The sequence below is a fragment of the Erithacus rubecula genome (assembly GCF_903797595.1).
Source record: "Erithacus rubecula genome assembly, chromosome: 16".
Classification (NCBI taxonomy): domain Eukaryota; kingdom Metazoa; phylum Chordata; class Aves; order Passeriformes; family Muscicapidae; genus Erithacus; species Erithacus rubecula.
In genome coordinates this window covers 9,397,202-9,541,380 of record NC_136668.1, presented here as the reverse complement: position 1 = coordinate 9,541,380, position 144,179 = coordinate 9,397,202, and the positions used below count along the sequence as shown (strand labels likewise).

Genomic DNA, 144,179 nt, shown 5'->3' with positions numbered 1-144,179 from the left:
AATGCTTGATATAGAAACACCTCCATGTTGAAAGTGCCTGCTCCAAAATGGAAATTTTTGATGTTGTTTCTATGTTTTCTTAAGGCTGATAAGGAAAATTTAAATCTAAAGGCAAACCCCTGTAATTTATGTTTATTAGTGGAAGAGGACCCTGGGGCAGGAAAAGCTATTTGGGGGCTGGCATGTGAGTCAGAGACATTTTCCAAGCTGCAGCAGCTGGCAGGGAATCAAGCCCTGATGTGCTCCAAGGAACCTGTGTAGCAGCCTGGCTGGAGACTGCTCACAAGGCTGTAGGGAAGAAAATGATAGCTGAAATTTGGTCTGGAAAGTGACATTCTGCTTTGTGGCACAACTGAACAAACCATTTAAAGACATATTTAAGTCCCAATACTCAGTGTTTCAGTTAAGCTTAAGGATTCTGTTGTCTAATTTGGGATCTCTGACTAACCCTCTCAAAACAGTGGTGTGATGTGAAGGATTTGTTATAGGTTTGGTGGTTGGCTCTTATTGGGGTAGAGAGAGGTTTGGTGGAGTCAGGAGGAGGACGAGAAGCTGCAATAAAATCATATAAATGAATAATTGCATTAACCTTCCCGTACCTCCTGGGAAATCATCAGAAAGGTTTTTCCCACTGAGTTTATGGTATGTTTAGAGTCTATAATACTGACTTGCCTTTCCTTATTTACTGAAGCAAGGCAGGATATTCAGTTCTGGGCTTTTCACAGTGTGTCCTTCCAGTAGTGCCAAGGCAGTAAAGCTCAAATGGTGCACGGAGCCCACTCTGCCCCAGCTGATGCAGGAACCTGTGGGGTCACTTTCCTATCAGAGCCAGCAGGCTGGAAACAGATGGCTGGGCCATGGTAAATGTACTAGAGCAAAATGTAAACAACTTCCATCCAAGCTAAGTTTTGCTTCTGTTGCAGAAGCAAAAGGGAAAAACTGGAACGTTGCAAAATCAGGTTCGTTTGCAGAGTTTTCAATAATTTTCTTGTTGTGATTGCACCTAGGCTATTACCCTGAGGCAACTGCAGGTAATCAATCCACCTTGTTTTAATCAATCAGTTACTGGGAAGGGGAATAATTCTTTCTCCTAAACTAAAAATAATTCATAACTGAGAGAGCAGTTAGTTTTGATTTTCTCACATTGTCTTTATGATGAACTCAACCAGATTTATGGTTTTAGTAACAAAACTGTCAAATTATTACCAAGAAAGGTACAAGATGTAGAAATATGATTCTAATTTATTCTCTTAACCCAAATTCACTATAGAAATTCTTGTCTAACTTGTAATGGAGTATGAAGTCTATTACAGAAACATTTATGCTTAAATACTATTCCCTGACTGATCAAAGAGAAGCTGTATCTAGAGAGAAAATATTTTAAATACCCCAGCACACAGGAATGTCATCAGTCATGAACATAACTGTTTGCATTTTGAAAAGCTTTCAACTTGGTCAATTCCTGATCAGTGTTTCTTTAATTGCTTTAATTGGGCTCTTTCCTCTGGTGTATATTGGTGTTTTTCCTGGCTGCCAAGCAAAGTACAACTTGTCATCTCTCTGGGGACAAATATTTATCTTGTCCTGCCCCAGAGCACTTTGGTTTGTCTAATTACCGTTTTCCTTTTACTTGATGATTAGTCTCCATGTACTTAATTATTTCTCGTTTTCATTTCCACATGAGGTAAGGTGGATGGTAACAAGCCAGTATTTTAGGTTTTCATAAAAATATGGCAAAAAATCCATTTCAATTGAACCAAAGGTCCAAAATGCCTTCCAGACTAATATAATTTTTTATTTTTAAATTTTTTTAGTAGAGGCATGTTTTGAATATAAGTAGACACTTGCAGGTATTTTCTACAGCTAAGAAATTTTCAGATGTAATGTTATATGCTAGTGGCTTTAATATGCAATCAGTGTGGTTTCAGCAATATAAAAATTTTTCCTTTCCAATGTAAAGGAGATACATTAATCACTTCCAAACCTGTGCTATAGCAGAATGGTCACCATAGGCTTTGAAAATAAATACTTAGAAAACAGTATTGGACCCTACTGCCCCAACATGCTCTGTGTCCTGATCCTGCCAGCTCCTTAAGTCCTTTTTCACAGGAGGGCTGGAGCTGGAGGGGAGCTCTGGAGACCATCCAGCCCTTCCCCAGGCCAAAGCAGCTTCATCTGTCACAGGGTGCCCAGGGTCATCTCCACGTGGCTCTTGAAAACCTCCAGGGAAGGAAACTCCACAATCCTTCTCAGTCTCTTCCAGTGCTCTGTCACCCTGACAGTAAAGAAGTTTTTCCTCATATTCAGATGGAACTCATTGTATGTCAGCTCCCAGGTTCATTTGCTCTGGGGATGCCACTGAAGTGCAAAGGGCTCTGCCTGGAAAATGCAAATTTGAAGGTTTGAAAGGGAGTGAGATGCCTCTGAGGCAAAGATGTTTGCCATCTCTTTCTAAGTTGCTTATAAAGATTTGAAATCAGAAGGTAATGTAATTTTTCCCTTGCTTAGGGTCTTGATTTAATATTCATTTACAGAAGCCATTTTTCTTTTCACAATGGGATGGGTAGAGTATTAATGGACTTTTCTACTCTGACCTATTATATTTTCCTGAAGTCTGCCAGAGACTTCCAATCCCTAGAAACTCTTTTCTGGGACATCTCCAAATCTGTAAGCATGTGGAGACACTAATTAATGTAAAAGCTTTACTTTCAAAAGCAAGGCTACTAAAAATCTGTACTGATACATTTTTAAACTTTTTTCTTGCTCTTTCAACTATATGAAGTTATAGAGCTTTTATTTATTAGACACTGAGCTGTTTGGCTCCAACCAATGTTGCCAATTTCATGGGAGCACAGAACCTGAAGAAAAGTTAAAAATTCACAGTTTTCAAGGTGGAAGGGGCTGTTTCACTGTTGCAGCCACTCTGGAAGATCTGAGATCAAGTCTTTCCCTCATCCACCCCAATTCAGCCTCACCTGCTGCTCTTGGTGGTGCCTCTCATCATCACTGATCCATTCCTGAGGCTGTTCCTGCCCACCCTGAATCTCCAAAGGCTCCTGTGACCAAGACCAAATCCCGTCAGCAGTCACAGACAAAACCAGGCAGCTGGAGACTCTGTGCCTTCCACTAATCCCTTACATCTACAGCAAATTTTTAATCAACTAGACACTTGATTTGCTGTTGCCTCTTTGCAGAAAAGAGATGTTTCAAGTAGTCATTTCTTTTTTCCACTCTCTCAAAATCAAACTTTCTTTGTCAAAATTCTCCTCCACAGACCTTCTTCTTCTTTTTTTTTTTTTTCTTTTTGTATTTGTGTGTGTGTGACTGTGAGATCAATCTTCACACAGTTTTCCTCAATTTCATCAACTTTCCTTGATCAGCTGTGTTAGATTTGAAGCAATCAGCTATTACCCAACACTGGGATTTTCTCATTTTTCTGAAGCTGTTAAAACATTGTTTTAGCATAAATATTTATTGTGTTTATTGGTGACTTAAAAAAAATAAAAGGATGCTCACTGAATATGTCTATTTTTTATCTTCTGTTCTCTTCTGGCACTTATCCAGCCGAGCCTTTCACACAGCAGAGCCCTGGGAATCAGTCCCTGTGATGAATCACTCTGCTCTAAAGTCCTTCTATACCATCACATCAGGCTGATGAGCCAGATCTCCTGATATGTGATTCTGTGATTCAGATGGAAATTGGTGAAGTCAGTGAAGTCCTCCTAGTCCTACCACAAAGGTGATTGTCCTGGAGTTGAAGCCTGTCAATGTGCTCTTCCCTAGAATCACAGAATAATAGAGTGGTTTAGGTTAGAAAAAACCTTAAAAAAATCATGGGCAGGGACACCTTCCACTATTCCAGGTTTCTCCAAACTGCCCTTGAACACTCCCAGGGATGGGGCAGCCAGAGCTGCTCTGGGCAGCCTGTGCCAGGGCCTCACCACCTTCACAGGGAAGAAATTTTTCTTAATATCTGATCTAAATTTATAGTCTTTCAATTGAAAGCCTTGTCCAATCACTTTTCTTGTAAAAAAATATATCTATTTTTTAAAACTAGAAAAATATATTTAAAGTATAAAGGAAAATATAAAGAATGAATTTGTAATAGTAACACCAAATACAGATGTGGAGATGAAATTGGACAGACTTGTGTCTCTGAGTAGGGATTTGGAGGGTTTCTGATTTTTATCTTACAACCTGTGTGAGTGTGCACAATACCTCAAGTGGCTGCTTTTAGTGTGGCAGTGCTCAGAGACACTTTGGTGTCTGGGTTTATCCTTCTTGTGACTTAAATTGCAGAAGAATAAACAGCCATGTTTAGGTTCAGTGATACTGGCACCCAGACAAATGGAATTACTGCTGAGAAAAAAGCAAACTCCTGCGTGAAGGAGAAAATAAAATATGTATTTTTAAATAAAGCTGATGCTCTTAAAGTTCACATAAAAATAATCATTGAGCAGCAGTAGGCCAGGCAGCCTATTGTGCAGAAATAATAAATCCGTTTTTTGGAAGACCAATTTTAGGTCTTCCAAAAAACAGCCTATATAAGAGTTTAAAGAGGAATATGTGTTTCCTCTCAGTAATTTTTTTCTCCTGCTGTTTACAGCTCTCATACTTTAAAAGCACAATATTTTACTCAAACACCCCATGTACATTTGTGTGTAAGAAATCTTTACTGTTTTGCTTGTAGATTTGAAGGCACAGTGTGAAAGAGTGGTTGAGTGATGTCCAGGACTGAACTGGAATCTTTATATTACATAAAATATTAATATTGCTCCAACTTAATTTTCTCACCTTTCCCAAATGATAACTTAGAATGATGGTTTACCTGCCAAACCACAGGTGAGCATCATTTCTAGTGAGTGTACAGGCATTTTTCTGCTCCTGGAAAGGTCACAGGCTCTTTGCCAGGAGGCAGCAAGGTTCCCCATGGGAGCTGCTGAAGAGGAGAGAGCAATTAGTGACACAAAACACTGTCCTGAAAAGGCCATCAGTTTGTGGTAGAAGCTGCTGCTTGTTGCATTTGAGCTTTAGGAGAGAGGCAAAAGGGGTAATGCAACATAATTCTTGGTGTAATAGATAAGTAAAAGAGAGAGCTTTATTTAAAGAAACACTGCACTTATATAGGGTAGTTCATGCAGTAGAGAATATAAAAGGCTCATTGGTCCAAGAAGGCAACACCCCTTTGAAAACATGCTTTTATGAAAACATCATGTGTCCAGCAGGTGTTTAATCATTGTTATAATTTCTTGTCCTTGAGCAGCCTGAGTACAGGCTGCTTTCTTGGCTCCCAGCAGTATCCTCATGACAGCTACTCAAAAGAGAGAGTGCTGGAGAGCCTGGGGCTCTCAGGGCTTCTCAGGCTGTGCCAGCCCATCTTCAGCTGAGAGTGCTCAAGGATGGCTTGGATGGAACTTGGACCAGCCTGGTCTAGTGGAAAGTGTCCCTGCCTGTGCCAAGGGGTTGGAAACAGAGGATCTTCAAAGTCCCTTCCAACCTAAACCATTAATGATTCTATGCTGCAGGGAAATACTTTTCTGTTTGCATTAACATAAATAAAACTAGAGCTATTAAGTAGCTGGGATTTATTTTATATTAATTCTAAAATTAAGCTCTGAGCTGGTCAGTTTTATTCTTTCTTTTATTATTTCTTTTATCTTTAAATGTCATTGAGCAAAGCACATCGCTGCCAGAAATTCTGAGGGGTTTGCTTTGAAAAATTAAGAAAGAGGGGCAGGTGAAGGAATTAGCAATTAAAAGATGACTCCTGAAGAGGAATGTACTAATTAAAAAGCTGAGGAATTATTTCAGCTGAAGTGGTTTTCTTTCCAGAGACACAAGTATTCTCTTGAGAGAACTGATGATGAGCTGTTAAAAAGAAATACAGCTCATGTTGTTTTGTGATGTTTTTATTTGTAATGTGGTCCCTTTCCAAGCAATTTTCAGAAGCTTTTACATTTTATAGGACAAAGATATAAATTGTAATGGGCAGAATAATAAGCAATGTAAAAATGTCTGGAAGAGAGTTATATTATTATTTTGATATACACATGAAATACAAACAGTGAATGCTCCATGTTTCTGTGCAGGCTGTCCTTCCAGAGAACATGTCATCCCCTTTCTCATACAGGAATTTGTTCTCACAAATAAACTAAAGCAACACCAAACCAATGGGATTTCCAGCTTTTTGCCCTTTAAAGAACTGAATTTCATTGTTTCACTTTATATACTTGATGAAATGTCCTATTTCACCTACTACAGTCACTGCATTATGGCCTCCTTGATAATCTGCATTGGTAGATTTCAACTGGTAAAGAGTTAAAATAAATCTGATGTAGAAAGACTTGATGCTGAAAAATTAATTAAGACTTTGTCTTATCTGTGCCTGCTGAATCTCGGTGAGGTTTAACAAACTTTTTATTTAATATGGAACCACTGTAGATGAAATAAAATTCTTTTTCCTTTCACACTGATTAGAGGGGATAGCATGAAAAATGTATCATCTGACAGAGTTTTGTGGAAGCCTGAGACTAGTTGATTGACAGGACTGGGCACTGGAAACAGAAATTACATCCTGCAAATGAGGTTTTGCCTGGCTCACATATCAGTGAGGTAGGTATTCATTGAATTAAACAAAATAATCCTAGTGTTTGGGCAGGGGGACCAAGAGGAAATGGAACAGAAAAACCTGTGAGCAGTGCAAGCAGAACAACAAATAAATTTGAAAGCAGATGGGTAAAATCCATTGCAGCTCTTTCCAGCTGAGCTCTGCAGATCTCTGTAGAGTGAGGATCAATATACAGGCAACACCTTGCAGCTGGATCAAACTGGATAAAACCAGACCAAACCAGTTCAAACCAGATCCAACCAGACAAAGACAGTTCAAACCAGTACAAATCAGATCTAAAAGGATCAAACTGCACCAGGCACTGAAATCACCTCTTCAACATGGAAACAATGATTGCTGATAACCAAATGAGCTGGAAATCACAGTCCAGAGGAATGCTAAAATGGGTCAGTGGCAAGGCACTTAGCTCCCTACTCTCCAAAGAAATCCCATTCTCCAGCCATCTTTTATTTATGATCCAGATGTTAAATTGAATAAACATGCTTACAGGTTCTTTTCAGGTATTCATGCATTTTAAATTAAAAGTTGTCTTTCAGCAACTGTGATCCAAGTGTCCTGGGTCTCCTGGCTCTGCTGGACTGACCCTGTGCTGACAGGGCTGGGTGAGGGTGCTCAGGGTGCCAGGATTGCAAATATACTGATTTTTTATTACTAAGTGGGGTAAGGGGGGGGGGGGAAACTCTATTTTCCTAAGAGATAACAATAGAGAAGGGACTTTAAAATCCCCTGTGACTGGGAATGGGAACTGAAGGTCTCCTGCTGGTTCTCAGTCTCCACTTGACACAGCGGGCATTCACATGGGATTCTAGTGTTTCACAAAAAAGTTATTATTTCAGGACAGAAAAAGAGAAAATTGTTAAAAATGAGGCATTACATAACCCTATTTTCAGATTAATTTACAGCCTCTTTAGAGGGTGAAAATACTACTTGTTAATAAAGATCAGTGATGAACAATATTAGCCATGGATGGCTCTCCATGGACATAAAAAGCAACTTCTCCTTTTTAAAATAAAACTATATCATTGTTATTTCTTCTACTTCTGAAAAACTACAATGGGAAATAATAACTAGTAGGAAACTAGTGGGAAAAAATAAAAGCAGATTTTAATTATGTAATATTTTTTTGTTTTCTTGCTTTGCTGAAGGACCACTGTATAAACAATACAGGCAACCAGATTTTTTTTGTGAGCATGGATGAGTATGTTTGAATTATTTCCAGGTCTCTAGAATTACTCTCAAACTTGCTTTAACATATGCATGGTCTTCTCTCTTCTCTTCTCTTCTCTTCTCTTCTCTTCTCTTCTCTTCTCTTCTCTTCTCTTCTCTTCTCTTCTCTTCTCTTCTCCTCTCTTCCCCTTCTCTTCTCTTCCCCTTCTCTTCCCCTTCTCTTCTCTTCTCTTCTCTTCTCTTCTCTTCTCTTCTCTTCTCTTCTCTTCTCTTCTCTTCTCTTCTCTTCTCTTCTCTTCCCTTCCCTTCTCTTCTTTTTCTTTACTTTACTGAGAATTTTTAAAGCTATTAATGAGTGGCTAAAACATGACCATAGCAAGTGTTTGTCACTAGAGGTGAGCTACTGCATGGTCTGGTTCTTAAACATGAAAAACCAAGTGTCAGGTGATGCAAACCTGACTGTCTTGGGGTAATTTTAAATCTTGAAAAAATTATTCTATTTTCTTTGTCAGGAATGGCTCAATTGATAGAAAAAGTTGCTGCTGGTAAGCTGCAAATATATGTTCTCCATCTACAGTTATTGGAGTTCCTGTATGGTCTGTCTGAGACAGGGTAGTTCAGCCTGGGAGTTTTTGGCAGGTACTGTGAGATGCTGATAGCAGCAGAGGGGAAATGCCAGCAGGTGCTCACTTTGGCAGATCTTTAATCTGAAAACTGTGATTTAGTGTTTGAGTGGCAGATTTAAGTGACTGACTGAGACTCAGGCTGTGGCTCTACTGACACTGATACAACTGTGTGCTCATTAATTCAGTCAGGATAAAATATAGAATACAATTTTGTCAGTGAGGTACAGCTAGCATGTCTGTTATTTACCTCCATTAGAGAATCAAAGAGAGGCTCTTTGTGCTCATGAATTAAGTTTATGTGACACTGGATCACGTTTCACTGCCTTCCATTCATGTTATTCCTCTTTTGTGCTGTTCTCCTTGACCACCTTTTTCCAGTCTTGCTGGAGATTTTGGGCAGTTTTCCCTTTATGTTCCCCCCTTTCTTCCCTGCAAAGTCCTGATCCATTGAATGATGCTGACTGTACTTCATTAATAATTATTCCACACAATGTCCTCCTTTCCAGCCTCTTCCCACACAGAAAATGCCTGTTAATCAGTCTGTCTGTCATACTCATTATTCACAAACAGACACATGCCACAGCACTGAAAACAGACTATCTGTCTTACTTAGGAGCATCCTAGATCTTAAATAAAAGAGACATAATACTGCCATACACTCAGGGTTTTGACAAACAAGGGAAAGAGTGGAAAAATTGATCATCACATGAACTAGGGATTTTCCATTCAGAGTCCTCACTCGAAGGCTGGCAGTGAAAAACAAGTGGTCAGAAGGGAGAAGAAAAATAATCCTATTTCTTTCCTTTGAAATAATCTCATGTTCCAATATTCAAACCCATTCCATTTTGGAATTTACTTGCCATGCTGTCAGCTGTCTCAGAGCACAGTTAAGACAAAAACTCTCCCATTATTGTGCAGAATGTGATAAAGTGGGAGTGGAAAGCAGAGAAAAACACAAACAGAGGATGCAGCTATTGTACCCATAGAAAATTAAAAGGAAATGAAGGCTGCATGGAGGCTTTGTACCAATAGCTTATCTTCTCCATCTTTCATTTGTTTCTCAATCTCATTTTACTACATCTCTATTCGTGTAAATAAGTATAGAACTTATATAGACAAAATGTATATGCTCATTATATAAAATATATGCTCAAGAACTATTAATGCTTGAGTTCTACAGAAGAGACTGGAAAAGAGGTATTTACTCAGAAATAAGCTTCCACTATAATATCTTAGGGAGAACTTCGAATTAAAGGCTTTCAGTATCAGTTTTTGGAATGTGAATTTGGTTAGTCTCATTTTAACAAAGAAGCTGCACTGAGTTTTGCACTGTTTCTCATCCAGGAAAAAACCCCCTATATTTTGGGGCAAGCTCTCCTGTCTTCAGATTTCAACTAGACACGTGTTTCAACATAAAAGAAAAATCTTAATAAATCATCCTGAAATGCAAATCTGCCTCTGGAAGATGTGGAGTGATGGACTTGGTGCATCTTGATCTTCCAAGACCTGTAGGTGTTCTTGGGGATTGATCCTTCCCTGATCTTGCTGTCTGGTTCTCCCTGCAGCCAGCGAGTGAGGAGCTGCTGTGCTGTGTAACAAACACCCTGGAGGGAGCAGGAGATGCTGCTCACTCGGGTCATCAGTGATCCCACCTGCAAACGTTTGATTTTGTGGGTGCAGGAGGACCCTGCCTGTGTCTGAAGGATGACAAGAGTGTTGAAGGGCAATAAGGATGGCTTCAAGTGCAGAGTTGTTTGCTCTGATCTTGTTTTTCACCAAATGGGAATGAAGACTGGGTTCCAGTAACTGAATTAACTTTCCTGTTTCAAATACATTTATTTTACTTAGAAGACGTGGGATATGTATGGATTCTTATTTTGCTAGGGTGATGGATGAAAAGAGGAAAATCTTACAGTAAAGTGGATTAGTCTGAAGTTCTAATAGTTGCATATGTGCAGACATTAATTGAATAACTGGAACAAAATTATGTTTAACACAGTGAGTTGCATGATCTTTTTAGTGAGGAAAAAGAAGTGCTTGGTGATGATAGTGCTGAATAATCAATGCTGAAAATCGAAAAAGACCGTTATTACCAAATTAATCTACTATATTACTTGTCTGTATTTGCTCAGCTCTAGTAAAATACTACATTAAGAATCTAGCTTTACTAAAGCAGTAATAAAGAAAGGCAAGATACTGATAGAAGATTCTAAAGGACTTAATATTACATGATTTTCAGCCTTGGATTATAAACTGTGACCTGAGGTGAAGTGCCTCACTTTATATATTTAAAGAACTCTTACTTTTGCAGTGATCTTGCCACTCATTTTGTGATTTCTTCTGAAAAAAAGTGTTCTTCATTCATTTGAACTCCATATGTCATTGTGCTGCTAGATGACATGATAATTAGATTATTTTGTGCTGTTTGTTGTTTAATCATTGTGCCTCACAAGTGCTTAATGTATTCAAATAAAGAAATATCCATTGCCATCCTTGAAGCAATTTGATAACTCAGTGTGTTTTCAGAGATTATTTTTGTGATGAGCCATTTCTTCTAAAACAGTCAGGTGTGTTCATCTCAATTCCCTTGCTATTGGTCAATTTTCACTGGGATTTTTTCTTCAGCTAAATTCATGCTGTTCTTGCTGTATTGCCTTCTCATATAAAATTTTTCCACTGATTACAAGAAAATCTCTGCATCTGTTGTAACTTTCATCTTCTTTGTGGTAACACTTTTTTTAAAAAAACTTTTTGAAAAATGAAATTAAATTTTATTTTTCCTGGAAATATGGTATTTGGCCTTCTGGTATTTATCTCTACTGTTTTTTGTGTTAAAAACCACACAATTATACAGGTTGTTTTCATGGGCAAAGTTAGGGTTCCTTTCCTCTTCATTGTTTTCCACATTTTCCTATTGAAATAAACTAATACAACATCTCATTGTTACTTGCAGTAATCTCTCCAAAAGAAACTTATTGGAATAAATTTTCCAGGTATTAATCTATGTTTCAAGCCTTATTTTGCTACAATCCTGTATATAACTATGAGATTAAAGACCTTTTTCTTTTGTAAAAATAACTGTTATAGCATCTAAAAATCAAAAGCAAAAAATAAGCCTTCAGGACTAAATTCAACCAGTGCTCCCAATCTCAGTTTTTGATAGTGGCTTGTTTCCACAACCATGGCTCTGTAGCAAGTCACAGAACTGGCAACTGCACTCTCTTTTTTTATGCCACTTCAACCAGTTTGCATAGGCAAAAAACTGTAATAGAAACACCTCTGATCTGCGAGGACAAGAAAAGGGAACTCAACTGGATGTATTGAGAGAGAATTTTCCAGGGTTTTAACCAGCCTGGTGGCAGCCAGACTCTAGTCTGACGTAGTATTAAATATAGTTTTAAATAAAATAGGAAACATGTAGTTAGTTCATCCAGTTTAGGACCTGATAACAGGGAGGAGTAAAGCAGGTATAAATAGGAATGAAACTCTTTATGAAACTGAGGAATTACCTTGATTTCAAGCTGAAAATACATTTTCTCAGTAATTCTTGCACATAGATTACAAATCACTGAATATACTTTACGAATATATTTTATATTTAAAGAAAAACAAGTAGGCTCAGGCAAAATGTTGAATTCTTTCTTTGAAATATTTTCCAAGCTGCCTTTGGGTCTGCACTGGTCTCCCTATTGCTTTCCATGGAGTGTATTGATGGGGAATTGAGAGCAGCAGTCTGTGAGAGCTGCTGGAGCAGTAAGGAACGTTCTCCTTGTGCCATTCCAGAGCAAATCTGCTCAGCACAGAGAGCTGAAAACGAGTTGTGAGCTGAGAGCATTTGATTGAAATGTCAGAGTACTCAGAGCCCTGTGGAGCTCCCACAGAAGAGACTTCTGCAGCAGAGGATTGTTTTGACAAAGGAGTCCTGCTGTGTGAATTTGCAGCTATGCCTTGTGATGAGTAACCACATACTCGACTGAGAAAAATTCCTGTCACTACTTGGGTCATGAGACATTAGCAGGGAATATTGCTCCAAAGCCAAAGTGCTCTTCCTAAATACAAGTGTGATCTTAAAATCAATATGTTTATGTGCAAGGATTGGCCTGTTCTGTGAGCTTTGAAGTCCATTCGGGGAATGAGCACCACATTTCTGAACTTAAAATATGAAATTCAAATGCAGAATGAAGCAGCACATACAGCAGGAGCCAGAGGCATTATATGCAGCAGAAAGAAAAACAAACTGAGCTGAGGTCTCTCTGGGACCTGTGGTGCAGCTAATAAAGCTAAAGATCTGGTAATATACCGTGTCTGCTTTCTGAGAGGGTGACAAACACAGCTGGTACCCTGAATTTGCTGCAGTGACCGTGAAGGATGCAATCAATTGGGACTTTGATCTTCTAACTGAATCTATGCTTGGCAGTGAATTTTAAAGGTGCATTTTCTTAGTTTCTTTTGAAATAAAAAATGGAAGCAATCTTGACACTGATCAAACAAGAAATACTAACATGCATATGTATTTTCTTGCATGGTGGCTGGTTGAGATTTGGAGCCAGAAGATAGTTTGTTATATCTGTGCTGAGAAGTTGGAATTACACTTAGCATTCATCTTCTCTTTGATTTACAGAAAATGATGCACTCAGTACTTCATGGAAAGCATGGTAAATTAATACATTCAAATTTTTATCTGTTTGTAGCTATTCTGCCTCTGTTTATTGAGGCATCAGCTGTAGCAGGCAGCTCTGCTTCCACCAAGAACATGCAGCAAGGTCTCTGTTTGGAGCTGTTTCTGTTCAGAAAGAAGAGGAAGCAGTCTTGGGGGTTTGAAAAGTAGGGCACACATCACACTGCAGGACAGGTGTTTTGGGGGTTTGGGGAGGAGCTGAAGGCTACAGGCTCTTGCCAGCCCTTGTGTCCCTGGCCAGGCACCAGGGAGAGCAGTGAGGTCAAGCTGCTGGAAGCTCCTCTCCAGCAGTGTCCCTGAGACCTTCCTGATGGACCAGGGCTCTCAGAAGGTGCTGCTGAAGGAGGGCTCTGTGTGTCTGACCATGACATGAAGTATGAAAGGTGCACATTACCATATTTTCCTCTGGCTGGCACAGAGAGAGTTAGAGTTCTAAACTTTTTACAAAAAACTAGAAGGGCTTCACAATGACCAAAGAAAGACTGAACTTTAGTTTTAGTTTTTAGTTTTCTCTCAGCTCATCTCTCTAGTCAGGTCTTCAATAACATTCCAACTCCAGGAAATTCCATTACTTCCCTGACTGCTCAAGCTGCAAGCTCTCACCATAACAAATTTCTCTTCACTTGACACGTTGGCTAGAAGTCTTCTGGAGGAATGGACTATTATTTTGTATGGTTTCAATTTGCACTCAAGGAAAACCTGATAACAAGGTAATATCCAACTTGCTGAAGGAAAGGCTCTGTCACTGGAATCAAAATGTGAATTACTGATACAAAGTCTGAGTGTAGATTTTCAGCTTTACTCTTGCTAGTACATGGCTTGGTATCGTGTCAGGAACTTGGAGTCCACCCTTTCCTGGGGTAAAATGGGGAAAACAGCAATTGTTCTCCTTTTGTATATAGAAACATATCCTGCTCAGAGTAGAGATCTCAGCACACAGTTCCCCATCTTCAAATTAAATCTAAATTAATTTTGCCCAAAGCAATGTTGTTGTTTGGCAAGGGGTCTGGATTTTGGTAATGTTTGAATGCTTGGACTGGAAAACAATTGGTCCATCTTGTATTTCAGGATCTCTTTGTTTTTATTATCTCTGCTCTTCCTTGTCTTTAAATGCTTCTAATAAACTACAAAAAAATATTTCTTCATCCTTTTCTTTCCCAAATCACATCTCGTTGCAGTCAAATTTCTTCAATATTTGGTCCTAGCTTGGCTATGAGGTGTGCCTTAGTTTGGATGCTTTTCTAAAGTCATCAAAACATAGTGGATCAGCCAAAATTTGCCTGAGAACTCTTGAAAACAGGCTGTCTCATGAGCTTTCTAATGTTTTTGGCTTCCAGTCAGACTGGAAATGCTATGGAAACAACACTTATGACAGTCCAACTCCCAGCTGCTCCCAGAACTCATGGTTTGGGAAGTAAGGAAAAATCACAAATTAATTGAAAACAAACTGTTTGAAACTCAGCAAAGATTCAAGCATTGTTTTAGGTAAATTCCAGTAGTTCCAAATTCAGTCAAGTCTGGTTTACCTGCATCTTTTACTTTAGGGAGTGGTGACCACATGGAATTCTTCTACTTCAGGTTTGGATTTTCAAAGGTGTTCAGTTCTGGTCTAAACCTATTTTCTTGAAAGCTAGTGGGTAGAGTTTGGATTTCAGTGAGAGTTGAATATTTTGAAAATCCCACTCTGATTTTTGATCAAAGACACTTCCACCTCATGCTCCTAAAGCAATGTGCATGGATGGTAATCAAGTTCCACTGCACTGCCTGTGAGATGGGTACATTGGTGGGGTACTCTCTGCAGAAATCAAGTACCTCTGGCTACTTAAACCCTTTTTCCTCCTGTTAGCATCAAAGATAGAGGAAATCAAGGCACTGATAATACATCAAACCTCTTGAAAATCTTCAAGTTGAGCTAAAATTTGTCAAACTGTACATTTCCTTCTCAGAACTTAGAATGTAATCAGGACACACATAAATCTACATCGTGGAAGTTTTAAAGGATCTGGGTATTCAAGTGAAAGCAAAGTGATGAGCAATCTCTTTGATAAGTGTTGTGAGACACATTCAATCAATATGGAAGTTGCTCATTTCTCCACTAGAGCTTTCTCCTTGCCACGTGGTTGGCATGGATCTTGGTAGGATGGAGCTGGCACAAACATTAAGCAGATCAGTGTATTTTGCACCTAGATGAGAAATTATTAATCTCTTCAGGCAGGAGGATGGGGGGATTTAAAGAGGAACACTGTCTTTACAAAACCAAACCAGAACCTAACAAAGAAGGCAGAAGCAAAACAAAAACAAACAACAAAAACCCCACCAGGGGATGCTCCAGCTGTGGGGCAGCAGGTAATTGGAAGCAGGGCAGTGTGGGATCTTCCAGGTGCCTCAACAGCAGTGGAAGTGGTGTGAGGTCACTCATCCCCCCTGGCTTCAGAGGGATTGCTCTGGTTTGCAATAACTGTGAGCCTATTGACTAAGAATAGTTCTTCTTTCCTGGAGAATGAGACTGCTATGCTTTTTACTGGAGGCTGTTTTGGTGGGGATACTGGGATGCAGGACTGGTGTAAAGCAAATACTTCAGGTGTGTGATTTCAGCAGTGTTTTGGGGAGAGCTGGGTGCTGTAAATGAGAACCTTTAGTAGATTTTGTGGGAGCAGAGTTACCACAGCTCTGCTGCCCCAGGATAATGTGTTTGCCTGGCTGACCCTTGGAGCAGGAACCCTGGATCAGCCCAGGGAGGCATCCCTGGGCAGCTCCCAGCCACTCCCTTTGCTGAGGTGCAGAGTGAGCTGAGCAGAAGGTTTGCTGTGCCCACCTGAACACCAGCACTGCTGGCTCAGGCTGGCTCGTTTTAAATGGCTGATAACAGTAATGAAAAAGCTTTCACGCCTGGATGAGGTTTAAAATGTTTAAACAGCTTAAACGGAATGTAAACATGGCTTAAAAGGAAACCCAAAAAATGTTACAGAATATTAAATGGTATCTGATTTACCTAAAGTATTTAAGTTTTCTGAAAGATAGATCAAACTAGGGCTGGACAGCCTTTGCCTCATTGCTTTCCCACCATTTCACTCTGAAATTTGTATAATAGTTCCCTGCTCCTAGGATGTGCCAATTGGCTTCATTCAGAATTTAGGTACCTTAATGGAAACCTTTGTTGTACAGTGAATTTACATCTCTTTGTCTTGTTGCTTATGTTGCTGTGTTCATGACATGGAAGATCTGAATTTCAAGAAGGCTAAACTACAGAAATGAATACTGCATTCCAAATGTAATTTTGATTATATAATTTTAACAGTGGGGTATGGGGAATAAAACAGAGAGTACAATGGAACTGATAAAGGGGCCTGATATCTTAGGCCTGATTGAGCAAAAAACACAGGAGGGACAGACACAGATAAATGCTCCCTGGGCAAGAAGTGACCAAGAAACATGTTGTGAAACTTTGTGATAAGATTTCCAGGTGATGTGATGTCATGAGGAATGTGTAACCAATGGGAAACTGTTACCAAAAACAGAACTCTATGTAAGTGCCATACAAATAAAACCCCATATAAACACCTTGTACACTCAATGAAACTGACTTATTCTCCATCACAGATAGAGGGGTTTCCTTTTTTCCTTCCTTTGGGGTCATGTTTTCCAGAAAAATTATATTTCCTGGGAAAATGTGGATTCATTTTCTCAATTTAATAAAGAAGTACTGGAAACATTTGTATGCAAATTTTAATGGGAGAGGTCATGACAGGTTGTCAAACTACAAAACTCTCAGCTTGAATGGTTTTTATTCTTTTTTTAACCAGAGAGATATCATGTGTAGGGAGAAAGATGAAAAATTAAGCATCCATGGTATGCTATGATGGATCATTAGTTTATGATGTGGTATTATCCTGAATTTTGGAACTGATCTTCTCTTCGGCCAGTACATTTCAGTCTTCAAAAATAAAATATGCTGTACCAGGCAAAATTCTGCTTGGCAATGTTGCAGCCATCAAAATCTTGCAGATTTGTGCACATATGCTGCTGCAGAAGTAAAATATTCTTTGAATACAACACTTGTCAATAATTCAGGAACTGAAATAAACATAGAAATTAATTTTAATTGAAGAAATTCTGAGGTGTCCAAGCTGAAAAAGCTTCGTGTGCTAGAAATTTTAGGTTGATTTTTGTGCCATTACTAATCTGAGAACTGCTAAAAAATTAGGATCATTTCCTTATGCTCTTTTTATCAACAGTTTGAGCTAGTATTGCTAAGTGCATAACAATTTTTTATTTTCATTCCAATCCACCTCATTCCTGAGCAGCCTGTTGGGGGACAAGTGAGGCTGAACTCCATGACTGTTTATCTGCTGAACCCTGAGGCTGTGAAATGCTAATTTATGGCCAACACACTCAGCACCTCGAGAGACCCAGTCCTTCATCCCAGGGATATCTACAGCACAGAATTGCAAACATGCTCAATTGTGCTTTTTTTTGGTTTGTTGCTTTTTCTTTCAAACTTTGGTATTCACAAAATGTCTGGTTTGGAAGGTTTTCCAATACTTTCAAGCTCTCTTCTGCAGTTGTTCAGGAAAGTGATTAATTATAGCAAGTGGAAAGGGCATGAAGATTTATTCAGGCATAGTTTTAAGAAGTACAAATGTCAAAAAAAGAAGTTGAAGAAATTAAAGGCAAGAACACTCCAAAATAGAGCAGCCATGGTGACTAGATTACAGTAAGATGTAAAAATATTTGTATTTTTCAGACACTGTCCTGTGTGGTGATACCTTCTGGAATCTGGTGTGCATCCATAAGCTGCTTTCTCTGTAGCTCTGTTGCAGAGGAAATCTGTAATGCAGAATGTATTGAGGAAAATGTCTTGGCTCAGTTTGCATGATAACTGATGAGTGAGATGGAATTTAATTTTAATTTTATTACTTAATTTTAACCCATTATTGAAATTTAGTATTTGGAAGATTCACACCTAAGTGAATGGACAGAATTAAAAAGCCACAGATCCATATTTGAAAGCTCACATTTCAGGTTGCTATTGACAGAAGCATGAGGTTGTTCAGACTTGCTGGACAACTTTTAAAAAGAATATTAATTTGAGGAAGATATAAGAGAGACTCTGAGATCAAGTTCTGCTGTTGAGTCTTAACCACAACTTTCATACAATTGGTGCACACAACACACAGGCTGTGCTGTCTTCAAAAAATGGTACATGGCAAAAATTTCCTCTGCTTAGTTCTGCATTTTTTTTTTATTTAAATAGAAAGATTTTTTTTTTCTTTAGAACATATTTAGCTACTTTACAGACAGATTGTCTGGTTAATTGTTGGCAAAGTCAGTGTATGGTGGGTGGGTGTTTCTGAAAAGATAAATCTTGTCTTAAACATTAAATTCCAAAACAGTTTTTAAAGGAGGAAGGCAAATAGTCCATAAGGAGATTCATTCACAGCCTCAGTAATTGGGCTCAGCTGAACTGTGGATATTGGGAAGTTGAAATATTAATGTGTTTCTTATTGACAAAGTTCCTTGCTAATAATGCTGAGCAGTGTCAGATTGTGCATTTTGGGGACTCTGTTTTTGAGGACTTCCCTTAGTGTGGCCTTGCACTGCAGTTCCCTGACTCCTTCCTCTAATGGAGACCAAAAGCTTCCCTGCTAACAAGGCTGCTCTTGCTGCACCTTCCACATCATATTAATTGTAAAATGTTTCTTGAAAATTATTTCAAAGTCCTTCTAAGATATTTCTACTTGTAATGTTTACTCCCTAGCTCGTCATAGTTCTGTAGTGCTAGCAGAAATTATTGGATGCCTGTGGGGGAAGAAACAAGTTGATCCTTTAAAAGAAATTCTAACTAGTTCTGCCTTTTGCTTATTATTATTCCCACTGCTATTCACAGCTGTACAGCCTGACAATTAGGATAGCAAGCAGCAGCTGAGCATTTTCCATTTAACATGGAAAATGTAATTTGTATAGCACAATTTTTGTGTTTCTCAGATTTCCAAGAACCTTCTCTTTGGGTAATCAAGTCTTTAGACTTTATAGCTTGGAGAGCATTAGGGAGAGTCCTGAGAACACCCTTTGAATAGGATTTCAGGCTGAACAACAAAAAATCATTTCAAATACACTGACAGATGCAGTTTGGGATTATTTTTTAATTAATAAAGTGTCTTTGATGTCTTTATATAGCTGCTAAGAAAGTACAACTTAAGCTCAAGTGACAAGAAGTATCTTTCAGACTTTTCAATATTTTTGTTGTTGCAGTAATGCAACAGGGAGGAGCAATTCCACAAGTCCTTCTGCAGTCCCAGGACAGGATGAATCTCAAAAAGTCATCCTATCTTGTGTTCAAGATGGCAGTGAAAGATCAAATTACCCAATTCCAATTAATTATCATGGATTTCTTTGTGTTACACTGTCCTCCTGCTGTGTATCTGATGGTTGAGCAGTGATTGCTAATGGAGTTGTTGTCTTTGTGTCATCCCATTGTATTGGAAGCATCATTGAATCTGTGGTGGGGTTTTCTTTATTTAAAATGTATTGGGAAGGAAGTTTGTGTCTTGCAAATTAAAGAGGGGAAAAAGAGGAAGGGAGGAAAGGAAGAGGTCCTTCTGCAAATAAAAGCAAAACCACACACGTGTTTGAAAGAGTCATTAGTGGGGTCATGTTTTTGTTCCTCTAGGTTTGCAAAGGACTTGGTATCTATCTCCTGGCAGGTGGGTGTGTGTTTTCTGGAAAAAATTGCTGCCCAGGGTTGGTAACTGTTTAATTGATTTATTTCTGCAAATAATTTCAGTGCTGAGGGTTGTACTGCATTTTGGAATAGGTCACACCATTGTATCTGGTTGGAGATATCCCTCCTCACAATTCCTCTGCTTCTGAATTTCTCCTCCTAAAAGCAGCAGAGGAAGCCTTAGGAAACTAATAGCACAAACTATTCTTTTGTAAGATTAAAAGCAAAGAGCAAGAGTTGAGAGGGGCACTTAGGATGGGTAATACAATTTATAACTTGTTCACTCTGCTTTGCTCCTTGCTAATTTGGTTTAAGACGTTTCCTGATCCTGTCACTGAGATTTACCATGCAGTTCCCCTTTCAGACAAAGAGGAATTTTCCACTGCTGCTGGAGCAGTGGGAGAGCAGATGGCTGAGCTCTGGGGAAGGCAGTGGCTCCTTGGTGCAGCAAGGGAGGAGGCAGCATGAGAGTGTCCCCAGAGCCAGGAGCCCGATGGGGTGACAGGGCTGGAGTGCCACTTCTCCATGCTTAACAAATGTTTCAATCACATCAGGAATGCCACTAAAATGAAGGTTAGAATAGTCACTGAGTGCTAATCAGGTCAAATATCTGATTCTGGGGCTCAGTACATGATCTCAGAAATGAAGTGCACTTCCTCCTGGTCTCCTGCATTGATGGGAAGCCCTTCATTAAGTTTTCCCTCAAATAATGAGTAAAAGAGCTGCATGAGGATACTGTAATTTCACTCTACTTTAACACTCAGGTTCCCTTGATTATCCTGGGTCCTGCAGTACAGAATGGCAATGGCAGTGGATAATGTTTTAAGAAGTGTTTCAGAGCTGACAAGACAGAGATTTATTATGGGATAGATTTTTTTTTCCATCTTGGCATCAGTGTGTGCCCCTGACAAAAGAGATGGGATTTCTTGGCTGTGCTGTGTCCTTCTGCTTCATCCCCACTTTATACTCTCTCCCTTCCAGGGCAAGCTAGATGTGTCAGTTCAGATGCCAAATTCAAAAGTGGGTGCAAAAGGAAAGTAAAAATGGAAAATCTTCTTGACAAAATAATTTCTTGACAATGTTTTTTTTTTTAATTGGGAAATCTGGTTATATTGAAATTACTTTTTACATGAAACTATAGATCTCCAATTCTATGATCAGCAGAAGATATGAGAGCTCTCCTAAAAATTGAATTTATCAGATAGTTCTTTCCTAAAGCCAGCATTGGAAGTATTTCCCTGGGTGTGAATTGCACTTTCTGGGTGTAAGTGTAGAGCATAAGAACCTGGTAATCCCTTCTTTTTCCTAATGAAACTGCATTTTTTTTTCTTTTCCCTTCATTTTTTCTTTCAATACAGCAGCACATGGTCTTTAGGGCTCTGCTGACAGCCCTATCTGTGCAGTTCAGTATTCCTGCTTCGTATTGTATAATGAACTGTACTTCTGAGAGGAAAAACACACATTTCAAACATAATAATTAATATAAATTTTTTAATGCTTCTTTTATTATAAATGAAATCATTCTCTTCATATTTGCAATTTTGATCTGAACACAGGAATAATAACTTCAACAACAGCAACAAAAAAAAGTCTCTTTAATCCATACTAAAGGAAATATAAAGTTAAGATTATGAAATAAATGCTGTCTTGGCCAATCTTGCACTGCAACAAATTCTAGAGCTGAAAAAAATGGATGAATTACAATTTATATTACAATTTCCCCTCAGGCTTTGCCCACATGATTAAAACCAAAAAAGTCTCCTCAAGAAACATCCTTTTCCAAGAAATAGCAAGGATTAACGTGATGAAAAGGGCAATTGGTAACTGAAGTCAGAGATTTCTGTTGGTATTAGAAATAACAGGTCTTTGGCTTCTCACAGCAAACTTGTGCTTTTTTGTGTTAGATAAATTGTCATTTAGTAGCATTTGAAGCATCTATTTGTAGTTCTGCCTGAAGTACCCAATAAAATTCAGCTTTGTTCTGAAAACCATGATTATGCAGAAAAACTGTGCCATCTCCATCAGCTTTCACGCAGCCCCTCTGAGATTAAACCACATCCCCAGACCTTCTGTTTGCCTGTGCTTAAGGGATAGAATTTATTTCATCAGATGAACAATGATCAGTTTAATTTTGTAACTGAATTTCCTCAAATGCTTTATTTATGCTCATTACCTCATGAAAATCAGTGGGAGTTCACATACAATAAGCTGAAGAGATGAATATTACAGTGTTTGAAATGCTCTGCAACACTTAGTTTGGACCTGCACTAAAAGCAAAATAAAGAGCTGATATTTTCCTTTTTATTTGCAGTGCCCAGGGAAGCAGAGAGAAATTATTGGTATTTGTTATTTGCATGCCATAAATCTGAAATAAAAGTCATGTCTTTGTATAAAAGACTTTGAATTATAACACAGTAGTTTAATAATATTGTACATACAACATTTACATGTGTAAATGTTCATTTTTTGGAGAGGCTTTCATCATTTACCCGTATAATAAGGCAGGGCATTCAGCTGCATCAAAAGATAAGTCAGTATAGATGATCTGAGTGATAATCAAAGATGGGAATCAGCAGTTTATATCTTCAGCAGCATTCCATGGGGAGGTACAGAAACCATCTGCACCCTAACCATGTAATGCAGCTCTGCACATCAGTTATTTACTGCAAGCTCTTCTTTGATCCTGTGCGTGGTATTACCATTGATCAGAAACCCCAGTTCAGCTCAGCAAGTATTGGATATCTCACTTTCTTCAAAATCAGTCTGGAAACATTCCCAGGGATGCATCTGCTCCTTTAATTTGCCACAGAGATGAAGAATTTGTGAAGAAAATTAAAGCTGGAATAAACATCAAGCAGCCTAGATCTTCATGTTGTGGTAGAAAATGTGTGTAAAGTAAGAGGAAAAAGCTTCAACAGAAGTTCTGCTTTTAACCCTAAACTGTATCAGATCCCATGCAAAGGGGTCCAGCCCATATGACAGAAATAATCCCTTGTTTCAGTGATTTGTTTGTGATAGAAATGTTCTTCCATGAGTGATACTGGATTATCACTTGCAGTAAATGGGAAAGTGTTCACCTATCCAAAGGAAGGTTTCCCCACTTTACTGTTCTTATATGTTCCTTTCTATTCTACATTGCATATATCCAGAGGCCAATTTTCTGGACTTTCAGAGACTCTGCTTCTTAACATAGCCAGGGATTTTCAGCAGCAGCCCAAGAGAGTGTAGTACAAAGTAAAAATTGGGTATGGTCCAATACTGAAGAAGTATTTTACTTGCCTGTGATTTTCTTAAAATCCTCTCCCACTGTTCCCTTGGATCCTGTGATTTTCTGGGGTTTTTTGTTTGTTTGGGTTTTTTTTTTTTTTACCCATAACATACCTTTTTTTTAGGAAGAGTTCTGTTTAGGTTCCTCCAATCTGAGCTCTGTGGGTCAAGTTTGTCCTATGTTCTTCTGAGGACAAGTTAGTCATGCAACCATAGAATAGCTTGGGTTGGGAGTGACCTCTCCTAGACCAATCCCCCTGCAAACAGCAGGGACATCTCAGATCCATATCCAACCTGCCCTTGAATGTTTCCAGGGATGCAGCACCCACCATTTCTCCAGCTTCCAGTGTTTTACCACCCTCACTGTGAAAAATGTCATCCTCTTTAATATACATTAATAACAGTTTAAACCACTACCCCTTCTCCTCTTCCTTCCCAAGTTTTGCAGCACAATGCAAGAGAGACCTAAATGAGCTCTGCTTTTACTCCTGGCTCAGAGCTGGCTCTCCTGCTGCTGCTGCCATCCATCCCATTTTTCCAAAGTACCTCATGGCAATGCCAGCTGGGGTGAGCTGGTGGCACAGAGCAGGTCTGTGGTGGGGACAAAAAGTCATAATCAGCTAACTTGAACATTAAATCTGACTGTGGTTTGAACTGAAAACTTTCCATTCAAAGCAGGAGAAATGGTCCAGTGGGAGCCTGCAGAGCTTTTCAGGCTTTCTGCCAAGGTGCCATTTGAACGTGTGCTGCTCTCCTCCTCTGGAGTGACTTGCTCCAGGCTGTGGAGGGAGTTTGCAATCAAATTGAAGCCAGAAATTTATATGCCTTGAGGTCTTGTTGCTTCAGTCTGACAAGGTCTTTTCCCACTGGCACACAGGAGACCACTTTGGCTGAGATTCTGCTCCCACTGAGGAGATGTTGTTTTCCTCTGCTTACCTTTCACTTTCTCTGTCTCAAGGTCCTCAACACATTTCTTGTTTCCATTCCCTGGGACAGCCTTGCTGCTGCTCACCTGTAAATCATCAGACTCCAGAAATTATTTCCTCTGCTTCTCCTTTCAGCTTATCAGGGTGCAATGTAATTGCTTTGAGTACATGAAATACAGACTTCAGATAACATTTTGGGTTGTTTGGGTTTTTTTTGGAGAGAGGGTTTTTTCGGTAGTTAATGGCATGGAGCCAGGATTATTGCAAATAAATCCTGCAACCTTGTTGCTTATTACTTGCCTATGGCTGCAGACCATAGAGTAGTCTGCAAAGTACAGAGTGAATGTTTTTTCTCTTTTTTTTTCCCTGTGACATCACATGCAAGACATTTTCAAAAGATCAGGGTAGGAGTTAAGATGATTTATTGAATTTAAAAGGAAAAAAAGTGTTGCTTATTTAAGTTACTTCTTTTTGTTTTCCTTTCAACCCAAGAAGAGGAACTTTAAAATCAGTTTGCTCAAAATGATCATGATGCTGAGGGTTTTTAAATGCAGCTGCTGTTGTTTAATTTAATGAAATATTGCAGGAAAATTAGTGAAAACCTCCTTTTTTTTTTTTTTTTTTTTAATGCTAACCATATTTTCTCATAGTATTATACAGTTGTTTGAAATAGGAAGACTAAATTCCTTTTTCATTACTCAGACACTGTGTGGTGAAAGGAAGCAGCATTGCAAATCAAGTGAGTGACATGACTAGCTACAAACCTAGAATAAAACCCAAGTAAACTGGGGTAGTCAATGCTTTTGCCACCTCAGTGACCCCAAGAACCAGTTCAGGTTGAAACTTTTTAGTGCTTTTTACAGAAGAGATCCATTATAGCTGAAGTTTTGAAGAAAATTTTAGAGCTATATATAGGTGAATCAGTAAAAAAAAAAAGCAAAAACATTTCTCTGTAACAGATTTTGGGAGTGGTCCAAATATTTCTTGGTAGTCAACTATACTTGGGGCACTAGTACTCCACATATACCAGAATCTGATTCTGCATTTTTAGGAATTTATGTAAAAATTATAACTTTTCTGCTCTTTACCCTGTGCAAGTGCTTTTTCTGGGAGCAGCTCTTGCAGCTGCAGCCACAGCTGGAGCTCTGAATGAGGAGCAGATCAAACACATCCTCTTTCTTGTTTCTGCAACAAAGAGTGAGGGTGCACAGAAATGCTTTTATCCAAATTGTCATGTTGAGAGAACTTTCTATTATTTTCTTGACTCAAAGTGTTACTTCCATTTTCACTTTTATGCTTGACTGAGAAGATGGTTGGTGTGAATGTGAATAATGGTGGAACAAGGACTAACATCCTGGAAAAAATCTGCTTCTGTGCCTGTGCTACTGAAGAGAAAACTTTCAATCACAATATTATTATAGGCAAGCAGATGCATGAATGCCAGAAAATGTTTACATTGGTCTCTTAAATCTTGGGTCTTGCCAATGGTTTGATGATATCATGCTAGTGAATAAATGCTTTATTTAATAGGCATTTTTCACTAAAATGTACTATTTTTAAGTCTGGTTCTTGTAGGGTGCAGTGTAGATTTCACAGAAAGTAAATAAGAAAAGAATAAAAGCTGGCTCTAAACAAAACTTTCTTATTGCAGAAATTGTTTAAAATCAGAGTACTACAAGTACATTACTGACAATGAAGTTTCTTGGAAAAAATATATCTGAAAAATATAGGTAGAGAAAAACCATGAAGGTTTTTCTTTTATATAACAACTGTAAATCTAAATCCCTCCTGCAGAGCTCCCTGTGCTTATTCTGGTTTTACATGTGCACAGAGGACACCATGTTCTTTCACTGAAGGACAGTACACAGGGGTAAATTATTTTTCTAGGGAACCATATATCCTACAGATGGGCAGGGAAGATGTGTCCTCACCTGGTTTACAGCCAGCTGGCCTGGCTTCATTAGTCAGGGCTCTCTTGTTTAATTCTTAATTTCCTTGGTGCAATCCTGGTTCTCCTCTATAATTATTATGATCTTTTCCCCATGTTGTGGTTGGTTCCTGATTACTGTCTAATGTTCTGTGATATCTGGAAAGTACAGAAGCTCTTCAGACTTCATCTCTTTCCTTTTTAAATGTTTTAAAGGTTTCAATTTCATTTTATGCCTGTGGATTGTTACACGAGAAAAAAACACTGGAGGATCCTTAAAATACCATTAATCTTACTCACTGTCTTTCACTTCAGAATTCAAGACATCCTTTCCCTATTTCTCCTTCCCTGTCCTCATCTGTCTCATAGTTCTTTAAATCCAAGTGTCCGCTTTTCACTGGTTCCTAATTTTCTCTTTTTCTTTAATGCTGTCATCTAAGAGTGGATAAACCAGAAGGATAATGAGTCTCTGTCACAGAAATGAAAGTCATAAGGAAGAGCCAGTTTAATGCTAACTTGCTCTCTAGAGCCTGTAATACCCAAGAGCAGAGGAAGTGCAGGGTCCTGGCTCAGTCCAGGCATTCACAGCCTGCCTTGTACCAGCCTGATAAAAGCCAGTTGGATTTGGTGTGTCCTGGGGCTCTGTGGCCTGGGGGCTCTGGGATGGAGATTGTTTGGGTTTAAGGGCTCTCAGCCTCTTCTCTTAGCAGATTCCTCCTGCTGCTTGGCAAGGGAAGGGCTTTGCCCCTGGAGACCTTCCCACCATCACTGCTGCTCTCACCCCCTCCTGTAAAAGGGCAAAGCCAACAGGAAAACAGCAGAAGGCTGCAAACTCCTCCTAATCACTGGCTCTGGGAGCTGTGGCTAGGCAGCAAACCAAAATTTCACTCAGGCTGTCTGGGTAATCCATGGGTGGATTATGATCTCCTTCTGGAAAATCCATGCCATGGACATGTTTAGTATCTTCTCATTAAATCTAAAATGTGTCATGAGCTGGTAAGAAAAAGATATTTCTATTATTTAGTTCCCTTACTTTCCTTTAATTTCTTTAGTTTCTCCCTCATACCTCATTAGGCTCAGAACTTCTACCATGAAAGATTATTTACATCTATGCTCCTACTATTTCAAAAATAATGTATGGGCAGACCAAGTTGGAAAAATATTACACAAAGAAAACACTGTAGCCTTAATTAAGCAAATTAGTGTTTGTCTAGTCAGTGTGATTAACTTTTGTCCCTGCAACACCCTAAAATGATAGCACTAACAAATATTGCAAGGCATTTTAAAATTAAATTAAATGCTCCTTTGATTACATTAAAGATAATGCATTTTAAATCTAGTCCTTCAGGAGCTGTTGCTCTCCAGTGACAGCACTGATCAATTTGCCTTGACTTTCCCTGCAGAAGTAATCTTTGAGTCTCCTTGAGTCACCATTTGATCAAAGGGCAATTGCAACTGGGCTATTTGAGCAGTCTGAGTCGTCATTTAATGTACAGCTCCCAAGGGAAGGGAAAATGAGAGTGAATGTGCTTATGCATGGGGTAATAAATTGATCTGAGTGTGTGGATAATTACACACAGGTAGGAAAAAGCAAAAGGTTTGGAGGAAAAAGCCTTGCTCTTAACAGCCTTGATAAAGAGCTCTTCAAGTTGTTATTTTTCCAAGAAAACCAAATCACGACTACCAATTATTGCTACCTGCAGGGAAAAAAACAATTCCTGGATTACACATGCAGGATAGAGAAGTCAGGTGCCCTAATTTCTTCCACAAGAAGAAGATGTGCACTGCTCTTAGCAGGAAAATGAAAAAAGGGTATCTTCTGCATGAGCTAAAGTATAGCATTTAAAAAAAGTTGACATAAATATATAAGTATTTACTAATACATGTAAACCAGTTTTTACTTAGAAAAATTTTTGGCATTTCTAAAATAGATCATGGAGAGCATATTTCAAAATTATTTATAAAACTTGAAATCTTGATATTCTGTCTCAGACTTGTCTTCTTTCCCTGAAATGCCAAGGGCACATGGTTATTTTTAAGGTGTTCAACTCAGCTTGGGAATCTTTCTCCTTTAAGCAAGCAAACGGTGGTGACTTTTTCCAATGAAAAAAAGTGCTATGATTAAAATCTTTTAAGTCAAATAACAATTTCCTGGATAATAGGTTATTTGAAAATGTATGCTGCAGTGGCTTCAGATATTGTGGTCATGCAGAGCAAGAACTGGGTTGCTGTAGATCTCTGTTTTCTTGCTTAGACATTGAAAGTTCAATTACACAATGCAAAATTCCCATTCTCAGCAAGTACAGACAACACAGGGATAAATGTATGTGTGGGTATGTGTATGAGTGTGCACACACACACTTCTGGAGAGAAAACTAATATATCCATGTTGTTTATGTAATTCCAGTGTTGGCTGCAGGGACAGGAATTTACTGTCTCCAAACAAACCATGTACAGCACATTTTCAATTGCCTGGCATGAGATCACAGTCCTGCAATTTGAAGCAGGTGATGCCTTCCCTGATAAATGAGCCAACAGAGGAATTAAAATCTCCAAACAGCCCTTTTCAGAAGAAAAATAATCTAGTCATCCCAATTCCTGACATGAAAGAAAACTGTGAAATGTCAGCACCACTCTGCTGCAAAAAAAAATTAAAAACATTTTTGGGAAAGTAATGCAGCTTGGTCTGATATGAGGTGCAATATTATTTCAAAGCACAAGGGACTTTTCAGAAATCAAGTATGCTGAACAGAACACCAGAATTCAATTTAGGATGTAAAATAAATGCCTTTAATCACACTCTATAGCTTCATTTTGAATTTGGAGACTGTATTAGGGATGAAGTTTAGTATTACAGCTGTAGCTTGACATAACCCAAGGATTTGAAGCCTAAAGCTTGAAATTCTCATTTATCTTTCTATTAAGCTCTTTGACAAGTTTCAGAAAACCAGGCAGTTGAATCTGCAGTTATTTCTGCTACCTTATAGTAGCTAATAAAGCTATCCTACTTCTTCACAGGTATGTAAAAATTTTAATTGTTCTGAGACTTTGTTCATTCACTGATGTATATTTTTCTTTTGCATTTCTACTAAGTGATACTAATTTTTACATGGCCTGGAGTCCTGTAAAATACTACACTGCTATATATATATCAAGATTTGCTTTCTGGATTCAGTTCTGCCTCGTTATTACTGCTAACTAACATCATTCAGTATAATGCCCATGAATCCCAAGACTACAAAAAAATTGCATATTGTGAACGAGTGAAATTTGCTCATTAAGTTTAGTTTGCTCATGCAATGAGATATTTAAACAAATAACGAGCTTTAAACATCTGAGTAATTCTCTTGAAATCCTGTTGCCTTGATAAATACTTAAAAGCTTTTCATTGAAAGAGAAAACCATGCTTTAAAACCATGCATTCTTATTTATGTATATGTTATGGCTCGTTAATTCATCTCCTGACTACAGCAAAGATGACATTTTGATTATCAGATGCTGCCTTGTGACAACAAATTGCAATTTCTCCCCCAGACACGTTGCTGGGGTGTGTGAAGGCTGAAAGAGCTGGGACTGAAGAGAAATTGCAGAAATTACTCAGCCTCCTTGAATATTGCAGTGTGGCATTGGAGTGCTCATGATGGAGAGGGATGTATTAAATATTCCTGTGGGTAAAACAGCTGTAAAAGAGAATTCTTTGTAAATTAGAACATCTCACGTATTTCTTTGACCTCTTCCACACAGGACGTGATTTCACCATTGCTACCTGGGTGTAAGGAACATAGAGATTGCTCCCACAGTATTTTAATTTTAATAAAGAAATTTTTTCAGTTGCTCGAGGGATTTTCCTGATGGGATTAAGTCATGTATTTCCTGTTAAATTCTGAGGTCCCCAGAGCCAGACATTCAAAATCACAGGCTTGTGCTGAAACGTCAGTGATGATTTCACTCAATTGAGTACATCAGTTCCCCATAGAGCACATATTTTTATTACCTGGAAAAGTCAAACCAGGTTTACTTTCCTCTATGGGCTGGATTTTATAGGAGGGAGATTTGTCTCACAAGATATGACAGGACGCATTGGCAAAGTTTGAATATGGAAAACAGCAAATCAAATAAACTGGACAGGCTGCTGGGTTTTGGTCTGAGGCTTGCATTCCCTTCTCCTAAAGCAATCTTGACACATAAATCAGGGAGCAATTGCATGCTAGGGAGGTGACAACACTTATACAGTGTCTGTTTCTAGGATTTTATTCCTCCCTGTGCTTTGGGCACACAAATCTGAGGTGATCAGTTATCATTCCTCCCTGCACAGGGATCCTCCCCTACAGGATTCATGGAGGGAAGACTTTTGACATGGCCAATGCCAAACACTTGTTCCAGCAGCTCGACCCAGTCACTCCAGTGCATTTCCCTCATTGCTGCATGAGTAGTTTGATGCTGTTTACAGAAACTCTAAATATTTTATTATGTTCATCCTCTGGGAAGGGGTGGATTCTGTTTACAGTCAGCTTTTACTATAACAGACTAGCACATGCTTCCAACATTGCACCGTATTTTTCTTGGATAAACTAGAGTGAAGGCCTTTTTCATAATTAAATGTGCAGTTCAACTTTCAAAGACTAAAACTTGAAAGTACTAAATTGAAGTGCATTCTCAAAAAAAAACATAATTTAATTTTTCTGGTTAAATTCAGAAAAAAAAAAAGAAGAGTTAATATAAACAAAGCTGTGTTTATCTCCTTGTAGAGGGATAGGTATTTTAAATGTCCATGATCTATTTTGATGAGAGTTGCAAAATTCAGATTAACATTCTATATATATTCATATATTCATGCAGTCCAAGGCAGTTTAGAGTAAATGCTGTTTCCAGGTTGTTTGTGAATGTTAGAGGGTTTAACACCAGTGAAGTGATGCACTATATTGCCTTCTCTTACCTGAATTATCCCCATTGGTCTTACTGGATTTGCTCACAAGTGTCATGGGACAAAAAAAAATAATATTCCTGGCAATGCACACCCAACTTTGTTCTTGCAAAAAAACTAGAGCTGACTGTGGAAAATTAACAAAAGCTTAAAATATCAAGCATTTTCCTTTTTTACACAGTTCTGCTGAACACTGAAAACCCACTTTCAATCTGTATTTATAGATTTAATTCAAATAGTAAAAATCTCACAGACTATGGACAATATTATTGCATTTATGCAGCACCATGAATTTTTTGGGTTAGATGCCTTATGATGCAAAGCAATTCATTCTTCGTTATTCATGAAATTAATTTATACAAGCAGTGCCTAAACTTGCTCTCATAGAAACTGGAGGAATATTCTCCTTGTCTTCAAGGAGAGGACAAGCAATTGCAAAGTTATACATCTGGGAAGCATAGACATTTCTGGAAAACCTTTTATTTCTCTATACAATGGGGTAAATGAGGACCAAAAAGACTATATTCAAACTTAAATGAAAAACCAGTAGAGAAATATCAATTCAGTTGTCTAACAAGTGGGTAGTTTTGTTTTTTTTTTTTTTTTTTTTTTTTAAAAGATCAGTAAGCAGAATAAATGGAATAAGAGCTGAATAAATAAAGTTTGTACAGAAAAGAGCTCCACGAGGGTGTCATACAGCATTGAAGATGTGCTCTGCCAAGCAGCTCCGTGGGGAAATAAATGTATACTAAAGGGACCCAATGAAAGGTTGGCTGAATACAAAATAATATCTATTTTGTGTCCTTACAGACTGAAAAAAGCATCCCAAAGCCACCATCCTGTCCTTACTTCAGACAAATCTACTGTGTCCTGAGTTTATTACAGCTGGGGATGCCAACTCACCTGGGCTGGAATGGCAGAAGCCCCACTTGGGGAAAACCTCTGTCACAGTGTTTCCTACATAAAATCCTACACAATTCCAGAGGAAATGCTAGACCTGTCCATCATTGGGCAGTCTGTCTGGGCTGTGAATATGACTTTTCTCCTTCCAGGGCTCAGGATATATTTTTCAGATTTTAGGGGCTGGAAAATTTAAATGGAATTTAAAAAAACCCCAACAAACTAGACAAAGTCTTTCCTTGGGTCAGTTATCAATCCAGTAACAGACCAAACCAGTTTCATGACATCATTTTCTTGCTGCCTGAAGTCAGATGGGGAAAATCTTGCTTTCCAGCATTGTGGAATTACAATCACTTCATATATTCCCTCACCAGAAAGTCATCTATTCTCTCATCCTGCAATTAATCTTGCAAAAGAGCAAACAATGACATGGAATTAATCAACCACTCTGACAAAAAAATTGTGATGGAAAGATGAACCCAGCTAAAATTAATTTTTTGAGTGACAGCTTGAAGCTCAAACAAGTGGAAAACATGGTGCAAATTGTACCTAGCTTCAAGAAAAGGATTTTAATGAGAAATGCAATGGCACAGCAATACTAATCAGTTATAAAAACACAATCCACCTTGGACTGCTGAGTGAGTGTCATCCCCTTTCCTGCATTTTCCATCTCCTGTGCAACACTCTGGAGGGTACAAAGATTGCACTGAATCTTTCACTCAGGCTGAGAGGAAGTGCTGGTGCATTTGAGAGAGCAGCTGAGTGGGTCTGTGCTCATGTGCAAAATGTCTGTGGGAATTCCTGTGTCAAATGCTGCATGAAAATATTGCTGTTACTGAAAATAAGAGGTGATTGAACTTTCCATGTATGCTTTGTTCTTTGCTAGAAATAAGATAAATAGAATGTGCCCTTAAAGCCAATTTATATCTGTCACACACTGACAGCTGCCAGGTGAGGACAGAAATTGGGATCCTGATGCAGGCATCATTCTGCAGCTGCAGACAGGACAACTGGCAGGCAAGTTCCATGAGTGTCAGCTGGGCATTTAACCTTGGTTCCTGCCTGAAATACAGCAGACACCATCAGCTTTTTGGATTTAGGAATGTTCAGCTTTGTATATGCAGAGAAGTCTTCTGCCTTTCTTATTGATGCTTCAGAGAAAACCAGGCCACCTGTCTCCCCCAAAATGCAATCCTTTGTGCATTTCCAGAGCTGACAGAAGTCGAGGAGGAGCCTGGTTACTCCTCCCATGGGCCCCTGGCTCCAAGTAAATTAATTCTCCCCTACTTTAATTGAACTTCACCTTAGTGAACTAAAGAAGTATGTAGAACCCAGCTACTTCTCAGGTTCTCACTATTATTTAGCTGCCTTTACCTGTGCTAATATTTTCTAAGTAACTGAAAAGCTGCTGATTTTATAGCAAGGAAATATTATTCTTACTGTTCTTTGCAAGTGTTTTGAAAATATCACTGTAGCCTTTTCTCTTCCAGATTTTGGGGGCTTGACTGACATGTACAAGGGTGCAGGTTTTATTCAAGGTAACTGCATAAATTTTCCATTTTGGAGCTAAAAAGACTGGTTTACTTACAGTTTCATTGTTCCTTCATTTTTTTTACAAGTGGAAGTATAAAGCTACTAAATATTTCTGTAGTTGCAGTGGTGACAATAACTCAGCTTCTTTTGTTTTTCAAATACTATTTCAGGATTGGTTTTTAAACAATAAAACCAAGCTCACAGATTCCCTAGGTGCAAGCTGTCTTCTTATTTAAGCTTTGCTGATAGATTTTTTCATTGAAAGAATACTCAAGAAAAAGTACTATGAAATACAATAGTTTAAAAACTTTCTTGAAATAACAAAGTACTTTACTGATAAAGTGATAAAATATGATTTCTTGGCTGAAGCAGGCTTGTATGTCTGTCTCAAATGGAAGGTGTATTGTACAGCTGATTAATGATCATATATTTCTCTATGATTCCTTAGAATGACAAACACTACTGAAAATGTACCTTTATACAGAGGTGAAGATGACTAGATGTGCATGAGATACAGATTAACAGTGAATATATTGAATCTTAGTTCTCCTTTTTTGCTTCTCTCTTCCAGGTCCTTTCTAAAAATGATGGCAATTGCATAGATTAAAAAAAAAAATAGTGACATGTTAAGTGATAGGGCTGACTCCTATGGAACACCCAATTTATGTTAGTGAGATTTTACTCATTCTAAAGAGGGACTGGTGGGTACCACTGGAATGGGGCTCGTGATAATCTCTGGGTTTGTGCAGTTTATTCCCTTCACTTCCCAACATTCTGCCTCTTCCATTGCATCTTGGCAGCCTTTTTGAGTGATGTTTCATGCATACAATTAAGTGACAAAATCTATCCCTTCCCCACCTAAGGTGAGATGAGCCATTATGAAATAAATTCCAAACAAATGTGTCAGCATTGTGCTATATGCAGCTTCTGATTCTTAAATCCAGATATTTGGGATAAAATTAGATACAATTAATCAATTTCCTCCCCTCTTCCTTCGCAGATGGTAGTTTTCTTATTTTAATAAAAGTCACTGTAATCATACATAAAAAAATGTTTGTCGAAATAAATATATATTATGGCTGTGGAGCATGTCATGGTGTATAATTTGCTTTCTTTATCTTAGAGCTAATATTGTTTTCCTTCAAGTCTCTTATATTCAAGGCTAGATGATTTCAATTACTTCAGATCTGCTGTAGGTCATGTTTACTGCTCCTACAGCTACTACAGTCATCTACCCTTTTCATTTTAATTTTAAAGAACTAAGAAAGATGAAACAATTTTCAAACAACTGCAGCTTCAGCTTCTGGTTAAAACTGGGTGAAATTGGATGGTTATTTCTTTTTTCTGCTAAGGAAAAAAGTTTTTATGTTTGTTGATAATTTCTGTAAACAGCACTCAGAATTATGTTTCAGGTTTATGTTGGAGCTATAGCTTTTCAGACCTATCTAAAATTCATCAACAATCACACAGGAGCATATGTGTGGTGTCTGGGCTCAGCTCAGGACAGGCACTGGAAGTGTTTCCAGTCCTGCTGAAAGCTGTAAGGGCTGCAGCTGGCTCAGGAATAACCAGCACCTTCCAGACAGTCCTGGCAGTGTCAGCACCCTTGGCAGAACAGAACTGGGGGAAAGGATGATCAGAACCAGGTGACCAACTGGATCTGGGGGAAAAAGCCAATGGATGTTGATTGTCCAAATCACAAACTACAGGAAAATATGCAGCTGTAGATTCCTGTGTCTCCAGCAGTGTCAGTATTTTGGAAGGGAGGAGAGAAAGAAGGACAGGGAGGTCCCAAAGGAACACGAGAAACATCTGCTGCTCCTGTCCCCTGTGACCCTGGCATATGGACCCCCCCAAGATCTGGATTTTTGGTCTGCTTTTCAACACTTATTTGAGATCTCTGGGGGTCTCCTTGCTCCAGTGTGCTGCAGACACCCAGCTGTTCCTGTCTTCTGCAGCAGATGTGCTCTCCAGATGTCTCTGAGACTCAGAAGTACATGTGGAGCAGCATCCAGCTCTGCTCAGCTCCAGGGGAACAGGGTGTTGATAAAAAAAATATGTTCCAGGAGTTTGACCTGGTGCTGGCTTCAACTCCTTGTTCTGCTGTCACTGGGACACTCTGGAGGGCCCTGCCAAAAGAGAGATTTTGTCTGCAGTGTCCTTCAGAGCCTAAACACACCCTACACACTGACCAGCACTAAGCTGTGCTAATGCAAGCTGGAGCTCCCAGAGCTAGTTTTACATCCAGTTATGGACTGATGGGACAGTGACTGAGCTGCACATAATTCTTCAATCCTTGCTGATTTCCCCCCAAAAGTATTTTTGAGAGACATTTTCTAGGTGTTTATCATATATAGAATTACTAAAAGGTAATTTTACCTCCTAAAATGAAGATATTCCTTGACAAGCCTTTTGAAATCTGTAGTGAATCCATCCAAACATTCATTTACTAGTAAGAAAGGAAACAAAGCTTGAATGGAGTCAGTGCAAGGGTCAGCTCCCTAGTCAGCTACCTGCAGACCCTTTATCTGGTGTGTAATTCTGTGTATGCTGCTGCTGCACTGCACCCAAACTCTTCCTGAGGCTTTTCCAGAGCCTCTTGTCCAGCCTGTTGGTATAAACAACTCATTTTGGTATAAACAACTATTTTCCATCTCTGTTACTCAGTACTCTTCCACCCACCATACTCTGGTATGCTATGCATGCAGAATTTAAATGTTTTCAGAAACAATTGAATAGAGAAAGAACAATGATAATTAATAGGAGAATTTGGGTGACATTTATTACTTCTTCTCTGATCGATACATTCATAGTTGGTGAACAATGCTGCAGAAAAATTAAAAAGCAACTAGCATATGTCCTTTCTCTCTAGGCAAGGAACTTAATCATGCATCTTAATTCTACATCTGTCATGAGATTGTAGGTGCTGACACCTTTGAGTCGTTAGATATTTTGCTCTGTAATTTGTTGAGTATGAAATCATCCCTTAGCAGAAAATAATATGAATCTAAAACATTGTTTTTGGATTTTTGCCTACAAATTTTCATAGACATATTGTGAACAAGACAACACTCAAGAAATAATAAATGCTAATCCCAAGCGTTTCTTTACTTTTGTTGTCCTTTTTACATTCCTCTAACTTATTATCTTTTAAGAACAAGTAAACTTTATTCTATTAGTACTAATAGATTAAACATAAGAGAGGGGAAATCCACCACATAACCCACATAACTCACATACCACAACTCAGAATGTCTGCACTACAGACAGAGCATGGGTGAAGCAAGGAGCTGGCTGATTTTGTTTTTTCTTTTTAGGATGCAATTTCATATGTGGTGACCTACATTCCTGCTGTGTCTAAATGCACCAATATTTAAAACTAAATACAAACAAAGAAAACACAGTTCTAGCCTAGAAAGAGTTTAGTGGAGTAATTTTGATTTATAATTGCTGCTTTATTTTTCATTGTTATAAGTCCCCATCAGCCAATATGACCAATCCTTCTACTGGAGCATTTTTCTTGTCAATCATCTGCTAAGAGTTTCAGACTCCAATTTTAAACAGTGGGTCTTTTGTTATCAGAAATCAGCTTTTTCTTGAAAACTGTTATTTCTTAAATTATCATCAGGAGAGGGGTGGACTGGAGAAGGTTTATTTTCCAATTTTTTCCCCAAGAGATTGGCTTTTATGCACAAAGCCTGTGGAAGAAAAGGCATCGTTAACATAGCATCAAAGAATCCAGAGAATGGATAACCTTTTCTCAAAGCAGGGGTGGCTATCAAATGAACAATTCATTTAATTTTTAGTCACCTTCTGCTTTCAAATGAAAAGCAATAGAAATACATGTCAAAGAAACCAATAATGGTAAAATCTCAGTGCAATAGGCAGACTCTAATAGAAAGAGATGATGGTACAAAGGACTGAAAAGAAGCAGCTCTTCTTTCTTTTTCTCTCTTTTGTTGTGAACACAAAGGTAAGTGCTTGCAATCAGATGACTTTAATGAGCAATCCAGTTGTTTGGTCTGGATGGTGTATTTCCAGATGCAATCTGTTAAAGATGTTTGAATATGGACTGGTTCCTTCCTAAATGTTCTCTCACCTGGCAGGAGCTGTCAGGGCAGCCCTATTGCAGTGGATGTGCCTTCTCCAGAGAGTTCAGGCAAAGGGGAGGCAGAGAGCTTTTGTAGAAAAAATGGTTTTTAGTGCTTCCCTCCCACTACACACACAGGACCTGCCTGGTTAAAGTAAAAAGATCCATCTGCACTGAATAAAACGTTCTGCTGTGTGCAATCAAACTAATACACAAATATGAAGGCACAAAGGGATCTTCTTTGTTCACTTACTATCTTGTTTTGGGAATGTCTGTGTGGGAGGCCTGATGTAGAAGTGGGAGACAGATCACTGGTAGGAGTAATGAGCATCATAATACCAAGAGATTCAGCTGGTAATTACACAGAAAGTCTTCAAAATTCAGTGAAACTATCTGGTAGCAAGATGCTTGGAGAAGTCATATGAGGAGTGGTTTACCAGAGACATTAACAAGTCTCTTAAAATTCCAGATAAGTTTTGAGCAGTTCAGGATTTTTGGACAGCATTTGACACTAGTCATTGGCCTCTTTCCCCCATATTTTGTTACCACAATCTTTTTGATAATATATTTAAAAGATCAGGCCTCAAACTGTGCTTTTTCCCAGGAGTGCCTTTGTTTTTCTGCTTTCCATCTCTTCTAAATCCAAACAAGTATTTGCAAGACCTGAACATTACATTTATGCAATCAAGTCGATATTTTCTCAAAAGCAAAATATAAAAAGTCTCTCTTTGTAGAGAAGTTGAGAGGCCTCCAGTGTGTGAAGAACACCTATATTGTAAACAATAATTACAATGTTCCTTTTTCGCACTAATGGTTCTATTACTTGTGTTATTACTTCTTTTCTTATAAAATTAATTAAGTCTCTGGAGCTTTGTGAGGAGATTCATATCTAATATCTAGACCTGGGAAGGAGAAGAAAAATCATATTCACTTAAAACATCCCATAGTGAAATATGGAAATAATAACTAGTTGGAAAATTCAAGTGATTTCCATGATTAGTGTTTTGTGTGTAGCTTTAACTGTTAACTACAAAGGGGTCATGTTGGATCTAAATATATAGCCTTATAGCTTTATACCTAAATAAAAAAGATTAAATATAGGTATTAGAGGTCTTCTGGACCATCATGCAGTTGTGCTTAGCTCTCACCTACTGAAAAAGATGTATTTTCAGCACTTGGTTTCAGTGAGTTAGTACTGAGTGTGCCTTTCTCTTCTGGGCCTTCATGAAGAGCACAAAGAGCACTCTAAATTCCATAAAGTGAAGGTTTCTCACTCTCACAGCTGGCTGTATGGAGGGATTGCATTTGGAAAGAACTGGCATCTCACTGTGTTTTTGTACTACTTAAGATTACAATGTACAGATTTAGTTGCAGCCTTCACCTGGTGGTAACTTCCTGTGAGTTTACAGAGATGGAAAATCCCAGGATGTTTTAGGAAATTGCTGCTAAAGGAAGCTCAGATTTGTATTATTATTCCTGTTCTTTTGGGAATACATATTTATCTGCCCCTTTACAATAACGATTCTTGTTTGATGGTTTTTCTTCAGAGTGAATCTTGAACACAGCAAATGTGGATTTCAGTTCTTTGCTTTTAGAGATACACCCTCAGATTTCTAGCTGGAAGACTCTAGGGATTGATGCATGACATTTTCTTGAGATAGTAATCCAAAGTAATTAAAAAACACAAGTCACGAATAAACATAAGTGGAACAAACCCCAGAATTAAAATACATATTTTATCCCTTTTTTATCTAGCCTTCTTATGAATATGATAACGCTTTGTCTAGCTTGAAATGTTAATTACATGCTATAGGTAAAGGATCAGGAGAAACCATGCTCATGGAAGTCTAGCTTTGCAGGTTATGCCTGGTCTGCATTTCCCTGTTGTGAGTGGCACTGGGCCAACACGAGACCTCCTGGTACCAGAGCAATCCTTGCTCCTCAGCTCTAAACTAACCATGGTCCTCACCTTCCACAGAATCACAGAATGGACTGAAATGGTTGGAATGGACTGAAAGCTCACCCAGTTTAACCCCCTCTAGACCATGTTGCTCCAAGCCCTGTCCAGCTTGGCTATCTTTTCTTGTTTTCAACCTGAACAAATCCATTTTGCTTTCAGATGATAAAATAAATTGATATTTAACATAAACAGTTTTTCAATTTCTCTTGCATTTTTCTTATTCCTGTTTCTGTAGTCCTCAGTTGGGAAAATCCTGCCTTAAAGCTTCTTGGTCCCTTTCCTAATGAGAGAAGTTAAATTCAGCTCATGTGACTTATTGTGAACTCACCCAGCTCTTTTGGGAAGGGGAAGAACACCTAAAATTCACAGCTGAACTGGTCTCTTGAACAGAAGAAGAAAATACCTGCTGAAAAATAAAATTTTCCAAGAATATGAGTGCTGAATATGATGGATGTTGACAGATAGATGAGAGTAAACAAGGTAATAGGAAGGTATTTGTCAGTATGACAGAGGCTGATCTTCTCATGCCCGAAGGCAGACTTCTATCAAGAGCAAAAAATCTTGAATCTCTGTGAGTGGCAAAAATTGGGGGATTAAGAATAAACAATGAGGTGATCTAGCAAAGTTCTGGGGACTCAGTAAGGAAGCAGGATGATAAGGTGATGATGTGTCTATTGAAATCTGGCAGATGGAGGGAGGGTGTGTGGATGGTTCAGAGCTGTGCCAAGTGCTCTGTGCTGGAGGGATGAAGCTGGCCTGGGAGGGACCAGGAGAGGCTGGACACTCAGGTTATGCCAGCAGAGATTGTAGTGGGGAAGTCAATAAAACATGTGGAAATAGAGATGTCACACCAACGGCCATGCAAGGAAAATGATCTTGAAGCAGAATTCAGAGTGAACAAAGGGAAAGAAATTGTAGTAAAGAGATGAAAAGTTGAAAAAGAGCTTTTTGCCTTGGAAGATCTAGGAAAAGCTCTGTTTTCTGGAAAACTTTTATTTTTGGAATTAAGGTGCATAAAAATCTCCGTGACCCAGAAGGGGAAATGAAGGTATTGCCTGGGAAGTCTGGATGGTTGTTTTCCAGAGTGAGAGAAAAGATTTGGGAAGATTATGGAAATTCCTGGGGTTAACTGTACTGGCCTTGAAACAGTGGACAAAAGCCATCCAAGGAATATTCCTCAAAGGCCACTATGATGTTTTAGAGAAATAGCAATTTAGTTAAATCGCTAAATGTTCTCATTTTTTGGGAACTGTATCAACCTTCTATCTACAAGTTTCTACTTCATATGTACAATGTGCTGCCTTGCTTGATAAGCAGGAAAATACATTGGTGTTACTGTTTTAAGTACCTAAAAGTTATTCTAAATTTCTGTTATTATTAAAAGCTAAATGTAGTTTGTATTTTTAGTTTGTGTATATAAATGACAAACTTATGGATAGCTTATATTTTCTTGTTCTTTCATTCCCCTGTTCCACAGTTCTCTCTTCTTTAATTCCATGGTCCTTTCTCTCCCTGCATTTGCCTATGCAGAATAATTTCCAAAACTATTCAAACTCTCTAGGATATTTGAGGCCACTGCCTGCAAGCCATTTCAATGAGTTTTCCAGCATAAAACAATGTGTGTGTGTCCCTGTCCCAGAACACCATCAGCAGACTTTGGGGTTAGAGAAGGGATGAGAAATGAATAGCAACTTATTGACTCTAGTTTTGTTTTCTGCAGAATGGACTCTTTGTCTCCAGCTTAGGAAAAGATTGTGTGTTTACATTAAGAAGTCTACAAGGACTGATTTATTTAGTGAAACAGCCCTTGCTGAGGACTCAAGCCATGCACTTCAAATTGTTCAGGAGCTGAAAGCTTTGGTGTCCTAGAGAAAGACCAGCTATGGAAAACTCTACTAATGTGGGGATTATGTGTAAAGTGTGGCTTGTATTTCTACCTCTGCCAGAGCTGAGCTGTGATTTGGGGAGTGTCTCTTTGTCTGATTAAAAATACTTCAAGTAAACTTTTGTACTAATAAAAGTATTAAAGAAAGAGAGAAGTGTGTGATATCTTAAAAATTCAGAAATTATAGGTGGAGGCTACACAATGCTGTGGTGCTCTCCCACGTGTGGCACTGATGTTCTTGCATCAGTGGTTTGGATGAGTCAGCCTTGCATTTGTCTCACAGGGACTGGAACGTTTTGTTTTGGATCTAGACACCATCATTCAGCAATGTTTATATAGTGAGGTTTTCTATTTTAAGTCAGTTTCTATTTCTTTCCTGGCTATATTTAAAGAATATTTATTACTACAGTCCATTTCCCCAGAGTAACTGGATGAATACAGTTTTTATAACATTCCATAAATTGGAAATATCTTGTTCTTTATTACTTAGTGCAGCTGTTCCATTTATTACCTTTTGTTGGGGAGAAAAAATACTTTGGATCTTTCATTTGCAAGTAATTTACTGCAGGTTGGTTTGTTGTTTTTTTTTTTACATCTTAGCTTCCAACATGGCAGTAGAAATAATTAAAAATTTAAGGAGATACATTTTGGCATTGCATAAAATACTGGGTTTTTCTTGGCTCCTAATTTTAGTTTCAGCTCTTGCTGTTACTACTGTCTGATAACTAGAACAGAATTGTCAGAATTTCTTTTGTATTAGAGGTCACCTGCAAGATAAACAAATGCTGATGTATTTCTAAATTATAACGTTTGCCAAAAAGGGATAATCATGCAGACCTAATCTGATCAAAATATAAGCAGTGTTCTTGTAGCAGATCTCTGAGGTCATTTGAGACACCTTGGGAGAGCTGAGAGACACCCTGTGTCTTTTCTGCCTCTGATTCCCAGCAAGCAGGAGAACAGAAATACGACATAGCCTCGTGCTTCACATTAAGTCAACTCATTTTGCACAGGGGCCAAGTCCTTCTGAAAATAACTGCAATAATGCTGATATTTTAACTGATTCTAACATCTCACAACATTTGTCTAAGTGCTCTTGGTTTCTGTCTTCCTGCTGGGGTCCCAGCAGTGATAGAGGCAGCCAGCAGCAGCTCCTGCCTTTCATCCCTCTCCCAGGGTCTCGATCCCACCTTGGCTCTTCCAGACAACTGCTCCTTCTGTGCCCTTTGCAGGACATCCTCCTGAGCCAGGTATCAAGGACAGATACTGGAAGCAGAAACTTCTTGATCTCTGTGGTCTGGAGTCCCAAGTCTCAAATCATTGCTTCCACCTGCTCCTTCAGCTCTCACACAGTGAGAACTTAGAACTGGAGTCCAAAGAAAAGCCTGACTTTATTGAATCAAGACAGGTCTGTTGCTGACTTGATTAGAGCTTGAACTTCATCTTTTCTTATGGAGCCCATGGATGTCTGACTGGGCCACACATGCTAAGAAATTTAAGCCTTTTTCTCTTAGAAAAAAGAAAGGTGAAGGAATGCTTAACTTCCAGTTTGAGAACATTTGGTTGCAAATGTTTAGTAAATGCTATAAGACAAAGCCACAGTCTCTTGCAAGCCCAGGGTTTTTTGAAGGATGCCACTGTGTCCTTTCATATAGTAATAGTAATATAGAATATTGAATAGAGTATATAATATTGAATAGTAATGAAGGCAGACATTTTTGAAAGAGGAAGACAAAGCCTTCTCTCAGGATTCAGCCCCAAAGGGTGTTCCTGGGCTGGCTGTGTCAGTACATCACTGGAGTGCTGCAAGGAGTACAGGATGTCTGAGCCTGGGGAGGCTGAAGTGAGATTGCAGGAACAGCTTCTTGCAAATCTTTTGTGTGTCTGTCTCTAAATAAAGTATTTCTGTATGCAATTTCCTATATTAGTTTATAAGGAACAGTTTTCATGTCTGCTGTGCTACAAACTCCTCCATCTATCCGTGACTCATCTGGCAGTGCAGCACAAAGGAACAGCCCAGATTAAAAATGCTTTCATACGTGGAGCTGATGGAGATTTGTCAATGTCTGAAACTTCCCCTTCACAAGAGATCTTTTTTCTCTTTCCTTTGGCTGCCACTGGCTTATATTATCATTCCTAGTCTTTTAAGACTCAGAAAAAAACCCTAAAAAAGATAATTAAGGACTTTTTAGTGTAAAAGCAATGAAGGAAAGTTACTATCACAGTTTGTCCTTATATGGCTGCTTGATTTTCCTGCTCTCTTTAAACAATATTAATTGAACCCATAGTTTGATTCCTTTCCATAGACTCATTTGTGGCTGTTATCTATTTCACAAGAAAAAGTCATCAATTCTGATTTAATTTACTTTTATTGGAATACAATAGTAGAAACAGATGCTTATATGTGGATTTGATTATGCAGAAAATAAATCTTTTTTATGCTTACAATAAATATGAATGGTTGCCCAATACTTCTCATTTTATTGCTGCATTTTTCAACCTACCTTTGAAATTGCTTAAATTTTGTTTTTTATCTCAAGGTGACAAGTAAGCCTGTAAATCCTCTGAGGTTTTTTGTTCTTTTGCTTAGGGAAGGCTACGTGAGTCTCAGGGATGTAGCTAACACAGAAACCACAAACTTATAGATAATTTCTTAAAGTACAATTCTATTGTGTATATCCACTTGCCATGGAAACCAAACTCCTGCTGTTAGAACCTTTCACAACTCATTTTTCAACTTAATACACTATGAACTCGTGTTCTTCAAGTGTTATTAAATTGTCTCTTTAAAACTTCTTTCCAGTGATCACACACAAACACAGAATGACAGAATATCCTGAGCTGGAAGGGATCCCCAAGGATCACTGAAGCCCAGTTCCTGCACAGGAGTCTGCACAGGACCACCCCAAGAATCTCACCATGTGCCTGAGAGCCCATAATAGCAAAAAGATCAGTAATATTACTGAATTAGAAAGTAACTGGTCACTCTGCAAACATTCTAAAGCCACTTTCTACTTTGGGACAGAAATTATAGCTCACTTCTTGCAGATTCTCATTCACTATGTAGAGGGTATTAAAACTGCCCTGTTGTGGACATCAGGAGTGGACATTTCTGTTTAACAGGGGACAGCTGCTACTTGCCTCTCTTCCAATCAAAGCATGACCAGAAAACCTAAATTGCAAAGTGGTTAATATATTTTAAAAGTAGAAATATTATATTTAGAGGCCTAAACAGATAATTGTTATTTTTATTTTTTATTCCCTCTGCAAAGGATAGTCAAGGTTACATGATGACTTTTTAGAAACTTTTGTTTTAGCACAGGGAGCACCTCTGGGTTTTGCAGTGTTACCTATTTCAGTTATTATGACAGCATGAGGATCCTGTAGCTCCACTGGGTGTAACACACCTCTGTCAAGCACTAAATGCCACCATTACAAACTCTAAAGCTGCAGCCTGCTTTTCTGCTGTGACTAGACTGACACACAGCAGACAGTGTGGTTGGGACATTCTGCTGTCACTGAGCAGCAAAATGAACATTGCTCATGAACATTTCTGCTCATTGCAGAAATTGTGTGGGCAAGAGCAGCATAAATGACACATCAAGTCTATTAAAGCAGTGGCTGATGTTGGTGGCAAACTGTAGTTAAATCCTGTCAGGGAGAAGCTTTATAAATTACAATGCCAGGTGTTGGTCTATTTTACTATGCTAAAACCTCCTGTGGATAATGAATTTTGGGCTAGGATTCAGCAGGAATGAGGCTGTTTGTCCTTTTTTTTCCTCAGAGAGCCACCCAATAATCAGAAAAGCACAGTAATGACCACATAGCCTTGTGACAGGGAGGTGTCATCTTCTGTCTCTTATCAGCCAGAGCCAGCAGGACCTCAGCTCACAGAGGGATCAGCTGGGAGAAAACATCCTACGAAATCCTAAACTTCTTACAGAGACAGACCAATTTTGACTGGAAATCCCTTGGAAATTTTCTCAAGACAGGGAGATATAGCTAACAGTTGCCTACAATACTCCTCCAGAGGTGAGAGAGATTCAGACTGTTTGGGGTTGGGTTTGTGACCTGGTGAGCTGCTGACCCTCAGCCCTGCCCCCAGCAGCCCACCCAAATCCCAACACAGCCTGGCATGGCTCTGACAGGAGGGACATCTCCCCTTCCTTGCCCCTCAGAAGCTCAACAGGGCTGCTGTACACATGCAGCAAGGAGCTGGGGAGGATAGGAAATCATCCCTAATGGTTTGGGAAAAGCCCAGGAAATTACTGGTCTCCTTTCCATTATGTTATTCATTACAAACTTCCCTTCTGCAAGAAGAGTGTTAATAAGATAAAGTTTTAAGTCCATAAGAGAAATTAAAAACACTAGAAAATATAGAGTTCAAACCTTCCTAAAGCTTTAGATGTCATACCTGGTATTAATTCAGTAATTACTGAATTATTTACAACTCACAAAACCCCATCATAACAACAAAAATGACCCCTTATTTCAGAAATTGCTTACATTTTTCTGTTCGTTGATTGGAGGCTTTTTTAGTAGCAAAAATCTGCAATTGAGCATTCTTTTGAATATTCCTATTGCTCTGGTGATGCTCAACATAATGGGAAAGTGGTTTGATAGGAAATGAACTGCTAATTGTACCTAAAAAAGGCAGCATCTCTTCCATCTGCATAACCTGACTTGTATGGCTGTCAATAACACATCAAACCTCTAAACAGACACTAAACATAGTGTTTATGAAAACAGTCTTGCCTTGAAATTGTGGATAGAGCAGGGCTTTTTTGGCTCTGAACAGAATTTTTACCTTGGAGCAGCTGATCATTTTGCTGGGAACCAGGACAGAAGTGGAGTTGGCATTGCTTAAATGAGATTGGGAAATGAAAAAAAAAAAAACTTTGTTTGTCACTAAGGAGTGTGTATTGCACTGGAAACTGTGCAAACTTCATCTTACATAAAGAGTATTGTCAATTACAGATAATCCTTGGTAATTAAGTATTGATCTCTTTTGCTTTTTATGTATGGCAGCAGGAACAAAGCCTGTCCCCATGCAGCTGCTCCAGCTCTGTTTGGCACTTTAAAAGGCACAGTCCATTTGAGTAGCACTCCCCCTGTGTTGGTAGGTTAGATGCAGCTCCCTGTGGGTCAGCTCTGCCTCCTCAGCTGTAAATGTAGGTCAGCTGCCTGCCGTGAGCCTGCTCCTTATCTGTAAAAGCACAAGCCCTCACACGCAACTTCCCGGCGTGCTGCATTTGCCTGTCCTGTGAGAAAGCTCATTTTTCTGGAGCAGAGGGCTGGTTTTGTGCCATTAGCAGTGCTAGCAGCCTCCTTATATCTGTCCTGGCCCATCTCTGCCACCAGCCCCCAGTGACACAGCCACTGCCAACATCCTGCCTGCTTTGGCACAGCCAGGATACCCTCAAGGCCAATGCCCATCACTTGTGCTGCATCACTCTGATGCGGATGTTTTCTTCCACTATTCAAAGAGAACAAGTTACAATAAATCCCCAAACAACAACTCCTAAAAAAAAAAACCCAAAAAAGGCCAAAACATGCAAGATAAATAAAAACCCACCAACTGGTAATGCTGGAGAGGCAAATTAAGTGATATCTGTTTAAAGGGAGCAGCTCAGCAAAGGTTAAAAGACAATTAAAAGCAGTAGACCATATCCACTACCCAATTTTAAAGCGGTGTGTAGGACTTGCTGTCGAGATTTACAAGTGTGAAAACAGTTCTGGAAGGAAAATGCATGGTGACTTGATTGAAGGTAATATATCACACCACTGGAATTAGAGAGACATGCTCAGTGCCAAACCATCTGCAAGGGCTGGTAATGCACAAGGAAATGAATTTTTGCTGTGAAGGTGACTGGGAGCTGGCACAGGTTGCACAAGAGGCTGGGGGCTCTGCACCCTTAGAGATACTGGAAAGCTGTCTGGGCACAGTCCTGGGCACAGCTGGCTCTGGGTGGCCCTGCTTGAGCAGGGGCTTGGACCACATGAGCTCCAGATGGCCCTTCTAACCTCAACCAGCCTTTTATTCTGTGAATTCAAAATGTATAACCTAAAATGAGCACTGTAGCTCTCGTTAAAATTTCTTTCATTAATTGCATAGCTGTTGTGACCAGATTCTCTTGGGTTTGTGTCTTGCCTCATTTTTTGTTCAGCCAAGAAATTTCTTTACTTTCCATCCAGGCTGGTGCTGAACTGTTTCTGTGAGCTTTCTGCCCTGGGATACCTCAGTGTTTTCCAGCCTGAAGCCAGCTTGGTTTTGTCCTCAGCATGATTTATGCACTTCTAACCACCTCCAGAGCAGACCATAGGGGAGCATGTCCTAGAAAAACCCTCTTCCCACTGTAATCACAGTTTAAGAGGAACCTGATTTTCATATTCTTTCCAATCTCTGCATGTTTTCAAATGGATTTTTTCTTTTTGTTTAGCTGTTGGTTTTTTTTCTTTGTTTCAAGCACCATTAAGAAGCCTCCTGCAGTTTTGCCTCATCTCTCTGTGTCTGCTGCTGTTATTTTATAGGAACAATAGAGATCTTCTATGATGCATGTATTTGTGTACTGAAACATGATTAGGAAACCATTTTTTCTCTTAAAGCACTTAAGTTTTTCTCCTTAAGAAATCCATTAACTCTCCTGTATCACTCTAAATTCCTCTTTAATAGGCATATTGCTTTCTCTTTCATTAAATAACTTCTTCACAAACTGCAAAATACCTGTTTTAACATGAAAAAAAAAGCCAAATTTCCTGCCCATACCAGGGGGGTTGGAACTAGGTGATCTGTAAGATCCCTTCTAACCCAAAACATTTTATGATTCTATGAAATTAATTTGGCATATTCTTTTGCTCCTATATACAAACCCCTGTGTAACTTCTCCTTCCCAGTTTCCTCTGTTCCCATCATTCTGCCTCAATAGAAATCCACCAGCAGTACTTAATTTCAAAACAAAATAAGCTCCAGGAGGGAGCTGTTTTCCTTTTCTTAGGCAACATATAACTTATTTCTGCAGTCCAAACATTAATATTTGAAAGATTTATTGAGAACAAAGCAGGGAGATCTTCCTTGTTTAATTCAGTATTCAAAGTGAGTATGGGCAAAAGATTCTCACCTTTCTCATAGTTAAAGCAGCAGACTGGAGAAGCAGGTGGTGTGCAGAGTCTCTCAAAACTGAAATAAATCTGAAAGCATAAAGTGGCCACAGTGACCTCTGTCTGTACAAATTATTCAGGTTGGTTTAGCTAAAAATGCTCTTGTTTCCTGAAAGAAAACCCTTTAGGAAAGGGTTTTGAAAAGGCATTTCCTCAATGTGAGCCTGAGCATGACCTTCAATGCTACCTTCTAAATCTTCCCATGGAAACCTTCAGCAGAGGAAGCATTAGGCTCTGACCATGGTTAGCTTTTTTCAAAATAAGCATGAGAAAACATTTTAAAAAATTGTGCTTGCTGTAAATGTGAATCAAAATAAATAAATCTATCCCCAGTTATCAACTCAGCATCTTTATTTATGAGATAAAGATGGACAGGAAAGCTTCAGGAGGAGCATCATTCACAATATCTGGATGTGCTGTGGTAATCAGCCTCAAGAGAAGCCCTGTAAACTCAGTGCTCTTTCTGCTTACTGGATTTAGTTTTATTTTAGACCTTTGGTCATTTACTGATGCCACTGAGCCAGAGATTCTGCTAAACAGTCCCCTGGGTCCCTATTTACTGTGTGCACTGCATGGACAAACTCACTGGTCATCCCTTGAGTATTCTCTTAAAACTCTGAACTGATGGAGGAAATGGTGCAGGATTTCCATTAGAACTTTGAAAAAGAAAGATTTCTCTCTTCTCCCCTTATCACCCTGATAAATCTTTGTAAGATGCACCTTCTCACCCTTCCAAGTTCCTCTGAAGAACAGCATAAAGCAAATGGCTTTCATGAATCATCTCTTATTGACAAGACTGTCTACCAGTGTTTTGGGGAGATAAGAGGTTTTTATCAGGCTATCAAAGTTGATTGTGGACAGAATGTATATAGCAAAAGTTTACAGAACATTTTTTTCCCACTGTTTTAAGATGCACAGATGCTAACAAATAAAACTGATCATAGAAAGACTATTTATTTAACAATAAAGATCATGATTCTTGGTCTTAGTACAATGAAGCATCTCCTAAACATTGAGATGAGTTGAAAATTACACCACTGATGAAGTCAGCATTTTGTAGAGGTGTTGCTGATGTGGTTGACACTGTTTTCTAGTAGTGGTTCAGTCCAGTTCTATGAAAATGACTCCAAGAGCAACAAAGACTCATTTTTTCCCTCCAAGAAGCATTGGCTCTTGTCTCTACAGTGGCATGTTAGGGTGTGCCAGGCTAAAGCCTGTGTTATACAATCAGGTTATGGATGCTGCCCCAATAATGCTAAGTGTGTGATTATCAGAAGATAAAAAATATTAATCTGGATTTATTTGAAAGTTTACAGAATCTCAGGGATTTTGCCACAAAACTCCTGCTGATTCCAGACAAAGCACAAACAAGCTTTGTAAAGATCAAGATCTGACCTCCCTATTTGTTTAAATGATCATTATAAAAAGGATTTTCATTTAATAATCTTTATTCCAATCACCACTGTGAAATCATCATAATAGATAAAGCATTGGCCATCATGTGTTATTCATTAAGCTGTGCAAGCTCAACTGCAAGTGCAGAATCCACAGTAATTACATTTGGGTAATTTTTTCAGGAAATACTTTTGCACAACAGACATCTACCCAGACAATTTATTTGCAAAATACTGACTTGTTGCTGGTTGGCATAAAAGGAGAGTTAGAACAGTCAGGTTTCATGCTCATGCAGTTTGATGTCACTTTTCTGGAGCTGAGACTGCAATTTTTTTGGCTGAGCTTGAAAGAAAAATTTAAAAGTGATGGGTCATTGACTGCTGGCTCTAACAAGAAGGACTGAAATCAGTTTGAGGTTTAAAATGCAGTATCAGGACAGAGAAAGATTTAGGGTGATAATATTTCAGGGAAAGGCTTCTAAACAAATCTAAGGTTTTGGAACAAAAACCAAGGCAAAAAAGGAGCTTGATTTGGGTCTCCAAATCCAAATTTGGGTCAGGCTTGATTTGGGTCAAGAAAACAATAGGCCAGGTAGACTGCAAATTTTCTAGCACTGTGTTTGGAAGAAATATAGAAATTATGCAAAACCCCTAAATATTGTGTTCTGAAGTTAAGGAAGATGAAAGACGTCCTCATCTGGTAAATAAATTTATTTCTGAAGTTAGTCAACTGTTAACTTTCCAAATTCAGGATTATTTGGCTGGATGGATGCACACAAGAATCACCTTATGGCAACTGTTCAGTCTGAGCCTCATCTACTACAGGTTAGGTATTTAATTAATAATTAACTAGATTCTTTAAAAGTGGGATTTGTCCTTTTTGGCTCAGATGTCTGTAACTATACCTTAAATCATTATCTACATTATTCCCTTGTCAGGAAGAGAAGAGGTGTGCTGGGAATAGATTTAAGGCATCTAAACAAAACATATCTCACCCTGGGAGTGATTAATTCTTTCCCTTGACAGCAAAGAGAATGTATGTCCAGTTCAGACTCCCATTATATCCTCTCTCTGTAAACCCCTAATGCCAGCTAAGATGAATCCCACCCCCAGGAGGTACAGAAAGGAGGCAGAGATTTGCTACAGCAACAAGCTTCTCATGTAGAAGGAAATGTGGAACAGCAAAGCTCAGGCTGAGTTATGGGGGATCAATGGAAGCTCCATCATTGGGTGGAAATGACAGAAGGAAGGATGACCTGCTGCAGGTGAGTAATTGCTGGGTAATTCCTGGGGATCTCAGTTAATGGAGTTGCAGCTTAATTAAACCTCATCATTCATAGCTTCTCTTGATTGCTTCTCTTGAATAGCAAATAAAGGAGGGGGGCAAAGAGTAAAACTCTGACAGGTAAGTGGGCTGTTCACAATAATGAGCATGGATTGTGCAGTAACTGCAGCCAGCAGTGGCAGGCTGGGGAAGAAAGGAGATTCTTACCATGGCTGTTCTCTCCAACGATTATGAAAGGTGTCTTCAGGAGAGCTTTTGTTTTTGAGAGCAAAGTGAAAACAAAAATTATGCCTAAAATGTGATCTGAAGGGTTTTGAAAATAATACACAGCATAAGAATGCTCCCAGGCTGGCATACTGATGTTTGGGAGAAGCACTGTGCATATGAACTAGGTGTGATGCTATTTATTCTATGCTTTGAGCTTTGCTTTAATTTGAGGAGAAATTAAATCCTGGGATCTAATGAGAAGGCTCATATGTAATCAAAACAAAGTAGGTTAGAGGATGGATCCATATGTGCTAAGAGCAGGAAAAAGTGAAAGAAGATTCCTTTCACTCAAACACAGTTTGGACAGATGACAATCTGACACAGCATGCACCAGTTTTTTGGTGAAAAACTTTTGAAATTATGTTTAAAAAAAAAAATAAAATGCCAGTCATTGCTTTTAGCTAGTTTGGCTTATATTCCTCTAACCTACTTGGGTAGTTGTGGCACTGTTTGAAGAATAAATAGTTCTCTGATACCTGAGTGCAAGCTGAACAGCATGAGAAAGGAGAAAAGAATGAACCTACTTTCCACCACTATTTCATTGATCACATTTTTCCTCCTAAGTAAATCTCTAATCAAAAAAAGAAGAGAATGTTCTCCTACCTAAGTTTTTTAGCTGGTACGGTCCCTTTCTGAAGGGCAGGGAAGGTTATGCGGAGCAGAGATATTAAATAACCACAGATGTGTTCCAGAAACTGGCTCCTCAGGTTCACTATGTACTATTTTATCTTGCCTTACAAGCAGAATGCAGTATGTTGTAGTAATGATGTTTGAAAAAAAAAAAAATAGTGTTATAGTTGATCCTCTTTTGCTGGAATATTTGTATATTTTTATTCATCAACAATGGAGACCAAATAACTCAAAATTCAGTCACCTCATGCAAATTTCTTAAATGTCATAATTGATTATTACATAGATTAAAATCAGAATATAAATGTGGGGTATTTATCATACCAGTTAGATTCACAAAGATTTGACATGAAATTCAGAATGTAAAAGGCAGGAGATATTTCCAGGCCTTTCAACATTGTTTGAAAGGCATGTTAAGATTTTACTGCTTTCTTGTGATAATGTATCATGTATCTGCTGTTTATAAATCCTGTTTTCTTGTAACCTTCCTTGCAAAATAGGAGCGTATCAAGTGTAACTTTAAATGACTTACAGATGTAGTCAACAAGGTGGAATGAAAGACCTATTTCCCTGCCTTTCAAAGATGACACTATTGACACTTTGTTTTCATCATGAAACAAGTATGTGGTTTCAAGAATGCTCAAATGCTGCTGCCTTTAAAATGAAGTGCATATCAAATGCTCTGAGGGAGTAATTAAAAAAACTCGTTTTCCAGTGCAGTAAAGAGCAAGAAATACGTGCTCTAGGCACATGAAGAAAACTAAGTAGATCAGGGATAGTATAATGCAATGGAATAGAAAGGCATTTGAAGACAATTGGCACACACTGATTTACTGCAATAGTACTTGGGTTACATCTGTCCTCTTTTAAACTGATGTTGAAGGAATTTGCAGCATTGAACCCCTCAGTCACAAAGTTGCTAAATAGATGCTGAGAGTCTGTTATATCTTTGATTTATTTGGGTACCAAGCAACAATCCCAGTGAAAATACCAGTGTGTAAGTGATCCTGACTCTAGAATTGTAAAGTGCCACACCTAATATTCCTGACTAAAGAAGTTTCACATAGTTTCTGAGATGTTATATGTTATGTTATGTTATATGTTATGTTATATGTTATGTTATGTTATGTTATATGTTATGTTATATGTTGTATTATACTATGTGTTGTGTCGTGTCGTGTCGTGTTGTGTTGTGTTGTGTTGTGTTGTGTTGGAGTTAAATAACTCCCTGTGCTGAATCTGACACTTCCAATCTCCTGTGCCATACTGGGATTTGTGCTTCAAGTTCATCCTGCTCGTGCCTGGGCTGAATCCACCAGTGATGAGAAATGGTAATATAAACACTGCAGGGCATGGCATTGCTGGATGCAGGCCTGGTTTAGAAAGGCTGGAGAAAGATGTTCTGATTAAGAGTGCAACTGAATCCAAATATCAAAACTCATGGTCAGTTTAAAACTCCTATCTCTGAGCTCACTTCATATGTCAGGGACTGCACTGAGAGTGATAAGAGAAATCTCATATAATTGAAGAATTGGTGTACAGTACGAAAGATGAGGTAAAGGAATAAAGGCTATTTCTTTCTTGAGTTTTTCCTATCCAAGAGGAAGCAAAGGCAGTGGCCAAACTGGTAATAGGCATTTAAGGCAAATAATTGACTGTCAGGCTTCAAAAAGGATCTGGTGTGGGTTTATTATCTGTCGTATTCTTCTTACAGCATGTAATAAAATTTAATGTTGGAAACCAGGTATCACATATCAAATACTGATAACTATTTCAATTAGTCTCCAGATGAATGTTTATGTAATACCTTCATTCTGTGGGTATTTTTTGAACAGATATGAGATTATCTAACTGAACAAATAAACTTGTCCTCAGAAGAAAACCAGACTTTACTGAACTAGAGAATATGTTCAGGAAGATGCCTATCTATGTAATGTGTCTCTCAAGGTGATTTTTTCATCACTGAAAGTAAGGACTTTGTTAGGCACATCTGAAGCTAGCAATCTGGCATGACATGGATATTCTTTATTAAAGTATTTCTGAAGGCTTAGCAATTGTCTATTTTCTTCAAACAATTTCTGACCATTGATTACTTGGAAGACACTCAGAGGAGTTTACTGGGATTCATCCAGAGGCAGGTTCCACTTTGGCATCTATTTTCTACTATTATGCTCATTTAACACAAATATCAAATTGAGGCACTCTTTAAAATGCTGTTGAGATGTAGTTTTAGTTTCTTGTATTTGTTTTTTATTTTAATTCTACTGTGCCAGTCATATTTCATAACACAACAAAGATGACATTATCACAGATTTTGCTAAAACACACTGTCACATACACAAAAACATATTTGTTTCAGATATTTTTTCTTCATCTTTTCTTCTGTGCTGAAAAGGCACAGAAGAGTATGAGGTACACACAAATCTAAACTTCATGATGACACAGTACAATGTTACACAGAATAGCCTTTCTCTTGTGGATTTTATTTAAGGAAAGAAAAGCTGTTAGGGATTAAAGTGTTTGGGATGAAAGATCAAAGAAGGAACAAATTAAATAAATACAGTGTGTGGAGTCTGTTGATTTCATTCAATATCCTGTGGACAAGGAATTTATTAGTGGTTTTGTGAACTAAGCTGTCATCTCTGTTAATTTTCTCTTTTGTTCAATCAGTGTGTAGACATATTATGTCAAACAAATGCATGGGATTCCTCCAGGCTAAATTTGGTGCAGTTAATAAACCTTTCACTCACCAGCTTTCAGTGGTTAATCTGGATTGTTTTAACTCCTCCTGTTGACTCTAGAGGCTGCTGATAGGGACTTTATTCTCCTGTATGAAATTGTAAGTTGTGATTATTATAATTCCTTCAGATAGAGAGATTGATTTGTGTTTGAGTTAATCCTCCATGTCTGCCACTGTCTCAAAGCCAAAAGAAAGGCTCTGGTGTGGCCTTACTCTGAAATACTGCTGATCACACTGTGCTATTTGCAGGAGCAACTGCTTGTGAATGGTTTCCAACACTGTTTTTGGGTTTGGAATATTTTAAATTGATAGTTCTGGTTGTTTTTTAAACAGAGAGAGATTTAAAGTTTTTAAAGTACTGCTGGGAAGTTCACCTTCAGCCAGTTTGCTTTAGCTGATAAGAGCTCTGGCATCACATCAGCATCCCTGTGTGGAAGGGCTTTAGACAAGCTTGGTGCAGTGATAACACTGTTTACAGGGTTGTTTCAGGCAGCAAGGAAGGCCAAAACCAAGCCAGATTCAGAATAAAGTTTGGAGATGCAGAATTTCAGGCTCAGAACACATAGCAGAATGCTTTAGGACAGACTGGATGCTACTACAAAATTTCACAGTGTTGGTGCTGTACCAATGTTGTTGCCACCAGCACAGTCTGAGCTCTCCATGTTTGCAAGGAGTCAAGTGCAAATTTCATGGAAACTCTGATTTCAAAGGCTAAGCTTTTCATTTTGTAGCTTGTACTTCAGGCTCTTCTCAACTAGAGTAAAACTGAATGAATCAGATCATCATCTGTCCTATGTTACGGTTTTCAGTGCAAAAATATTTAGACAGAAAACCTTTTATAAACACACAGTTAATCTGGGTTCTGCTTCTTGGTTTCTTCAAATGCTTGAAAGAATTGAAAAGTTATCCCAAAGGGATATCTAATTTCTGCTGTGAAAGAGAAGAGTTGGGAAGTGCAGCTGGGCTCTTGGGACCTTGTTGATGCACAAGAGGCTCATCAGGACCACACCTGCCAGACTTTGGTGAAAATTCAGAGCTACTCTTGAATATCCCACAGCACTAATCCGCTCTAAATTATCCCTGATGAAAAGTGGGTGAGAGAACTCCAGCGTTGATATTATCACTGATAATAGTATTAATCTGGTTGGTGTGGAAACCTACAGGATAAGCATGGCACAACTGAGGGTTTGGACTCTTGTTGGTAATTTGCATTCATTCCCTAAGAAGTATCAAAAGTGTAGTTTTAAAAAGGGCCAGGAACAGTGCATATTTCTGCAGAGTGAAAAGTGAAAAAGGTTTTTGTGCTTAAAATTTTTACTAGAACTCAGAACTTAGTGCTAACATTAAGATTTTACATTAAGTGTAAATAGTATGTGGTTAATCACTTGCTTAAAGACATATTAAAACATCAATATTTTGCATTTTTTGACTAAAATGATGCCATATTTACAAATTAGAATCAGATAGTAAAATTATGTATAAAATATCTTGCCTTGAAAAAGCAAAAATATCTCTGACTTTTAATTAATGTAATGCAAAAATCACGTGTGATTTTGTAAATTTCCAGGTTTGTTTTGCCCCTCCCAGCAAGAAAATCTGAAAAGGGAATTTGCTATTTTGTTCTGATCCTTAAATGGAATATTTTGGGTTATTTTATGTCTTTACCACATTCTCAAGTATTTATTATATAGAGATTTTTTTTTAATTCCAAACAACAAAAAACATATTCATCTTTTGGGGGCTCTCATTTCAGATGCTCATGTGCATTGATTCTCAGGAAAATGAATTAGCAATAAGCCTTATGTTGTTTTTTCTTTATGTTGGTTTTTTTTCAATGTTTTAGTGAAGAGTTTTACCAGTCATTTTGCCCTTGGGAATGCTTTTAAAGAAATGAAAATATTGAACTATCACAATTCTGTGAATTCTCTCTAGTAATCACACAATTGTATGCAATTTTGTATCTTGTGAGTCTCTTTTCCCTTAAGTAGTTATTTCATTTCAGCATAGAGGAAGATTTGGCATTAACAGATGTAAATGTTCTGTACTATGCAATTAGAATAAAATTCTTTTTCCTTGAAATTCTGCCAATTTACAATATTGTGAACAGAAGAACAAAAAAAAAAAGAGCTGGACACGATGAAAAAACCCAGAGAATGTCTGAGAGAGAAAGAATTTAATGAATCACATAATAAACTCTACCTGTACACAGAATAATTTTATTTTTTAAAAGATATTGGTGAGAGATATCATATTGCTCCCCAGTTGCTATATCTTCCTTCTTCCAGAAAAACTTCACTTGGCTAAATCATTCCAGATCTGTTCTGTTCTAAGATACTTCAGCAGGGAGTAATATTTAATTGAAATATAAGTAGTTCAGACCACAACAGTAGAAATGTTGAGAGTGGATGGACAATACCATGAGAGCAATACATATGCTCTGACATCTAAATGCAATTGGAATGGGATTCAGAAAGTGAAAGCATCATGGGGGAAAATGGCCCTGGGGTCTGCAACCAAATGTGTTTGGGAAGCGTGCAGGAAGTCACATAAAATCTGATTACAAAAGACAGCAGAGGGACAGGATTCAGAAGGGACATAGGAAGAGTTTAGGGCTAATTAATATATGCTCAAGTGTAAGCATGGCCATCTGGCAACTCATCCCTAAACTGTACCCTCAGGAGAAAGGAGAGTATGATGAGTAGAAAAGATGAGCAAAATTAATTAAACACTTGAAAGAGAGAAATGGGATAAAGAAAATTATAAAAGCCCTAGAAAGCTTTGGCAAGTGTTTTGAAGAAGCAGAAAAACTTAAGGAGAGCAGAAAGGTTACTTGAAGCTTTTTAAAAAATAAATATCTGAGGTTGGCAAGGGTTTGTCATGCAACTGTTTGGTGGGAAAGAGCAGCAAAACCTCAAACACCTGCACATGCACTTCTATAAACAGCAAAGAATACACAGCCAGTAGGTCCTCACACAGAAAATAAAGAACTGTCACTGATGTTAAAATGTGCATCAAAAAATACATTTACAGTGGCGTCTTCAGCAGAGATATGTACAGAAGACATGATTAGAAACATCACTGCCTCTGGCCCTGACAAAATCTACTCATAACTTTTAGAGGGAAGGCAGTCTTTAATACAAGGAAAGAAATGGTTATGTTTATTAAAAGAAAGAGCAGAAATTCTCTTTCCAGTTTAAACTTTTCCAGATTTTTTTCTAATAAATTGCTTTTTTCTGTATTTGTAACTTTATAATGGCAATGAGATTCTATAGAAAATTAAACATTTACTTGTGTTCCAGAGTTTCTCCTGATTCAAGTGTTAACTGCAAAATTTATTAATAGAAGAATTTTTATATGTGTAAAAGTCATGCCCTTACAATGAGAAAAAATCACACCAGATCTGATTACAATATAAATAGTTATTGAAGTAAAATCGGTTAAAAGAACTGATGTCAGACCACTCTTGTCAGACCAATCTTATCAGACCAATCATACCACTGTTAATATCTTCATTGAACCCATCACATTTGTTCTCTTGCTTCTTATTTTATCTGAGTGCTATCACTTTTTTATGATCAATTTTTCATTGTTGGGGGTAGACTGCTGCTAGTTTTAGGAAAGTTATCCTGGAGCATTTAAGTCAGTAAAATAAGTTTCAAGAGAAAAAAAGGCAATGAAGTGAATAAAACTGACTTCAATATAAATGTCCACATCTAGACAGAGAGTGAGTAATAAAAATGTATTCTGCTTATTATGTTTTCTAATGTGGGGAGGCTTTGGCATTTATTTCATTTTTTTTTTAATGTGGAAGAATATTAGATGAGATTGTGCAGCCAACGGGGTTAGTTTTCATAGATACCCTTGTAAGCTGCCTGTCATCAGAACCAGTAGCTCTGAAGAGTGGAAAATTCATGAGATGGTGGAAGTAATATAAAGATGTAAAGCAATATTTTGCCCTTCAACCCTGGGTCAAAGCTGGTTCAGGTGGGTAACATTTCAGAAATAATTAGAATTCCATGTCATATAGGTTGGAATTATCTTCTTGAATTTTAAAAGATTGTGCAACATAGGCCTGTGCACTAACATCTAGAGGAGTATTCGTAGTAGGATGTTGGTACAGCTGGTTCTGTATGGACTTGGAAGCAAATTCAATTTGCTTTTGGCTGCTCATGTCTTTATGGAGTTAAAAGTACTGATGAGTTTGAGCCCTTCCTCCTCTCCCTCCTTTCTTCATAGGCTTCTTCAAAAGTTCAGCAGAACTCTGCTGGTTCTCTCCTGATCCTTTGGTTAGTTTTTCAGGTCTGGGGGACAGCAGCTGGGAGCAGTTCAAAAAAGGGGGGAGGGAGAAAGAGATGGAATCTGACCAATCTTGTTCATACTCTTAATGTTTTTATTATTTATACTTTACCTGAAGTGGCTTGAAATGTTGGTGCTTAATATATGCATGTGTTTGAAGGAAGGACCAAGTTTTTCAGTGACTAAACAATACAGGAGTGTCTGGACAAAAAGATCTGTCAATGGTAATGACAAAATGTTTATCAACAGAATCAAAAGTTCTTCCAACAAATCATTGAACTTCCATTTGTCTTCTTGTTTTGTCTGGTTGTGACAACAATTAAGTGGTAGAAATTATTAAGAGACAGGACAAATTACTCTGATGAGTAACTGGGCAATTAACTACTCCTAAATCAACAAAAGGTTTAGTATTACGATTTCTAAACTTTTTTTTCCCCCATTTAATTTAAGCCTTCTCCCCAGAAATCTTTTTTCAGCCTTTTTGTGGTGGTGCAATATAACTGCTGGAAAGACTAGACATAAGCAAGCCAAAAAAAAAAAACTTTTGTTTAATATGAAATGTTAAGAAGTGGCAATACTCTTCTTTCAGTATGTCTGGGAATACAATAATATTTGAGGATTAAAAATATTGAGCTCAATAAGAACCGAAAAACTTACAAAACTACAAATCTTGAGAGAAAATTTGAAGTATCAATATTCATTCAATGTCACGACAGAACTATACAATTCCATGACTTTTAAAATTGCCTTATTATTTCCATGTTTTTAATTCTGCAGAGAAATGTGCACTTGGTTTTTGTAGGAAGAAGCAATTAGCATGTGTTTAGTTAAAGGCACAGGTGAGATGATAAGAGTAACAACTTAATTCTTTTATAAAAGAATTAAGCTGGCCCCCAGTGAGGCAAAAACATTTTTGGTACACTCTACAAGAATGCAAATATTTGATGATTTTTAGGGAAAAACCCACAAGTTTTCTATGATTTTTTAGTCAATACAACTTTAGTCAGAAGAGTTTTGTATAATAATAGAAATAGATTCCTCAGCACACTCTTTTCATATGAAACTGTTGCAATAGCAAAATGCAAAGTTAATAATGATGAAAGGCAAATTGCAGAAGTTCAGAACCTTCTGCTAAATGCCTTTTAAAAAAACCAAGTGCAAGATTTCTTGCTTCTGAAGCTGTGGGTTTCTAGTGATTCTGAGCTGAGCTTACCAGAAATCAACAACAGTACTTAGCACACTTTTAATATGCATTGATAATAACAGACTATAGACATCTTCAGTTCCCTTTTTCCCTCTCAATTTTTTTGTTTTGCATGTTAATCGGGCATAATTAATTGCAATAGGGAGTGCTGTCAGTATTTTATCAGCTGCAGATTTATGGAGTGGGTAAGATGCTGATTATTAAGATTATTAAGAATGCCCTCCTGATAGCTGAGTGCTAGACATTGCTGGGGCTTTAGGGGTTTATGGTTGGGTTTTGGGTTTTTTCAAGTAAAGGGGAGGGAAAGATATGAGCACAAAAATAGAAATGGTGAATGTTTTCCATTGAAGTTACAATTCAAAAGGATCAGGAGATGTAATTGCAACTGTAGAGATGGAGTAGAAATGCAGTACATTGATTCCATACCTTAGTATTTTCCAGTATATACGTAGGAGAAAGGTTGCATATATTTAGTCAAATCAATTCCATGCTCAATCCTAAAATTGATATTTTTCAGATTACCTGGGAAAATTGTGTATGAATAAGATAAATGAAAAAAGGCTGGTTTTGTCTAGTCCTCTTTTCCCATCTACCCACTTAAAACCACAAAAAGTGAATAAATTGACCAAGTATTCCCAAGTTTTGTCAAGTATTCCCAAGCCTTAGAAATTAAATATAAAGGAATACTTTTAATGCAAGAGCCGATAAACACATTTTATTTTAAATTAGTTTATTATGGTGACAGACATAGTCAAATGGATGACAGCTCATCTCCACTGCTGCTCATTCACTCCCCTCCAGTGGGATCAGGAGGGTAAAAGAGAGGAAACTCATAGGTGCAGATAAAGACAGTTTAATAGGTAAACCAAGAACCACCCATGCAAACAACTCCCTAAAAAGGGGAATTTAATCACCACTTCCCATGGGCAGGTAGCTGTCCAGCCATCTCCAGGAAAGCAGAGCTCCATCCTGCATTACAGTGACTTGGGAAGACACTGCTACTCCAAACATAGCCCCACCCCTCTCTTCTTCCCCCAGCTTTATATGCTGAGAATGACGTCATGTGGCGTAGAATGTCTTGGGTCAGCTGGGACCACATGTACTGATTGTTCCCCTTCCCAGTTTCTTATGCACCCTCAGCCCCCTCCCTGGGGAGAATACATTGGGAAGCTGCAAGGGCCTGAACTCTGTAAGCACTGCTCAGCAGCAATTAATACATCCCAAAATTATGAAGTTTCCAACCCAAACACAAAACACAGCTTCACACTATGTACTGGGAAGAAAATTAACTCTATACCCCAGCAAGAGACAGCACCCAGACAAGTACCAATGTACTATGAGAATTATAATTTTTTTGTTCAGTGAAAGAATTATCCAAAAGCAAGAGAGGCATAGATCTTACCCCAAGCTGTGTTTGCTACCTAAAGCAGAGATTGTAGTCTTTGCAGCATCATATAATTTCAATATTGTCTCAACAACATAAATGAGTATGTAGCTGTGGAGTCTTTCTTTTGTTTTCTTTCAATTTATTTTCCAATCTGCACAGGTTATCTCTTCCCACACAATGATGTTCTCCCATAAGCCTTGTAACATCCACATCCTTCTCATATGTTTGCCAATACGGGCCCTCATTAATTTCTAAGCATATTTCAAGAAGCCCTAAATGGGGCAAGACCAAAGCAATGGGAGCATTTTACCGAGTAGGACTTGCTGACAGTGTCAAAACAGAGTGCAGCGAATCCTGCAGCCTGGCTGCTGCCTGTGATCATTAGAGGTTAATACTCTCTCCCCCTTATTTGAAACAAAACTTCTCAGTAGGAAAAGATTTTCCCTCATCACAGTTCTAAGTACAGCTCAGGCTGGTGAAACCAGCTTCATTGAACAAAGATGTGGGATGAAAATCCTGCATCAGCCACCTTTAAAGGTCTCTGAAAGGCACAGTCTGAGATGCTTTTCTATTGGCACTGCAGAGCCACACAGGCTCTCTGTGGTCCTTGCCAAAATGGTCAGTGCCCTCAGGTGTTTCAATCAAATAACATTCTCAGCTGATTACACAGATTTGAGACTGAAAGATGGTGAAAGATCTCCTCCTAATCAGTGCTCTCACTTCACACAGTGATGTGAGGGGTGGCAGAGGAGAACTTGGGGCAAATCATCACTGTGCCATCCTCCCATGTGTGCTGTTTGAAGAACCCTGGACTGCCTCCCACCATCATCTCTCCAGACAGAGAGGTTCCTCCAGGCTTAAATCACCAGAGACACGGTAGGTGAGGCAGGGTGGCATTATTTGGTAATTGCAATGGGCAGCATGATTAGGTGGGGATCCCTGCATCCAGGTAAGGCAAAGCATGTGGGCGGGGAGTTGTACCAGTGGGGAAGGACATGGAAGGTCATGGTCTTGGAGAGCCTTGTGGCTGGAGCTGTGTGGGAGGCAGTGAGAGAATCCTGGGGGGTAACTGGGGGAAGAACACCTGCTCTTACCATTCAGAATGGTGTGCAGAATGATGCCCCAGTGCTCCTGCATGCAGCTTGAAGTTGTTCTGGCAGTCCTCCTCCAGCCACGCAAGGGAGGGGATTGAGTGTACTGACTGATTATTTAGCATATTGGTTTCAGTCTCCCTCTAGTCCACACAGCCCTTCTCCACTGCTTCCTACAAGACAAGATCTCCTAGCTGAGGGATCAAACAATCTCAGCCTGGGCATGGCTGATGGAGAGAAGCAGCTCCAGCCACTCCCAGCGGCGGGGTGGCACAGTCGGGTGAGGCAGGAGTGTGGCATGTGAGGGGGAAAGCCCCCGACGGAGCCCCCCGCCCGCTGGGCAGCCTGCAGGCAGCCCTGCCCTCTCCAGGAAGGTTCTTTCTCCACGCCTGCTCCGGGGCAGCCCTTGGGAGGGCTCCGGGATACTCGCCCACCTCCGGCTGAGAAGGGGGCGCGCCCAAAACAGCATCGAATCCACACCTGCGGGAGGACAACAGTGTGGGAAGAGGGGGAGGGAAGACGGGGAAGACAACTCAGCTCTCATGCCAACCTCGCAACCGGCTCTTCCTCCAGGAAGCAAATCCCGGCCGCTCCCGGGGAGCTCTGTCCCAGCAGCGCCGAGGGGATAAGGATGAGACGCGTCCTCTGCCGCGCCGGCGGTGGCTGCAGCTCCGCGGACAGCGCCGGAGCCGCCCGGCCGCGCTGAGCTCCAGCACCGCGGACAGCGCCCGACCCCGCTGAGCTCCAGCACCGCGGACAGCGGCCGGCCCGTCCTGCCTCCAGCACCGCGGACAGCGCCCGGCCCGTCCTGTCTCCAGCACCGCGGACAGCGCCCGGCCCGTCCTGTCTCCAGCACCGCGGACAGCGCCCGGCCCGTCCTGTCTCCAGCACCGCGGACAGCGCCCGGCCCGTCCTGCCTCCAGCACCGCGGACAGCGCCCGGCCCGTCCTGCCTCCAGCACCGCGGACAGCGGCCCCGCGGACATGGGCTGCCGCGCTGGCTCCGCGCCCCGGCACTGAAGCGGAGCCTGCCCCGACGCGCACATGTAAGATACTGACTGGGGGATGGTGCCCCTGCCCGAGCCCTTCTCCTCCCCGCTCCTCTGAGAAGCGCCCTGGCTCTAATGCCGCTCCTTACTCAGGCACTGGGAAGCTTTGTGGGGTTGGAGACGTCTCGGGGCTGCTCGCTCTCCTGCAAGCCTGAGGGTGGGCTGATGAGAGTGAGGCGGGCTGTCTGCATGTGAAAGTGGTTTGGCTTTTTACCCTTGGAATTTGTGCTTGGTTTTGTTGCAACGGAAAGGGCTCATTGCTTGCTACCAGCCACATGGTTTGGAGCCACGCTGTTGTCTTCTTTTGTAGCTGGGTGAAATGTTTAAGGGTTTGTTTTTTGTGAAAGCAGCGTGAAAGGCAAGGTGAAATTTAAAAAAAAAAATAAAATAAAAAAAAGTGAAAGGGAGACACTGTATCACGCCTGTTGCAGCTTGCAAGGTCTAATGTTTCTCAGGAGTTCTATCCACGTTGTTTCCTGTCTTGAGACAACTATGAAGTGAGCATTAAAAAGGGTGCATCAATAGGGGAAAATGAAATACAGCTAGAACAGAGATTACTAGTTCTTTTCAGAGCTTTTCTTTCTCTTTTTAATAGAACTGCTTGTTGAAGACCAGCGTTACACTGCCCCCTGCTTGAACAATTAGAGATTTTTCGTTGCTCTCATCACTAGTAAAAAATTTATGAATGAACAGGTATTTCTCTGTTGTGTTCTCTAGTATGATCCAAGCCTGAGTTTTGAAGCACTCCAACAGGGTGACTGAGGGTGAATTATTCCTACTGCACTAAGCCAGATTTTTAAAAAAAGAAGAAAATTAGAATTCATTCGACTTGTGACAGTTCATTTGGTGGTCAAACATATTAATGAATGAACAATGGGAGAGAATGTAAAAATAGCCTTAATTTTGGTGAATCTATCTCATGTGTTCTGTGAAAAATTTGTAATAATTAGCCAACTTTCCAATCAGAGATTGAAGGGAAACAAGGAAAGAAGGAAATAAAAAAGTAACCTAGTACTTATTTTAAAACACAAGAAGAATTTGAATAAAATAAAAAAGGTGATTGTTTTTCAGTCTCTCCTGCTGTAAAAGTCTTTATTGGTGCATGGCATTTTATGGGATGGCAAAGAAATTGCTAACGATTAGTCTATAAGAAAGAGGAGGGTGAGACAGCTGAAAAGCAGTGGATTCTTTTTTTTTCTGCAAGATAGCTGGTAGAAAGCCAAGTTCCATTTCCTTTTTTTTTCCAAACTGTAAGACAGAGCTGCTTCCTTTCTAGCAGAGACCAGGGAGGATTTGAAAATGTAGATGCTGTTAAAGATTTGATGGTCTGTCCCAAATGTTTCTAGGCTCTTGTCCTCAGATCTTATGCTTCATGTCATGAAGATGTTAAAAATGTTTGTGTGTGTCATTGATCAGCATTTTTTAATGGCACCAGAGGCCTGGTTTGTCTTCCTATGTACATTCTCATGCTGACATTCCCTAAAAAGATTTGAAAGGGTGTGGTTTTGCTGACTTTTCTTGTAATTCCACAAGGAGGGAGAACTCTTCCTAAATTTTTCTTCTATCTCTATCAGCAATGGGAATGAGGGGGAAGGGATATTACTTCCTGCATATGGTTTGTAGGGCAGCTCTAATAATTAGCAAATCTTATAATGCATCCTAGACATGTACTCTACTTTTCATGTAGGAGAATGACCACATTGTTGACAGTATTGCATTGGGATTTTCAATGTTGGCCCAATCCAAGAATAAATTAAGTGGCAGTTCAGCTTTTCAAAGCATAGAAAACTTCAGAATAAGCTGCTGTCAATAAATGCGGCCATTTCGAATTATACTGAGTGTGTTTACATAGTAAACCAGCAATATGTGAAAAAGGATACTTAAAAGTACTGTCACACAGGGAAAAAAAAAAAGCTTGACTTAAGGTAAGATTTAGAAGGCTGATTGAGATATTGGAGAAAAAGAGGGTATCACAGGACTCTGGCAATATGAGCCCATGCAGCTTTTGGAATGTCAGAGTAGCCTATTGTATTTAAGATAATAAATGTATGCAGTTGTGTTCAGTCTGTGCTTCCTACCTGAAGTCTGGAGTATACCTCAAAATAAGTTGCAATTTTAAATTAAAAGATTAAACGTCGTCCTATTTTAGTCTGAATTATTTGAATTATTCTTTTAAATTGATTGACTTCTATATCAGTTTGTGTTTGCTTTTAGAACCCAATTTCCTTCTTTTTTTTTTCACGTTTATAGCATGTTTTGGCTGGCCAGGTTTTCTGTGTGGAACCAAGGGTTAACAGAGAAAAATGCTCCTTTGATATATAAGAGCTGTGTCAATTCCAAAGAGGCCTCAGGAAGTCTGCAGATTCTTTTCAGAAGTACTGATGTAAGTAGAAAGAAAAATAATAAGTAAAGTGTCAATTTGACAGTTTCTGAGGCACTGCAGGAACTGAGGGCAGTGCTTTCAAAATGGCTTTCAGAAACTGAAATTTTCTTTTCAACAAGACAGATTCAATGTCTCATCAAAGCCTCCTCTGATGGGTGCTTATAGAGCTTACAGAGCATAGTAATGGTTGCATATCCAAAGTCTCTTCTGTAGTTTCTGGACAAAGGGGGGCATTGAAAGAGCATAAGGAGACTCCTGCCAATCTCTCCCCACACAGTGAAAACAAACCCAAAGTATAGTCAGAGGCCATACATTCCTAAAGATGTTCAATTTTAAGGCTTAAAGACAAAAAAAGGTTGACATAACCTGAGAAATCCAGAATTGCTGCAGTTCCTAATACCTATTGATTTCAATACCTTTTATAGACTTCAGATACTTTAAAAACTCAGGCAGATACTATTCAGACTCTCCTACATACTTTCAAAGCTCTGTTTCAAAGCCATGTGTAAAAACTCCAATTCATCCTTTTAAGGCATTTGGGTCTTAAATCTTTTCTTTTAAACATTTTCTCCAAGCCCTGAGGTTACTCCAGGTGGTAATCCTGCCCTTCCATAGGTTTTTGCGTGGGACTAGAGAGGCACCAGAAGGTCTTGAATGGCAGAGTCTGCAGCACTGTGGAAAGGAAGGTCAAGGAGAGGCTATTTACTGGAATAAGCTTGAAGTGAAGCAGCTCAACTTCTTTCTTATACCCGCCCTGTCCTACATGTCAGCACTCAGATCAGTTAAGAGACTGTGGTTGTGGGGAAGTTTCAGCTTCAGTGTGTTTCTAATGTCACCACATTAAGAACAAATCTCTTGCTATGCCATGTTCCACTCTCAGACACTCCGTGTCTCAGCACCGTCAGAGCCAATTGCAAGGACCTGCTCTTAGTCACTTTAATTAGAAACTAAAATGCTCCCAGAGGAAGATTTGTTATGAGCTAAATCACCTTTCAGAAAGAGCTATTCTTCTCCACTCCCCACAGGAGTTCAGACATCTTGTGGCTCCCTCAGCCATGGAAAGCTGGATGAGCTTTGCTGCAAGCAGTGCTCAGGCCCTGAAATTTTTAATTTTCTTTTCCTGGACCATTTTCTCTCCAAGAGCACTGCATGCATTGGCATGCTTTCCTAGAAAAACACAGTATTTAACTACAGTGCCTGATGGCTTTGATCACTAGCTGTCTCAGTAAAATATGCAAATAAAGAGTCATTTCAATCCAAAGCACTTTTGAAGAAAAATGGTAAGATAAATGCAATCAAGTCACAATTACTTTTATTAAGTGAGAACATTACACGTGCTCAGTAAATATGGTTAGTTCTAAATCTGCCTGCATGTAACTGAAAAGGAGAATAGAACAAGGTGTTGAGTACAGTCATGACATTGCAGTAGGGTTCAGTTCCCAAGAGCTTCAACTACTGCATACATCATTCTTTGCACTACTCTCTTGTCATGATTCAGTGCTCAGGTCAAGCATAATTTCACTTTTTTTTTCAGAAGGTGTTTGACAGCTGAGCATATCTAATGAAATTAATCAAAGTTAAAAGTGTGATTTTTTTATTTATCTCTACTTCTCTATGAAGATCATTAGCTGAGATGTTGATCTTCTCTGTTGGTGAGCAAGAGGGTGGGTCATAATTCATCTGAGGTGAAGCCTTGTGAATCATGGTGCTCTTGCCCCAATCTGCAGAGAGTAGAGACATGTCTGTGTGTTATAGGGACATCCTGCAGAACATTTATTGCAAGATAAATATTGGGTAGCCATTATCTCTTTGAAGAACAGGTGTTCTTTCCCATTTCCTCCTTTACTGATGCAATTTCTCTTGTTAGAAACTGTATATGAAGCCAATGTTCTCTTTGAATTGAATAAAGTGGAATGAAGGTCCTTTTTTCCTGGCATGTTATTACATATACAACACACAGGTGTGAATTAGCTCTGGGCCAAATTCTAACCTCCTTTTCAGGCAAAAATCTTAACTAGGCTAACAGTATTATTTTATGTGGGTTTATGTGTACTTTGGGTATGATTATAAGGTTATCTGTCCCATCTATCTGGGTTGTCCTTTAGGGACAGTAACATACCTGAAGAGAAAAATTTTTCTAATAAAAAAAAAGGTAAAGTATAAAGAACTGTACTTCTGTATCAGGAAAAAATGTCTAATAGATTCCTCCCTGTTGGAAATTATTGATATTTCTGAGTTGCTTCCATTGCTGACACTTAAATATCACAACAAAATAAGATTACCAAATGTCTTACCATACATGGGTTTTGAATATCAAAAAAGCCCAGTGGAATTCCTCCATCTTGAAGCAGCTACTGAAATTAATTGTCCTAAAATATTCAGGCACGTGCAGTCACTCATGGGTGATTACTGAGCACCTACCTGAGTTGAACTGGTTTCCATTTTATCTCAGCAATGACGGCTTAAGTCATCACCAGTACATCCTTTCAAGTTGCTTAACATTTTAAGAGATTTAGTTCAACACTCAGGAATTCCCAAGGCTGTAAATTTTTAAAGTGTTTTCTGGTTCTATATCTCCCCACTTAACGAAGTCACAGTTCAGAAGTGTTTATTTGCATGTGTGGTCCTTGCTTGAACTCAGCAAGATTTCACTATGTGTTTAAAACCTAAATGCTGTCCTGAATAAGGACAGGAACTCCAGTTTAGGAAAACACTTGTGCATATGGTTAAACACTTCATTTTAACCACATGTTACTTGTCCTGGCCTTGCTGGAACTGCTTCTGAGATGAAAGCTAATTGCTGAGGAAAATGTATGTGTGTATGCATATATGTATTCAAAATTTAGACTCCACTGAAATCAATGAAACTTATAATGTTGACTTCAAAGGGCCCTCAGTTTTACCCCAGGCATCTTTTGGCTTTAGAGAACTCAATACCCCTGTCAGATATGTTACTTGCATAATTTATTTATTTAACTGTTATTGTTTTCTCTAATAGTAAACTTCATCAGTCTAGGGAATAAATTCAGTTTACAGTATCTCCTACTTGTATCCCTCATCTCTCCAACTCCTTCAACTTCAAACTATGCTGGAAGGAAATAGTTTTAAGATTCATACAGCAGTTTATCTCTCAGTGAAGTCTGGGATGATATGTTCAGTTCCTACTAGCTTTTATTACGTTTTTACAGTAATGTGTCAAAGCTTACGGGGAGAGGTTCTTGATTATGAACCTCTGTTTCAAACTTGAAATTGAAGAATCACAGAATTGATTTCTTAAGATTTGTTTAAATTTAAATAATTTTTTTTTTAAATTGCTGCAAATTTTTTTTAAACTCTGCAGTCCAGATCAGCACAAAAGTGATGAATTAAAATGATAGATATATACATATATGCTAGTTCCTTAAGAATAACTACCTTGAGAATTTCAGTGTCCTGGATCTTCAGGTATTTTGGGTTTCTGATAACCCTGTGTTTTACTGCTTTCTTACTGATTCCTTTACTCCTTTGTTACCTATTATTGAAGGAAATGTACATTCCACTTTATCTCCTGGCACAGTTCCCTCTCATCACTCACTGCAGCACTTTCCAACTTCAGTAGTATTTTTTCAGAGCAACTTTTCATTGACTGAAGGTCATGACCGACTTGGAGAACAGATGGAGTGTGGAAGGATGAACCTTTGCCACCCACTGAGCATTAACACCTGCTTATTTGTTACATCTGTCCACTGCAGCTCAGAAGCTCCTCAAGATTTCACCCAAGTGATTTAGGACTTGCTATTGGAATGAGTGCAAATGCTGCCTGTGAAAAGAGGTGTTGTTTTTACCTTTTTACTCAGGCTGCACATTATGTGGGCTTTGGATGGCAATTAACTCCACATGCTTAGATTCAAAAGGTAATATGAATATGTTAAAATGCTGCTACAATAAAATATTTTAAAAGAGCGACATTGAGACAGCACTGAATGCAAAATGTGAATGTTTTAAAGGCACAGATACATTTAGACTTCCACATAGCAGTGTGTTTTCTCACCCATGAGATCAACTGCACATAGAATAACTTTCTTTGGGACTTCCAGAGAAGGTGGAATAAGAACAGTTTGTCTTCATCTCACCAGCTCCAAGTGAAGGGCATTTCAGCCACATAATCAGTGGGGAAATTTATGACCCTTTTCCTCCTGCCCTCTGTTTGTGGTGAGACTTATGTCTTGTTTTTCTGCAGGGGATCTTTGAATGATGCTTACTGGAGACTGATGTGACACTATATCAGGAGTTATTCCTGTGTTTTTCTAGACTTTCCCCTGGATTTGGATATTTGTATTTGGAGTAGCAGCCACCCATATTTCACTAAGAAATTAGACAGTTCATTATTAAGCTCCTCTAGATCAAGAAACAGAAAAATGGTATTATGTATCTTGAAAAAAAAGCAGGGAATGAATAGGTGATTTACTTGTACCAGCTGAATCTTAGCAGAATATGCAATATAGTGATCCTTGTTAACAGGTGTTTAAAATTAGAAACATGGGTTTCAACTTTATGGAACATAGTCTATTGGCCTGATCCAAGATCTATTGACAAGAGAGAGTCCTGCTAACTTTCTTTACAGTTCATGACTTTAAGGACAAAATTTAAGAAGAGTAATTCAGAGAAATATTGTCTTGTGTATATTAGTCCTAAATATGATGTAATGATGTTCTAAACAATATGGATGGAAAATTATGTACATGCATTTCTTTTTCTATTTATCAAGTCAAGAATGTGCTGAGCATCCTTGTTGCAACCAGGAAGGGTGAACAAATCACAGGAGAGCTTGTCTTTTGTTCAGAAGCTAAGCTTTATTCCACGGGTGTCCTAAATGATTTTAAGTAACTGCTCAAACCATAAAAAGCTAATCACATCTGGTCATAATGACCAGACATAATGACACATTTCCAACCTTATTTCAGGTTCTGTGAAATGATAACTCTGCTAGGAGGTAACCAACATCCTTTTCTGGTTTTCTGTAGGTTGAGACTCAGCAATTCTAAAGACATGCATCGGAGGCACGCCACCCTTCGGGAGAAGGGCCGGCGCCAGGCCATCCGGGGCCCTGCCTACATGTTCAATGAGAAAGGCACCAGCCTCACTGCAGAGGAGGAACATTTCCTCGATTCTGCAGAATATGGCAACATTCCTGTTGTGCGAAAAATGCTGGAGGAGTCCAAAACCTTGAACTTCAATTGTGTCGATTACATGGGACAAAACGCCCTCCAGCTGGCGGTGGGGAATGAGCACCTGGAGGTGACAGAGCTGCTCCTCAAGAAGGAGAATCTCGCTCGAGTCGGGGATGCACTTCTGTTGGCCATCAGTAAAGGATACGTGCGCATTGTAGAAGCAATATTGAACCACCCAGCCTTCGCACAAGGACAGCGCCTCACACTCAGCCCTCTCGAGCAGGAACTGAGAGATGATGATTTTTATGCTTATGATGAAGATGGAACTCGGTTCTCCCATGACATTACCCCCATTATACTTGCTGCCCACTGCCAGGAGTATGAAATTGTTCATATCTTACTTCTAAAAGGTGCTCGGATTGAAAGGCCACATGACTATTTTTGCAAGTGCAATGAATGTATGGAAAAGCAGAGGAAGGACTCCTTTAGTCACTCTCGCTCAAGAATGAATGCCTACAAAGGATTAGCCAGTGCTGCTTATTTGTCTCTGTCCAGTGAAGACCCTGTGCTTACTGCTCTAGAGCTTAGCAATGAATTGGCCAGGCTAGCCAACATTGAAACTGAATTTAAGGTAACTCACCATTGCGCCTTTTTCCTTGGGCTGAGAGTGTTCAAGCTGTTGTATAGTTTACATGTTTGATCAAATTTTGGGTTGCTGTTTGACGGGTGGGGGAGTAAGACTTGCAGAGACTGCCAGATGTGTTAGCTATGCATAGATTCAGATCGCTGTCATTCTCTAGGTAATAAATGCTTGGAACTGAATATTGCATATTACAGCAGAAGCTTAAGTTTCTGTGTTGCGCACTGTGATTGCTTAGAATCTCTAGTTTGCAGCAGGAATAAAAATTAGGTTATTAAAAAAATGAAGACTCATTTTTTATAAGAAAGGTAAGTCATGTAATTGAGCAATTTATTTTAGAGGCAGAGTTCTAGAGGCTGTTTTAAGAATCCAGTACATCTAGTTCTGCTACAATGATAACATGTATAAATCAAGGAATTTTGGTTCTCTGTAAAATAATTTAAACTGTATTGCATCTTTTTGGTTTGGTGCTGCATCTATACATGATGGATTTCATCAAAAAGGAGAAGAAAAACAACCAATAAATTTTTATGAAGTTTATCATCATACCAAACATAAGAATAGAGCTTATGGAACTCTCTTATAAGATATTTGAAATTTCTGTTATCATAATGAGTTTGCAAATGCCAAATGCCATTTGCAATATTTCTCTAAGTCATTTACATGACATAAAGAGCATTGTCTCCTTTTCTAATATAAATTAGTCATTAAACCCCTCATTTTCGGTGGCTCAGCCATCAGCATAATACTTTTTTCTGACTTGTGGCTGTTGTGCAGCTACAATTATGATCAGTCACTCTGGGGTAATACAGTCCACATTGTGAGTAGACTAAGGAAGGATGCTCACCAGGAATTCATCATTTCTGGTTTAAAAAACTGTTAATGTGTTAAAGTATCTGTTTCAGGATTTGTAGCTCTATACTACAAAGGACTAGGGAGGACATCATCCCCCTGCACCAGGCACTGCTGGGGCCACCTTGAATCCCAGGTTCAGTTTTGAGCCCTTCACTCCAAGAAAGACATTGAGGTTCTAGAGCAAGTCCAGAGAAGGGCAATGGAGCTGGGGAAGGGTCTGGAACAGAAGTCTAATTAGGAGCAGGTGAGGGAGATGAGGGGGCTGAGCCTTGAGAAAAGGAGGCTCAGGGGGCACCTTCTCACTCTCTACAGCTCCCTGAGGGAGGTTTCTAGCCAGGTTGGGGTTGGTCTTTTCTCTCAGATAGCAAGCAACAGGAAAAACAGCCTCAAGTTGTGCCAGGGGAGGTTTAGGTTGGATATTAGAAAAAATCTCTTCATAGAGAAGGGGGTCAAGCCCTGGAAGAGGTTCTCCAGAGAAGTAGCTGTGTCACCATCCTGAAGGGATTTAAGAAGTGTGTAGATGTGTCACCTGAGGACATGGTTTAGTGGCAGTCTCAGAGGGCTTTTCCAGCCTAAATGTTTCTGTGAATCTGTGCTCTCCAATTCAAAAGCAAGAAGAAAACATATTCTCGGGCTTTGTAACCCTTTAGTAACCCTAACAAGAAAAAATACCCCAAACCACTGAGATCTTTTGGTCAATAAAATCAGGGTAAAATTTTGCAAATTCTTTTCCCCCATGTGCATCAGAATGCAAGGAAACAACAATTTGAAGGGGAAGTTACATTTGGATTTCAGTCTGACTGAAGCAACCTCCTTGGGCTCAGTGAGTCCAACTACTTGAGTGAGGGTTGCTCCGGTGTGAGAGCACTGGAGGCTCATGCCCACACTTAACATTAATCTCTCATTAATGCTCCAGCTTCTTTTCATAGAAAGCTGTATATTGAGAGGAGCATGAGCAGTCTCAGCATTGCATGCCTGTCAGTCCTGGTTAGTGTCTTGCTGCAGAAGAGTAAATACATTTCTACCAGAAACCTTCCTTTTGTTCCTGGAGCTGCCTGTGGGGTCTATACAGGTACATTCTCCAGGAGCAAACCAACATTCAAATATTGCAGAGTTAATGGTGGTTATATCTCTGCACTGGCAAATGGATGGGAATAAATCAATACCAGGAAAAAACCCAAAACATTAGAAACCTCTTGGAAAAGACTGAATTTCCAGGTTTTCCAAGTTCATTGCTTTTTGGAAGGGTCTGTGCAGCACACATCCATATATGTTAGTGAACTACCTATCTGTACCATTAATTTGCTTCAAAGATTTCACATTCTTTTAGTATGTTAATTCTTCCAGAAATTAAGAAATTTCTCAAGGTTCTAATGTATTCTCACTGTAGCAAGAAAAAAACCCAGAGGTATGTATTTATGTGAAAATATTTATTCTTATTAACATAATCAGTGTGATATGAAATAGGGTATTAATAAAACAGTGGGGGGTTTTCACAGAACATAACAATTTCAGAATTTATTTTGAGGAAAGAACACAATTGCTGAAAAGGTATTTAAGAAGCCCACAAATGAAAAAGTTTTATTAAATTAGACAAGTTCTAGAGAGCTTTTTTTGTGACTAAAATAATATTTTCCCAGAATTGTAATACGTTCAATTCTTAAGTTCTATAATTAAAACTGACACTCAACAGATTTATAAAATTATCACTTGGGATTATTTAAAAACATTATTTAAAAATTATGTCCAATTGCAGAAATACCGTTTTCAGGAGGTTTTTGGGGGGTACAAAGAGTCCTTGAAATGGAAAGACACAAAATTTTAATAATGTAGGTGGACAGATAGTAATTTAGTAACCTCTGAAGAAACTGCTAGCATGAGCTAATTAAAATATAAATTCAGTGCCTCTCGCCTGCTGCTTGCTGCCCCAAATCTCTTATGCAATAGCACCTTTCAGCACATCCAAATGAGAAGCCAGTATGTGTGCTGTTTTTTTAGGGAACACGAAATTTTTTAAGCAATTTTCCTCTTTGGGCAGAGAAATGTGAAACAAAACAGCCACAGAGACCACTTTAAAGAAGAAAACTTTTTGTTACCTCTGGTTGGCCAATTTACTCATTCTTTTGTTTTTTCCTGTGGCAGAAGCTGAATAGATTTTTTATCACCCTAATTTGCTAAGATTCAGTAAAATGCTGCAAATCTAACGAAACAGTTTTGCAAAATGTTGCCAAAAAAGAGCTCTCTTATTATAGAAAAAAAAATGGTTATGAAATATGTAGTCCTTTACTCTAGAAATAAATAAGGTTCTTTACCAAAGTAAAATGAAAAATATGGAACCAGATGTTTCTACAAAACCACATGTAGAAATGGGGTGAGATGGATTTCAGAAAAGAAAGAAGTAAACATCAGAGTCCTTGTGTATGTTTGCAGGTCTTCATGCAGCCCAAGTTGAAAGAAAATAACCTTAATTAAGTGGTTTGTCATTTTTGTATATCCCACTAGAAAGCTCAAAATTAAAACCCGTTCATGACTTTTTCTCTCCTTCTAGTCTTAATTTTGTATTTAAAAAACCAAACCAACATCCACTGAAGCAAAGGCAGTACAGATTTGGGGCCTCATTTAGCTCAGTGGATGGGTCCCTTCTTCTGTATTGCCCTTGGAAAAACAGAGAAATCCTGTGTGGATTGAAGGGTTCCAAGTGATCCTGCTTCTGCAGAATGTTGGAAAAACTGAGTGGGAAACGGAGGCACTCATAAAAAAAAATCTGAATTACAATTAGAACAGAAATATGGGACAAAGTTAATGTGCTTTGTAGTTTTCTGTAAAGGGCGGAAAATAGACATTAGGTTAATGATTAATATGTGAAGCTGTTTTGAGGAAGAAAGCATTTATTGTCAACCTGACAGAGCAGATCCTTCTAGTTCACACAGGAAGAATTCTCCTCCCTCATTCTCCCTTTTTTACTCAAAAAACTCATCTCTGCACATTCCAATTTCTTTAAAAGCTTTCAGATCTTGGACCTCAGTCATAAAGCAAATAATCCTTCTGCCATCTACCAGAGGATTCTGTTTGTTTTGCTCATATTAATAAGTCTGATGTCACTTGCAGTATGAATAACATGGCCAGGATTTGTCTGTCTGAACCAGCCATCATCCCTGAGCCAGGCTGATGAGAATTGCTCTCCTCTTTGGTCCAGAGAAATCAATCTCCCTCATGGCAGCTTGGTGTGAAAGCATATGCAGATGTCTGCACCGTTACCAGCTGTCCACAGCCAGGTGACTCATTTCCAAGACTGGAATATTAAAAGCAGAGTCAACAGAGTCGTTTTTATATGTCCATCAAAAAAAACCTAAGGAGATTGAATTTCTAGCAAACAGCCTGCAGGAAATATCTTTGCAACTGTCTTTAATAGCAGCTTCAGCTTAATATTACTGTGCACATTGTGGAAACTGAGTGAAACCCACAACAATAGTTCTGTTTACTTTTCCTAGAGCAGTGACTGTGTTCTCCTTTTTCTGGTGAGTTTCCACTCCACAGCCAGGACTTTTACAGCCTTTCACACTCTCAAATTAGACCACATGCTTGGGTATGTCAGGAAGCATCCTTGTGATGAAGTAAATCAGGCAAATCATTTAGCAATCCAGACAAATCAAATTAGAGACTCGCAAAGGAGGCTTAGAAAAGATCTCAGCAACCATAAGTGGTAAATCAGATCTCAACTACTCTTGATTAAAATGTTACTAAAAGCAAGATCAAAATCACCACCTGGAAGACATATGGTGTGTGGTCTTTGTTTACTACAACATAACATGCTTTGTTTCTCTTTTATATTTCTTACTTTCTCCTTTCCTGTAAAACACTTGCTCTAAAAGCTGTTGGGATCCAAAGGCAGGTCTTGGCAGTGAGCCTGCCTTCATGTGCAGATGAGCATCAGGTCCAGGCTCAGCTGGCTGTGGGATGGGTGGTTGATGGGGCAACAAATCATTTCTTTTAATGTGAATTCCTTCAAGGATGAGCCTGCTGGAACTGCCTCTTGTTCCATTGGGGCTGCACTGATGCAAAGCAGCTAAGGCTCAGATTCCTCCATTCTCATAATGCTGAAAGAGTAACAAAACAGCCCTTGAGACTCAATGACTTGTAGCTCTTAAGGGTGATTTGGCATTCTTCTTGCCTCAGTAAATGAGCTCCAACTTTTATTCCACCTAACTAGCTAACTTCACAAAATACGCTTAAGTTAAATGTTTTAAGAGAAATTACTTTACCCATTTTCTCTGTATTTCTGGCTCCATGCTGCAGGGAAGGAAAAAAATCATTAGACTCTTTGTCTTTAGAAAATGGCATAAAACATCCAAGACTAAAATAATTAGAACAAGAAATACTTTAAGAGAATGGAGAATAGCAGTGAACTGGGAAAGAGAAAAATACTTGAAAACCCTCAGAGTCTAAATCAGCAAGGCTGCACTTACAAACTCTGCTTCCTACCCAGCCTGAAAAGACTCTTGGATTTGCTTCCTCACAGGACTGACTGATAGGAGCTGGTGCCTGCAACTCATCTCCCACTGAAACCAGAAGCTGGTGTGGGAACCCCTCTAATTAGCCTCATGAACATTCCTATAAATCCATGACTTAATATTTCCTCTCTGACCCATTCTGCTTTGAGTGATCTTTTAATCTATTCTTAAACTCTGCCCTCAACTTATTATCTGGCAGACATCTTGTTTCTGTTATGTTTGGGAATACGTTTTTATGACTCATTTATTATTTCAGCAAGCTTCTCTTAAATTTGTTATTATGTTTATATGGCATTTGTTTAAGTTTACATTTAATTTTTCAGACATTCTGTTCTTTTCTTTATTTTTCTTCCAGACAGGACTTGCATATTTTAAAGAGATGCATTTTTTGCTTAAGCAGCTTTCATTTTTTTTCCCCTCAAGTTTCACTTTGATGGGTTTTAAGAAGAGGAGAGAGAAGGGAACTTCAGAAATTTAGTATGGTAGGCAGAATGTATTCATTGCCTTTTGCTACTGTTTTTATTTTCTTTTGCACAGCTCCCCATCTTACCTAGTGCCTGTTTTGAAAATTAAGCATCACTAATACAAATACTTACGAGTATATGAACAGTCACTGCCCCCAAGGGATTGTTTTTTGGATATTAATTTTTCCAGGTCAATCATTGGTGAGAATATTGTCGTTTCATAAGGATGGAGTCAGGGATGTGGTTTGGTGGTTTTTAAACTTCAAAAAGAGTTGATCCTTTTTTTTTTTCCCCTCTCACCTATGAGACAGTTTTCCCCACTGCCATGAAAACACACACATTTAGAACCTACAATTCTTTTATTTTAATTTTCACTTGTGCAACCAATTACCCAACTCCTAATACAGGAAAGAATCAAGTCCCAGTAAAGCAGGAAAACAAATTTCCTATTGTTCGAAATTTAACTTTTTGTTGGAACAAATTAGGTATCAAAATAAGAGAGGAAATTAAAAGTGATAATGGAAATAGCCTGGGAGAAGGAGAATGTATTTAAGCCTTGTAGTGAAATTAGTGTTTGGCTCACTGAGTGGGACTTGCTCTGTGCAGAAGGAATTCATTCTCTATGCTGTTCTTTTTCAGAGACAAATTCACTAATAATAGATGCTATACCAGCTTTGTCTTGAGAGCTTAATTAATTAATCACAGTTACAATTTTCCATAGATATATAGCAGAGACTGGAAAAAGGATATATATAGTCTTTCTGCCCTTAAAATCTACCAAATTTGTGACTCTTGTGTTGCTCTCTTTAAATATTTATAAATTAATAAATACCCTTTATATTTTGAGAGCTGTTATGGTAAGTGCTCTTTTTAGGTTCTGTGATTAAATAATTTTCTGCCTGGCATGTTGCCCAAGAAAAATGGTTTTAAAATGTTGCATGAGAAGAAAATCTTCAAAGCTTTTTAGAGGGGTGTAGAGCCACTGCCAAAGCTGTGATGTCTGGAGCTGTCTCGAGAAATCCAGATTTGTATCTCTGTGTGTGAAGGTGTGTTAGCATCTGTCTAAGTCTGTTCACAGTCAAGAAGAGTAGTAGGTGCTCTGATTCATAGTGAGGGGTATAACTCAGTCTACTACAACCCACCTGGAAAAATTAAGACCATTTCTCATGGAAGTTGTAACTCTGTTGGCAGCACAAGCCACTGAGCAGTCACATAAAATTGGATAATGTCCACTGCCCACAAGGTTATTTCACCCACCTTAGGAGTGACATTGTTGTTAAAGTCTTCCAGCTGAAAGAAAACCTCTTTAAAGCTATCAAAAAAACTTTATATGAAGGAAAGTATTTTCTTTGCTTTCCTGGGAGAACCAGCCCATTCTCTCTTTTGCAAAAGTGAAAGGGGAAAGAAGACCCTTACTACACATCAAAGCATGGACAATTCAGCAGTGTAAGAAAATGTAATATTTAAATTAATACCTCAAGGTTTTAAAACAACTCTTGATGAATTAATTCAAATATTACATTTGAACAACCTAAAGCAACCTCCAAAAATTGAAGGAAACTTTCTGCATTTGAGGATGGCAAGACAGATGAAGCCCTGGAAATATCTGACTCTCCCAGAGAGTATATCTGGCATACTTTTGTTTCCTGTGATGCTACTGCAAGAGAGATTTTTGGCAATGCCAGTGTGTACACCATCAGTGCAATGTTTATTACCCTTTACAGCTCCCTGGGAAGTCATTTTTAGTCCTACTCAGTTAAGGATGAGCAACATTGCAACAGCAGCACTTAACATCTTACTGCTTGCAGCTTGATTGAACATGGCCCTGGAGCAGGATTTAGTTTAGGTGAGCAACAGAAATGACCATAAAAATATAAAATCACATGGAATCCTCTTACAATCATTAATGGGAGAAAACATCTGGGAAGTAGAGAGCAATAGCAAATTGTCACATAAGGAAGTATCACAGCAGTTAACACAGCACTGTTGAGAAATTTAGAAGCATTTTTACATATAAAACTTTTAAGCCAATCACTGTGGTGCTTTAGCCAGGTAGAGAAATAAGTGTAAAATAAGTTGAAATTGCTTTAAGGTATTTTTCCTGGGATTTCAGTGTTTCCTCACAAATAAGCAGCCTATTGTCCATCAAGAGCACATTTCTGATGACTGGAAGATCCCTACAAATATTTTTTAAAGGACCTGAAAGGCAGCAGCTGGTAAGGGTGGTGAGCAGAGTGAAGTCCCTTACACATAAACAATCCTGTGATAAAAGTGTAACAAAATCGAGGAGGAAATCCAGCAATATAAATGTGTTTGTTTCTCCCCTGAAAGAACCATCTAATATTAAACTTCTGAATCTGAAGCTTCAACCTTCCAGTAAATGGGTAGGACTGGGGCTGTCAGTGTGCTTCTCTTTGTATACATGGCAGGTGACTCTTTTCCCTTTTGTAGCCTGCTGTACTGATTATATTAAGTCCAGATTTTCCACACAGTTCTTGAATTCTGGATGTGATGAGGAATTTGGAAGTTGATTTTTGTTATGTGAGATGACTTTTGTAAACCATTCTGAGGGCCTTGTGGCAACTCATTTTATTGAACCGTAATTTTCAGGAAATATATTTGTGTATGTGACATCTCATATGCAGTAACATGGAGCATATCGAATATATTTAGAAGGAGTGTAGAGCTGAGGGATCTCCTTTTCATCCTTCTTAGACCTAAACTTCTGTTAGTGAATACAAGAGTCATTTACCTTTGATACAGGCAGTTGCTGGATATTCTGTAGCTAAGGTGATGTACCACAAAGCTTGTAACATGTTACTTGGGAATGTAAAGAGTTTTTAGTAAATAGAAGGAAAATAAACACCTGTCATTTTGAGATAATTTGTTGTGTTTAGGGGAAACTCATGTGAAGGCAAGGTTAAATACAGTTATATTAATTAGTGTTACTATGATATAAGGGAAGTGATATAAGATCAAATTAAATTGATTTAATGTCCCTGTATGTTGTCAAATCATGTATACCACATATGGCTGAGCAAAGGACAGTAGGTCACTGCTGTGAAGATTTAGGCAGCATTTAACTGGCTAATGGGAGCTCTTGTAGCAGAAGTGGTGCTGATACCTGCTTCTCAGCCACTTTCTGCTTCTCAGAGACAGGGAGTTAAGAAAATTATTTGGTTTTAGAGATTGTTTTGAATTTAGGAATGAAGATGACCTGCCTGTATTGTCTTCTGTGTGCAAGCACTACTCTGCAACAGCTTTGTCAGTACAGATGCTTAGAAGGTTTACTCTAACAGATACAATAACTGTCACAAACCCATCAGAGAAGGAAAAATAGTTTAGAAATACTTTCAAAATTGAAATGTAAGAAGTTCAGCTTACCACAATCTTATTATTGTCACATTTTGATCTTTGTAACAGCTTTAACATGGGATAGAAACTCAGTAGCTGGCAAAATCATGACCCATTAAACCATTGAGTCTTCAGATTTGTTGGAGCCATGATTTCATCCTCATCCTTTGAAGGAATGATGTGCAGTGGAGCAATGGGGTGAGCAGTGGGTCTGGCCTGAGGCTGAGCCCTGCTCATGGATCCCTCTCTTTATAGAAATGAGGAATAACATACCACAGATATGTTATAACATGTCTCAGATCCATTACAGCATGGTGTGATCAGTTGGTGTATCAGTAGGTGGGATTTTTCCCTATCACAATCTCTCCCAACAATCTGGATTCTCCCACAGAATGAACCTTTGTCTCTCCAGTCTCTAAGCAATAAAGGTGAGACAAACCCCTCTGTGCCACCTCCAGCTGCTCTTTGGCTGCCCTGTCCCAGTGCCAGGGCTTTGTGTGGTGCTTGGCTGGAGCCCTCACTGCTGCTCCAGAGCACAGCATCCTGCATTTCCCTGCCATGTCTGCTGCCAGCTGCTCAGAGAGCTCTCATCAGTAGGGAGAGTGATTTGGCCAGTTGCCTGTGTTTAGTTAACAGTGACAGAGTGTTTTCCCTTCTTGCCCACTGAGCGTGGAAAACAAAATGAGTTCTGGTGCTCAAATTGGTGCGTGCACTCGATGGCAGTGCAGCAAGGAGAGCTCCTGCTGGCCATTGGAAAGGAAAGACTTATTGGACCTTTCTATCACTGGGTCCTCTGCAGGGAGTACAGAGCTCATCTGACTTAGAGCTGCCCTTACACACTTACCATTCACCTAAGAGAATTTTCTCAGCATACTTACTAATATAAAATGACACAGCAACACAATTCCCCTTCTTCCTCCCCTCAGCAATGAGTGGTACCCAGAGGGGGCCACCTTAGAGCACCAAAGATGAAGATACTTTTCAGAAAGCCAAAATCCAATTCTTGTTGAGGAAAACAGATAGAGGAGTCTGTAATCACTACTGTGATGTCAGTCCAGCACAACATTGGTAAACTTTGCATTTAATTAGCACCACCAAATGGCCAACTGCTCAGCTGGTATCAGCACTGGGGTTTTGGGAATAGTTAGGAGTTAGGGAGGTTTATTATGAGCAAGATGACTGCTTTCCAAAGAGTGCTGCTCATTATTCATGTTGGGAAGGGATATCTACTGGAACTACAAATGAGCATAATTAGGATGATTGCTCTGAATAGAATAATGATGTTAGATCAGCAGATGGGAGAATGGAGTCAGGTACATTTATCCCAGGCACTGTAGGGAATCAATATTGTATTAATGAATGTAAACGGAGTAACACATTCTGAGGATCTCAAGTCTGACATCAAATAGGATGCAGATGGGAAGTGATTTAGTTTATCTCTCATTATGTTGTTAATTGTTGTTATTGTAGATAATTATGATGAACTTATCCTCACTGAGTCCAGGCAGACTATTAAGAGAATTGTGGATGAACAGTAATGGTATACAAACACTTTCATATTGCTTTAAAATAGTGCTATCTATGGTAGTATCTATGTTTTTTTGCCATTTACATGATCAAAAATGGCGGTTTTCTGGAATATAATTTGTTGCAGAGAAGTTGTCACCAGTGCAGCATGGAAACAGCTCATTGCCCACTGGGTGTCTTTTCATTTTCACTCTACAAACCCCAGGATCTGAACTCATTTCAGAACTAAGAGATATAAATATACACTTTTAATTTTCATATTTCTGCTCAAGAAGGGTCTCCAGCACAACTCCTAAATCTGCTCTTCATAGAGAGAGGACAATTTCCATATGGTCAAGAGTGCTCTATGCCAGGGCTCAGCAGCTGGGATGTTTCCAAAGTGCTTGGTTGATGCTTATGTGCTGTGGGAACCAGAATTCCACCCACTCTGATGCTTGTGACCAGTTTTATTAGAAACTCTCCATTCTGGACATTGAGAACTGTGGCAGTTGGCTGTTTGAGACCTAGAAAACATAAAGTTATTTTAGTTATTAATATCACTTGCATCGTGGGTCACAGCTAAGCCAAGATTCACTTGCAGGATGGATTTAGGAGTCTTTTCCTTGATATGCATGTGCTGCTTGTAGCCAAAATTCCTGTGAGGGGAGAAACTCAGCACCTTTGAGCAAACAAGTATGTTGCTTAAGCAAATTGGTGTCAAATTTACCTCAGCCTAAGGGATAAATGAAGCTGAATTGAGCAAAGAATTGCTTTGAATTTAAATGCATTATTTTCTCCTGTTATTTTCCCATCTGATTTTCAGGAAATTCAGATATTTCAAGCTCCTGAGCTAAAAAGAGTCACAATTGAGAGCAGCTAATTCTTTTAATACAAGGAAGCCATTTAATCTCAAATTTTATAGGAAATAAAAATCTTTCCCAGTGAAGCTTGCAACACAGAGATCGGGAATTTAATATACATGGGAAAATGTCAGAGAGAAAAAGTATGGGTGGCATAAGGAATGAGAAACTTGGCCCAGATGTAACTTTGTGCTTTGATAAATCTCTCACATCAGAGCTGCAGAATGACCTGAAAGGAGGTTGTGGTGAAGTGGGGGTTGGCCTTTTCTCCCAGGTAACCAGTGATTCTCAGTGTTATCCCCACACAATGAGTAAACACATATTTGAATGTCATGGAGAAGGATTTGGAACACTGCATGCATCATCATGAGTTTGATTTTACAGCTGCCATGAGCAGATCCTGAGCTCTTCTTCAACCAGAAATTTATCAGAGTAGTATTTTGAAATGCATAGTTTGCATTAAAAGAGAAGCTGTTGACAGGACACAGGGGGCAGACCCTCTCCTTGGCTGAATTTGTGTATTCCCCACATTTGGCATGCACATTTTGTTAATACCTCTGTCTAGGCTGTCCTGTTTATGTGACATCCAAGGACTTGATTGTTTATCTTCTAAAAACAGGTGTTTCAGCATAAACATTCAAATGAGATAGGGAAAATCTGCAAGAAAAAAAAAAAAAAACACCTTTCACTTAGTTGAAGGATCAAAACCTGTGGCTTATTTGTGATGTGTGTTTGAAAGCAAGCTGAGGTGATAGGAAAGAGAAGTACATCAAGCATCAAATGACATCTTATGTTGAAAAACTGCCAACTTTGAGACTTTAAATATTCTCATTTTTAAAGAATGTTCACTAATATAATTTCTGTTCTAGGTTAATTAAATATTTTCAGAGCCTTGGAATGGGGTGGTAGCTCTCTGCTGAATAGCACTGATATTGCTGCACAGGGTGCTCAGTAATGGCACCAGCCAGGCTGAAGGTGACTTTGGGGGAAAGGAGTAGAGCAGATGGAGGTGTTTTTCTGGCAACTTTTCATTAGGTATGAAAAGAAAGATTGTATTCTGCTCAGGGTGAGAACTTTGGATAGGTCAAGTCATCCATTAATTTCAGTGTAGAGGGAGTTCTCATGTACAGGAAACTTAAGTTTCATATAGTAAAGAAAATCAATAGAAGTATTAAAAAAGGCTGGGAGAGGACTGAATCTGGAATTTCTTATGCTAGGAAATCTAAAACTTTGGTTGAAGAGTCAGAAATTGTGCTTAGTCTCAGTCTTTAACTTCCTTTAAGGATTATGTTAGATTCCTGCCTTTGCTTCCCCAAATAATCCATCCATTAATTTTAGATTAAAAAATCCACCTAGACACCTTATAAAGGAATTGCTCCAAGGGGAAGTCAAAGTAAAGTATTTTTCCTTTTCTAATGTTTTTATTGATGGAAAAACTGCTTCAAAAATTTATTCATTAGTTTTGGTCCCACAGAAGCTACATTTATCAAAAATATGAGTAATTTCCCAGAAAAAGTTATTGGTAGAGCTGTTAAATTTGAAAGAGCTAGAGCAGAAAAGAGCTAAAGTGCAAAAAAGTAGGAACAAAACAGGGAGGTACAAACCTGTCCTTTCTGCTGCTTTTGACAGTGTGAGCTGCAAAAATCCCAACTTAAAATTATTGGAATTTTATTGCTGAAAATTAAACATATACCTGGACCTGCAAATGATACTGCAAAAGCATGGTAACAAATTCTAAAGGATTTTCAACTCCACAACTAGAATCATTGTCACCATCTTGTTGAGCTTCTTTAAAAACTTTGGGTATCTACCAGTCAATAGGTATAAAGTGAAATCCAAGATCAGTGGTTTGATTGATTCCATGATGCTCTATCCCCTTGGTGGAGGGATATGCTGTCTTAGAGATGAGCTTCTGCAGGGAATATGAAGAGATGAATTGCAGCTAGAAAGCTGAGAAGCATAAAGAGACACCAAAAAAAAAAAAAAATAGTCTTATTGTAAATTGGTCAGTGCAACTGCCATAAAAATCCTTGCATGATGCAAGGGATGGCATAGTGGGATATTTCCATGGCTTGTTGAAAGTCAGAATATTTTTGGTCCTCAGTCAAATGATCATGTTGTTTTCTGGGCTTCTTTGGAGAAGAATTGTGTCAACACAGACAGCACCCTGGTCTGTCCTTTGGCTCTTATATTGGCCACATCTCTTAGTGTCTCCTGACAAAATCCCCCTTTGCCTGAGGACCCCTCTGCTCTGCCATGCCACAGCCTGGACCTGCTCAGAGGACAAATCATGGCCATGTTTACCTTGGCTCCATTTAGAAGGATCCAAATTATTTGGAATTAACAGAGTCACACTTCTGAAATGTGTAATTCTTGTATTAACAGATTGCTTATTATATTAAGATTAAGAAGTCAAGGTCTGGATCATTTTAAAAATGAACTGGGGCATCTGTTCCTACCTCTAGAAATATTCAGCAACCTGCACCTGAGTAGGGAAATGTTTTTAATGAGCACTGAGCTTTAAATTCAGAGACATGCCCACAGGTATGGCACAATATACCCAGAGCTCCAATAATTCTCTGATGTGCTGCCACTTAAGAAGCAGGAGAACACAAACCAGCTGGATGTGTTTCCTGGAAAATTAACTGTGCATCCTTGCCATAGACTGTGGATATAGGCATTTAGCCTAGAAACAGTAAGAATGCACTCAAATGTATTCAAAAGTGTCAGCAGCTGGCAGAGCTCTTTGGGAGGGGGCTCAGAGCATTTCAGAAGTTAACAAAGCTACATGGTCAGAACCAGTGCAGAGCCCTTCCTCAGCACCTTCTCTCATCACCCACCCTCCCACAAGCTTTGGCTTCTTTTCACTCCCAAATATATGGCCAGCCAAAGACCCTGTAAATACCTAGAAGGAAATTTGTCCCACAGCTTTTCTAGATAGGCTCGTGCATATTTCATGTGATATCTAATTGGTAAATATTTATGAGCATTTTGAATATTTGACATGAGAGTTTATTTAACAATTCATTTCAAATCTTGCATGAAACATTTCTGCTTTTATTTTCCCTCCTTTCTCTCACCTTTTTTTTTTCTTTCTACAAGAATTTTATTTGGGGGAGTTTTCTGTTCATATTTACAGAATTACCTCTCCATTTTTTTCCTGCTGTCTCTTCTCAAAATACTAATCTAAGCAATGCAATATTTCTCTCCTTGATATATGTGTATATGTGATGCAGATTAAATACAAAGAGCCAAGGGCTCAAAGAAACATAAAAAGAGACTCTGTGCAATGTGTCTACAGCTTTCATTTGCACAGCAAATTTAATGTTACCCAGAAATGCCAGATACGTTCCTGGTCTTAGTTTTTTCTCATTTCACTTAACTTTTTACTCAAACTCCATCTCTCTGACCTGAAAGAGCTCTTTTCTGAAAAAAACCTGGTTGGTTTTGAACAGATGTGGAGACATGACAGAGTTCATTTAGAACATAATCAACAGATAATAATAGGGTACTCAGAGAAATTGCAGTGAATGACAAGTACCATCAGCCTTTTCAAAACATCAAAATTAGACATTTTTAACTCTACATGCACAACAGTGTTAGAAGAAGCAGGAAATGACTAATTTGGAATCCTTTTATTATGTTCTAGTTTTTAAAAAATTATATTGTAACATTCTCAGGCATTATCCTGATCCTTCTCTGCTCACTGCCTCTATATGAAATAAAATTCTCTTCCATGTGTTGTTTGAAACAGACTGGCTGTCTTGCCTATTTAGTTACATCCCTCATCTTCCTCCCTGAGGCTTGACAGTGCTCAGCTTGTCAGGATGAGGCCCCAGCATCTCTCATGTGTGATTTGCCATTTTCATTACTGTAAAAAATCCATCTGGTTTATGAACCTCATAATCCCCAGACTACCATAATATGGCATCTGACTGGGGTGCTTGGGAAGCTTTGGGTTACAGTCATTGCCTGTGTCTGCTTCTGCTGCACTGCTGGGAGAACCAAGCTGGATTTTGTGTCTCCAGCCCTGAGTTTCTTGTTGTGCCACCCAGGCTTGCTGCCAGGATGGTTCACCAAAAACTTATTTAGTCAGGAGGCCATGAAGTGCCTGGTTTAGGGGTCAAACCTGGCTGGCAAGGCAGTGGTGAAGTGGACACTGTCCCTTTGCACCCCAAGACACAGTGGCCATCTGCTCCTCTGTGTCCTGGCAGAGCCACTGGAGTCCTCAGGGTTATGGTCTTCAAAAACCTTGGTGTAACAAGAATCACAGAGAATCACAGAATAGTCTGAGTTTGAAAGGATCCACACAGATCATCAAGCTGCACAGAACAGCCCCAAGAGCCCCATCATGTTCCTGAGAGTGTTGAGCTCCTTGAGCTGTCAGGTTTGGTGAGGTGACCATTGCCCTGGGGAGCCCTCTGGGTGAAGAATATTTTTCTAATATCCAACCTAAATCTCTCCTGACACAGCTTCAGGCCATTTCCTCAAGTTCTGTAACTGCTCATCAGTGTCTGGAAGTATCTGGAAATATGTCCTTGTTCCTCTTCACCTCTTTCTGCCATCCCCTGCTTATCTCTGCCAGGGGTGCAGCCTTCCATCCACTGTCCCAGCACTCCCTCCTGCAGGGAAAGCACCAGCTTGGATGCTTCCAAATCTGTGAAATACTGGCACATGGGTGAAATACACAGTGCTGGCACAAACACCAACAGAGCTTGAATGCTGCTTGTAAACAAATCTTCTTGGCTTCCTTGGGATCTTTGCTGTGCGTCAGAATGCCCAATTCAGGATTACAGATGCAGGCACAGAATTTCTGCTTGCATCACCAGAATTTGATTTTACAAGCCAGGATCAGGAGAAGCTTGGCTCTCAGACCTCTGTTAACCTTAGTTTTTGAGTAAAGAATAAAATGTGCTTGAGAGAAATACCCTGACATGAGGAGAGTCATTGAGTGTGTTCTCATCATCAGGGTGATCAGGATTTTCTCTGACTGTGAGCATTAAGGAAGCCAGAACAAAGATGACAAATGATTTTGTAAAAGGGATCATCAGAAGACACAGCAGGTTCAGTGATCTTTGAGACTTGTATTAACAGATGAGCAATCTCCTGGGAGATGTAATCTGCCCTCCTGCCTGGCTGCAGAATTGCTGAAGGGCAGTTTATTTTATTTTATTTTATTTTATTTTATTTTATTTTATTTTATTTTATTTTATTTTATTTTATTTTATTTTATTTTATTTTACTCTTTCTACAGTCTGTATCTTGGATAGGGTGTATGGCTGCTTGTGTCTACTTAAAAATCAGAGTTCAAAACTTTGAATGAGGAAATCACCCATAGTTTCTTCAAATATGCAGAACCAGTAAAAAAATTAAGCTTGGAGATGTGCATAAAGCTGGGTCTTGATAGAGTCTGCCAGCTGGGAACCTGCCATTTGCAGATGCTTTGGAAGCACTTTCCTAGTTGCTATTAAATGTCTTTCCTTAAAGAAAGGAGAAGAAGGAAAATAATCCAATCTAATACAAACTAGTTGCTCGGATGATGTGGAAGTAGTGATTAGAATTATCTAAAATGTGCTGGTTAAGAGATAAGTTTGTGAACATTGCAAACAGTACATAGAGAATGGTATTAAGGCTCATTAAATTCTCACCCTGTTTTTTTTAAGCTGCTGGGCTAATTAAGCATCTCCATTACCTGTGGCAGCAAAACATTTCATTCCCACCCCACACATGTTTTCAGATCTATCTGTATTTGCTCTCCTTCACTATTTCTGTTGTTACTTTGAGGCTGATACTTTTGTTTAGGCACCTCTTCTGTCAGTGAAGAGACACTTGCAATTCATTGAAATTCATCCTGGTGTGGGGAAGATTAAAGCATGGAATTGATTTGAGAGGAGTGCTTTGAAGCCATAAAGTACAATCTGTCTTTCATTTACATTTCAGACCTTACCTCACCCTGTATTTGAAAACATTTACTGCACAAAATACTCAGGTACTAGATTTAGATGTAAATGGACCATCATTTTCTGCTTGAGACACAAGACATCTTAAATTTTAGTGCTCCAGGTTGGCACATTTATGGAAGTATTGGTGCCTCAGCTTCTGCAATGGGACATTCACACAGATAAAAATTTGCTTGTTGTACTTTTATGTCTCCTCTTAATGAAGACTTGAAGTTCTTGCTACCCTCCATTAACAACCCAATTAGAACACCTGGTCTGATTACAGCACTCAAGGACAAAAAGAGGAACTCAGATCTAAACTTTTTTGATACATAAGAGGACGTAAACATGCAAGCTTCACCTTGCAGAAGGTGTCAGCAGTAAAATCATGCTATTCCCTAGGTGCCTTCAGCCCCTTCTCCTAAACATAGATCAGGAATGGCTTCTTCCCTTTCCTGTGAGAATGCCTCACCTACACCCCTTAGGGGCTCTCTGGTTCCCTGGGATTATTCAATTATTCTGTGCTCTTCCCAGCTCTTCCATGGGTGACAAGCAAAATTGGACACACACAGACATTCAATGTAGAAGTAACCTCAAACCTATGGCAAAGCCATTAAACCAACTGATTTTAAAAATTCATTATCATCTCAGTTCTGAAGGAGAAAAACTGACCAAAGATGTTAAGCCACCTCTAATTAAGTATTTTAGACAGTGCTGTTCTAACTAATTAATGAATGTTTGCACAGTGCTTAGAGATCTTTGTGTAACAAGGAAGGTTAATATGTTGCTATGTGTAAATGATAGAATTGATAATTTAGAAAATACAGAAGCACAAAGCCAAGTTACCCTTATCATTTCATCAAAGCCAGGTTAAACTATCTTCTTCTTCTTTTGGCTGCTGGCTTAATTACATAATTTACTAAATTTAATTAACTCATCAAACGTAATTTGAAAAGATCATTCAAGTCACAACTTATCTTACGCTTATTATTCCTATTTGTTGCATTGAGTCTTTAATATCACCATTTTGTTATGATATTAATGTTAGCCCTAATTGTATTCTAATTTACAACATTTACTCAGATAGTGGCACTTTCCTCATTTTTTAAGTTCAGCATATGAAAATCAATCACAATTTAATTTAAGTCAGGGAAGTTGCTCTTTGAGCCCTCTGTCAAGTCAGGTACAGGTTATCTATTTCCCCACAAGTGTAATTTGGGTTTGCAAAGTGAAATCATGTTGAGTTTCTGAAGTTTGATTTCCTGGAGAGGTATTGTGACGATCATCTGGATGCTGTTTCAGGAATGTTTAACTAAATTCTAAGGTTTGAGGCTGAAGTTGGTATTACAACTATATAATTAATTCAAACACATCTGTGTGTGATGCTCCAGCTTGTTGTACCAGCCTGAAACTGAATATTTTGAAAGAAAGAACTACTGGGAAAGAACAAAAACTGAAAAAAATTCTGTATATTTTAACCAGTTAGCAGGACCTTTTTTGGCCATATTTTTACATTCCTAGAGATACACCATGCAGAGAGCAAAGACCAATTGATTGCTCAAAATCATAATTTCCCTAGAAATTATTTACTTGTTCTGTAAAAATTGTTCTGTTGTCATGCAAACTATGCTGCTGATAGAGACATTGCTAATTAAGTCTGGAGGAGTTCCTGTACTTCTGTGAAAAGCCATCCACATGCTATGTAAATCAAATATTTTCTTACTCTTCCAGGCAGTAGTTTTGCAGAAGTAGCCTTGCTCACTTTTGCTCTCTCTTCCTTTTTTAATTTGTCTGTTTGCAGCCCAGCTTTTCAGTGCATAATTAAATACCACTTTTTTTCTGTTTTCCCTCAGAATGACTACAGGAAGTTATCTATGCAATGCAAGGACTTTGTGGTGGGGGTGCTGGACCTGTGCAGAGACACTGAAGAGGTGGAGGCTATTCTGAATGGAGATGTGAACATCCATTTGTGCCCCGAGTACCACCGGCCGAGCCTGAGCAGGATTAAACTTGCCATTAAATACGAGGTCAAAAAGGTAAGATTTTCCTTTGGGTCCCTGGGGAGTGTGTCTTCACATTTAATTATGCTTCCTTGATGCATTCCTGATGATGAACAAAAGAGAGATTTCAGTGGGATCAGGACTGTCCCTAGAATTTTAGCAACTTGTGGGTTGATTTGCATTTTCTCATATCCTTTAATGAAGAAGATTATCTGCAAAGTGAAAAATTAATTCTTCTAGAAGTATTTGAAACAACTATTCAGCCTTACAGAAGTGTGTTGTGTGAATGGAAAATGTTATTCTGGCAAATTCTAGGCCTGGGTAGTCCCAATTAATTGCTCCTACAATATGCATTGATGGAAACTGGGCTCCTGCTACAGGACTCAAAGAGCATTCCAAATTTTCAAGCTAACATCTGCTCTCTCTTTCCCCTCCCAAACCCACCACCTGCTTCATTTTCCCTCTTGACTGTGCTGCTGTGCTGGCTGGAGAAGGTCTTTTCCTGCTATGAAAGCCATTAATTAAAGAGAATCTTAAAAGATATTTGAAATTAAATGATTTCATGCAGCAACACGTAGTATGGAGCCAAATGTTTTCTCCTAGGATGTTGTGTCTCTGCCTTCTTCCATCACCAAAACCAAGTTGAACATCTCAGTTCACTCTCAGTCAGATGTTCAACATGCTGGGTCAAGCTTAGTTATTGAAACTGTTGCTTTGGTGACAGGAGGCCAAACATGCTCTGGTGTTCTTTCAGAAAATGAACTAATCTAAAAGACACAGATAGTGTCACTGTTCCCCATCATGAAACAGTGCCCAGTGATCCATGGCCTGAGAATCATCAGCCACAGAATCACAGAACATTCTCAGTTGCCAGAGACCTTTGTCAGAACCTCCTGCCTTTTCAATGTGTGAATCCTCCTGTGCTGTTTTGCTCACCTTTCCTTTTAAAAGTTTGTGTCATACTTTTGATACCAAGGCCAGAAGCTGGAGCTGGTGTGCTGCTCTGAGCACTTCCACCCTGGCTTGCCTGGTTCCAGGGGGACATTCCCCCATTTCTTACCATGTCTATATCTGCAACTTTTCACAATGCATGAACATTGATCTAGAGCACCCATGGGAGGTAAGGTACAGTTATTCTTTTCATGAATAAATATCTTCCTAAGCCCAGGAAAGCTGAGCATCCTTTATGGGTCACAGAAACTGGTTGCACACTGGTAATAAGTGTTAAATTAATTACAGGATCTGAACAGGAGCGTTCAGCAGTCTCATGATGACTCTCAGGTCAGCACTTCCCAGCACATTCTTTTCAGCAGGTGGTGTGTGTCTATGTAAGATGAGTATTTAGTGCTAACTCAAAAACAAGATAGTTCAATCTGTGGGAGATAGAGACACATTCAGATAAATGGCTTTGGGCTTTGGCAGTGACATGAGAATAGACCAGTAGTGGTCACACTTGCTGAATAAAGGTTATGGAAACATGGTAATTAATTCCTTAAGAGGCAATTAATTTCAGGTGAAAGATTTTTATTCAGTTGAGAGATATTTATGTTTATGTGCACAAATCCTATGCTCTGAAGTCCATTTTCATTTTAAGGAAATCCTATAATAGAGAGGGGTCAGAGGGAGGGTGAAGTATTATGCATATTTAATAAACCAATTCTTGGACAGATTTTGAAAATTTAAAGTCACTTTTTCAAAGCTAATGACTCATCCTGACTAGACCTTGTCCAGTTCTGGGCTCCTCAGAGCAGGGAGATGTGCAGCTCCTGTAACAGGTCCAGCAACAACGGTAAATTGGGAGACAGGAGCATCTTTCTTATAAGGAAAGGCTGAGGGAGCTGGGCCTGTCCATACCTGGGAAGAGAGACTGAGAGGAGACCTCATCAAAGCCTGTCAGTGTCTGCAGGGATGTGGAGAGGATGCACCAGGCTCTGCTCAGTGCTCCAGGTAACACAACGGACATCAGGGAGAAACTGCTGCCCAGGAAGATCCACCTGGATATGAGGAAGAATTTCTTTACTGTTCATGTGACCAGCACTGGAATAGATTCTCCAGAGAGTGTGGAGTCTCACTGGGGATATCCAAGAACTGTCTTAATATAATCCTGTGCCATGTGCTCTGGGATGACCCTGCACGTGCAGGAGTTTTATATGAAACAACTTAAGGAACTTCAGAATGGTCTGACAAAATAAGAAAAAAAAAAAAAGAGGTGTTAGTGGTTATGAGTTATTTTTTCATTAAGTTCATATTCAGACTAAATATTTGCACTCACATGGGAAATTTTAAGAAATATTTGATGTTTAAAAAATCTATTTCTACCATTAGCTTCTTAATTCACATTTCCATATTAATACTCAGTGCCTACAATAAGCTTTCTTTGATGAAAAATTGCACAGAACAATGAAGCGCATCGAAAATTATTTTTTAATATCCATTATTTTACTTTTACAGCTGCTGGTGCAGCCTGTATTCATCACATTTTTATTTCTAGAGTCTGGGAAAGATGTCAAGGACTCCTACCCTCAGACAGAAGAGCAATTGCATCTGCAGAGTTTCATCAGTCCTCTGTAAAATCTTTTAAAATCTTCCTTGTTCTTCCAAATTTCTTTGTTAAATCACTGTCCTCATACAGTGCAGTTACTGCAGTCACAGTTGTCTAAGGAAAATCTTTTGTTCACATCAGGGCTGAAGCTTTCTTACCTCCTCTGCTCAGTAAACCTGCAACTGGTACCTACAGCAGGTTTTTGTCCATGCCCTATATGATCTGTCTCTATATTTTTCCTTCTGTGCTTCCAATTAAAGTCCTCTGTTACCTTGTTCATCTTCAACTTCAAAAAAGCAATTCTCTGGTCAAGGGAAAGGACATGGTTTTATTGTTCATTATATTTTTTCCCAATTTACAAAGTTTGAGATGAATCTTGTAAAGTTATTCAAGAAAGCATCAGAAATTACAGGCTTCACTTATTTCTCTTTTTTCCTTTGCTTCTGCAAAGTGTGCTACTAACACAAATGAGAAGATGGTGAGAAGCTTAATTAAAGGAGTTTCTATGAAAGATATTTGAAGAATTAAGAAACTCTGCTTTTACATATTTTGCATCAAGGAGAAACCCAAAATTACAGTAGTTTACAAAGGTGTTTATAAAATTGCTGTATTGCTGTTATTCTTCACACTTTTCGAAAAAAGAAAATGATCATTCTGTACCCCAGGATTTCTGGGAAAAAATCACTCAAATGTCCTCTGCCCAAGTTTTCCAGAGGCATTTTTTCATTTAGATCAGCTGTCTTAACAATTCCTTGAAAACCATTAAAATGGAAACAGTTTGTCAAGAGCAAAATAAAAGATTTTTAAACACTTCAGCACATACTGAGTCCTGGATTCTTTCCAAGAACTGAACTTTTGGCCCATTGTTATGGGATTGTTGCAAATTTACCCTTGTCTCCCCAGGTTTATTAGTGATGCTTTTCACCTGCACACCTCAGGCACCAAGAGATTTCTTTCCCTTGCAGCAGTGCAGGGTTTGGGGCTCAGGGAGGAGGAGCAGCCAAGCACTCTGATGATGCTGCAGCCAGGCTGCTCAGTGCTCACTTGGACACTGGAGCAGAGGTTGGGAACCCTCACAGTGAGAGCAAAACTGGCGGTTTTGGTGGATTATAGCCAAAAGTGGCTTGGGTTGCTAAGCTGAAGCTCTGATCCCAAGGACCATGAGCTCTGTGGGCCATGGATACCCTCAGCTGCTCCTCATGCAGCTTTACAACATCTGAAAGTCTACTGTGAAAATGATACATTAATTATTTTTCTTGCTTTGAAACATTCAAACAAATTTGTTTTCACCCAGGTACTTGAAATGTAAGGGTAGCACACATTTTTTCTGTGTGTGAACTAAATTGCAATTAAGCCAGAATATGATTTCTACTTTTGAGAGGCAGAAGTACAGAGGTTGGAGCAATGCTTAGACAGCCAACAGTGAGAAAATTAGTTTTGATGTCTCACAAAAGAACCATTTTGCTGCTGTGTATCAGCTGCACAGATGCCTTCATATTTCATGTTCTCATTTTAGTTAGTACTAATAGGATTCTTTCTTGTCTCTCTTTAATGTTGGCAGGGGACTTGTGTCAACATTTACCTATAGGTGTAAAGCTATTGCTCCTCCGTGGGAGGTGACATTAATTGCCCCTCTTTCCCAACGACAAAATTAACATTGCCCTATACTTTTAATTGAAAATGTTGAGTGCCCATCTCTGTCTTCTCAGCAGCTCTTTTCATAACCATCACAAAGCCAGAGCACCTTTCTCTTTCACGAGTTTTAATTTAATTAACAGTAAGACACACAAATTGGGTTGGGAAAAAAAAAAAATAATTAAACAGAACACCAGATGGCTGTGTAAATCCTATTTAAGAGAGAGCTGGAACAGGAACTCTTTTCATAACTATATTATTAATAATTAACATACAGAGGATGCTCTGAACAGAATACTCACGGCTGCATTAGATCATAACTTCACTGTGTTGGTCACACAGCTCAGATACTTGAGGGCATGAGAGGGCCCAGCTCCCATTAACTGCTGCAACAGCTGGAATGGGAGCTGGAGAAGGGCAAAAGAACCAGCCCTGCCTGTCCTGAAGAGACAGTTTTGCCCCCAAAATGTGCAGTAACAGACACTGCCCCAAAGAGAGCTGCACTAGAGCATCCTTAGGAGGGTTACCTGGGACAGCTTGGGTTTTACCCAGGAAGAAAAGGAAAATAAGGTGGAGAACAGAGGGCAGAAAAACCCAGAACTGACAAAACATTCTGGCGCTAGGAGAGGAAGGAGTGCATCTGTGCCACAGATGGTGGGTGAGATCTGTGTGCTCTCAGTTTGCAGTTTTCCTGCAGAATCCTGCAGTGGGACTGCAGCAGGGGAAAGGGGAGAGGGCACACCAGGGCCTGGCCCACAGCCTGCACACCAGCCTTAACACCAATGGGAAACTGCATTCGGGTAACCCAAATGAAAGGATTCACATCCACAACTTTAGTTCAGGAAATTCTCATAGGACAAACATGGATTTTTCAGTGCCCCAGTGCCTGCAACATGCAGATACGGCTTGGAACAGGACAGGGTTGTAGTTTACCATCTGATGAGAAGCCTCAGGGAGAAGAACTCCTTAATCAAAAGGGCTTTTAGAAAGCTGTATTTTTGTTTCTGCAATACTTCATTTTTTATTTTTTTTTCCCACTTTTTAGTTTCAGGAATGTTTAACTGAGGTCTTGTGAAGTCATTGATATCTTGGACAGTGGTAGTGGGCAGAAAAGTATCTCTTGCTTCTGTCAGGGGAGAGCCAGTGAATGCTGTAAAATTTAATGTAATATCAGTGGAAACACTGTGGTCATTCTGGACTCTAAATCTTATCCATGTAATTTTTCTTTTTATATTTTAATTGCATGTTGCAGATGTTTTGACAGAGATTGGAAAGGGAAGGAGTTACTTCCCTTTCCCACAGAATGCATTTCTATATTGGAGTATTTCATTAGCAAGGTTCCTTCCTCCCACTAAAATCTGTAACTCTGATTATTTCCTTTTCCCCAGATGTTTTAATTTCTTTTCTTTTCCTTGACGAATCTCATTTTCTTATTTCCTGCACATACATCCATCCTCTTAAGGTTTCAATGAATCATTTCTCCATCCTGAATATCGTCTGCAATATTCCCAGTTTACTGTAATATGCAGACTTAATTATTTTCATTTGCAAATTGTCACAGGGTCTTAAATGTCCATCAAGATACACATAAGTGAGCACAAGAACACATCAAAACCATTGCAAGGATGTGCATCACAGATGAAAGGGCTTAAATTTACCTTAATTAATAATTAATAACAAAACTCCCATGGAAAAGAACAATTAATATGGTTTGCTACAAACCTGACCTTAGCTGACTCCAATTTTTACTTTGCCTAAATCCCCATAGGCAATAGACCTGTAAAGGTGCATTTGGGATGGAAAGTCAAATGGATGAGTAGAATCCTTAAAATAAATACAAATAAATCTGTACTTCAAAGTTATGGAGGGTCCTTTCCCAAGTGGTGCTCAAATGTGGATCTGCATGGATCCCATCCCAGGGTGAGGCTCTCCTGTGAGCTCTGTCACACTCCTGGAGATGTCAGCATTAGGACACATTTTTGGGACTCTATACCTGATGCAGAGAGGAGTCTCATCCTATGAGTGAGTCTGTCTCCCCATCAGCTCTGCTGGGAATAAATCCATCTACACTGAGCTTGAGCACCAACTTCTTCACCATGTGGCCAAGGGAAAATAGCTCCTGGGGGAGGAAGGGGCTATGGCATTTTAAATCTCTCCTTCTGTACCCTCTCTGGCTGTTTTTTTAGATTCCAAAGGGATATTGTTATTTGGTAGTTGTTTATTGTGTCATGTTTTCAGATGAATAATTCAATAGTAAAGATTTTCAAGTGGTTTTGATTTTGCACAGATATGAAAATCCTGGAATGTTAAAGGCTGGGACTTGCAATTCAGTTTCTTGTTTCAGATAGATAATTCAGTGATAAGATTTATTCATATATGTAAAAAGAAGAGAAATCAGACAGTAGCAATAAATCTCTTCAGGAAACATGCAGCCCACTAGAAGAAGAAATTGAAGTTTTCCAAAGAGCCAGCTACCTTGTTCCCTACCCTAGAGAAGAATGCTGAGCCCAAAAAGCCCCTGTCTTTGTCTCAGAAAAGTCAAATTATAAAGAAACTTAAGGCAAAGAAAGGCTTAAACTGAACCAATCAAAGAATTTGTGTAAACTCTACATTTTCTAGTTACACACATCAAAGATATCATATTTGCCTTTTCATTTCATATCGTATAAAATTAACAGAACAACAATAGTTCCTTCCACTATTATTATTAATTTTGCCTTTCCAGTCAGCACTGAAGAACATTAGTGGTCTTCACTAATTGCATTTGCAATGGTCTTGGCAGTTTTATTTACCCCATTATTTTTGCTTTCTATTTGTTTTTATTGCATTTTAAGTTGTGTCTGGGGTTTTAAGAGGGTTTTAAATTTCCACCCACGTGACTCATCCTAACTGGATCATGCTCTTTCCAGAGCTGAGCCACACAGGGGCTTTGGGGCAATCACATCAGCACTGGGATGACCTTCACTGCCCTTGTTCTGTCCCATGTCCCCTCTGCACAGTGAGATCCCAGTCCTGTTAATGCACTCACTGATGTAGCAGGGAGCAGATCTGCCCCAAACACTCTCGTTTTTATAGAGCAGAATGAGTCACAGGAAGGAGATGTGGCTGTAAACTGGAGCTATGTGAAGGTTCAAAATTATAATTTTGTACTGGATGACTCAGGTCAACCAGCAAGTGGCCCCAGACATTGGATTTCAATAAAACTGGGGAATGTGTGAGTATCCTGGGTTTTGATGTGAGTATTTGCCCTCTGCCAAATGGCTCTAATAAGAAAGATATTTTGGTTCAGAGGGAAATAATGTGAAAAGTTTTGTGAAATATGCAATTTATTACTAAAACTGCACCAAATACTTGTGGGTTTACACCCTAAAAGTAACAAAATGAAGTTGCACAATGAGTTGGGATCTTTTTTCTTGATAATCCTGTCTCATCTGGTCCTTGCTTACAAACACAAACCTTTTCCCTTTGCTACAGGTTTAAAAACACTGAAGTTACACTCCAGATAGCAGGTCTGAATATTCTCCAGGCCTGTCACAAAGCTCATGTGGAGGATGAGCAAGAACCTCATGAATATTTGTGTGATGCCATTAGACAGTCAAATGAGCCCCAGGGACAGAGGGAAAGCTGCAGCAATCCTCAGGGCAGGACATTTCCATGTTCTCTGGGTGTCTGCAGCAATATCTCAGAGGATCTTTTGTCACGTAGATTTTCCTTTCATGACGTGGTTAAATCCCATTGGAACATGACTTGATCAATTGAGTTTTCTTTCATCCATGGAAATTTTTCTTCTGCATCTGGACAAATGAATTTGGACCTGCTTTTGCTCTCTCTTGTAAGGTTAGTCTGGTGCAAAGTGTTTTTAAAAAGGCCTGTGGCCACATAAAATTTAACTATAATTAGAGTGGGTCTTTTTTTGTGAAAAGGTCCCCAGTGTCACAGCATGGGTCTTTGGAATGGAACTTTACTTGTTATTTTTAATTCATTAGCAGCAGGGCATGTACTTTTTAAATTCTTTCTTAAACTTTCTGAAGTTCTATTTGCCTCTCTTGCAGCCACAACAGCAAAGAGTGAACCAAGTTCCAGCCATGTTTACCCTCTGACAATTTCAGCTGTCAGAATTTAATAGCACATGTATTTGCTAAAGACAATTTTTTTTTGCACTTCAGAGCATGAAATAAATATCATATATAACATCCCACCTGCTTCTGCTAAGGTCTGAGAATAGTTTCTAAAAACAAAGGGCTCTTTGTTCACTTGGAGGCTCCCAGAGCAGAGTACAACATGGAGGTGAGGAAAGGCTTCTGCCTGTGCTGGTCTCTCCCTGCACTGTGTTTTCCAGCAAACTTCACTAATTCCCACTGAGCTCTGTCATCTTCTGCTCTGCATCAAGTGAAACAACTCTGCAATGGGTTTTTTTACCGGATAAAAAATGTTTTGATACATTTTCCATCTTTTTCCCACCCCCAAGAAAGCATGTTCCAGCTCAAGAAAAGTATTTTATTCAGTGTAAATGCAGACCCTTTATTTAGGCTTCAAGTCTTAAAATAACCTAAAATATCAAAGAAATTTTCAAAAGGGAAAAGTGTTATAAAAGCAAAGAAACTATGTTTTGTTTTAATACATTCACTGATTTTTTTCCCCTGTCATTTGCATGTGGGCATATGTTACCTCTTAACTCTTCTGATCCTCTTTGGTGGAATGGCAGCGTATTTTTCACCCTTCAGGGGAAGAGCAGCAATATCCTGCTTTGACCTTTCCTTGAGTTTTTTCTACCCCTGCCAATGTTTGCTGATACTCCCAGAGTCTTCCACCACCTGCTGAAAAAGGATGATTTCATTTCTGCTTTGGTGAAGGCTTTGCTGTGAGATACATGGCACTGCCTATGCAGCAAGCCCAGCTTTCCCTCCTCCCTCCTTCCCTCTGGTTTTGCTCAAGCACAGCAAAGCTGCCAAGGAAACCTCAATTCCCCTTCCACACCAGCCCTGGCTTTGGTCCTGCTGGGAACATGAGCTCAGACTGTGTTTGTCTGTGAGGTGTCAGGAAATCTTCATGGTAATTCTGATTTAGCTTTCCAGAGCATACAATGTGTGTGGTTCAGATTCCACCTGGTTTTTCCAATGTGTAAATCTCTGCAGGAGGACTGCTCCTCTGCTCCTGACAACACAGAATCATGGAATGGTTTGGGTTGGAAAGGGACCTTAAAGATCATCCAGGTTCAACCCTCCTGCCATGGGCAGGGTTGGCAAAATGGGAAAAACCATGTATGCAACCCATTTGCTGCCCCCTTCTTTTTAATTTTTAATTCAGAGGCACAAGGTGACAATTGAAACCCTTTGGATGACTCATTTGAGTCAGCATTTTCCCTCAGATTTCTGGCATTTGAAGCATTACACACCCAGCCCAGGGTTCCTGTGAGCAGGTGCTGCAGCCTAAAATGTGTTAATAAATGTGGGTTTGCAATAGCAAAGAGCTACATAAAAAGATAAATGCTTAATAATGAACCCAAAAAGGTTGTTCCAAGGACATGAGTGCAGCTACATGATGGAAAGAGAAATTGCTCATCCCTGCCCCTGCCAGTCTCTCTTGACATCCTCAATGTTCTCCTGGAAGTCTATTTATGCAGCTCCTTTTGAGCTCTCACTCAGTGATTAAACACACTGAAGTTTGCCATAAGGCTGGAAGGGAAGGCACAAGCTGAGAGGACATGACAGGAGCACCTCAGGACTTTACAGTCACAGGTTCATGTTGGTAGTTCTGATATGCAGGGTTTTATCTGCTTTCACTGCTTCACTGATGAGTTTTGCCTACCTAGCCTCTGGCTATTCAGTGTAAGGTACATTAGCAAAGTGAGATGATCCTGTCTGAGTCGTTAATTCTTTTGCCTCAGTGGTAGATTTCTGTACTTTTAAGGGAAATAAAATTATTTCAGTAATAAAAGAGATATTGGTTTCTTTCTGTATGATTAATTCCAATCATCAGAGGCTGACCTCTGTCTCTTAGCTGTCTTGCTGTAAGTTTCCTTATTTCTGATGACACATTTTTCTGTCCAAAATAGACTCTCCTCTCCTCTCCTCTCCTCTCCTCTCCTCTCCTCTCCTCTCCTCTCCTCTCCTCTCCTCTCCTCTCCTCTCCTCTCCTCTCCTCTCCTCTCCTCTCCTCTCCTCTCCTCTCCTCTCCTCTCCTCTCCTCTCCTCTCCTCTCCTCTCCTCTCCTCTCCTCTCCTCTCCTCTCCTCCTCTCCTCTCCTCTCCTCTCCTCTCCTCTCCTCTCCTCTCCTCTCCTCTCCTCTCCTCTCCTCTCCTCTCCTCTCCTCTCCTCTCCTCTCCTCTCCTCTCCTCTCCTCTCCTCTCCTCTCCTCTCTCCTCTCCTCTCCTCTCCTCTCCTCTCCTCTCCTCTCCTCTCCTCTCCTCTCCTCTCCTCTCCTCTCCTCTCCTCTCCTCTCCTCTCCTCTCCTCTCCTCTCCTCTCCTCTCCTCCCTTTTCATCAAAAGTGTTTCCACACAATGAATATAACCAGAAGGAGCTGTCACAGATCAAATTAGATAGAAATGTGGAAAAGTGATCACTCAATCTGGTATCCACAGTGGTGTCTGAAACACCCTCTTTATTCCTGTATGTAAAACTCTTCCTTTGGGTCCTTTCAGTTCCCACTGAAGTCTTTGAGAAACTTTTTTCCATATTCCAGATAAAAATTCATGTCTCTCATTTAATCCCCTGTATCATAGGACAGGGGCTTTTGGAGCTGCCAATACTTTCCTGAGTCTTTTTCTGGCTCTAAAAATGCTGCTTTGGTGGCTTCATTATTTGAGCTTGATGTGTGATTTTATGGGTTATTATTATGGGTTATGTGACTATTATGGGGTGTTTTTTTAGCCTTTTTTAACTTAAAAAGCTGTGTGACTGATAGGCTGGAGGGAAAAAACAATTTCCTTCCTATATTGAGGTGTGCATGGTACTAGGAAAAACCACTGCCATCTACTGGGATCCCAGGGCCATGGGACCAGCAAAGCTCCCACTGTGGTTGCTGAATGCAGAAGCACTGGAAGACATTTTGTTGAGCTTGCAGATCCTGATGCATTACCTTATAGACTCTGCCCAGGAGATAAAGCACTCAATGCTTTTAAGTGGCTGGTTTTGGAGCCAGGCAATCCCCTCCACTGCCAGTGCTTCCATTTCAATCAGAGATATCCTGCCCTTCTGCACAGCCCTGGTCACACTGCTCTTTCCTGTCTGCAGCACAGAAGCATCCATGGTTTGTCCCTAAAAGCCTCCTCACCTCATTTTCCAGCACTGAAGAAAGGAAAATAGAGTTTAATGGGAACATTGAAAAAGCACTGCAGCATTCAGTCTTCTGAAATTCAATATCCCACATCACCATTTGTCATTATGCTTTGAAGCATTCTGCCTTTTTTCTCAAACTCCTCTTCTCCATGCCTAAGTCACTAACCAAAAAAATTAATGTAATCTTTAACTTGGAGCCAGTGCCCATTCCCAGGGAAGAGAGAAAGTTAAATGACATCTCTGAGGAAATCTAAGATCAGTCTCTGACATGATGATAGAGGTGCTGGCAGTGCCCAGGGGTCACTGTGTGTTTCATTAATGTTTGATAGAGAAAACAATGAAAACTGTTCTGCTTGCTGTAAGCAAATAACAGATCAAAACTCATTCATGTCTGATCTTCCTGATCCTTAACTTATTTTTCTCTCATTTTTGTAATACTCAGAGTAAGATGATGTCCTGGGGTGACTTTATGATGCTGAATTTTATCCCCATTTGTCAGTTTAGCCCAGAAATAAGTCTTGTGCCTTTAAAACTAGATCACTAGAGTGAAGAGGGGGAGAAGGAAAAGTGCCGGAATTTTTTCGTGGCTCTATTCAAAAACATGGAGATAAGAGGTTCAGCTCTCTCTCATGGACTGTGCTGCCTGCTGCAGGGACAGGGAGCAAGAGAGAGCTTTCCTTTGATTTTAGTTAGTTTTTTTTAGTTAATTGAGGCCAGAAGTTTTTTTCAACTGTTCAGCTATTGTCCAGTCCCGTGACTTCCAGGGACTTTCGTTTGTTCATGTTCAGTTTCCCCTGAATGTTAAAGAGACCACTTTGCTGGTATTTTATCTGTTAAGCTTCCTCTGCATGGTCTGCAGCATGTCTTGAGTGAGGGCTGGTATCCAGAGGAGCTGATGAGACTCCTGACCTAGGAGTGGACCCAGCTATGGAAAATCCTGACTGCTGGGGGGAAAGGGAGGACATGGGCCAAACAGATGACAGATGAACACCATCTAGGCTCTGTGGCACTCTGCCTGTCTTTATTGCCTTGTACAAAATAAATTGTTCCACTGAACTGGGTTTTATGGCAATTCCTTCTCAATTTTCTTATGTTTGTATTTTCATTGTAGCTGTTTCCAGACAAAGTGAAAAAATGGACAGATTAAAATGTCTGATGAAGTCTCTGAAATGCCAACCAGAAGTCTTTGACTGTCTCATTGCCAAGGACAACTGAATTTCTTTGTTTGAATCAATTCTCATAATGCAGTGAAGAATTGCAACAGGAGAGGGAAGTCTGAATGTTGCTTGGGCCCTTTATCCCAGAAGTCTGCACATTCACGTGTCATTTTTCTTTCCATGAGTCACTACAAGTGTTGTTGAATTCATGATATTTGAAAATAAAATTTGAAAAAGGGATCAGTTCTCTACTGAGCTTCCTTCCACTTCATTTTTCTGTCCATTTGCCAGGAAGATAACAAGCCCAAGCAGCATTAGGACAAACATAAACACCAGGCATTAGGAAATGCCTCCTTGTAATACTGCTGTCATCATGTCAACCTTAAACTTTCAATGCTTAGAAGGACTAGGACTCATTATTTATAATTATCTTTTTTTGAAAGCTTTCTATTTTGTGGAAGCAGCTTAAGAGAAAAAATATTAAAATGTTAATATTTCCAGGAAAAAATTCTAAAGACAAAGATGGGACAAAGTACCCATCAATTTTCTTTGTTCTGACTGATTTATTCAGTAGAAGGGGTAGAGTCTCATTTTCTTTTTTTTTTTTTTCTTGAGAAATGTAAACCCCAAAGCCTAATTTATCTCAAAAGCATATTTTAAACAGCTGCTAATGTGCTATTAATGAAGGAAAAGTGTTACTCCAGAGCAATCTTAATTATTGTGCAACTCTATTTTCTCCTGAACAGTAACAGTTTTGCTATGTAAACATCTCAAAAAGAGTCCATTAACTTCCCTAAATCGATCATGGTTCACAGACAGTGAAGATGAAAGCACAGCCAGAATTTTCTCTGCTTTTCAGCCCCAAGAAAACTACAGATGACAGCTGAAATCCTCCAGCTGGGTGGCACTGGAAGGGCTGATCCAGGGCAAGGGGTGATTGCCAGGCGTGGTCTGTCCCTGTCCCTGGGGCCACCAAGCACTAAGGATTCTTTTCTTTCCTCCTTTCTTTTTCTCTTGACCCCCTTAATCCTCCCCTTCAGCTCCAGAAAGTTCTGCTCTGTGAAAGAGTAAAGCATTTTTCATTTGCCTCCTAGGAACATTTATTCAGCCACTGAACTAATAAATGAAACCCTCAGTTCTACTAATGCAATTAGCTGCATCAGCAACATTTATTTTTTGTTAGTTTGCATTTTAATTATTCTTCTTTGTGATTAAAGGTAACTACGTTCTAAATTCAATCACCTCAAAGAACAATATGAACTAAAGAAGTTTAATATTTTATTATAAAACAGCCAGGTAGGATCTTGTGGTGTTGTTATTTTGCCATTAAGAAACTGCCCTTTTCACTTTTCTGCAGCTCACCTTTTCTTTTTCCTCTTTTTTTTTTTCTTTTTTTTTTCTTTTTTTTTTTTTTCACTTCTGAACAGTAAACTGAAGATGAGTCTCAGTTACAGGGTATAAAACAGGTACTCTCTGTACCAGAGCACCACAGCTTTTGAATTTGTCTTTTTGTCCTATCAGTGAAGAATGAGCTGTCATATTTTGAAAGGTACTCTGAGATAAAGCATTTAAAGCAGCAAAACACCAGCCAGACCTCATAATTTGGAGGAGAGCCCTGCAGAATGGCTCCCTTTTGGTCTTTACAAAGTGAATAGAACAATATAATACTAGAGCTGTGTCAATGGCCTCTGTCCTTAGCAAAGTCATCACAGTGTTTTCCAGCTTGACTTCCAAGCACTTCTGTGTCTTTTCTGACTCTCAGGTTACACTGTTTTACCCCAAGAGATAACTTGCTCAGAGGCATTTTGTCAGTTGTGATGGATTTTGGGGTTTGGCTGAGATTCTGCTTTTTAACCATATAAAAATAGCTTTTTTCTAGAGAAGACAAGGAGCAGAAGCAATGCACATTCTGCCAGTACCTGGGGTCTTGTTTGCCTGGTTTGCAGTTCTCTGTTTGACAACAAAGACATGACCTGTCACGTTCCATTTCAGAAGGTTATTCCCTGAAATCCCACCCTCCTCAGACAATCCTACTGATGCCTCTATTTCTGATTTTTTCACAGTTTGTTGCTCACCCCAACTGCCAGCAGCAGTTGCTCACCATGTGGTATGAAAACCTCTCAGGCTTGCGGCAGCAGTCCATAGCTGTGAAGTTCTTGGCTGTCTTTGGGGTCTCCATCGGGCTGCCCTTCCTTGCCATAGCCTACTGGATTGCTCCCTGCAGCAAGGTACAGATTCATGGCTCTAGGGTTTGCAGGTTTTTTTTACCCTGGAATGAAACCCCAGATTTTTCCATAAAGCTGTTGGGAAATGATTCATGGTATCCTCCAAGATTGCCCCAGGAGAGAGCAGGCACTAATGGAACTGTCATGGTCTGAGGTCCATCTTTACAGGGAAAAAAGAGGTGGTGGGCAAAGAGGGTGAGGGAGTGGGTGACAAGAAAACAGAGGAAAAAGAAATGTATAGGATATAACAACACAGGAGTGGAGTGAAGAAAAAATAGAAGAGCAACCAAAACAGGAAATAACTGAAGGGGAAGATTCTTGTTTTTGTTAACTCTGATGTTTAAATTCTTGTTCTTTTATGCACTTTTTGTTGTAGATTCCTCCTTTCTTCAGGGCTCCTTTTTTACCTTTCCTCCTTCTTTCTGAGCTCATGGTTTTAATTAGTGGAGCCTTATTGTGGTTTTAGTTAATGCAGCATTATTGTGGTTTTAGTTAATAGAGCACAATTGTGGTTGTAGTTAGTGGAGCATTATTGTAGCTATAGTTAATAGAGCATTATTGTGGTTTTAGTTAGTGGAGCATTATTATGACACATGGACCTGAAACTCAGGCAAGCCCCTGGAAACTTCTTAATGTCACAGCAAAGACTAGACTTAATCATAAAATCTTCATGGTTTTGAGGGAAAAGATTATGAAAATTGGAATATAGGTGTATACCTAAATATAGATCAGATGGAGGAGGAGATTTTTTTGAGACCTAGAGGTTAAAGGACCAGAGCCTATCATTAGCTTAGGTAAAATCTCAAGTTGTTTGTGCTGTGAAATCTGTAGAGGTTTCATTCTGAAAGAGTCTGCAAACAAGTGGAGATAAATAGGTGTGTGGCTGAGTGATAAATAGCTTTGTTACTGCTCTTGTCACAGAAAAAGGGGTGGCAGGGGAGAAGATCATTTCACATTCAGCAACAGCCAGCAATATCATCCCTTACAAGGCAGATGTCTTTTGCAGGAGGCATGTCTCAGGCACTTAAATTTTATCAAAATAACCCCTCCTGCTGTATTGTATTCAATCTTAAAAGTATCTTTTCCCATTTATTCTAAAAACCAGTGAGGAATTCTTTCTAAATTTATCAAACTCAAGTAGCTATAGATCCATCAATTAGTATTAAGGAAAGACTATAATTTGAAACACATTTTTACACAATCAGAACAACAGTCCTTCAGTATGTCTGAGATAATAAAATACATTTAAGCCTTAGTCTCCTCCAAAATAGCTCCAAGAGGAGTACTTTGTGTTAGAGTATATGAGGGTGCAACTTCATCTCCTCAAGCTCTGTATCAGCACAAAGTCCCTCATTTTTCATGGGTACCAGACAGGACTCCAGAAATGCTGACAGAGAAGTGCATGTGAGAACCTGGCTGTGCAATGGGTAGCTTTGCCTGGGTTTTAGAGGAAATTATTGTGTGGAATTTTGTGTACCACCTTGATTCCCTCATGTCAGACTCCAGGCCAGCAGGGATTTATGAAGCTCTTTAATTTCCTTCACCTCTGCTGAACGTGCTGGGAGTTGGCACACCAGCCAACAGCAACATTTGTCTCAGAATTACAGAGGCCACATTTGAATATAGCAATAGCTGGGAAGAACAATTAGACTAGAAATAAGTGGAGAATTTAAGAGAAAATATAAAAACTAATGGGAAAGAAACTGAGGAAAAAACAACCCTAAAATTAAAACAGTTTTACAGCACAAGTAACAAATTATTGAGAAAGTTACTTGGTTTTAATTTTTTAAGGTAGGTGTATTAAAATTTAAAAATAGGGGGTGGGGATACTTGACTTTTCATCAGCTTTGATTTCATTATCCTAAATCTTTCATGCATTCTCATTTTTCAATGTTCCTTCCTTTTCACCCCACTAGACTGTGAAAAACCACATGTAACCTTCTAGTTCAAAGTCCAATTGAAATTTCTTTCTTTCAGGCAGGTATTGTCTTCTAATGCATGGATTTGCCTTGATCAGAACAATGTCATCTTGATTTTTGATTGAGGCTTGTGATAGAAATAACTGAATAACAAACAAAATCTTTTCCTTAGGAATTGGTACCTCACCCAAAATCATCACTGTTAATTTCAAGGGCTGCAGGTTGATTTAAGAGCCTAGTGTCTTCTCACAGTTTTATTGCAGAAAATTTTACACAGGCAGTGTCTTCACTCTGAGCAGCCCAGTTTTGTCCTGATCAGCTTTAAAACAAGTGTTTTATTGGGTTTTTACTGATGGAAACAATCTTTATGTTACACAACTGGGCAAAGAAATATGTTTTGCATAGTAATAATCAGCTAATATATTTAACTTAAATCAGATCTGTCTTCAGAGACACACATGTGCCCAGGCATGAGTGAGGGGCTCATTTCTGGACCAAGGCAGTGAGAAAAATGGAGGAAATCTCTGAGGTGGATACTGCAATGGGAGCTGTCCTGAACAACACTACTGTGTATCACATTTTTATCATCATTGAATTCTGCAGTTTCAGATAGGGTAACAGTTAAATTCATATTCAAAATTCCTTCTCTGCTGTATCTTAGTTAGGAACATACTTTAAAGCCTATCTTCCCCAACAGAAAATTTTCTTTAATAAAGCTCTATGGGATTAGAATGTACTATACCCAATACTCCCCACAAAAATTTGGTAAATATTGTTGACAGGAGTTTGTACCTCAACCTTACATATTTCTTTTCATTCAGTTGTACAGAGCTGACTTTATTAAAACCAGTTTTGGTGTCAGTCAGTCATTCATTCACTTTTGGATGCACAGATGGTTGACATGACCCATGAAATTTAAGCCTATGCTATCCTGAAATATCCTTGCTGCCCCATTCATGTCCTGGAGGCAGTGACTCTGAAATAAACTGTTGCTTTATGTGTTGGTCTCCAAAATATTTTGTTTAAGCACTGCAACTTTGATGGTTGCCTCTCCCTACACTGTATCTGTGCCTTTTTACCCCTAAAATACATGAGATCCCTACAACAGTATCCTTCATTCTTCTGCTATGGGCATAGTACTGAGCATAGTCATGGATTTTTTTCTTTATGATGTTTCTATCCTTTTTTGTTCCCATCTCTTCAAGCATTTGGAAAATTTTGTAATGATGTCACACTATGTATTTCTGTTCTGACATGAATGTATGCTTCATTATTTTCCTACCACAGAGATAGGATACTAAGCCATGAAATGATCTACTCTCTTAAGAATGAACCTTTGTATTCACAGTCAGTGTTTCTATCTTAGCAGTAACAGCCAGACACTACCCTGCAATCCAGGTTTAATGAAAGGTGGTATTCTGATTTTCTAAAAAGTCAAGATATTGATAGATTCATACAGTTACACACCTTGAGTTTAGCTGTATCATGTTGTTTGAAAAATCTTATTGTCATAAAGCATTAGACTGGCTGGAGGAATTTACACTTCATTAATTTTTTACAGAATATTTTAGTCAACACCTTCTGTAGCTCTTAACTAAAAATCAGATTTCTGAGAAGATATAAAAAGCATCAGCTCAAGAAAATAATGGTAAGCTTTCTGCAGTAATAAATGGGACAAATGGCTGATGTAATGCTAACTAAATGCAGATTTCTGCTAAATCATGAGAGAAGTAAGGGAAATTACCCATAGAATTCATTTGGTTTTGTAATACATGAAATTATTTCTCTGATAACTGAGATAATGCTACTTTAATATAAGGCCTTTTTTTTTTTTTTTTTACATTTCTATAGACCACAGAAAAAGTCTGATTATGAGAGGAGAGGAGTCATGATTCAATAGGTAGTGCTTTTTCTCTTTTAGTGAATTCAGGGTAGAAATGAGCATCATACAGATTGCAAATGCACTTTCTTAAAAACTTCTTGCTAAGGATCCATGGCTGTTGTTCCACTTAATGCTTGCAATTTGAACTCTCTCAGGTCATAGCAGGAAAACTTCTGAGATTGTTACCATGACATTGTGTCCTACTCTGTGTGGGACGTTTTTCAGACCTATCCCATCAGCTCAGTACTGAAATTATAAATTCTACTACAAAACATAAATCTACACAACATCAACCATAAAAACCCTAGAGAACTACACCAATGCTGACAGCACTGGAGGTGAACCAGAGCTGCAATGTTGAGAGTAGTTTTAACACACTTCATCCACCCCTATGTCTGCCTATTATTCCTAGACAAGATCAAATAAACTTGGGTTTCAATTCAGTGCAATATCTACCCAATTAAACATGTCCTTAATGACTTCAGAGAATGTTAATAAGAACCTTGGGAAAGAGCAGATATTTTTATTTTGTTTAATGGAAAGTCTCTTCAGTATTTAGAAACATGCACATTTTTCAATAGGATTTCCTATTCTTTCAACTTTATAAAATATTTTATTGATGTTTTAAAAGCTCTGATAAGAAAAAGAAATAATTGCAGAATTCTAGGACTTCCTTTGAATTCCTGCTAGACATAGAGACCTCTGCTTTTGAAATATTTCCTGTTCTGTCATGAGCAGAGACCAGGGCTCTTTGGAATTAATCTGCTACTGGAGATAAATACAGAAACAAGTAATTTCTATTTTATGTCCTTTTTCCTATCAAGTTTTATTATCAAATCAGTGGATATCAACAAAAAATGGATGATACTAAAAAAAAAATCCAATTGGTTTGAGGGGAGTGTGGGAAAGCTCCATCCAGGCCAGTTCTTCCATTGCTCCCTGTTGTGTCCAACACTACAGGCTTCAGTCCTGGTGCTCCTGAAAATGCTTCTACTCTTTCTATTTTTCTGCAGTAATGTTTTGTTAGTTCACAGAAAACGTAAAATTAAAAATGATATTTAAATTTATTAACAAATAAAGCTTTTCAAGAAGACCAGAACAATTATCAGTAGTGAAGAGATCTGCTGCTCTTTTTCTTGGCTTAGTGCCTTGAAATAAATCCTTGTGTTCTGGAAATAATTCTCCAGCTTTTGTACTAATTATGAGAGAAGATTATCATAGCAAAGCATATGAAAAGCATTACTAAAGAATATTCAAGCAGAAGGCTATTTGTTACACATTGATAATGAACCAAGAGTTCACCATTAATAAAAGATTCTAACATATAACCATGATTTAAGGATGAGAATTGTGTTCATCATTAGGATATGTACTGACACACGAGTGCATTCACACATACACATACAAACATGTCCCATATAAATACCCTGTCTCTTCATTTTCTGTTCACCATATGGCCAGGACAATTAGATAGTACATGTAGGTTTAAAGGAGCATTGGAAGACATTGCCATGCATAGAAATTACATAATGCATAATGTCTAGCAATAGCAAGTAACAACTTGAACAAATCCAAACTCTATTTAGCTAATGATCCAGAATCAATTACTGAATCCTTTTCATGGTGGACAAGAGGTTTCAAATTTTTATAGTGAAAAAAATTCTAGGAGGTGGATAAATAAAAATGACTGTGTATGTTCTATTGCAGCTGGGACGAACCCTTCGAAGTCCTTTCATGAAGTTTGTGGCTCATGCAGTTTCTTTCACAATCTTCCTTGGGCTGTTAGTAGTGAACGCTTCAGATCGGTTTGAAGGAGTCAAAAATCTCCCCAACGAGACCATCACAGATCATCCAAAACAAATATTCAGAGTCAAAACAACACAGTTCTCATGGACAGAACTGCTGATCATGAAGTGGGTATTGGGTAAGTAAAACCAAAATGTCTACAAGTCTGCCCTGGAAATTCAACCACATTGCACAGTGACAAGACAAAGAAAAAGGAAAAAAAATAAAACAAAACAAAATGAAAACAAACAAAACCAAAACAAATATCCCAACCAAACAAAGAACAACAACAAAAAACAAGCTAAACAAACAACCCAAACCAAGAAAACTCCCCAAAACTGAAAAAGCCCACTAGGAGTCTAGAGGCTGATGTCAAGAGTTGTGATTAAAAAAGGAGCAAAGAAGATTTGGTCTTGGTCACCACTTTTGAAAACATTGAATGATGTTTAGCAAATTCTCATTCACCTGATTTTTCCACTTTCCATTTGAAATGCTATAGGTGTTGCCTATTTACCTCTATTGGTTAAATAATTGCATCTTAAAGAAAGTAATATTATAATAGAAATATTATGGCTTGTGGCTTCACTCTGGGACAAAGTGAGCAGAAAGAAGTGTGGTGAATCTGATTTATTATCCTGCCACGGGATCCTACTGTAATTCACTGAACCTCAGTGTCTTTGTCTACAAAACAAGTATAATGTAATTTGTGTTTTTGTAATGCACTCTTAAGATCTAGTGATGAAACCTGCTAGGCAAGTAAGAGCTGGATTTTATGAAATTCATAGTATGAAATTTTTACTGGTGAGAGGACAGTGCAGTGCTCAGATCTTATAAAAAATTAAGTTATTCAACAATTACAAAGCAAGGATTCATCTGGGTGAACCCATTGAGTGCAAAAGTGTGCCACATGCATAAGTTAAATTTCAAAGGAGTTTCAGATAAATTCAGATGTCTCACTTTTCCAACAGGCATCATTTACTCCTGACAGGTCACTTAGTTTAAACCACTAATCTAAACAAGCTCAGGAGAATTTATCAGGAAATTGAGCTTATCAACTCTGTAGAATCTTTGTCTTTTTCTTCTGTGGCTATTTTTGCTCACCACCATAATTTTGACTCTTTTCTTGCAGCAAATAATTCCACTGTTCTATAAGCACTGGTGGCATTAAATTCCCCTGAAAGATAGGATATGGCTGCTATATCTGATGACTTCCTGGCCAATGTTTCTTTGTTCCCTGTCCCTGAGATAATCAGAATCCCGTACAGGATATTAGACTAGAAAATACTGAATAGATGCCAGACTGGATAGAGTAAGACTGGAAGATATATTTTTAAAATTATATTAAAGCAGTTGGACAAGATGATTAGATTTTAAACTAGGTATTCTTTTCTTATAGGCAGTAGGTATCTGTCTGCTTGTTGAGTTCCTCAGTGATGAAGGAGAAAACATTTCATTTAAAGTGAAGGTTTTCACTTTTCTGGGAGAAGAAAAGTGATTCATTGTACAGACTCCTGAATATAATGAGATTTTCTAATGACTGCCTACATCTGCACTGACAATCTCCTCAGGCTACTTTATCTGCCTGCCTCCATAAAGATCCAAATAATCCTTCAACAATACTGAGGTGAAAGTTTGGTGCACATGTCCTGCAGACACTTGCACTTGTTGGGCCCCATGTGTGACCCTGAACTTTAAGGATTGTAAAAGCACTAATGGTAGCAACCCTTGGTTCTAAAATCTTATATGTATTATAAATACCTGTATGCAAGTAGAAATATAATTAAAGTGGCCAACATAAACCTACCTAATGGCCTTCTCTGCTGGAGTGACTGTGTAAGTGCACAAGGACAGGCTGCAGATGTCATTTAACTGGACTTCTTTAAAGCCTTTGACATGGATCCTCCATGGCCAACATCCTTCTCTCTGAATCAGAGAGAGATTTTTGATGGGTGGACTGAGAGATAGATAAGAAGGATGCTGGAGGGTTGCTTGGTCAGTGGCTCAGAGTCCACTGATGGACATCAGTGACAAGTGGTGTCCCTCAGGGGTCTGTACTAGGACCAGTGTTATTTAATACCAGCATTAATTACAGAGGGCTCAAGTGCACCCTTAGTGAGTTGGCAGATGGTAAATGCTGAGGTTGACACACCTGAAGGATGGGATGCATCATCCAGACCAGTTTGAGGAATCATGGGGTTCTCATGAGATTAAACAAGACCAACACCTCCTTTGTACATGGTGCACAGCAATTTTGCTAATGCCTCCAGGGCTCATTACATGCCTTGGCTGCCTTTTCCCTGTGGCCAAGTCTTCCCATCTCTTGCCTTCAAATGAGAAAGGCTGGCATTTTCCTTGTGAGCAATGTGGACAGAACTGTGCACTGAAAGCAGGGGAGTTTATCTCTAAATCCCCCTGCAAAAGCAGACAGGGTAGCAGATAAACTCTGGGTAGATGCAATCTGAGCACTCTTAATCTCTTAATCCAACAGCCTTTGGTGGACCCAGGAAGGCTCAAAGGCAGATCTGCAACATCAGCTGCTCCTGATTTATGTACCAGGCCAAAGAATATAAAAATCTAACAAACTCTTCTTTTTGTGCACAGGTGGTAAACAGCACTCTTGCACACTCCCATTTTTCTTCCAGATGGGCTGTGCCTATATCTTGACTCTCCTTCCCCTGCTGAACTATCAAGGTGACATTTCTGGTTATCCCTGCTGTGGGAATGAGACATGCAGAAGTTAGAGCCTAGGGGCTGCTCATATCCCACATCTCTGAGCATCAAACTCTGGGAAATACCTCCTGCCAGTGCCATTGGGGGCCTCAGAAACACCACACTGGAATGTAACCACATCCTGGCAGAGCTGCTTTATTTATCTGCTTCTCCTTATTTCTTTCATCTCACCTTATGCCCCATCCCCTGAATTTTAGCTAATTTTTCTCTTCTCTATACTTTTACTAAGGAAAAGCTTTGAATTACTGTCTCACAATGTATATACAAATACCCAGCAGTACTGATCAAGTAATTGCTGCAACTTTTCTACTTGTCATGAATAGATATTTTTTAAAATGATTGCCATGAAGTTGAGGAAAAGAACAGTGGAAATTACAGGCCAATACCATGTTACTTTCACAGAGGGATTCTAATTCTAGTCAAACTCCTCAGTTTTAGACACTTCTTACTTCATTAATTTGTGATTTATATATATTAAGTGAGCAAGGTTAGAAATAAATTTGGGAGTAATTTCTGGTTATCAGTGAACAAGTGCTTTGTTGGGCAATGCTACCATGCATGTGATACTTCCTTAAGTGCTTTAGTACCTTTATAAAGCACATGTGTAATGCACAGAGCTAATGGCTCCTATCCATCATTTCTGAAACACTTCTTTCTTCAAGGTAGAAGTGTTTCTTTAATATTTCATCCTTGCTCCAGGAAAATTCCTGAGAAATCAATTCTTCCACCTTCTCCCCTAGGCTATTTATTATTAAATCTCACTCACGGTGAGTGACAGTGTGGGATGAAGTTCCTGCTTTTGCACAGCCAAGCACCATGGAGCAGGAGGGCTGGGATTCCTCACCTGCCCAGCATTCTGCAGATCCCAGGCTCTCTCCCAGGACAGACCCTTGCTGGGCACAGCTATATCAGGCTGCATCTCCAGGGAGATGTGGAGGTCAGGGGCTCGCTGTGACCTTGGCTGATGGTGCTATGGATAGCTCAGTTCTCCTTTTTCTCTTTAAATCCTGCACCAGGACTCACAGCAGCAGTTCTCTACTCCTCCACCCTCGGGCTAAATTCCCACTGACCTGTTTCCCTCTTTGTAACCTGACTTCCCAGTGCACCTCTAGGGACACCCTGTGCTTCCAGGAGGTTCAGAAGTAGCCAAGCAAATGTGCCACACCACCAGAGCTTCCAGCAGAGAGGATGAAAGGAGTTCACAGAAAGGAAAGATTGCAGGAGGTTACAAGGAAATTGGCAGGCACTGCTCCTTCTTGATTAAATGAGAATTTTGCTGCTGCTATGGAAACAGGGCTGAGTAGAGAGCAGGAAATATTTATCAGTGGGTTAAATATTCCAACACTTTAGCTATTCAGGAGGAAGAATTCAGCCCTGGAGCCCTGCTGGGATTGAAAGTTGGGCAAATTGGTGAATCTGACCTGAGCTCTTTGACTGAATTCACTTGTCCACCCCAGTTCTTCCCAGTAGGACATAGATGTCAAATATTTGAATTTTCTGGGTTTGGTGTTTAGGTTTATTTGTAAATCTGTTGTTAGAAATCATAAATTTGGGCTAAACTCAGTGTTTTCAAAGTGGTAGAATACACTTTAATATATGGAAATTCATTATTCAATACAGAAAGCTTTATAAAATTGGAAGGACAGAACTTCTGTCTTGCCCTTTTTTAATCATACTAACTTCCACATTTCTGTTTGCATTCTCAAAATGGGCACACCCACTATTTTAGGGAAGGAGGAAAAGAGGACCAGAGCAGGCAGTGCCATCTCCAGTGCCACAGTGTAGGAAGGTCATTTTGGGGACAAGAGAGGAAATCTACATTTTTTCCAATTATATCAGCAGTAGAATTTTCTAGTGTCATCAGAATATCTGAACAGTGTTTTTTGTGTCATCAAGAGAAATCAGCTTTTCCATTGACTTAGTGACATTTTGAGATTTCTGCTTCATAAGCACAAAAGGACACACAAACTAAAATATTGTATTAATTTTTAAGAAAAGATGACAGGAGTCATTCTCAATAAATTTGTTTAATTAAAGAGTCTTTTGCTTTGGTTTCAGAAGGCACTGCAAACAGGAAATGGATCCGTCTGAATACAAAAACATCATCTGTGTTTGCCAGTTAAAAATACTCTGATCCCTCCACAGGTATGATTTGGTCAGAGTGCAAGGAGATCTGGGAAGAGGGTCCACGTGAATATGTGGTGCATCTCTGGAACCTGCTGGACTTTGGGATGCTGTCCATCTTCGTGGCATCATTCACTGCCAGGTTCATGGCTTTTCTTAAAGCATCTGAGGCACAACAGTACGTAGATCAGTACGTTCAGGATGATGACCTCAATAATGTCACCCTTCCCCCTGAAGTTGCTTACTTTACCTATGGTAAGATGCTTTTTTTCTATCTAATACTTCCTGTTCTTTTAGGTTAATGTGTGCCAGTACTGAAAGCAGCTTTCTTTTTGTGATATTATGTAGTTTTTTTCTAAACCAACCAAATTATTTCCCCTAGAACTACTCATTTCAGCCATCTTCCTACCAGTCAGAAAGGATCCTCATTCAGTCTCCTCTTGTGCTACAGCTACTTTCAGGTCAATCACATCCTGAAAATGTACCTTGAGCAACAGACAAACAGGAATTCAGAGTGAGCAGAATTACAGATGCATTAATCTGCTAGGTTTTCCAAAAGAGAGAGGAAGGAGTGTATGAACAAACACAGAATCTGAGGCTGCAGTAACTGCATTTCTGTTACATCCAACATGCCTATAAAAATAGATAAAAATAGATAAAAATAGCATAAAAATAGCTGCTGCTCATCAAAACCTACATTTTTGTAGAGCCTGTATCATCTCTAAGTGCTGACATTGGGAAGTGCCTGGAAAATGCTATTTTGGATGGCTGAAATGTTTTTCCTTTGCTATACAGAAATGAGTAGAGCTTCACACACATGTGGGGACTGGAGCCATTGCACACCTCTGCAGGCTGTACCTGGCACCCTGGGCAAAATCCATGGGGATTTCTGCTCACAGGGGGACTGCAGGAGCTCCAGATCAGGGCACCAAGGAACACCACTTGCTGCCTAGGGCTGTAAGCTGGCTGCTCTATGCTGTGCTTGGGCTGGAGAGAAGAGCTGAGGCAGCACATCCTCCACTGTAGACAAGTCCCTCACAGCCCCAGAGCCACGTGCCTGACCCACAGCAGCTCCAGAGCCACAGGATCTGGGTGGCCACACCAGCTCAGCCTCTGGCATCCCTCTCTACCCACACAAGCAAGAGGCCACCAAAACAATCTTGTGGTTTTTTCCTCTCTGGCTTGCTGCTCATACACTTAAAGCGAATTCATGATACAAAGGTGGAAAAGGTGCAGAACAGAATATCCCAATGAGATCCTTTGAATTCCTCCATCATCTGTTTTTCCAGATTATTGCAAATAATGCCTAAGTTTACTGCTGTGGCCCCAAAGATGTCACATGTTTTGACTGTGAGTCACAATCTTTCCATCAAGAGCCTCAGTTGATGCAAGAACACTTATAATCCATATTAATATAAATGTTTACATTTTCATCAGATTAGGTAAATCATGCCTATCTAGAGCTTTCTAAAGTGAAAATATAACTTTAGTCTGAAGTATTACTTACTTCTGAACCCTAGAGTAACTAGACTTCAGAAACTGGTTTTAATTTAGAGATAACATGAAAATGGTACACAATGTTTATACCTGCTTTACCTGAACGAATCCTAACTTTCTTATCTAATGGTGGGGATAGAGATCATGGTCTCTCTCCTTAACATTTCCTTTCCAAACACTGACACAGTATCCAAATTCCTGCCCTGTATCCAAATCTAGAGCGATATTCCACTGTGTTGTGGCTTTGGTTCTCCATCTCAAGAGCATCAAATGGAGAAGTCATAGCACAATTGATATTCAACTAGGAAACAGAAAGTACTAAGTTTGTTTAAAGCCATGCTGTTTTTTTCACTGTGTAGCTTCAGTAAATATCAGTGACTTGGTTATTTCCTGCCTTAACCATGTGAAAAGTACAGCTAATTCACTGTATTTGTACAGCATGTTGTGGTTCAGTGAACAAATGCCCCAAAGTTGGTTTTTTCTCTTTAACTCCCACCCAAATGCAAGACTGAGTCTGGAAAGGGGATTTATCATAGTGGCTTCCATCTCACCCTGTTTGTTGCTAACACCTAGTGTCCATGTGTTGTTTTAGCCAGGAACAAGTGGCTTCCCTCGGACCCTCAGATCATTTCGGAAGGCCTGTATGCGATAGCCGTGGTACTCAGCTTCTCCCGCATTGCTTACATTCTTCCAGCCAACGAAAGCTTCGGCCCCCTGCAGATCTCCCTGGGGAGGACTGTGAAGGATATCTTCAAGTTCATGGTCATCTTCATCATGGTGTTCCTAGCCTTCATGATTGGGATGTTCAACCTTTACTCTTACTACCTTGGTGCAAAGTACAACCCCGCGTTTACAACGTGAGTACGGCGGAAGGAGGCTGTTCTCCAGGCTCAGCCCCTTCTGGACAGCTGCTGATGCAAGGTCTGCTCAGCTGCTTTCTGCTGCAGCTGTGTGGGAAATAACACCCAGGTTTTGGCATGATGTGTGCACAGCAGACATTTGATGCTGCATTTGATGTTCCAGTTCTGGAACATGTTACATAGTGAGCCTGAGGCTCAGCTCATCACTCCTCTTGGAGGAATTATCTTTCCAGCAGCTTTTCTATCCTGCTTTTGGCTGTTGCCTTCCAGTTTCCATCACCCTCTTCTGCAACATGTAGCCCATAACACATTTGCTTTCCCTTGCTGAGACAAATTTGACTTCTAGACCTCTCCTGGAGCCTCAGGGGACATTTTAATAGAAGAATTTGTGAGACCAGATGCATTTACATCTATCTGTGCTCAGTAGTTAGGGAGAACTGAGTGTGTGGGATGTGACTTGCTTCAGATTTGAAAAGAAAATGCCCTTGAAGCACAAGGCTTAATGAGAAACGAGTCAGTTCCATCTCTGACTGCCTGGTGGTACAGCAGCCCTCACTTATGGCATCCCCAGACACATCCCTGGAGAGCAGCACTGACAAACTCCAGTCACTGGTGCTCTCTCATTAGCACTCATTATCTAAGTGCATCTTCCAGTAGTCACTGTCCTTCGATTGAAATAATGATCAAACATTCACTAAAACCATGACTGCTCACTGGAGTAAAGATTGCTTTAAATGCTCAAGGGATATTTCGACTGAAGGGAGATCCTCCTTAACTTCAGCCTGCTGACTGCTTGTGCTGGAGGGACTTTATGTTGTTATAAAGTGAATTTTCCATGAGCATAAATTTTCCTTCCAAGAATTTGGAAGCAACTTTAAAAATACTTGCTTTCTTATGATTATTTAAACACACAGGGGTGGCAAATGATGATCAGTTAAAATGAGTCCTTTCATCATGTGAAATAAAGAGAATAGATTTAAATTCATTCTGAAAAACCTTCTTAGATATTCCATGTAACAAACTAGAAGCCCTGAGGTAGGCAGTCTCAAACAATTGTAATGAGCTAATTAAAAGATTATTTTGGCAGATGGGCAGACACCAGTTGCTGCAATGCTTACTGCTATTTTTTTTTTTGTGGCTGCTTGTTGGCCTTGCTGAAGGTGGTGATCTCCAGGTGCCATTAACTTGCTCATGGAAAGGAGGAAGGTTTCAGTGTTAGATCTGGATACAGAACACAGCTGTTCAGTCACTGAAAAATCACTGGGGCAAAAAGGGGTAATGCTTCCTTTGGTGTCCTCATAACCCTGCTGTGACTTCAGCAACATCACAGAAGGCTTATCCTGGGAAAATGTTTGTGAATTCTAACGAGGATGGGTGAAAATTTACAGCGAGTTTTGGTGTCAGAAATGTGACTATTAAACTGTGAGACCTGATTCTCAGAGGTCACTTGGGTAGCTGTGACAGAAAAAGACCCATTGGATTTGTGCACATAACTGGCTGTGGCCAGTTTCAACCAGCATTGAGCTCCCTGGATTGCCTCAGTGGGAAACCTTAGACAAACAGCTCCTCACTAAAATAACTCCAAATTACACATTTAAGAAAAGCACACCTTCCCAGGGCAGCATGTAAGGAGAAAAAAAGAATATACACTGAGGGAATTGTTTGCTTAGTTCTAATGATAATAGTTAGTGAATGTTTGGTTTAGCTTTCACACTCCCTTGATAACATACTTTGAAATTGTGTACTCAATTTCTCCTCTGTTTTCATCTACAAAGCAAGCACATAGCACCACAGTAGCTTCTGATTTGAGTTATTATACAAAGTTTCTGTCATTTCTTTCATTTTGATGCTCTGGAAGCAAAGGAAATAAGGATGCAGTTGTCTTTACTCCACACAGTTAAACATAGAGATTATTTTAGCTAACCATACTTCCAAAAATTTTTGGAAGTTCTTCAATGCTGAAGAGCAGATAGATTATTTACACAGCAGTTTCCACCACGCCAGCTATGTTTATCTGTTTATCAGATGCTGTGTACAGCACACAGCTCTTGAAACAGCCTGTAATTAAGAACATGCTATGCAAACAAAATTGAAATGGAGGCAAGGTTGATTGTGTTCATCTTGCTTTCTGCATCAGAAATCAGGCTGAAGGCTACAAGGCAAGGTTTTCTGTCTCACTCTCCCCAAAGGGCAGTGTGACTCACTATTCAGTGCCAAAGCTTCCTCGAGGCTTGAAGGCTTTTTTATACTTGTTTTGTTTTGTCAAAATGTGATAGTTTTGTAGATTACATTGACTGCATTGATTTTTTGGCAGAGTTAGTTCTCAAACCCATTTAAGGATGCCTTAAGCTTTCTTAAAGAGGAAAGATATGACTGATATGAAGTGAGAGCCTTGCCATGATCCTTTTTGCCGAGCAGCACACTGCAGTTTACAAAAGTGATGAAAATCTGCAAATAGATAATTGGTTATAGTCTGTTAGGAAGAATCACCTTCCCTGATGCAAAATATTTAGATTTTACTGAAATAAGTGTCATGAAACAAACCAGTTCTATCACAGTAAAGGGTGATTGCTGTGTACCCAGCTCCACAAGGAGCATCAGCCAATCTGTCACTGCCAGACCCTCCTGCTGCCAGGAGCTGTCAGTCTGGGCAGGACTCCTGACTTCCTAAATCCTTCATTTGTTTGTCTTTGAGAAGGGTAAAACACCTGCTGACCTTGCAGGAAGGGGGTGAATTGCTGAGCTGGCAACAAGGAGACACATTGGATCTTGGAATCTTTGAGAACTTGGCTCCCAACATCCTCCTCTCGTGTTTTAGTGAGATGTTCTTGAAAAAAAAAAACAAAACAAACAAATAAAAGCACTGATGTTCCCTGCAACCTGTGCCAAATCTCATGCAATCTGGCAGTAATCCAAAAGGGAGAGCCAGCCTTTTTTGAAGGGTAGGGATGGTCACCTTAAAGGTCTCCTTAAATCATTTCCTCTGACAAAGGGAGACCTGCATCTCCCTGGGGGCTCTGCTGAACATCATGTTGGTGCTACAGGTTAAGTCAAGCTCTCCACCAGCCCTCCAGTCCCATCACCACAGGCACTGGTCCCTTTCATGACACTGGAAATAAGGTTTATGGACATTACAGAGGAATCTGGCACCCCTGCCCTTACCTCTGGGGCTCAGGGTGGTCAAGGCTGCTTGCTGCTCACAATTAACTTTTCAAGGAGAATCTGGCCCTGCTCCAGTATAGAGGTTAATGTCTGAACTGCAGAAAAGGAGCACAGCTGACACATTGCATTAAAATCTGCTGGCAGGAGGAAACTGAGAGAACCTTTTTAAATTAAAAAGGAAAGCTAACAGCATGGAGCAGCTGGGCTCAAGGCTGGAGGTGATGGTTTTTATGAGTTTGGGAAATCACTTAGGTGGTGGGTTTCAGTGCCAGAGATCATAGGTAGAATGTGTGTTCCTTAACTGGAAAGTGCAATATCTATTGAAGAAGCAGTGGCCAGATTGCTACTGTAGAGTGGAGGGAATCTGACACATTAATGCCAGGTCAGCAGGGCTGCAGAGGAGGGCAGGAGCAAACAGCAGAGTGCTGTAAGAGAGGAGATGTTTCAGAAGTGTTACAGATGTGGAGCAGGTGGAAAAGTGATGGCAGCTGAGTGGAGCATGGTCAGAGATCATCCCCCAAGGGATCTTTGCAGCCATGCAGAGCAACAGGGGTCAGGGACTGTGGTATCAGTGACTCTGGGGGTCAGTGGCATTGTGCAACATTTATTTGAAACATCACTCAGGATTACTTCCCAAAAGGCAATATAGAGAGTAGATATTGTACTCTTTACTGCAGTTTCACTTGTAAACAAAACATGGAGTACCACAGATTATTATAGGAATTACAAACCAGTTTGCTGCAGCAGAAAGGAACTGCCCAGGAATCTTCCCCAGCATTTTGAAGGGTTGAAATTAATTTCTCTTGTTTTTATGAATGGTGTAATTGGCGCTGGAATTGATGTAAAGTTTGTTTTTCCTATTGAATATGCCATGGTTTGTGTCTATAAGATGTTTTTATAAACAGATTTAGCAGGATTATTCTACCACACTAGGAAAAAAAACTTTTCATCAAAATAATTTTTATGTGGCATTGTTTCATTTGAAGGTGTTACCTCCTGGCTGTCAGAAGGAAAAAGAAGGCAATTAAATATTAATGGGCTAAGGATTGCTCAGCAAAGGAAAAATGCCTTCTAAGTTAAATATTAGGCAAAATGGTTTCAAAATGTACCAGCATCCCTCTTCTTCCTCTTCCTCCTCCTCCTCCTTCTGCCCTTTTCAGCTGTGGCTGCTCTCCTCCCCTGTTACAGCCCTGACTCCTTGGATCAGACCATCCTTTTGATCTGGTAGCTCAGCCACATTCTTTCCAGCCCCACTTCTCTTTGTCACTGGCTTATTCCTCTTTTTCCTATCTTTCAACATTTTAATTTTCCTCTTGTTCCTTTCTACTTTCAAGCAAGGACAATAATCAAATCAAAATGCCTCTCTGCAATGTCTCCTATCACTCCTTAAATACAATTTTTTCCTACAAATGCTTGGGTGTCTGACATGTTTGCAGTCCCAAAGCAGAATGGAAAGGAAATCAAACAATGATCTGACTATATTTGCACTCTGAGTTCTTTATATTAATGCCACAATGAAGAACTTTTCAATCCCTTCTACTGGGTAAAAGATATCCTTTTTTTCTGCCCTGGAAACTGAATAGAAGGGTGTTAAACTTGGGTCTGTCTTTTTGGGATGAAAAAAAGAGTGAGTGAGTAGAAGCAAAAGCCCTACATAAAAAGTTTCAAACTGCAAGTTGCCCATGGGTTTGTCATCCCTATTAGGAGCACAAAATCCAAATGTAATGCGCTTGATAAGAACAGATGGAGCAAACCAGGGCACACTGTAACTTTGTAATATTGATCAGAAATCATATTTATTTATCAAATCAGGAAATATGACTTGGCACATCCCTGGGTGATGGATGATGGGTTACAATAACTGTGCCAAGACATATTTATATTTGTGCATGGCTGCTTTTATTATTAGCATGTAGCCTAGCTAACCTGGTGTCAACCCTATAAAGTGATTGCTTGTTTTATTTTTAGGGTAGAAGAAAGTTTTAAAACCTTATTCTGGTCAATATTTGGCTTATCTGAAGTGATATCTGTGGTGCTGAAGTATGACCATAAATTCATTGAGAATATTGGATATGTACTCTATGGAGTATATAACGTGACTATGGTGGTTGTGCTGCTTAATATGCTAATAGCCATGATCAACAACTCCTATCAGGAAATTGAGGTAAGATACATCAAATTACAAACTCAATGTACTTAACTATTACTAATAATGAAAATGTTAAAAACCCAGGGAGGCAGTAGCTTCCTCTACATGCAAGGTCAAATCCTGAAAACATCTTAGACAGTGTAAGAGTTAAGGCTGAGTCTGTCCCCAAATTATGATTGAATTAATAATCAACAATTGATCATTTCTATAACTATTTCAACTTCCTTGTTTAATGACCCTCTGTGAGTAAAGCCAATTTCCTTTACATGTATTTAATGGAAGTGGTTTGTGATGTTTTTTATTCCCTTTGTTGGTTATGATAATTTATCCATGTGTGTTGCCTTAGCTGCATTGTTTGCTTATGACAGAGCAATATTTCTTATGACTTTTTTGCCTTGTTCTCTGCTACTTAAACACTCCAGCCCATGTGTATCTGAAGTTCATATGCATTCATGAAAACGTTTAGAAAGTCCATATTTTCCAATTACCAGGTAGAAAACTTGAGACAATTTTTTTGAGGAATCTCTAGAATCTGCAAAACATGACTTCGTGGACATTTACCAAAACCATTTTGTAAAGCATACAAACAGAGCCCTCAAGGAGTATGAATACATTTCTGCAGAAATACATTTGGAGGGTTTACCCAGCCCTACTTAACAGAGTGGATCTGCTAAATGCTTTGGACATAAACAACTCTCTGCTAGTCTAAATAAAGGCAGGAAAAAAAATCCATTATTTGGATAATGTTAATTTTGAGTCACCTTTTACTTCTGATTTGTTAAATGTCAAATTTCTGCTGTTGGGTTTGTATTAATTACTTGTACTAACCTCCCCTCAGAACCTGACATTGAAAAAGGCCAGGGCTGAAAATATTTTCTCACTGTAATGTCTGATTCATCCATGAACTGCAGTACAAATATAACTCTATCCTGTGCGTGTTGTAACTGAGCTTAAATGTCAGAGAGACCTTACATATGCTCTCTGCCCCAGAATCTTTCAGGATTGCAGAAAGCAGAGTAATTTCTCAGAAGGTTTCTAATCACTTAGGATCAAGCAATTCCCTGAATCCTATTCACCTGAAACAAGCTTTATTTCAGAAGGGGTGTCAGCCTCTTACTGCATTTTCTAGTTTATTGTAGTAGACAGAGATGCTCTTGAAGAAAAAAGATCTCTGAAAATATGTGAATAGATGGCCTATATTAACTTTCCAGTTTAAACTTTGTGATGGCCATTTTCTTGGTGAAATGCTTCGTCATCCTTCTGGATTGCATGGAAATTTTCAAAAATTTTTAAAGATTGCTTGTAACTATCAGCAAGCAAAACAAGTGTGAACTGTTTGGCCCAGATCCTCCTAATTGCGGAATAACAGATACTGAGTTCTTCTCATACTAATTCATTTCAGTGCTCACTAGAAGTGAGGTTAAAGAGAGTCACAGAATCAGTCATGTAGGTTGGAAAAAACCTATAAGATCATTGACTCCAACCATTCATCCAGCAGTGCCAAGGCCACCACCACACCATGTCCCCAAATGGCACATCTACACATCTTTCAACATCCCCAGGGATGGTGACTGACTGCAGAGAAAGTCCCTATTGCCAAAGTGTTTATCTGACAGAGCAATGTCAATAATGTCCTACTACAGACATTACTTAGGAATTAAATTCCATTATGGTCAGTGGGCAGATGGTTTACTATTAGCTGGAGTGGCAAGACCATATTTTCCTGCCTTCCATTTAACACCTTCTTTCAGCTTCTTCTGTTTTCCTCTGTTTATGCCCCAAGTATTGGTGCTTCCTGACAAATTTGGATTTGTAGAAACAAATCCTTTTGCTTACCATAAAGCAGAACTACTCCCATCAATAGTACTTTTAACTGCTTAACAGAAAGGCACTAGAACTCTTCACTAGTGGTTTATTCTGTAATTCCCCTTAAGAATTCTCTGAGGTGCAATCCCAAACCATGAGAACAGCAAATGGCAGAAGTGAATGCTGCTGCTCTGGTGAAGAGATATTACTGTAACTGTGGCAGAATTAATTAGTGGTGTCATGCCAGCTCCTGACCAGGTTGCAGAGGTACAGGGTAATCAGAGGTTATGAATTCCAGCAGAACACAGATGTACATGAGTACAGGGAGCTGGCAGATCTACACCTCTATTGCTGCTTCTGCCCTCCATGTAACCCACAAAGAACACAGTGGGACAGCATCTGTATCTCATCCTTTCTTCAGCCTGATAAATGATCCTGGTACAGGACCCTGAGCATCCTCCTGTATAAATGCCAAGTAAACAATTTCCTCCATACAATATTTGCTAACCTTGCCCTTGTTACTTGGAAGTGACCCTGGCCCACTTTGACAATTCATAAAGCAGATTCACAGATACTGAATGATGGAGTTTTTCTCCACCTTCATCCATGGCAGGAGGTAGGAGAATTAAGGTGTATAGGGATATATGATGGTGGATGCAGACAGGATCCAAGAGGAAATCAGCTGATGATAGAAGAGAGCAGTGTCTGAGCCTCCCTAAGGGGATTCCAGCCCAGTGCAGTGGTAACAGATGAGATAGGAAATTGCAGTTCATCATAGACACTCTTTGCTGTTGTTGTGCTCATAAAGGTTTCTTCTGCTATCCATGTCTCTATGTTCTGACACATTCATTTATCAGCATACCAAAAAAAAAATTGTTACTGAGACAACCCCTTTGATATACAAGAAAATAGTCTAATATTTGGAAGACGCTTGCACTGTTTATGCATGACTTTGTTTAAATTTTCCTTGTTTAGAGATTACCATAGAGAAGCCTACAAATACATGTTTTGTGCAGGCAGAATCTGGTTGTAGTTAACTCCTACCTATATGTTTGTCCTGGTCATAGCTAAATTCCTTCCTATTTACTAATTTGGGTGTTGATTTGTTTTTTTCCTTCTTCCCTTTTCAAGGAGGATGCAGATGTGGAATGGAAGTTTGCACGTGCCAAGCTCTGGCTATCCTACTTTGATGAAGGAAGGACTTTACCTGCTCCTTTTAATCTAGTGCCAAGCCCTAAATCATTTTATTATCTCATACTGAGAATAAAAATGTGCCTCATAAAACTCTGCAAATCTAAGGCCAAAAACTGTGAAAATGACCTTGAGATGGGGATGCTGAATTCCAAAAAACGGGTATGTTTTATTTCCACTTTTTAGCTTCTTTGTGGAAAGGATTCCTGCCAGGGAGTTTCTGGAGGGGGTTTCATGGTACACAGGGACTGCAGGGACAGCACAGCCTCTCACAGAACCTCATCATTGCACTTTGTTCCTATCACATTACAAACACTGGGTCACCCCAAAAGTGTGGCCTCATTGCACCAGACACCAGGGAAAAGGCAATCTCCATAAAAGCAGGCACTTTAAAAAACTTTTGTAAAAGCAGGCACTCTAAGGCCAAATTAGCAAGATCAAAGAGAGGGGCAGAAGCAGAGGCACAAACAGCCTCCCTCCCAATTTGTCTGGCTCAGGCCCATTGTTCCAGGCTCTCCCAGCTGAGCTGTGTGGCTCTGCCCAGGGAGGGGAGAGTAGGGGACAGACACTCTCCAGCTGAGATGTGTGCAGCCCACACTCAGCTGTAACCTTGAAAGAGACATTGAGGAGGGAAGGAAGGGAAGGAAAGATGGAGGAGGCTTTGCAGAATTTGGCTTTGGAACATGTAAGCTGCTTTAAGGTCTGCCTGGATGTCATGGAGGAGCAAACAGCTGAGCCATCCAATCCATAGTGAGCCATCCAATCCATAGTGAGCCATCCAATCCACAGTGAGCCATCCAATCCACAGTGAGCCATCCAATCCATAGTGAGCCATCCAGCCCATAGTGAGCCATCCAATCCATAGTGAGCCATCCAATCCATAGTGAGCCATCCAGATCACAGTGAGCCATCCAAATAACAGTGAGCCATCCAATCCATATTGAACCATCCAATCCATTGTGAGCCATCCAATCCACAGTGAGCCATCCAATCCATAGTGAGCCATCCAATCCATAGTGAGCCATCCAGATCACAGTGAGCCATCCAATCCATATTGAACCATCCAATCCATTGTGAGCCATCCAATCCACAGTGAGCCATCCAATCCATAGTGAGCCATCCAGCCCATAGTGAGCCATCCAGCCCTGGCAAATCCTATGGCCTCCAAAGAGGATCATCCATCCTCCCAGGAGTCTGTGACAACTACTCGTTCACCCAGCACTTAAATTGAAGGGAGAGGTCCCTGGGTTTACTCCATAGTGTCAAATAATTTAACTACCAACATAAGGAGCATTGCCAAGATAGACAAGCATGCCTACAAATTCATTTAACATTGCTATTGATTGCTGGAAGGATCACTAAAACAGTGAAGTCTCAAAATGAAAGAATTGTTTCTCCTTAACTACCTCAAATAGTGATTTGAAAATGTTTTTTAAATGTTATTTGAATCAGACCGCACTAAGCTCTCTTTGTTTGAAATTTAATTTCTGCCTCAAAGTCTAAAACAAATAATAAAATTTTCTCTAAGTCTCTCCTTCCCCAAGCCAGATGAGTGAAAGTGGCTTGCCCTTTTTCATGGAACTCATGCAAAATTCATATTTTCCATGGCTTTAGCATGAACAATTACAACTATCAGTCATTTCTTGTTTGCCTATTAATCAATTGTTCACATATCATCTTCAAGAGTCTCTGTAAGCTCATGACACACCTGATGAGTAAGAAATTTTTAAAAAAATTGCATTACTACTTCAGACTTTTAATCTAATCATTATAAACATAATGTTTTGAAAGAAATAAAAAAAAAAAAATCAGGATCTCTGGTACAACCAGGGAAGAAAAGCCCTTAACCAGCACCTCCCCTCTACATACAATTGCACATAGGTGCAGGAGTCTATGATATTTATTCCTCCGAATAAGTGATTTTTTTTGTTAGTATTGGACTGAAAACCTCAGACGTGGATTGCAGTGAAAGAAACCTCCAACAAATATTGTGTGTAGTGTCCAGAAAAGTCTCCTTGGGAGACTTCTAGAGCTGTGATGCCACTGATAAAAATAAAATGGCCTATTTAAGAAATGCATATTTTTCTTGAGCCAAAAGAAGTAGTAAAGGATACTGCTGTTTTTAAAGGACCAGTGAAAATCGATTGTGTTTCAGAATTTGGTTTTGTATCGCAATCTTGTTCTTTCCAAATACAAGTAGTTATCTTTCTTAAGTGGTGTTCTAAATTGATAAACATCAGCCTCATTACGATAAAAATATTTTGTGCCTCTGAACACCTTGTTGTCTAAAACTTGTGTGTGAATGCCATTTCTGTCTAGATAATTTAGAATCTAGATTTTTCCATTAATTTGTGTAATTTTTTGTTGTTGTTTTTTGTGTGTTTTTTGCTTTGTTTGATTGTTTGTTTTGGCCTGAATGTTCTGTTTTTCTAAAGATTAGTTTGAGGTTGTCTGGGTATAAGAAGCTATCATTGATTTAATCATGTCATGATGTTTTATAATTTCAGAAAGTTCGTTTTCACTCTAGCATTCAAAACACAGAGAGTTTTTCTGGGAAGAACGCTTATAGCAAGCCCACAAGATACCAGGTAATCTCAGCACAAAGCAGGAGCCAAGGAGAGCTCTGTCAGTGCCCAGATCTGTCCTGCAAGGGTCACATTTGCCTTTTCCCAGTCGGTGCTGCCCTGGGATGTGCCAGTCTGGGGCACTGGCACAGGGTTGGGCTGGGGCATTTTGGGAACAAAGGCAGCCTGTACTCCGTGGAAATAGGCATGGTGTTAGCATTTGTCATACTAATTAATTCCACTTGAGGGTGTTTAACTTAATACATAGACATCACCCAGCTTTTTCTCCTCCCATCTTGTATTGACAGCATTTCATTCCAAAGGCTCAGAATCATCTCTCCAGCTGCTGCATTAACATTTGCATGTGCTTCTTCTGGCAGTGGGTCATCCTGCCATGTGCTATGGTTCAGAACCTCCATGTGGCTGCAGAGGTGGCACAGGGAACCATAACTGTCTGTCCAGCATGAGTGTTGTGCCAGAAGATGTGTCACTTCTTGTGTAAACATGTCCTAGGGCAATATAATGAACAGAATGTGCCCTACAGGATTTTTCCTTCTTTTTTAACATAAAGTGAAAAGGACTCTGATGGCAAGTGATGTGTCAAAATGGACAGACATTAAAGACAGATGAGGAAAATAATAATTAAACTGGCTAAAATGTGCAGTGGTAATCTAGAAGTGGTTTATCTTGTGTTGGTACAGCTTCCAGCACAATGGACTCCCAAGCTGTTCAGAAGACCAGTAAGAAATTTCTACTGGTTTTAACATTTTCAGGTTTTTCTGCCACAATAGGAGGGGTATCAAAAGATCTAGGTTAGAAATGGGATACATTCAGTCTGGCATCTGGATTTAGTTGGCTTGATTCCATCAAAGGAAAAGGGATGAGAGATTGTGTCCTGCTCAAAGTGGCATTTCAGCACTTCTGACACATTCCCATCCATCCAAACCCACAGGTGATGTGTCAGCCTCTGCTGGACTGGCTCTCTTCCTGTAGCTATAATTTCTCAATGAGACCACCTAGAGTTTGTGGTAAATTAGACCCCTATTTCCAATATTGAAAAAGCCAAAAGGTGAAAAATAGATAGAAAAAGATAAGTACCTGCTATTTTATTTTAACAATGACAGGTTTGTCTTCAAACTACCTTAGAACATTTTAGTTGCTGCAGGAAGAAATTGCCCAGATAGTATAAAGAGAATGTAATAGTCTTGATTATGTAAACATAGAGAAGAAGGAAGAGTGTGATAATCTGGCTGGCAAGCTTTACTACAACTGGTAAAACTTTTGAAGCAGTTTCTTCTTGCTGAACTTTTTTCTTTAGCAGTGTTTATTGAATGATGTATCTGCAGTCTCTGCTGTCTGTGTACTTAAGACTACATATGGACAGTGTTCTAGAGGGATAACAAAAATATACAGATTTTAAACATGCAATATTTTGAAAAGCATGAGGAGCAAGTGAACACAGATGTCATAATTTGGAAATAAACTAGTCTAGGAAAAACGATACCTTTATCAAAGAGAATATGGGAGCTGGTGTAAAGAGAGGTTATGTATATTTTTTTTTCCAGGTAATAAGAACCTGTGTTCTGATTCCTTGTTTTAGTCTAAATTTCCTCTGACTTTGGCTCTGGAAAGTATTACTTATTTTTGGATCCAGGATTTCCCTACTTTCCCCAAACATTACTTCATTTATGTTTTCTCAGGTGACAACCCTACCTCCCTCTGGATTCTACTACCTTGGCCATCTCCAACACACCGTACGTGCACTGTGCCTCATCTCTGTTGCCTTAGTGACTCACCTGCTTAGCCAGATGCTCTGACATACAAGGACAGTCAGTCATCCCATATTCCATGGCTGCATGGCATATACTAATGACTGGATCCTTCTTTGATCTTCACAAGCCTTTTGCACTGCCAGAATGCTTATTTGGCTACTCAGAAAAAAGAGCAGGTGTACTGTTTTCTTAATCCATATTTCACACCCTTTGTAGCATTTTTCAGATGTTCCAAGTAAAGACATGATTGGTCTGTGAAGTGAGCCCATGCTGGGAGAGGCTTCTCCTTTAACACTGGACATCTGGTCAAAGACACTGAGCTCTCCTGTGTTTGCAGAGGATGTATCTAAATCATGTCTCTGAGAGAGCAGTTCTTTTTATGTTTATATATTTTTATTCCTTTTTTCCCTTATGGGTTTTTATTATGGGATTTTTTTCCCCCCATTGGGGTGTCTTTTCTGCAGTGAAGATGAGGCCGTCAGCTTTACCACAGCATGCAGCCCATGATTGCCAAAGTTACTTTCCTTCTAGATAAATGGAACTGGGACATTCTTGGAACAATAGCACATTGCAAGCTCATATCCATAATCATCATCTATTTCCAAATGTACTCTTCCTTACTATCAATCATCTTCCATTTTTAAAGTTTACATGGCTCTGTATTTTTCACCATACATGTCTCTTAAAATCCGCCATTTCCGTAAGAAATTTTTCTAACCTAAGCCAAGTTCCCCACCTTTGTTCAGAATCCCTTCTCTCTGTCCTTCTCTAAATTTATTTTCTCTTAAAAACCCAATGAAAAGGCTAACAGTTTCTCTGTGAACCTCAAGTCAGCTGCATTGTGAGCGAGTTTGCCAATATCATTAATTAACCATTTATTTCTTCCTGTAAAGTACTATTAGACAGCAACATGCTAAAAGAAGGCTCTGGAACCCATTTCCTTAGCTTTATATTGGATCATCTGTGTTTTCTTTCTGCCTGTGGGACACGCCCTACATTCACATGCATCCCACAAAATACCCCAAAGTACTTTATGTGTGGGCTCATGGTTGAGTGGCTGCCAACCAACTACCATAGTACAATGTTCTTAATATAAAATAAATGGGAAATAATAATAATAATAATAAAAAATAATCCCTAGCAAAACCAGATGTTTGAATTGCTCAGAATAAGCCTGGAATGGGGACAGTCTCCCCTAAAGGGGTGTTTCTGTTCTCCTTTCAGAAGATAATGAAGCGTCTGATTAAGCGCTATGTGCTGAAGGCTCAGGTGGACCGGGAAAATGACGAGGTCAATGAAGGCAAGTGGAATTTTATAATTGATCCACCTCATGAGCATGTGCTGTTATTGCTGCTGATCTGGCCAGTACAAGGGTTGAGCTTAGTTAAGACCCTCTGAAGAGAGAGGTTGCTCGTGCTCACATTCAGGTGAGCAGTGCTGACTCTGAGACACCCCAGTGCCCTTGAAATTCCAGGTCCTTATTTTCCCTTAGTAGAACACACATCTCACAGGATCTTCACCCAGCCCTGCTCACCCTTGTTCTAAATCTCCTTCCTTTACAACTACTAGGGTATTGCCAACACTCAACCTTACCTTGGTGTCTACATAAAGCATTTTCTGGCTGCACTGCCCAGGCCTGCCCCAAGGACTGTTTTGAATGAGATCCAGTTTCATATTGCTGTGGTGGCATGTGGGATTTGTGTGCAGATTGAAAAGAACCTCTAACACCTCTTAAATGCTACCCTCCTCCAAATATCCTGTGTGGGTAGAGATCAATTTGTGGAGAGAGAACAAATTTGAGAAAGAAACATGAATTCTCCACACATATTTGCTGTTGCTGCTGGTACCACTACTGCAAGTACAGGTCATTCCTTATAAGTACAGATATTAAGTGTGTAACACAGGCAGATCAAATGCAGCTCCACACACATTCCTGACCAAACACACTGAAATTATTGCTCTCTCAGCTCCTGGAACCATAGGGATTACTGGCTTGGTTCAGTAGGGCTAACAAGAACATTTTCCTCTTTCAGGAGAACTTAAAGAAATCAAACAAGATATTTCCAGTCTCCGCTATGAACTCTTAGAGGAGAAGTCCCAAGCTACTGGTGAGCTGGCAAAACTAATACAGCAGCTGAGTGACAAGTTTGGGAGGACCTTAAATAAGGACATTTGATGGTGAATACAGAGAAAGACAACTTGTTTTCTAAATACTGTTCATTCTCAACCAGCATCTTAGGAGGGCAAAAAACACGTGAAAGATGGGCACTGCACACTCAGCTTTTGCTGACAAGAAAGCATTAGTAGGAGCATTTTGCTTTTCTCCTGCACTTGGTGAGTTAAATCCAGTTAAATCTTTTCTGATACAGAAGTGACTTGATGGTAAAAATATATGCCCTTCAACATCAGAAACAGATGCACCATAGAGAAGGCATCTCCAATTAATGGCAAAAAAAGCCAGATCTTCATTCTTCTGACTCCAGAGAAGACAAAGTAACTGTGCTCCTTAACACCAACAGAGTCTGTACTGACCAGAAATGGGTGAAGTCTGAAGAAAAAATGTGCCAAGCATATTCCCTGCAAAATTTTTTTCATTCCTATTCTTGGGTCTGTACTCCTATTTTATGTTTACATTGGCAACCCTGAACATAATTTTGATCAGCACTGTGGCTAATGAAGAACTAATGAGAAATCATCTGTTGATGTGACCAAGGCAGTGAACAGCAAGTAGACACTGACAGCACTGGAAAAATGAAATCAAGCTTGTGGGGTAAATTATCCTTTAACCTGATGCAAGGATTTCCAGCCAAGCACTCCTGTTCACATTTCCAGCTGTATTAGCTAGTCTGCTGATGGGTTTGGTCTCTTTGTATGCACTTAGCCTCTCTTTTATCCTTAGTCAATCCCATCTCCGACAACAGTGTGCTGAAATATTGGTAATGATGTGAAACTCACTTCCCAGGAATACCCAGAGATAAAATACCTTGTGCTAATGTGTTCAGTTCAAAGAGCAGCATTAATCCTGAGACAGAGATGCAACTGAGCTCACCTTTCAGATTCCAGAGGTCAAACTGCAAGCCATAGGGAAAGATCAATCACAAAGAACATCGCCCAGTAGTTTCCAGCCTTGAAATCAATACAAAAAGGCTCCAATTGAACCAAAAAAGGGGAAAAAAAGGAAATAAAGGAAAAATCATGGTAGAAATTGTTGCCATGCTTTTGGCTCCTACAAAGGATGAGAACAGGATTCAAACTGTTCTAATAAAAGGATCACACATTTTCAAAAGGAGAATTTTAAGTCTGTGCAACAGAACTGCAGACATGGATGTCTTGGGTTTTCATGGTTGGCCACATGATTTCAACTACTTAAAGCACACCTTACTACTTGGGAACCATGGAACTGGACTGTTTGTTTACATGAGACACCTACAAAATGAACATGACATGAGACAAACAAGCAGAGCCAGAAGGTGACCTGTGATCAGTTCTTAAGTGCCGGATGAGAATACATATAGCCTATTAGAATAATAGTTATATTTGTACAAAAATAAAAGAAAACAAAATAAACAAGTGTACTGTATGTAGAACTGTTTAGAGAAAAAAATACAGTATTTTTACCTTTAATAAAATTATCTTGTATACTGTAATATTTTTACCTAAAAACGGAAGAAAAAATAAAATTACCTCATAATATTTTGTTGTACATTGAGTGAAATAATTGCTTGATCTTTTGACTGCCTAATTACATGGTCATTTTCTTTTTTTTTTTCTCCAATATGTGAACAATTAAATCATTATATGAAGCAATTTTACCATAGGAATTCTGAAGCCTGAAAGAGCCAAAATGCAACACTTAAACTAAAATACACTTAAAATGAATAAAACTAGGGGATTAAAGGCTTCATGACCAACTAAAGCCCACAAGAATGACTCCTCATTTATGCTTAATTTGAAATTATTGTGTCATTTGTAAAATTGACATCTAAGAAGAGGAATTCAGCTCTGCTGGCCTCAGACAAACAGTGGTGGCACTGAGTGAGCAAACCAAAGGCAGATGAGTGAGAGAAGCTTTGTAGGCTTCAGCTGTAGGACAAGTGAGGGAATATCTGCCCTGGGCACCCAGTCTGGGCCAGTGCTGTGCCAAACCCCTTGTTTGCAGCTGTGGGAAACCTGTCCCACTGTGTGACAGCTCCTGCAAAGTGGTGTTGGGGTTAAACACTTAACTGCAGAGTTCACCCATTCCTTCACCCTTCCTGTTTAGCATTTTAGGGATTTAAAGAAAATTGTTCTAGGTAGGACTTACAAGGACCACCATAATTTAAATTTCTCATTATATTGAATGCAAAAAGGTTTAGTTGAAATGCTATGATGCACTTATAGTTTGTATATTTAAATGAAGCTCATCAAAATACCTGATCTACAGTACAGCAACACCTACAGGAATATTCTTGTACTGCTAAATACTGCAATCAGTGCATGCTCTGATCAGCACAGACACCACACTGTGGATAACTCTGCTGAATTTTAGGGTCCCAGGTGGAGGCACAGCTGTGCCCATTAGCTCCTGTCCTGCACAGGTGAAGCTCTGCAGTCCTGCCACAGGGAGTGGGCATGCTGCTCTCATTCAGGAGTCTGCCAAGAAAGAGCACAATACTCTCTAGGTCTTCAAAAGTAGACTAAAATACGTATTTAAAATATTGTTTAAAAAAATCTGCTTCTTCTCCTTTTGCATTTACATTCTTGACAGTATCATAGTACAGAGACTTTATATAAATACTCATGACAAACAAAACCCCACCACATCAGAGCACTTTTCTCTTCTGGTCCCAGTGACACACCCAAGGAAATTTCTCACTGTGTATTAATGGGCTGTTGACAGAAGCAGAGTTTATTCTCCAAGGTCAGTTTATAAGAAGTTAAAATTAAAAAGCTTCACTAAAAGAGAAGTCTGAGAGAACTTACAGAGTTGGAAGAGGAAAAATCAAGGCAGGTGAGTCCCAGATTGGGTTGGACCTGAGACATGTGGGTCTCCTGTCCCATTTCCCACCACCAGAGGAACCTGCTGGCAGTGCAGTGTCACATCAACTACCTGCTGAGTTTAATTTGGTCCAGTCTGTAACATTCTGAACCTTTGGCTTTGCAATGTAGGTCTTTGTATTCCTTGGACAAACTCATACTGTGAAGGGATGGAACTTTACCCAAATTATTTGTAGATACAGAATTATAACTTTTTACGGAAAATAAGAGAGGTCGCATAAAAATGAAACTAACCTGAAGTCATCCACACAAAGGTGAATATTCTCCAAGAGATCATTGCAACTCTGCAAATACCACAGGCCAACCAAACTGGAACTTAAATAGTTACTGAGGACAATCAGAACAAAGTCATTCACTAGACAGTATTGATTTATTGACTGCCCAAGTCTCTATAGAGTTGTTTCACACCTTGCAAAGGCCAAACCAGTCAGCTGCTGCTAACAGAGAGGAAAAAACAGCAGGAAGCATTAACAGAACTTGATATTTCATGGGGCTGAACTGCCTGGTGTTAAGCCAGGGACCCCTGCTGCCCAGAGGCACAATTCCCAAAGCAAAGGAGCTGCCCAAGGGCATCTGGCACCATGCCCCTGCTTTCAGCAGCAAGGGGTGGGCAGAGCAGCCACAGGGCAGGTGTGATGCTTCATGCACGTCTTTGCTCTCCAGATGGATTAAATCTTCCTGTAACCTTTGTTGAGAATGACTAACAAATACTGTCCTCAATTCCCAAAAAAACATAGTTTAAAAGTAAATATTAAGAAGAATATGAATGGTGTAATGAATAATGGCTTACAAGACTGCCTGCATCCTGACCAGAGCTCACATTAAATTGTCAGAGCTAGGCTTTGTTTTAAATTAATCTATATGAGGAAAGCATTTCCAGCAGGCCGAAAGAAATTGCCCTAATTAAAAGATACAAGAAATGAATGATCACTCAGTAAGGACAAGCCAGGACACAGTCCATCACCACAAAGGCAGAGAGCTGAGCAGCAGGGACAGGGTTCCAAACACATCTCCAGCTGAGAGCAGATCTCTGCTGTACCTGGGCCAGGTCTGGGCTACAGCTCTGGGCTGCAGGTGGGGAGAGGGGAGACAGGACAGTCCTGCAGCAGTGGGCAGCACCTGCCACAAAACACCTCTGCTGCCTGCAGCAGGAGCCTGACAAGCAGGGCCCTTCATTCCTCAGCTGGCTTCCCTGACTAACCAACAGGCAGGGAAAGGAAGGACACAACCTCATAGCCAAGGCTGGCAGGCTGTGCTCAGTTGGGGAGGGTGGTGCTTCCTCTATCCAAAAACTATAAATGACCTGAAAAACAGTTCTGCCCTTGCTCTGGCCACAAATCTCTCAGCACTCCAGTGTTTGATGCTGCAGGCAGCAGTTCTCATTACTCCCACCTCAGCATGGCTGTGTCTGGGTGTCCTGGTTTGGAGGACAGGCATCTGCTGAGAAGGACAGGAGCTTCTCTTTGAAATGGAGAATATAAACCCCCTCCCTCCAAATTATTATAATTTTGAAATTAAGGGGCTTTCAGGCAAAGATATGGGAATTAGGAATAACAGTTCTTTACTAGAAAAATTAAAATAGAAATACAGTATTACAATGAGCAAACCCAAAACACTGACAGAGTCAGAATACAGCCTGACACTCCATCAATCAGGGTGTTGGCAGCAGTCCCATTAAATGGTGGCTGCATCCTCCTGCAGTGGCAGATGTGGTTCAGCTGGAGCAGTGCTCCTGGAGAAGGTGCAGTTTTCCTCCTGAGGTCCAGTGATGATGTGAAAAGGTCCAGCTTTCCTCTAGAATCCAGTGGAAAAAGTCTGCCTTGGTGTCCAAAATCTCAGTTTTTATCTAGGTAGGAAACTCTCGGCTCCTCCCCCTGGGTGGAGCATCTCCCAGTGGGATGATGTAATTTTATCAGTCTGGGACTCAATGGCCCATTAACAGATGATATCTTCCTGGTGGTTGTGGAAAAGATAAAGATGACTGCCCCACCTGGTTTTGAAGATGGTCCATTAGCAGATAATATGTGCCACCCAGCTTCAACAGATGGTGATAGAATACACATTTCTGGTCACATCCTGTATTGCAACCCAAGACATTATTTGTAAACCCTGCAGGTACCACTTACATTTTTATTGAGAAAAGATGAAGATTGCACAGGGCAAGTGAAATAGCCTTAGCTTCCAGTGAAGGAAGGCAGATGCAGAGTAATTCAGTGATTTGCCTTAATGACCTGAAAGGAAGGGGCCAAAAATGGGGCTGTGGTTGTGAATCTTATTAGAATGAAAACATACTCATTAGCTTTGCCCTCTCTTAGTCCCTGTTCTACATCTTTGTAGGGCATATATTCCTCTGTGAGGGATAAGATCTGCCAATGTCTGATGCCAGCAGCACAAGAGCAACAGAAAAATAAAAAAGAATAATTGCTTCAGTGATCATATATCATTTTGGAAAGTCATTCCCTTTGATCCCTAGGAGATTTAAGTGGTTCTATATCAATGATATGTCTTCAGTATTGTTGAATTTAAATAAAGTCAAATAGAAAGGGAAATAATGACCAAAGCAAAATAACTAAACTGGTTCTGGAATTTGTGAGGCCTTTTACAGCAGGTAAAAGGACACTCACTTCAGGTCATTTTAGACAGACATTTAACACATTTAAACCTGCAGAGTGACAAAGGGGATTTTAAAGATCTTAAACAGTTAATGAACAGCTAACGATCCTGTTAATATACAACTAATGTTTACTATAATACAGACTAATATTTAATTCCCTTACTGATGATTAATTATTGTGCTGCAAGGTTTTAATTAGGCTTACACAGCAGGAGCATGGGGGATTCTGGTGAGGAGATGGATTTCTGTGTGAAGTCACTGCCCTGACTCCAGACTCTTCTCCAGCAGCTGCCCCTGTGGTGGGCACAGCTGGCAGCACAGCATGCCCATGGGGCATGGAGCAGGAGATGGAGGTTGTTCCCTTGCACACCCAAGTGAGTGGCACACAGACACCACAGCAGGTTGCTTTTGAAAACAAGCTAATAGAAACCTGTCCCTGTGCCCTGTCAGCTGAGAGCATCCTGCTCTGTGCCTCCTCTCCCCATGGAGCAGGGCTCCCAGCTCACTGTGCTGGGACCCAGCATCCCTGCTGATGGCAAGGACACTGGAGCAGGGACTGCAGTAACTCACTCCAGGATTTTCATTTGAAGATGAAAGCTTCCATGAAATTAAAAAGCTGGTTTGATGCAAAAGTGCTCTCTGTACAATAATATGCTTTGGGCCAAATCTTTCTCGTGATTCCCAAACACAATTTAAAAATTGGGCTCATCCTAAAAAGAAGCTTGTTGGGCTCTTGTGTTTAGAAGCAGCACTGACTGGTTTTGTCAGTCATTCCTGCAGCCTGCCAGGACAGATGGACAGGCTTCAGCAGGATACTCAGCAAACCACACTCCTATTCCCAACTCTGCATTTGCAGCCAAGTCAGCCCATAGTTTAGGGACTTTATTTTTGTCACAGATCTCAGGCAAGCCTTTAGGTGATGAGAGGCCAGCAGGCTGTTGGTGGGGCAGCCTCCAAGCACACCTAGGAGCAGTATTCCAGCAGCAGCACTCCAGCCCCCAGCTTTCAGGCAAAGCTTAGTGAGATCAAAGTGTGACAAGGAATGAATAACAGACACCTAATCAGAAGCAACATTCACTGAAGAGTGAAAAGGTACAACTAAAGAGAGGCTTAACTGTGTGTTATGTACCTGGTAACACTGGCTTGGTCCCTGCTGCTATCTAGGCATCACACCAGATTTGTGATGATGCCCCAGAGTCACCACTCCTGCTGTGCCAGGAATCCTTGTGGGAAGCACAGGGTGTGATGGCAGAGGCAGCCCAGCACAGGCACAAGAGCTGTGGAGAGCAGCAGGTCTTGGAGTAAAACTGCTGCCACTATCCTCCAGGGCACTATGGAAGGCATGATATTACTGACTTGAACCACAAATTTACAGCAGCTTTTTCTTTCAGAGCAAAACAAGGTGGGAGCATGCAGGAGAAGAATGAGGATGAGGGAGAAAGTTAGGACTCAACAGCTGAGCTGTAGCATGGAGACTGAGGTGAGCATCACCTGCCTGTGCCTCATTGCCCTTTAGGGTGAATTACAGTCCATGCACTCTGAGTTTTACTGCTGGGTTTCTTCAAATATTTAGAAATATGGGGGGGGCTCATATTATGCATCCATCCTGTAGTGAAAATGATGAGGAGTGAAAGGTGCTACTATAAATATAATTAAAGGAGAAGAAAAATGAGTGTCAGCAGGCATAAGAGAAAATAATAGCCCTTTCTCAACTGGAGTTACAACCACCAGCACAAACTGCTGCCTCTGAACACCTTCACCCAAGCTGTGCTGGCTCAGAGCTAGCCCCTGGGACAATCAAAGCATGGATGCACCTACAGAGTAGGTGTACACCCCAGACACTGCTTTGGCTCAGAGACAGCATCACAAGGTGGTGGGAGCAGTTGTGCCTGGCAATGCCAGTTGGTGCCACAGCCTGCAGAAAGCCCCCAGCCCCTGAGACCCCCTTGTGCTCTGAGAGGAGAGAAACAGTTTGCTGTTGGTTTATTTTTACTGTAAAAGTTCAAAGCTCCTGCACCTTCAGAGAACTGTGAGGATTTCCATGTATTTTCTCCAAGCTTTGGAATGGGCTGTGGATGTCTCATAGGGATTCCAGTGGGCAGGTCTATTCATGAGGGAAAACACAATTCAGAGCACTCCCAAACACAAACTGCTCTGGATGGGAGAGAAGGGAGATGGATCATTGTCTCTTGCTGCTGGTTGCAGTGGGAGCCACCAGGTTGTGCTCATGAACAAGAAATCCACAGCTCTGCCTCTGGGATGCTCTGCAGTAAAAGCAAAGCTACAGGGGAAAAAAAAAATTCCTCTTTCTGCAGGGTTTTTCTCCAGCTCATTATAGCAGCCTGCCAACATGTTTTAACAGCCCATAAAGCCACAAGGGTCTGGCACTTATTAAACTCTGTTATTAAAAAAAAAAAGCAATGTTGAACTGATACTTTCTTGTTAGAAAGTCAATATTTCTTCAGCTGACTTTGAGCACTCAGAGAAGTTTGCTGCTTTTTACTGTCTTACTCTTGGGTTTTTTTAAGTGTCTGCTGGGGGCAGACACTGTGTCTTCTGCTTTTTCTAGAGGCAACACCTTTCAGTATCTCCCATTTGTACCTGCACAAAATATAGATATAGAGCTCCAGAAGAGAATTCCCTCTTTAGCTGAATTTTGTGTGTAGGACCTACTGTGGCCAGAGCTGCTGCTTCCTTAATGTAGGGATTCTGCTATTTAAACTTATTTAAAAATATAAAGGTTAAGTTCTCTTCCAATCTGGATCTACATAAGCCAACACCAAACTGATTTAAATTAGAAAATAAAAACATATTTCTGCTGTCATCTCACATACAGGGTTTCCTTAATCCATTCTTCCAATTTTAGTAGGATTTCTAACAAAAGGTGGACAATTCTTACAACTGAGGTACCCAGATGTTTATGATAGCAGAATGACTGAGAGTTTTTTCCCAAATCTGATGGGGAATCCCTCCAGCATTCATCCTCCTTGGAGCTGGAATTGAGCCTTAAGCTGTTTCTTGTTCCCCTCGATTAGAGAGAGCACTTCACTCATAACCTGAATTCCATAAGTGCAGTAGTTTATTTCTTGCTACTCTTCTGCAGCAGTGACTCAGAAATCTTTGTTAGAAAAGCTTAAACCAACGACCTTGGTGCTCCCAGAAGTAAGAGCCAGGTGAAAGCTCAGGAGCCAAGTACAGCTCTCCAAAACCAGCATAAATTTATTCCTGGTGTTCAGGTCTCCAGTGGCACCTGAGATGCTCTGTCAGTAGTAAGGGACTCCTCTGGGGCTGGGGAGGAGTGATGCAAAATTATGGGATGACACATCCACCACACATCAATTTAAATTGGATATTCACAGTAAAAAAGCTGAGCTGGCCCAGATAAAGAAGTTCAATGTTCCTTGAAAAAAGGAAGAAAGCAGACATAAAAACATGCTGCAACTGAATTAGTGAAGATCAGAAAAATCAAAATGAGTCTGTGAACAGGTCTGTGTGTCAGTCCCAGTGCTCCCAGTGCTTCCCACAGCCCTGAACTGCGGGGACCTGGAGCCGCCCCCACGCCACGGGCACCCCCTGAATGGGATGTGCTCAGCCTGAGCCACAGCCTGCACCTTGCTCAGCACAGGGCTGTGCTTCAGAAACATATTGTTATCTAAGTCAATCCTCCCAGCCAACCAGTTCCAGCAACTCACTTTGAAAACACCACCCACGTCCTGTAAAAATTCAGATTTGAGATGCAGCCCACAGAGATTAATGAGGGTTTGAATTTATGCCTCAAGAGCTTCCACTGGTTTGATTTTTCTGCTATACCATTCTAATCTTCCTATACATGAAGGCTGCTCACATACTTACAGAAAGGGCTTGATTTCACAGCTAATGAAAATTGCATTCAGGAAAAATAAACAAATAAAGCAGTTGCCATTACTCAGGCTGTATTTTAGCACAAAGTCTGGTGATGCAAATTAGTGTGCAGTGGCCAAACTAAGTTTCAGGTGGTATTTTTCCCAGCTGAAGCTCTGCCATGTGCAGGTGGGCCCCATGAAAGGGACCAGTGGGGTGGGGGCTCTGCACAGCCCCTCCACCTGTCCTGGCACTGGGGGGGCCCAGGACATGATGGGGCTGTTCCCTGTGGACAGCTTTTCCCCCAAGGTTTGAGGAATGGCAGAAGCCATCAAGACTCTTCCAGTGTTCCTCAGCATAGTGACAATTCCAGCAGACTTAGTGACAGTTTCTCCATTTCAGCACAAATGCTGCTGGAAGCCATCCTGCTGAGTGCACCCATAAAAAGCAGCCAAGCACAGCTCTGCACTACCAGGCACTGCAGTGTAAGCACTGAACAAGGGGTTAGCTTGGGCACAGCAGCTGGAAAACACCTCTGTGGATTTATAGTTCCCTCTGTTGTGCTACAGCAGACACAGGCAGCCCTAGCAGACCACCAGAGTTTTGCCTTTTTATATGAGTGTTGCTTTTCAGGTTTTGTTTTTAGCAAGTTTGAATTGGACACTCTGGGGCAAAGGAGGGGCAAGAATCCCAGTACTGGCTGGGAAAAAGAAAATCAGGAAATGTCTCTATCCTGTCTACCTCTCCCGGAAAGGACAGAGAGAACATTTACCTTTCCTTAGCACTATCTCCTCATACATATTTCTGAGAGATCCAGGAACCTATAAAGCTGTAGGAAAGAAGAGACATTCTTCCTCTCTACATAGAAAGAAGCTCTCAGGATTGTCCCACAGACCAAGCCCAGTGTGGACCTCCACTGTCTGTCACTTGTGATATCCCTGTTTCTTCATCTGTTTGAGCCCCATTGTGCACAATCCAGCACAACTGTACACATTTCATGGCTGATGTACTCAAA

At 39.6% G+C, this 144,179-nt stretch overlaps 1 protein-coding gene across 2 annotated transcripts; it reads left to right on the top strand.

Moving 5' to 3' along the window:
• Nucleotides 1–71,143: 71,143 nt before the first annotated feature.
• Nucleotides 71,144–133,849, top strand: TRPC7 (transient receptor potential cation channel subfamily C member 7; the record flags this gene model as incomplete). Of its 2 annotated transcripts, XM_079319459.1 has the most annotated exons (12): nt 71,144–71,896; nt 91,248–91,430; nt 106,071–106,235; nt 111,741–111,957; nt 116,694–116,927; nt 118,762–119,026; nt 124,160–124,355; nt 127,278–127,499; nt 129,845–129,925; nt 131,602–131,655; nt 132,898–132,973; nt 133,707–133,849. In XM_079319459.1, 12 exons carry the CDS (start codon nt 71,144–71,146, stop codon nt 133,847–133,849), a joined length of 2,589 nt encoding a protein of 862 aa, XP_079175585.1. The 2 variants fall into 2 exon arrangements, with proteins under 2 accessions (XP_079175585.1, XP_079175586.1); XM_079319460.1 differs by lacking the exon at nt 131,602–131,655.
• Between the last annotated feature and the right edge of the window lie 10,330 nt (nt 133,850–144,179).